The following is a 144,179-nucleotide window of genomic DNA, read 5'->3' as shown; positions in this document are numbered from 1 at the left end:
GCCCTTTATGCTATTACTAGTCCAGGCTATATTAGGGTAATTAAAATCTCCCATTATAACTACTATGTTTTTAGACCTCTCTATAATTTTCTTGCAAATTTGTTCCTCTATATTTTTCTGACTAGTTGGTACCTCTAGACCCAGTGTAATGATACCACTTAACTCTAACCAAATAGATTCTGTCCGGCATTGTAATGTTTTTAATCAATAGCCCTGCCCTCCTTCCCCTATTCTTCCTGAACCCCCAATGTTTAAATGCTGCTCCTGGTCTTTTTGAAACCAAGCCTCCATTATTGCCACAGCAGCATCTTCACGTGTGGGTACCTGTGCCTGAAGCGCACCAACCATTTTTTTAACCACCTTCCATGCACACTAAACCCAATTTAGACCTTATTGTATTCTCCCTGACATATAGGGCTTGGTTCTCCGCCCCACCACATTTCAGGTTCACCACACGGTGGGATTCTCCGTTACGCCAGCCAGTCAGTGGGGTTTCCCCATTGTGGGGCAGCCCCACGCTGTCAGGAAACCCCCAGGCTGCTGGCAAAACGGAGCATCCCGCCGATGGAGAATCCAACCCATAGTGTATGTGTGAGATATTGATGCAAAGTATACTCGCGTACCAAGGAACTCTGCAGAAAGCCACAGGCAAGTCACCATGACTTTTTTTTTTTGTACCATCCCCAGAAAGACAAGGTTGGAAGTCCCTACGGTCTATCTTTACATGACCTGTTTCTGTGCTGTGAATCGATATGCTTCCTGGTGCACCTGGACCTTGGAAATATGCCAATGAAAACAAAGTTTAGTTCGTTGGAAGATTGCGGATCCTGTGATTAGTACTGAGCTAGGCATTGAATGTTTTTTTTAAACCTACCCTCAGACTTGTGCTCTCACTCCGTAGGCCTGAAACCGTGCTGCCCACAGCAGACCGAGTCATTCTCCCTGCGTTGAAGCAGACAGTGGGGAATCGAGCCACAGAGCGACAAAGGCGATTGCAAGCTGTGCAGAAGAACCGCTATCGGAAGGTTCTGCTGTAGTGCACTCACAGAAGCTCTATGGTCACTAGATTTATATCTGCACTTAATAATCTGAAGCACATGCACTCTGTGGACTTTGCCGTGAATGGACTGACTGTGCATTTGTTTGACAGGGGAACCTGCTTTACTATGCATTAAAATATTCCTTAAACTATTCCTACATCCTATCTTCTACATAAATATCTATGGGCGAGGGGGACTGGTGATATGCAGCCTCATGTAAGCAGGTACAAGGTTCTAGCAGCCATTGAGGAGCCCTGGAGGTCTGGCCTATCTGGCAGCTTGGCCTGTGGGAACAAATGCTAGCCAGGCCCTGATCATGATTCCACGGAAACTAGCCTGGATAGAGCTGGGCACTTGGAACTTAGCCGCAGGTTTCAGAGGGACAGCTGTGAGATTATCCAATACTCCAGTAGTGGTCTGCAGTCATTCTGGATTACATGCTGCTCAAAACCAGGTTCCCTTTTAAAGGGAAGAACATCTTTTCGTCATTACTCCCATTCTGAAAGTTTGCTCTATTCCTGAAGGTGGCTGACTACCACTCTGAGCAATTGATGCTTCAGCTGCAGTAAGAGGCTGAGGTTCGCAGACTCTCCTGGAATTGGTGTGCAGGAAATAGTTCCACATTCAGGTCAGTGGGTGATTACAGGTGCAAATTTCCCCATTAAGCAATAGATGATTACAAAAATACATCCCCCATTCTGTCAATGGGTGACTTTGGAGACATGGCTGCAAGATGGTAGAGAATGGCATCTACATATACCAGGTGATAATGATGTACAGGGACACTGGGGAACCTGGCAGAGTAATTGTAGCCATAATGATTATTAATTAAATCTGTTCAGATAGAGGGTATATAAGAGGTCAATAGTGACCTCCCGTACCAGCCTCCGTGAACAGGTGCCGGAATGTGGTGACTAGGGGCTTTTCACAGTAACTTCATTTGAAGCCTACTTGTGACAATAAGCGATTTTCATTTCAAGACTTTATTATAATTGAGAAATAGAAATGGAGTAAAACTGCAGTGCAGCTGTGAAGTGGTAGATTGTATAAATGCAGGGGTTAGACAAGCCTGTAGTAATGGGAGGGAAGTTTTAATGGGCGATTTAAACTTTGGGATAAGCAGACTTGCGCATCACAAAGTTAGTGAATTCCTAGTATGTCCATGAACTAACCAGAAGTAAGGCATGGCACCCAGATTAACGACGTGAACAGTGGCTAAGATTCTTGCTTTATGTAAGACTGGCTTCAATGGAATGAGACAGAAACAATCCACAGAAAACTGGGCAAATCCATTCATGGGTAAAATAATAGATCAGTGGGTAATATTCCAAAAATAATTTATGGTGATACAGAACCAGTTTGTTCCCTCAAGGGGAGCAACATAACTAAAATAAAATGCCATGGGCGATTAAAAAGGATAAAGACAACATAAAACTAAAAGAAAAAACAATTCAGAAGAGCAAAAAAGCAGAGATTCCAGTAATTGGGAAAGATACAAATACGGGCAACAAAAAGGGAATTTGAAAAGAAACGCAGCAAATATCAAAATAATACATAAATACTTTGTTCGGAAGCAATGTGGGGCCATTAAATACTTGGATATTGTCAAGTGAAAATTAGGAAATGGTGGACATGCTAAATATTTACTCTGCATCAGTATTTATGATTGTGAATCAGGTCAACGTGTCAGACATCCTAAATAACAGCAGTGAAGAAAATAATGGCACTAAAGAGTGACATAACTTCAGCAACGGATGGTATTCGTTCAAAGGTATTAAACAAAAGAGGTGAGATCTTTGGAGATGCCCCAACAATCTATAAGTCCTCACACATAGGAACTTGGCTTTAGACTGCATATATTACTCTGCTGTTTTAAAAAAGGTTGGGGGGGGACTAGAGAATTATAGACTGATTAGCATAATACCATCAGGAAATTGCTGATCACAGAATGGTTACAGCACAGGAGGAAGCTGTTCAGCCGGGCACGTCTGTGCTGTCTCTGACCGAGCAGTTCACTTAAGTGCTGTTCCCCCTGCCTTCTCCCCATAGCCCGACACCACCACCTTTCCCAGATAATTCAATTCCATCTTGAATGCCTCGATTGAAGTTGCCCCCAACATACAGTCAGGTACTGTATTCTCTATCCTAATCACTTGAACTGCGAGAGAGATTTTCCTCCTGTCACCATTGCTTCTTTTGCCAATTACCGTAAAATGTGTGTCCTCTCCTTCTCAATCCTTCCACCAGGTAACAGTTAGTCCCTATTTACTCTGTCCAGACCCCTCATGATTTTGACCACTAAGGGATTCTCTACCCTCCCAGCCACATGTTTCTTGGTGGTGGGAGACAGCGCACTGTTCGCTAGTGGCAGGATTCTCTTCCCGCTGCTGACAATAGGATTTCCCATTGAAGCCACCCCTTGCTTTCTTCGGTTGTGGCAAGGCGTAAACAACATAACGGCCGACAAAGCGAAGCCGAGTAGTATCTCCAGCAGCAGCGCACCCCTCCCTGATGAACTCCTTGCATTTTATGCTCGGTTCGAGCAGGAAACCAACAAACCGCTGTCAAGTGCCCCAGCAGCCTCAGACACACCCATGTCCACCGTCACAGCCTCCAAAGTCAAATCGGCCTGCTAAACGTGAACCCGCGGAAAGCGACAGGTCCTGACGGGGTCCCTAGTCGTGCACTCAGATCCTGCACGGACCAGCTGGCAGATGTGTTTGCGGACATCTTCAACCTCTCCCTACCCCATTCTGAGATCCCCACCTGCTTCAAAAAGACTACCATCATACCGGTGGCAAAGAAGAACCAGGCAGTGTGCCTCAACGACTACTGTCCGGTGGCCTTGTCATCGATCGCAATGAAATGCTTCGAGATGTTGGTCTTGAGGCACATCAACTCCATACTCCCAGAATGTCTAAATCCACAACTGGTCCACAGCAGACTCCATCTCCCTGGCCCTACACTCATCCCAGAGCACCTCGACAACAAGGATTCCTACATCTGACACCTATTCATCGACTACAGCTCCGCCTTCAACATCATAATCCCAGGCAAGCTCATATCAAAGCTCCAAAACCTAGGACTAGGTTCCTCACTCTGCAACTGGATCCTCGACTTTCTAACCCATAGACCACACTCAGTAAGGATAAACAACAACACCTCCTCCATGATAGTCCTCAATACCGGGGCCCCGCAAGGCTGCATACTTAGCCCGCTACTATACTCCCTATACACACACGACTATGCGGCAATATTTGGCTCTAACTCCATCTACAGGTTTGCTGATGACACGACATAGTGGGTTGGATCTCAAACAATGATGAGTCAGAATACAGGAGGGAGATAGAGAACCTAGTGGAGTGGTGTAACAACAACAATCTCAAGGACTTCCGGTGGCGGCCATGGAGGAGTAGGTCGCACATTTGATAGCTCCCGCCTGGACCTTTTTCCCCGTTTTTTGGGGGGATTTTATGGGATAGATCAGTGAAGAGTGAGACAGGAAGGAGAAATCTCCCTCCGGTGCATGAAGAATTGGACCAGAAGTTGCCGTGTGAGACGACAAAGTCCTATAAGGCAGACGCAAGCAGAGCTGGTAACACGGGACAGCATAGCGGAGAGCAAGGGCAGCGGGGAGACGGCACAGTGGTCGACAGAGGAACTGGTGAAGTTTTTCGAGGATTGCTTCGCCAAGCTGAAGGAGGACACGCTGGACCCGATTAAGGCTTCGATTGATCAAGTGGTTCAGAATCAGGAAATCCACGGGAGAGCGATCCAGGAGGTAGAACAAAAGTTGTCCGAGCACGAGGAGTATATAACCGTGCTGGAAAGCAAGGTGGGGATGATGAACGACCGCCAGAAAAGAATGCAGGAGAAGCTGGAGAATAGGTCCAGGAGGCAGAATCCCAGAATTGTTGGCCTCCCTGAAGGCAGTGAGGGATCAGATGCGAGGGTCTATGTGACAGACATGTTGGAGAAGTTGATGGGGGCTGGGGCGTTCCCTCAGCTCCTGGAATTGGACAGAGCGCAAAGAGCCCTCGCGAGGAAGCCCAGAGCAAACGAGCCGCCGAGGGCCATGGTGGTATGTTTTCACCGTTTCATGGACAAGGAACACGTTTTGCGGTGGCCCAAGAAAGAACGGAGCAGCAAGTGGGAGAACTGTGAGTTGCGCTCCTATCAGGACCTGGGAGCAGATTTGGCCAAGAGGCGAGCTGGGTTCAACCGGGGAAAAACGATCCTCTTTAAGAAGGGGGTGAAGTTCGGGGTGCTGTACCCAGCCCGCCTGTGGGTCACACATGAGGAACGGGATTTCTACTTTGAAATGCCAGACGAAGTATGGACCTTTATTAAAGAAATGAAGCTGGAGGCGAATTAAAAGACACTTGAGCCTTGGAGAAGTACTGTGGCGGTGATTTGTGGTGCTGGATTGTATAAATTTAAGTAACTCTATGAAATAATGGGCTGTGTGCATGGTTAAAGGTTGCTCTGTCTTGCAGGGACCTTGTTAGAAAGGGGGGGGGGGTGGGCTTTGAATACGGTTCTGCTTTTTGAGCGACTATGTTTCTAAAGTGACTGTTTCTTCACTTTTTTCTGTTGTTTGTTTACTGGGGAATGTGATGCTTTTAAAATGTTTGTTCGTGTAGGGGGGGGGGGAAAGAGAGAGGAGAGTACAATAGGGAGACAGACTGCTTGGTGCCGGGGCGGGAGCTATCGTGTCAGCATGGGTCAGCTGACTCTCGGAAGCGCAGTGGGGGGTGAGCAGGTGTTAAGCTAGAGCTTGACTTGGGGGATTGAGTTTCTAATGTTGTTGCTAGGGGGTGAAGGGAGAGGGGTGAGCTGCTTTGCTGACAGGGGAGGAACTGTTACTAGGGAACAAATGTGAGGTCGGGAACGGCGACAGCCCGAGTGGGGACTCGAGGAAGCGGAGGGCACAAGCTCGAGGTTGGCCAAAAAAGGGTGATGGTTAGTCGGTGGGGGGAGGGCGGTTTGGGAGCCCCCCATCCAGGCTGATCACATGGAACGTGAGAGGACTGAATGGGCCAGTCAAGAGGGTTCGCGTGTTCGTGCATTTGAGGGAACTGAAGGTGGACTTGGCAATGTTACAAGAGACACGCCTAAAGGTTACAGACCAGACGAGATTGAGGAAGGGGTGGGTTCGCCAAGTGTTCCACTCAGGACTGGGCTCAAAGACCAGGGGGGTAGCGATCTTGATCAGCAAACGAACGGCATTCGAGTCAGGGAGAATCGTGTCAGACAAGTGGGCTGGTGAGTGGTACTTGTGAACATATATGCTCCGAATTGGGACAACGTGGAATTTATGAGGTGGGTGTTAGGTAAGAGTCACATAACCTGATCATGGGAGGGGACTTCAACACAGCCACTGATCCGGAATTGGACCGGTCAAAATCCAGGACAGGTAGGAGGCCGGCTGCGGCAAAGGAATTGAAGGATTTTATGCAACAGATGGGGGGAGTAGACCCATGGAGGTTTGCACAGCCGAGGACGAAGGAATTTTCCTTTTTTTCACAAGTCCACAAGGTATACTCTCGCATCGACTTTTTTGTTCTGAGCAGGGCGCTAATACCGAAGGTGGTGGATACGGAGTACGCGGCAATTGCAGTGTCGGATCATGCCCCGCACTGGGTGGATCTACGGGTTAGTGTGAAGAGAGGGCAACGCCTGCTGTGGAGACTGGATGCGGGGCTGCTAGCGGACAAAGCGTTCTGTGGGCGGGTTAATAAGTCCATCCAGAACTACCTGGAAACAAATGATACGGGGGAGGTCTCTGCAGTGACGGTTTGGGAAGCTTTGAAGGCAGTAGTCAGAGGGGAATTAATCTCGATACGGGTCCACAGAGAAAAGGTGGAACGGGCTGAGAGGGATGGATTAGTGGAGGAGATACTCAAGGTGGACAGGAAATACTTGGAGGCCCCGGACGTGGGGCTACTGAGGGAGCGGCGGAGGTTACAGGTGGAGTTTGGGCCGTTGACCACAGGGAAAGCAGTGGAACAGTGGAGTAAGGCAAGGGGGGCGATCTATGAGCACGGGAAAAAGGCAAGCAGAATGTTGGCGCACCAGCTCAGGAAAAGAGAGGCGGCCAGGGAGATAGGTAAAGTAAAGAGTAGAGACGGGAATACTGTCCTGGACCCAGCGGGGGTGAACGAGGTGTTAAAGGACTTTTATAGTAAATTGTATGAGTCGGAACCCCCGGCTGGGGTGGAGGGGATGAGGCAATTTCTGGATCAGTTGAGGTTCCCGAGGGTGGAGGAAGAGCTGGGAGCCCCAATTGAGATTGAGGAAATAATCAAGGGGCTGGAGGGCATGCAGTCGGGCAAGGTCCCGGGGCCTAACGGCTACCCGGTGGAATTCTATAAGAAATTTTCAGAGATATTGAGCCCACTGCTGCTGAAGACATTTAGCGAAGCAAGAGAGAAGGGAGTCCTCTCCCCAACAATGTCGCAGGCCTCGATTTCATTGATCCTGAAACGGGAGAAGGATCCGGAGCAATGCGGATCATACAGGCCGATTTCTCGACTGAATGTGGATGCCAAACTGCTGGCTAAGATACTGGCCACAAGGATAGAGGACTGTGCCCCGGGGGTGATAGAGGAAGACCAGATGTGATTTGTTAAGGGAAGGCAACACAAGGCCAATGTTTGAAGGCTTCTAAATGTTATGATGCCCTCAGAAGGAGAGGAGGCCGGGTTGGTGGTAGCGATGGATGCGGAGAAGGCTTTTGATCGGGTGGAGTGGAATTACCTGTGTGAGGCACTGGGAAGGTTTGGGTTTGGTGAGGGCTTTATTGACTGGGTGCGGTTGCTCTATCAGGCACCAGTAACGAGTGTGTGTACGAACCGGCTGAGGTCGGGGTATTTTAAACTACACAGAGGGACGAGGCAAGGGTGCCCCCTCTCCCCGTTACTGTTTGCTCTGGCCGTAGAGCCATTGGCCATGGCGTTAACAGCCTCTAGGAACTGGAAAGGGCTGGTTCAGGGGGAGGGGGGGGGGGGGGGAGGGGGGGGGGGGGTGGAGCACCAGGTCTCGCTCTATGCAGATGACCTGCTCTTGTACATTTCAGACCCGTTGAAGGGGATGGGGGAATTTGGCAATTTTCCAGGGTATAAATTGAACATGGGGAAATGCGAGATGTTTGCAATCCAGGCAAGAGGGCAGGAAAAGAGGCGGAGAGAGCTGCCACTTAGAATGATAGGGAAGAGCTTTCGATATCTGGGAATCCAGGTGGCCCGGAAATGGGAGGTACTACACAAGGTACTATCCTGGTTGGTAGAAGAAATGGAAGGGGACTTTAAGAGATGGGACATGCTCCCGCTATCACTGGCGGGGAGGGTACAGACCGTGAAAATGACGGTCCTCACCAGATTTCTGTTTGCTTTTCAGTGTCTCCCCATCTTCATCCCTAAAGCCTTTTTCAAGCGGGTGAATAAGATTATTTTGGGCTTTGTGTGGGCGAGTAAAACCCCACGAGTGAAGAAAATGTTGCTGGAGCGCAGTGGGGGTTGGCACTGCTGAACCTCTGCAATTACTACTGGGCGGCTAATATAGCCATAATTAGGACGTGGGGGAGGGGTCAGCATGGGAGCGGATGGAGGTGGCGTTATGTAACAACACCAGTTTGGGAGCATTGGTAACGGCACCTCTGCCGTTCTCGCCGGCCCGATACTCCATACGTACGGTGGTAGTGGCGGCTCTAAAGATCTGGGGGCAATGGAGGAGATATAAAGAGAGTGGAGGAAGCATTGATTTGGACCCCGATTTATAATAACCACAGGTTTTTACCGGGTAGGCTAGATGGCAGGTTCCGGAATTGGCAGAGGGCAGGAATTGGAAGGATGGGGGATATATTTATAGACGGGAGCTTTCCCAGCTCGAAAGCTTTGGAGGATAAATTTAAATTGCCAGCAGGGAATGGTTTTAGGTATTTACAGGTGCAAGACGTCCTGAGAAAACAGGTACCGGCCTTTCCGCTGCTGCCGCCACGGGGGATACAGGATAGAGTAGTCTCCAGTACCTGGGTGGGAGAGGGGAAGGTATCGGATATTTACCGGGAGCTTTCGGAGGCGGAGGAAACTCCGGTGGAGGAGCTTAAGGGCAAGTGGGAGGACGAGCTAGGAGGAGAGATAGAGGCGGGGCTATGGGCGGATGCCCTAAGCAGGGCTAATACCTCCTCATCATGTGCCAGGCTTAGCCTGATACAATTTAAGGTAGTCCACCGGGCACATGTAACAGCGGCTAGGATGAGTAAGTTCTTTGGGGTTGGGGATAGGTGTGCGAGGAGCCCAGCAAATCATGTCCACATGTTTTGGGCATGCCCGAATCTTAGAGGGTTATGGCAGGATTTTGCTACGGCAATGTCCACGGTACTAAAAACACAGGTGGTGCCGAGTCGGGAGGTAGCGATCTTTGGAATGTTGGAAGATTCGGGAGTTCAGGGGGCGAAAGAGGCCGACGTCTTGGTCTTGGCCTTTGCCTCCCTGGTAGCCCGGAGACGGATCTTATTAATGTGGAGGGACTCGAAGCCCCCGAGTGTAGAGACCTGGGTTAGTGACATTGCTGGGTTTCTCAGTCTCGAGGAAATAAAGTTCGCCTTAAGAGGGTCATTGTTAGGGTTCTCCCGGAGGTGGCAGCCGTTCGTCGACTTTCTCGGGAAAAATTAAAATGTCAGCAGATGCAGTATTCAAAAGGGAGATTGTTGTACGGTTGAGGTGCGTGAAAATTGGGCTGGGGGAAATGTTTATTTTACCATGTTGATGTCATTGTTTATGCTACTGTTCTAAAAATTTTCAAATACCTTAATAAAATATTATTAAAATAAAATAAAATAAAAATTAAACCAGCAATCTCTCCCTCAACGCCAGCAAAACTAAAGGGCTGGTCATTCATTGACTTTAGGAAGCAAAATATCGTACACACCCATGTCTGCATCAATGGAGCCGAGGTGGAGATGGTTGACAGCTTCAAATTCCTAGGTGTACACATCACCAACAAATCCTGGTCCACCCACGTCGATGCTACAACCAAAAAAGCACAACAGCACCTATACTTTCTCAAGAAACTAAGGAAATTTGGCATGTCCACATTGACTCTTACCAACTTTTACTGTGCACCATAGAAAGCATCCTATCTGGCTGCATCACAGCCTGGTATGGCAACTGCTCGGCCCAAGATCGTAAAAAACTAGAGAGTCGTGAACATCGCCCAGTCCATCACGCAAACCCGCCTCCCATCCATTGACTATCTACACCTCCCGCTGCCTTGGGAAAGTGGACAGCATAATCAAAGACCCCTCCCACCCGGCTTACTCACTCTTCCAACTTCTTCCATCGGGCAGGAGATACAAAAACAGCTTCTTCCCCACGGTTACCAGACTCCTAAACGACCCTCTTATGGACTGATCTGATCTCTTCACACATCTTCTCTACTGAGTAGTACTACACTACTGTATGCTTCACCCGATGCCTGTGTATTTACATTGTGTATTTATGTTTGCCCTCTGTATTTTTCTCATGTATGGGATGATGTCTGAACTGTACGCAGAACAATACTTTTCACTGTACCTCGGTACACGTGACAATAAAGAAATCCAATCCAACGCTGCCAGGAAATCAGTGGGCAGGGGTGAACTGCTGGTGGGATCAGAGAAAACCGCCACCAGCGAACGGCTGCAGAATTCCAGCCGACATCTGTAAAATCTCCTCTCAACCTTCTCTTCTCCATAGAAAACAGCCCCAACTTCTCCAATCCATCTGTACAATTGAAATTTCTCATCCTTGGAATCATTCTTTTGAATCTTTCCTGAACTCTCTCCATTTATTTTCTGCAGTCCAGAACTAGACACAATACTCCAGCTAAGACAGTGTTTTATGCAATTTAACATAACTTCTTTGTTTCTGTACTCTATACGCTATTAATAAAACCTAGGATGCTATATGCATTATTGACGTTCTTTCAGCATGTCCTGCCACCTTTATTGATTTATGCACATTCTATACCCAGGACCACCTGCACCCTCTTTACAATTCTACCCTTTATTTTACATTATCTCTGCGTTCTTGGACACACATCTCCATCAAGGACGGTCACCTCAGCACTTCGCTTTACCGCAAGCCTACGGATAACCTCACAATGCTCAACTTCTCCAGCTTCCACCTTAAACAACCATGATTAGGCCACATCTGGAGTACGATGAGCATTTGTGGGCAGTAGATCGTACAAACATTAGACTTGGAAGGAGTGCCATGTAGATTTACCAGAATATGGGTACTTCAATGGTTATATTACAAGGAAAGATTACACAAACTAGGGTTATAATGCTTGGAATTTGGAAAGTTAAAGGGTAATTTGATTGAAGCTCAAGATATTTAAGGGAGCTGATGGGGAGAAACGATTTCCACTGGTTGATGGGTCGAGGCATTTAGTCTAAAAATGAGAATGAATGATGAGTGAAATTAGGAAACACTTCTGCACAAATGGTATAGTTTCAGAATTCTTCTGCAAGTGACAATTGATGTTCAATCAATTGCTAATTTAAAATCTGAGACTGATAAGATTTTTGTTAATCGAATGGATTATGGGACAAAGAATTGCATTATTGTTCCGCTGTGCTCAGATTGAATGGCAGAACAGGCCATTTTCACTGGCCTGGTTTACTGCTGTTCCTGCAAGATGTAACCCATTGAATCAAAGTGCAGGGATTGCAGATACATGCCCTCCCATTTAATTGGGAGTGGGTCATGGGTGCCCCCCACGTTATGTTGGGGTGATTTTAGGGGTCATTCACAGGACACTGGAATATAAGAATTTCAGAAAGGGGGGCAAGGCTTTGCTCCCTTCAAACCTGCTCCATTCATATCATGGATAATCATCTCCCCAATTCCACCTTCTTGCTCAATCCTCATCCGGTTTGCCCTGGTATCCAAAACCTATTGGATTGGATTTATTGTCATGTGTACTGAATATAGAATATAGAACATAGTGCAGAAGGAGGCCATTCGGCCCATCGAGTCTGCACCGACCCACTTTAAGCCCTCACTTCCACCCTATCCCCATAACCCCTCCGAAGTATAGTGAAAAGTATTGTTCTGTGTAACAGTCCAGACAGATCATTCCATACATGAAAAATATAGGACATACACATAAATACAAATACATAGTCACATGCATTGTATTAAGCATATGGAGTGCAGTACTACTGAGTAGAGAAGGGTGTGTGAAGAGATCAGTTTGGTCCATAAGAGGGTCACTCAGGAGTTTGGTTACAGAAGCTGTTTTTGAACCGGTTAGTGCGTGTTCTCAGGCTTTTGTATCTCCTGCCCAATGGAAGACGTTAGAAGAGAGAATAACCCGGGTGGAGGGGTCTTTGATTATGCTGCCCCCTTTCCCAAGGCAGTGGGAGGAGTAGACAGAGTCACTGGATGGGAGACGGTTTCACCTGATGGACTAGGCTGTATTCACAACTCTTTGTAGTTTCTAATTGTCTTTGGCTGAGCAGTTGCCATACCAGGCTGTGATGCAACCAGATAGGATGCTTTCTATGGTGCATCTGTAAAAGTTGGTAAGAGTCAATGCAGGCATGCCGAATTTCCCTAATTTCCAGAGGAAGTATAGGTGCTGTTGTGCTTTCTTGGTCGTACCGTCGACGTGGGTGGACCAGGACAGATTGCTGATGTGCACACCTAGGATTTTGAAGCTGTCAACCATCTCTAACTTGGCACCATTGATGCAGACAGGGGTGTGTACGATACTTTGCTTCCTGAAGTCAATGACCAGGTCTTTAGTTTTGCTGACGTTGAGGGAGAGATTGTAGCCATTGCACCACGCCACTAGGTTCTCTATCTTCTTCCTGTACTCTGACTCATCATTTTACGAGATCCGACCCACTAGTCGTGTCATCAGCAAACTTTAATGGACTTGGAGTCAAATTTTGCCACACAGTTGTGTGGGTATAGTGAGTATAGTAGGGGGCTACGTACGCCGCCTTCCAAAGCCCCGGTATTGAGGACTAGCGTGGAGGAGTTGTTGTTGTTTATGCTAGAGAAGTGCTAGAGAAACTAAGAGGTCTAAAAATTGATAAATCTCCAGGCCCAGATGGGCTACATCCTAGAGTTCTAAAGGAGATAGCTGAAGAAATAGTGGAGGCGTTAGTTATGATCTTTCAAAAGTCACTGGAGTCAGGGAAAGTCCCAGAGGATTGGAAAATCGCTGTTGTAACCCCCCCTGTTCAAGAAGGGAACAAGGAAAAAGATGGAAAATTATAGGCCAATTAGCCTAACCTCGGTTGTTGGCAAGATTCTAGAATCCATTGTTAAGGATGAGATTTCTAAATTCTTGGAAGTGCAGGATCGGATTAGGACAAGTCAGCATGGATTTAGTAAGGGGAGGTCGTGCCTGACAAACCTGTTAGAGTTCTTTGAAGAGATAACAAATAGGTTAGACCAAGGAGAGCCAATGGATGTTATCTATCTTGACTTCCAAAAGGCCTTTGATAAGGTGCCTCACGGGAGACTGCTGAGTAAAATAAGGGCCCATGGTATTCGAGGCAAGGTACTAACATGGATTGACGATTGGCTGTCAGGCAGAAGGCAGAGAGTTGGGATAAAAGGTTCTTTTTCGGAATGGCAACCGGTGACGAGTGGTGTCCCGCAGGGTTCAGTGTTGGGGCCACAGCTGTTCTCTTTATATATTAACAATCTAGATGATGGGACTGGGGGCATTCTGGCTAAGTTTGCCGATGATACAAAGATAGGTGGAGGGGCAGGTAGTATGGAGGACGTGGGGAGGCTGCAGAAAGATTTAGACAGTTTAGGAGAGTGGTCCAAGAAATGGCTGATGAAATTCAACGTGGGCAAGTGCGAGGTCGTGCACTTTGGAAAAAAGAATAGAGGCATGGACTATTTTCTAAACGGTGACAAAATTCATAATGCTGAAGTGCAAAGGGATTTGGGAGTCCTAGTCAAGGATTCTCTAAAGGTAAACTTGCAGGTCGAGTCCGTAATTAAGAAAGCAAATGCAATGCTGTCATTTATCTCAAGAGGCTTGGAATCTAAAAGCAGGGATGTACTTCTGAAGCTTTATAAAGCATTAGTTAGGCCCCATTTAGAATACTGTGAGCAATTTTGGGCCCCACACCTCAGGAAGGACATACTGGCACTGGAGCGGGTCCAGCAGAGATTCACACGGATGATCCCAGGAATGGTAGGCCTAACATATGATGAACGTCTGAGGATCCTGGGATTATATTCATTGGAGTTTAGGAGGTTGAGGGGAGATCTAATAGAAACTTACAAGATAATGAATGGCTTAGATAGGGTAGACGTAGGGAAGTAATTTCCATTAGCAGGGGAGACTAGGACCTGGGGGCACAGCCTTAGAATAAAAGGGAGTCACCACAGAGATGAGGAGAAATTTCTTCAGCCAGAGAGTGGTGGGTCTGTGGAATTCATTGCCACAGAGGGCAGTGGAGGCCGGGACGTTGCGTGTCTTTAAGACAGAAGTTGATAAATTCTTGATTTCTCGAGGAATTAAGGGCTATGGAGAGAGAGCGGGTAAATGGAGTTGAAATCAGCCATGATTGAATGGTGGAGTGGACTCGATGGGCCGAATGACCTTACTTCCGCTCCTATGTCTTATGGTCTTACTGATTGTGGTTATGGGTCAGAAAGTAGAGGATCCAGTTGCAAAGGGAGGAGCCAAGTCCTAGGTTTTTGAGGTTTGATATGAGCTTGGCTGGGATTATGGTGTTGAAGGCTGAGCTGTACTCAATGAATTGGTGTCTGACATAGGAGTCCTTGTTGTCGAGCTGCTCCAGGGATGGGTGTAGGGCCAGGGAGATGGCGTCCACTGTGGACCAGTTGTGGTGGTATGTGAATTGCAGTGGATAAGGCATTCTGGGAGTATGGAGTTGATGTGTTTCATGACCAAGCTCTCAAAGCACTTCGTAATGATAGATGTCAAGGCCACTAGACGGAGTCATTGAGGCACGTTGCCTGGTTCTTCTTTGGTACTGGTATGATGGTGTTCTTCTTGAAGCAGGTGGGAACCTCAGAATGGAGTAGGGAGAGGTTGAAGATGTCCGCGAACACACGCGGCAGTTGGTCCACGCAGATCTGAGTGTATGACCAGGGACCTCATAAGGACCCGTCGCTTTCCGAGGGTTCAATTTCAAAAGGCCGATCTGACTTCGGAAGCTATGACGGTAGGTGTGGGTTGTCTGGAGCTGTACGGCAGTTGACAATGTTTTGGTTTTGAGCTCAAAACGAATGCACGGAGTTCATCGGGGAGGGGTGCGCTGCTGCTGGACATTCTACTCAGCTTTGCTTTGTAGTTAGTTGTTGTTTAATCCTTGCTACAACGACGAGAGCCCCTGTCGTTAGTCTGTGACTCTAGCTTAGTCTGGTATTATCACTTGGCATCCTTGATAGCTTCGCGCGAGTCGTACCTGGATTTCTTCTATAGGTCAGGGTCGCCTGTCTTGAACGCCTCAGACCTGGACTTCAGTAGGGAGTGATTTCTATGTTTTCCGGTTGGGGAATGTACATACCTTCTTTGGCACGTAATCCTCAACATACTTGCTGATGAAGTCTGTGACGGTGGTGGCATACTCGTTTAGACTGGCTGCTGATTGTTACCTTGAATGCACTCAATGACATGTAGCTGCAGCTCTCTGTTCCAAAGACTCTCAACCCTTTAAAGTGAGGAAATGTCTCCTGAATGGCTGACCCCTTATTCTGACACTGTGACTGAAAACTAAAATGTTTTCTCAGCATTTACTCCCATCAAGTTCCTTGAGAATTTTACTTGCTACAATAATAAGACCACCTCTCACTCTTTTAATTCCAATTCCAAAAAATAGAGGTCTCGTCTACACCATTCTCTTATACCAGCAACCAGACTCATGATCTGCATAATAGCCTTCATTATATTAGATCAAAACTTTACATTGTACTCCAGGTGTTGCCTCACTGAGGCAATGTCAAATTGCAGTAAAAGGTAATCACAACTACAAAGGTATTGATTAGAGCAGTGCTTCCCAAAGGATTTCCCACAGTGACTCCACTTTAATGCAAACCCAGAATAAAAGCTGGAGTGAGGAAGGGGTGGGTGGGGGTTGAGAAAGTTTTTGATGCGTCCAGAATGTGGACATTTCGGCCCAATTGCTGAGATTTACGAAAACAGTTTGACATAAGACAGAAAAGGCCACACACACACAAACACACATCAGCTTCACCTGGGTGATATCAGAACTTCCTGCCCCAAGGAAAGCTCAGATGAAAAGTCTATGCAACGAGTGCTAGCGTTCAGGATTTCCTCAGAGTTCGCTGATGGGGGACCAACGGTCTCCCCAAAAAATATCAAGGATAATTCTGACCATTTGTGCCGAGTTTGTGTTGATTGCCCAATGATACAGCAGGAAATTCGAATTGTCCACAATTCCCCCAGTGTCCAAGATCATTTTAGATGAGACAAGAGTAACGGAGGAAATTGCGAAAGATAGAAAGCACTCTGGCCCATAAATTTAGTGGTGTCTTCCAGATCTCTCAGTAACATGAGGGATTGCTGCAAATCCCCACAAGTCACCTGCAGCACAATAGTACTTCCATTTATGCTGTTTCTCAGAGTCAATTTCAAATGATATAATTGGTGAAAAAACAGGTAGGTGATGAATAATTATCCATCGATGGTCTGTGATTCTATCATCAAAATATCAGCAATGCCAATATTTCCCATGTTTAGTCTGTATTGTGAAGTGGCTGTTTTTCAGCGATCAAAGTTAATAGCAGTTTAAGAGAAGCGCAAGTTGGCAGAGGTTAATGACTATAAATTTTTCAAACAGCTGGGGTACCAGTACACAAATCACAATTTATGATATTCAAAAGAGCAATATTTGTAGAAAAAAATCTCAGACACCTACCATTTTCAGATTCTGTTGGGGGCAGTGCCGAACCTTGGACTGTCCCATCCAAGTCTGCTCCACAATTGCTATTGTTGCCTCATGAGCTAAATTTCTGGTCCCATAATGCCACAGGGGGTCACACTCATAGAAAGGTTATGGTGCAGAAAGAGACCATTAAACCCATCATGTCTGTGTCGGCCATAAAAGAGGAAAGAAGAAACTAGCCACTCATTTTAGTTTCATTTTCCAGCAACTAGTCCATTGCCTGGCAGGTTACAGCACTTTCTTTTTTTACATAAATGTTTTTATTAAAGCTTTTTCCAACCAATGTTTTTACACAACAAAAATAAACGAGAATTTTTGAACAAAACAAGGTGGATGCTGTCTTTATACAACACACAATTCACATATCCACAATTCCCCCCCACCTGAGCCCACCCTCCCTCGGGATGTTGCTGCTGCTGACACTTACTGCTCCCCTAGAAAGTCAAGGAAAGGTTGCCACTGCTGGGAGAACCCCATCAAGGACCCTCTCAAGGCAAACTTTATTCGCTCCAGTCCGAGGAACCCCGCCATATCGCTAACCCAGGTCTCCACACTCGGGGGTTTCGAGTCCCTCCACATTAACAAGATCCGTCTCTGGGCTACCAGGGAGGCAAAGGCCAGTACCTCGGCCTCTTTCGCTTCCTGCACTCCCGGATCCTCCGCCACCCCAAATATCGCTACCGCTGGGCTGGCCTTCACCAGAGCGTCCAAAACCCTAGACATTGCCCTCGCAAAGCCCTGCCAGAATTCTTTAAGCACGGGGCATGCCCAAAACATATGGGCATGGTTCGCCGGACTCCCTGCACATCTCGCGCACCTGTCCTCCACCCCAAAGAACTTACTCATTCTCGCCGTCGTCATGTGAGCCCGATGCAGCACCTTAAACTGGATTAAGCTGAGCCTGGCCCATGAGGAGGAATTTACTCTGCCCAGGGCATCAGCCCACAGGCCCTCATCCAGCTCCTCGCCCAGCTCCTCCTCCCACTTGCCCTTCAACTCCTCCACTGAGGCTTCCTCCGCCTCCTGAAGCTCCTGATATATGTCCGACACCTTCCCCTCCCCTACCCAGATGCCAGACACCACCCTGTCCTGGATCCTATGCGGGGGCAGCAGCGGAAATGTCCCCACCTGCTTTTTAAGAAAGTCCCAAACCTGGAGGTACCTGAACGCATTCCCCAGGGGCAGGCCAAACTTCTCCTCCAGCGCCTGCATGCTGGGGAAAGTCCCGTCTATAAACCGGTCCCCCATTCTCCCGAAAGGGGCTGGTTTAGCACACTGGGCTAAATCGCTGGCTTTGAAAGCAGGCCAAGGCAGGCCAGCAGCACGGTTCAATTTCCGTACCAGCCTCCCCGAACAGGCGCCGGAATGTGGCAACTAGGGGCTTTTCACAGTAACTTCATTGAAGCCTACTTGTGACAATAAGCGATTTTCATTTCATTTAATTCATAATGCCTGCCCTATACCAGCCTTGGAACACCCATCTATCCTACCCGGAGCAAATCTGTGGTTATTCCGTATGGGGGTTCACACGGAGGCCCCCTCCTCCTGCCTATGGCTCCTCCATTGCCCCCAAATCCTCAGTGCCGCCATTACCACCGGACTTGTGGTGTATCGCCCCGGCGAGAATGGCAGCGGCGCCGTGACTAGTGCCCTTAGGCTGGTGCCTCTGCATGACGCCGCCTCCAGCCGCCCCCTCCTCCATCATCCACTTCCTAATCATGGCCACATTGGCCGCCCAGTAATAGCTGCAAAAGTTCGGCAGAGCCAGTCCTCCCTCTCCCCGACTACGCTCCAAGAATGCCCTTTTAACTCGTGGGGTTTTATTCGCCCACACAAATCCCGTAACAATCCTATTCACCTGCTTAAAAAAGGACTTGGGATGAAAATGGGGAGGCACTGAAAGACGAAGAGGAACCTGGGGAGAACCGACATCTTCACAGTCTGCACCCGTCCCGCCAGGGAAAGCGGGAGCATGTCCCACCTTTTAAAATCTCCCTCCATCTGCTCCACAAGCCGGGTTAAGTTGAGCCTGTGCAGGGCATCCCAGTTCCTGGCCACTTGTATCCCCAAGTACCGAAAGCTCCTCTCTACTATCCTCAGCGAGAGCTCCCCCAGTCTCTACTCCTGGCCCCTAGCGTGGACCACGAACAGCTCACTCTTCCCCACGTTCAACTTGTACCCCGAAAAGCTCCCAAAGTCCCTTAGGATCCGCATGACCTCCCCCATCCCCTCTAGCGAGTCCGAAATATACAACAGCAGGTCACCCGCGTAGAGGGAGATCCGGTGTTCCTCCCCCCCGGACCAGCCCCCTCCAGTCCCTTGAAGTCCTCAGCGCTATGGCCAACGGTTCAATTGCCAGGGCAAATAGTAACGCGGAGAGGGGGCACCCCTGCCTCGTCTCTCGGTGCAGCCTGAAATACTCCGACCTCAGCCGGTTCGTGGACACACTCGCTACAGGGGCCTGATACAGTAGCTTGAACCACCCTATGAATCCCTCACCAAACCCAAACCTGCTTAACGCTTCCCACAGGTACTCCCACTCCACCCTGTCAAAGGCCTTCGCATCCATTGCAGCCACTACTCCTTTGCCTCATTAAAGGTTCTTAGCAGGAGTGGGCTCAGCAACTCCGAGAACTTCTTATAACATTTTCTGCCCACTCAACTCCATCATTCTGGAGTCAACAGCTATTCTCTTCACTATCAACTACACGGACAAGTTTTGTGTCTTCTGCAAATTTCCCAATCATGCCCCCCACAAATCTAAATCATTAATATACACAACAAACTGCAAGGGCCTCAACACTGAGCCCTTGTGGAAATCCACCGGAGGCCGCTTTCCAGTCGCAAAAATGTCCATCTACCATTATCCTTTGTTTCCTGTCACTGAGCCATCCCATGAAACCTCACATTTCTGACCAGTCTGCCATGTGGGATCTTGTCAAATGGTTTTCTAAAATCAGTGTAGACAAACATCCATTGCACTACCTCGCCAATCCTCCTTGTTACTTCCTCAAAAAATTCTATCATGTTAGTAAGACACAATCTTCCCTGAACAAAACTATGCTATTCACTGAACAATCCATGCCTTTCTAAGTGACAGTTTATTCTTTCTCTCAGAATTGTTTTTTTTTTTAAAAATAAACATTTTATTGAGGTATTTTTGCTACAGTAACAACAACCAAATAAACAATATACATGAAACCATAAACCTAATGCAAAACCATTTACCTCTCTGTGGTAGTATGCATTAGGGGTCATGTGGGACTGTGAAGCAGTGATGTCATTGGCTGACAGATCCCGGGTCCTGGTTGGCTGTTGATCCCTAGCTCCGCCCTGAAGGCGGAGTATAAGAACCAGGAGTTCTCCCCCGCAGGCCAGTCTGTTGCTGAACTGCGGGGAACAAGTCACGCTTAATAAAGCCTCATCGACTTCATCCCTATTCGTCTCTCGTGAGTCTTTGTGCGCTACAATTTATTAAGCGTGCTTAAAGGACTATGGAGCTCAGGATCATCCTGCCTGAGGATCAGCCCCCACGCAGTGAACTCAGCAGCAGTTTTTAAACACTGGCAGACTTGTTTTGAAGGCTACCTCCGAACGGCCCCCGGCCGGATCACAGAAGACCAGAAACTACAGGCCCTGCACTCGAGGGTAAGCCCGGAAATTTTCCCTCTCATAGAAGACGCAGAGGATTTCCAGACGGCGTTTGCAGCACTAAAGAGCGTCTATGTTCGCCCAGTGAACCAGATCTACGCCCGCTACCAACTCGCAACGAGACGGCAAAGTCCCGGAGAATCGCTAGACAAATTCTACGCCGCGCTGCTAACTTTGGGACGGGCCTGCAGCTGCCCGCCGGTAAACGCGATTGAACACACGGACATGTTAATTCGCGATGCGTTCGTGGCTGGTATGAACTCTCCCCAAATCCGCCATGGACTTTTAGAAAAAGAGTCGCTAGGACTCAGAGGCACGGGCCCTTGCAGCCTCACTAGATGTGGCCGCGCGAAACGCCCGCGCGTACGGCCCCGACCGCGCGGCAGCCCCTTGGGCTCCGTGGACCCCCGTCGCGACAAACCCCCCCCCCACCCCACAGGCTTGCGCGGTTCAGACGCCAAGTCGTCCCGGGGGAGCCCGCTGCTATTTCTGCGGCCAGGCGAAACACCCCCGGCAGCGCTGCCCGGCCCGCGCAGCGATTTGCAAGAGCTGCGGGAAAAAGGGCCATTTCGCGGCTGTGTGCCGGTCCCGGGAGGTCGCCGCTGTCCCCGGAGAAGAAGGAGTCCTGCGCGTTTCAAACGCTCCCCAACCCCCCCAGCGCCCCATGTGCGACCCGCAGGCGCAGCCCTTTTGGGTCCCGGCCACCGCTGTCCCCGGAGAAGGAGTCCTGCACGTTTCAAACGCTCCCCAACCCCCCCAGCGCCCCATGTGCGACCCGCAGGCGCCGCCATTTTGGGTCCTGGCCACCACGGGGGGAGGAGGGGCGCCGCCATATTTGGACCCCCCAGCCCTGTGCGACGCATGGGGGTGGCCATTTTGTCCACCCCCGCCGCCATCTTGTGACCCCCCAGCCATGTGCGATGCATGGGGGTGGCCATTTTGTTCACCCCCGCCGCCATCTTGGACGGCAACAATGGACCCCAGCATCGACGGCTCCACGGGGTTCGAGGAAGACGCTGAAGCACTACGACCACGTCTGGCCTCAATGACGCTGGACCAAGCACGGCCCCGGACGCGCCAGACGACGACAACAACGGTGCTGATCAACGGGCACGAGACACCATGCCTGGTCGACTCCGGGAGCACAGAAAGCTTCATCCACCCCGACACGGTAAGACGCTGTTTTTTGACCATCCGTCCCAGTGCGCAAAAGATTTCCCTAGCTGCAGGATCCCACTCCGTACAGATCAAAGGCTTCTGCATAGTGACCCTAACGGTGCAAGGGAGGGAGTTTAAAAACTACAGGCTCTACGTCCTTCCCCAACTCTGCGCGCCCACATTACTGGGATTAGACTTCCAGTGCAATCTGCAGAGCCTAACTTTCCAATTCGGCGGCCCAATACCCCCACTCACTATCTGCGGCCTCGCAACCCTCAAGGTTGAGCCCCCATCCTTGTTTGCAAACCTCACCCCGGATTGCAAACCCGTCGCCACTAGGAGCAGACGGTACAGCGCCCAGGACCGGACATTCATTCGGTCCGAAGTCCAGCGGCTACTGAAGGAAGGCATAATCCAGGCCATAAATAGTCCCTGGAGAGCACAGGTGGTAGTAGTAAAGACAGGGGAGAAGCAAAGGATGGTCATAGACTATAGCCAGACCATCAACAGGTACACACAGCTAGATGCGTACCCTCTCCCCCGCATATCCAACATGGTCAATCGGATTGCCCAATTTAAGGTCTTCTCCACCGTGGACCTCAAGTCCGCCTACCATCAGCTCCCCATCCGCCCAAGTGACCGCAAGTACACAGCCTTCGAGGCAGACAGGCGATTATGCCACTTCCTAAGGGTCCCATTTGGCGTCACAAACGGGGTCTCGGTCTTCCAACGAGAGATGGACCGAATGGTTGATCAACACGGGTTGCAGGCCACGTTCCCGTATCTCGACAACGTAACCATCTGCGGCCACGATCAGCAGGACCACGGCGCCAACCTCCAAAAATTCCTCCAGACCGCTAAAGCCTTGAACCTCACATACAACGAGGACAAGTGCGTTTTTAGCACAAACCGGCTAGCCATCTTGGGATATGTAGTGCGCAATGGGATAATAGGCCCCGACCCCGAACGTATGCACCCCCTCATGGAATTTCCCCTCCCTCACTGCTCAAAAGCCCTAAAACGCTGCCTGGGGTTCTTTTCATATTACGCCCAGTGGGTCCCCCAGTACGCAGACAAGGCCCGCCCCCTAATACAGACCACGACCTTCCCTCTGTCGACAGAGGCTTGCCAGGCCTTCAGCCGCATCAAAGCGGATATCGCAAAGGCCACGATGCGCGCCATCGACGAGTCCCTCCCCTTCCAGGTCGAGAGTGACGCCTCCGATGTAGCTCTAGCGGCCACCCTTAACCAAGCGGGCAGACCCGTGGCCTTTTTCTCCCGAACCCTCCACGCCTCAGAAATCCGCCACTCCTCAGTGGAAAAGGAAGCCCAAGCCATAGTGGAAGCTGTGCGACATTGGAGGCATTACCTGGCCGGCAGGAGATTCACTCTCCTCACTGACCAACGGTCAGTAGCTTTCATGTTCGATAATGCACAGCGGGGCAAAATTAAAAATGACAAGATCTTAAGGTGGAGGATCGAGCTCTCCACCTTCAACTATGAGATCTTGTACCGTCCCGGAAAGCTGAACGAGCCGTCCGATGCCCTATCCCGCAGCACGTGCCAACGCACAAATTAACCGTCTCCAAACCCTCCACGAGGACCTCTGCCACCCGGGGGTCACTCGGTTCTACCATTTTATAAAGTCCCGCAACCTCCCCTACTCCGTGGAGGAGGTCCGTACAGTCACAAGGAACTGCCACATCTGCGCAGAGTGCAAACCGCATTTTTTCAGGCCGGATGGTGCGCACCTGATCAAGGCCTCCCGTCCCTTTGAACGCCTCAGTCTGGATTTCAAAGGGCCCCTCCCCTCCACCGACCGCAACACATACTTCCTGAACGTGGTGGACGAGTACTCCCGTTTCCCCTTCGCCATCCCCTGCCCTGACATGACAGCGGCCACAGTCATTAAAGCCCTTAACACCATATTCACACTGTTCGGTTGCCCCGCATACGTCCATAGCGACAGGGGGTCCTCCTTCATGAGTGACGAGCTGCGCCAGTTCCTGCTCAGCAAGGGTATAGCCTCAAGCAGGACGACCAGCTACAACCCCCGGGGGAACGGGCAAGTAGAGAGGGAGAACGGCACGGTCTGGAAGACCGTCCTACTGGCCCTACGGTCCAGGGATCTCCCAGTTTCACGGTGGCAGGAGGTCCTCCCGGACGCCCTCCACTCCATCCGGTCGCTACTGTGTACCACCACTAACCAAACGCCTCATGAGCGCCTCCTTGTCTTCCCCAGGAAGTCCTCCTCTGGAACGTCGCTGCCAACCTGGCTGGCGGCCCCAGGACCCATCTTGCTCCGGAAACATGTGCGGGCGCACAAGTCGGACCCGTTGGTCGAGAGGGTTCACCTCCACGCGAACGCCTACGTGGAGTACCCCGACGGCCGACAGGACACGGTCTCCCTGCGAGATCTGGCGCCCGCCGGCAACACGCACACCCCCTCGACACCAATCACCCCCTCCCTGCCACCGGCGCACCCCGCGACAGCCCCCTTCCCGGGAGGATCGGTCCTCCTCCCAGGTCCGACCAGAAGTGAAGCTGAAGCAGAAACCGTAAAGCTCCCGGAGACGACAACACTGGAACAAGCACCACCACCACCGGGGCTGAGGCGATCGACAAGGACGACCAGACCGCCCGACCGACTCGTGGCATCGGTGTAACACTAGAATGTTGTGGACTTTCACGAGAATTTTTTTTTCCTTTTTTTTCCCCTCTTACGAATACTGTAGATAGATCAAAACGAAAAAAAAAACCCTGTACAGAGCCCAGTGTAGGGCACTGTGATGACATGCAAAAGTTTTTTTTCCTCCCAGGACCAGCCTTGTAAACCCCTACCACCATGCGAAGCACCACCCCGCCGGGTTAATTTTTAACAAGGGGTGAATGTGGTCGTATGCATGAGGGGTCATGTGGGACTGTGAAGCCGTGATGTCATTGGCTGACATATCCCGGGTCCTGGTTGGCTGTTGATCCCTAGCTCCCCCCTGAAGGCGGAGTATAAGAACCAGGAGTTCTCCCCCGCAGGCCAGTCTGTTGCTGAACTGCGGGGAACAAGTCACGCTTAATAAAGCCTCATCGACTTCATCTCTATTCGTCTCTCGTGAGTCTTTGTGCGCTACACTCTCGTACAGGTCCCCCCCTTATTGACCCCCTACTCTAATCTAAACTACGTTTCCCCCCCCCGCCCCCCCGTCTGCTGACGATTAATTTCCCGCAAAGAAGTCGACGAACGGCTGCCACCTCCGGGCGAACCCGAAAATTGACCCTCTCAAGGCAAACTTGATTTTCTCCAAACAGAGAAAGCTAGCCATGTCCAATAGCCAGATATCCGACTTCGGGGGCTTTGAGTCCCTCCAAGCCAATAGTATCCGTCTCGGGGCTATCAGGAAAGCAAAGGCCAGAATGTCTGCCTCTTTCTCCTCCTGGATTCCCAGGTCTTCTGACACCCCGAAAATCGCCACCTCTGGACCCAGCGCCACCCTTGTTTTTAACACCGTGGACATGACATCCGCAAACCCCTGCCAGAATCCCCTAAGCTTTGGATATGTCCAGAACATGTGTACATGGTTCGCTGGTCCTCCCGCACACCTTGCGCACCTGTCCTCCACCCCAAAGAATCTGCTCATCCGGGCCGCTGTCATGTCAGCCCCGTGCACAACCTTAAATTGTATCAGGCTGAGCCTGGCACATGTTGCGGACGTGTTGACTCTACTCAACGCGTCTGCCCGTAGACTATCCTCTATCCCACCTCCCAGCTCCTTCTCCCACTTGCGCTTCAGCTCCTCGGTCTGCAACTCCTCCGACCCCATAAGCTCCTTATAAATGTCCGAGACACTCCCTTCTCCTACCCACCCTCTGGAAACTACCCTGTCCTGAATCCCCCTTAGTGGTACGAGCGGGAAGGTTGACACCTGTTTACGAAGGAAGTCCCGCACCTGCAGATACCTGAAACCGTTTCCCCTCGCCAACCCAAACTTTTCCTCCAAAGCCCTCATACTCGGAACTCTCCCCTCTATGAACATATCCTCCATCCTCTTAATCCCCGCTCTCCGCCGTAACCGGAACCCCCCGTCCATACTCCTTAGGACAAACCGGTGATTATCACAGATTGGGGCCCAGACCGATGCTTCCACAGCTCCCACATGCCACCTCCACTGGCCCCAAACTCTCAGGGCCGCCACCACCACTGGACTGGTGGAGTACCGTGCCGGTGGGAACGGCAGAGGCGCAGTTACCAACACCCCCAGACTGGTGTCCTTACATGAATCCGCCTCCATACACACGCATGCCGACCCCTCCCCCACCACCCACTTCCTGATCATGGCTATATTAGCCGCCCAGTAATAGTTGCTAAAATTTGGCAGCGCCAGCCCGCCCTCTCCCCGACTCCGCTCAAGCATTACCTTCCTTACTCGCTGGGTCTTGCCCGCCCAGACGAAGCCCATGATCACTCTGTTGACCCGCTTAAAAAAGGACCGCGGAATAAAGATGGGGAGACACTGAAATACAAATAGGAATCTCAGGGGACCGTCATCTTCACCGTTTGCACCCTCCCAGCTAGAGACAACGGAAGCGCGTCCCATCTCCGAAGATCGTCCTTCATTTGGTCCACCAGCCGGGCCAGTTTCAATTAATGCAGCCGGTCCCATTCCCGCGCCACTTGGATGCCTAGGTACCTAAAGCTTCCCTCTACTAACCTAAACGGCAGCTCTCCCAGTCGCCTCTCCTGTCCCTTCGCCTGGACCACAAACATCTCACTCTTTCCCATATTAAGCTTCTACCCCGAAAACCGGCCAAATTCCCCATGAGTCCTCATGATTTCTTCCATCCCCTCTATTGGGTCCGAAACATACAGAAGCAGGTCATCCGTATAGAGCGAATCCCTGTGCTCCCCACTCCCGCCCCCCCCCCCCCCCCCCCGCCCGCCCGGACCAGTCCTTTCCAGCCCCTCGAGACACTCAGAGCAATTGCCAACAGCTCTATAGCCAGCACAAACAACAGTGGGGAGAAGGAGCATCCCTGTCTCGTCCCCAGGTGCAGTCTAAAATAGTCCGATGTTGTCCTATTCGTCCGTACACTTGCTACAGGAGCCTGATACAGTAACCTGACCCTGTCAATAAAGCCCCGCCCGAATCTAAACCGTCCCAGTATCTCCCACAGATAATCCCATTCTACCCGATCAAAAGCCTTTTCTGCATCCATTGCGATCACTACCTCCACCTCCCTACTTTCCGGGGCATCATGATCACATTTAACATGCCTTCTTACATTGGCCACCAACTGCCTGCCCTTAACAAACCCCGTCTGGTCCTCCCCAATAACATCCGGAACACAATACTCAATCCTGGATCACAAGATTTTGGCCAGCAAATTGGCATCTACGTTCAACAGTAAGACCCACACAGCTCCGGGTTCTTGTCCCGCTTAAGAATCAGCAAAATTGTTGCCTGTGACATCGTCGGGGGCAGCACCTCTCTTTCCCTTGCCTCATTGAACATCCTCATCAACACCGGCCCCAATATCCCCGAGAACATTTTATAAAACTCCACTGGGTACCTGTCCGGACCTGGGGCCTTACCCGCCTGCATGGCCTTCAAGCCCTCCACTATCTCTTTCAGCCCGATTGGGGCCCCCAGCCCTTCTACCCGCTCCCCGTCCACCTTTGGGAAATTCAGCCCCTCCAAGAAGTGCCTAATTTCCTCCAGCCCCGTAGGGGGTTCCGACTTGTACAGCCTGCTGTAGAAGTCCCTAAAGGCCTTCTTCACCCCTACAGAATCACCAACCAGATTCCCGTCTCCGTCCTGTACTTTCCCTATCTCCCTAGCTGCCTCCCTCTTCCTAAGCTGCTGTGCAAGCATTCTGCTGGCCTTCTCTCCATATTCATAGATCACCCCCCTCGCCTTTCTCAGCTGCTCCACCGCCCTCCCTGTGGTCAGCAAGCTAAACTCCACCTGTAACCTCCGCCGTTCCCTTAAAAGCCCTGCCTCTGGGGTCTCCGCATGCCTCCTATCAATCTGTTGTATCTCCTTTACCAGTCGGTCCATCTCTGCCCTGTTCACCTTCTCCCTATGGGCCCGCATCGAGATCAGCTCCCCCCTGACCACCGCCTCCAGTGCTTCCCACACCAGCTCTGCTGAAATTTCCCCCGTGTCATTGACCCGCAGGTAGCTCTGAATACATTTCCTCAGCCGCTCACACACCCCTTCGTCAGCCAAAAGTCCCACATCCAACCTACAGTGCGGGCGCTGGTTACTGTCTTTACTAACCTGCAGGTCAACCCAGTGCGGAGCATGGTCTGAGATTGTAATCGCCGAATACCGCGTGTCCAGCACCCCAGCCAGTAAGGCCCTGCTCAAAATAAAGAAATCAATCCAGGAATACACTTTATGCAAATATGAGTAGGAGAACTCCTTCACCCTCGGCTGCCCAAATCTCCATGGATCCACCCCCCCCCCCCCAATCAGCTCCATGAACCCTCTTAGTTCCTTTGCCATTGCTGGCACCCTGCCCGTTCTCAAGCTTGACCGGTCTAAGCCAGGGTCCATAACTATGTTGAAGTCACCTCCCATGACCAACCTGTGCGAGTCCAGGTCCAGTATCTTCCCCAGCATCCTCTTTATAAACTCCATATCATTCCAATTTGGCGCATACACATTTACTAATACCACCTGCACCCCCTCTAGCTTCCCACTGACCATAATGTACCGACCTCCCACGTCCGAGACTATTCTACCCGCCTCAAACACCACCCGCTTATTGATCAGGATCGCGACCCCTCTAGTCTTTGAATCTAGTCCCGAGTGAAAGACCTGACTGACCCAGCCTTTCCTTAGTCTAACCTGGTCCGTTACTCCTCTCAAGAATTGTTTACAATAATTTGCCCACTATTGAAGTCAGACTGACTAGTCAATAGTTCTCTGGCCAAACCATCGCACCCTTAAAATTTTTTTAAAGAATACCCAGTTAAGGGGCAATTTAGCGTGGCCAATCCATCTAGTCTGCACATCTTTGGGTTGTGGGGGCGAAACCCACGCAAACACGGGGAGAATGTGCAAACTCCATACGGACAGTGACCCAGAGCCGGGATCAAACCTGGGACCTCTGCGCCGTGAGGCAGCAGTGCGCCACACTTTTTAAATAATGATACAACATTCACAACCTCCAATCTTCTGGGACCTCGTTTGTATCTAGTGCGGATTGGAAAACGATCCTCAGGGCATCCGCTATTTCCTCCAGGGCATCCTTCAACAGTCTGGGATACAATCCATCTGGCCCTGGTGGTTTATACACTTTCAATGATGCCTGTCCTTCTTTTCAGATCCCTCTTTAATTAGAATGTCTGCATCATCTCACTCCTTAGTGAAGACAGAGACTAAGTACTCATTCAGAGTGCCTACATCCTCCAAATCAACCCACAAGTTACCGTGTACATTTCTGATCGGCCCTACCTTTTCCATAGTTATTCTCTTGCTCTTCATGTATTGGTAAAACATATTAGGATTTTCTTTGATTTTACCGGTCAATATATTTTTCTATCCTGTTTGATTTCCTAATTACCTTTTTACTTCGCCCCTATAGATTCTATACTCTAGATTTTCTACAGTATTGAATCTTTAGTAACTGCTTTATCTTGACCTGTATGCATTTGGATAACGAGGGGCCTCTAGATTTGGCAGTACCGTCCATTTTCATTGGGGGTACATGTCTACACTATGCCTACAGAATCTCATCTTTGAATGCCTCCCACTAATTTGATCAAATAGCTGTAATCCAGTCCACTCCTGCCAGCACAGGTTTGTAAAATTTGTCCCCCTCCTCCCCAAATGTAGAACTTTTACTCCTGTTTCTTGTGTCCTTTTCCATAATGATGCGAAACAGAACTATATTATATGGTCACCATCTCTAAAAAGGTCCCCCATTGCTACTGCATCCACTTGTCCAGCTCCCTTTCCCAAGACTAAATCTAGAATTGTGCCCCCTCTCATTGGGCTTGTTACATGCTGGCTAAAACAGTTCTCTGGAATGCAATTCAGTAATTTCTGTTCGTATCATAATTGACATTAGGGTAGTTGAAGTCCCCAACGATTACTGCTCTAGCGATTTTTTCCTCAGGAAATCGGTCTACAATTTGTTTTTCTCTCTTCCACTATTTGGGGGTCTATAGTAGTCCTAGAATCATAGAATTTACAGTGCAGAAGGAGGCCATTCGGCCCATCGAGTCTGCACCGGCTCTTGGAAAGAGCACCCTACCCAAGGTCAACACCTCCACCCTATCCCCATAACCCAGTAACCCTACCCAACACTAAGGGCAATTTTAGACACGAAGGGCAATTTATCATGGCCAATCCACCTAACCTGCACATCTTTGGACTGTGGGAGGAAACCGGAGCACCCGGAGGAAACCCATGCACACACAGGGAGGATGTGCAGACTCTGCACAGACAGTGACCCAAGCCGGAATCGAACCTGGAACCCTGGAGCTGTGAAGCAATTGTGCTATCCACAATGCTACCGTGCTGCCCACACAATGCTACCGTGCTGCCCACTAGAAGTGTTCTGTCTACCTGTGCCCTCAGCTCATCAGCTTTATTTACTAGGCATCTTGCATTTACATATATACCTTTTAACACTGACAAATTCCTTAGCTGTACAGTTTAACCTGTGTTGCTGTCATCTTTGCACCAATTCTCCATCTGCTCCCGTAACAGCCTCCCCGAACAGGCGCCGGAATGTGGCGACTAGGGGCTTTTCACAGTAACTTCATTTGAAGCCTACTTGTGACGATAAGCGATTTTCATTTCATTCATGCTCTGAATTTGCCCCGAGGTCCCCAACCTCCTGTGTAACCCACCAACACTAGCATATCTCAAAGGATATTCATCCCAGTCCTGTTCAGGTGTAGACTGTCCGGTTTATAAAGGCGCCACCTTTCCCAGAACAGGTCCCAATGCTGACCTGTTCTGAATGCTGAAACCTGATGCCGTCCCTCCTAAACCCACTTTCCAGCCACGTGTTTAATCGCCTGTTTCTATACTCACTTGGACCTGGCATTGGAGCAACCTTGAGATTACTACTTTAGAGGCCCTGTTTTTCAATCTAAATCCCAGCCCTCTATAGTTTGCTTTCAGGATATCATTCACTTTCCTATCTCGCCTATTGGTAATGAGGTGGATCATGACCTCTGACTGATCACCTTCCCCCAGAAGTATGTCCTGCAGCAGTTCCATGACATCCTTGATGATAGCACCTGGGCAGCAACATACTATTTCTGGTGTCACTATCATGGCCACAGAAACGCCCGTCTGTTTCCCCTCCTGTGCAGCAGTTAATTCTGCTGCCACAAACCTGTCTTGGACTGCACCACTGTTATCCAAAGCAAATCCGATTGGTGAGGGACAGCACAGTGGTTAGCACTGCTGCCTCACAGCACCGAGGACCCGGGTTTGATCCCAGCCCCGGGTCACTGTCTGTGTGGAGTTTGCATATTTTCCCAGTGTCTGCATGGGCCTCATCCCCACAACCCAAAGATGTGCAGGGTAGGTGGATTGGCCACGCTAAATTGCCACATAATTGGAATTTAAAAATTGGGCACTTCAGAAATCCGATTGGTGAGCAGGACCCCAGAGGAGCACTACACTCCCTGCCTAGTTCTCATGTACTGCCTGATGGTCACCTTTCTGTCTCCAGACTCCTGAACTGCAGTGTGACCAACTCTCTGAACATGCTATCCATGCAGCCCTGGGCCTCGCGGATGCGCCACAGTGACTCCAGCCACTGTTCGAGCTCCGAAATTCAAGGTTCTGCAGCTGGTGACACTTTGTGCATCTCGGACACCAAGAGCACCCACGACATCCCACATTTTACAAGACGTGCATTCCACACGACTGAGCTGTCCTGCCATGGCTTCAACTTACTTCCCTTACATTAACTTTATTTTACTTCTGTCCCAGGGTTCTCCTCTAGGTGCTGCTGACTGCTTGGCATGGTGTCCTCTTGCACTCCTCCAAAGTCACCCAAGAGTCTGGGAATCCTTTATTGTTTTACTTGTTCGCTATACCAACATTACCCAGTCTACCATAAAAAAGAAAATTCTGCTTTTCTATTATTCTGAATTGGATAACTTCACACTATTATCCATCTGCCATGTTCTTTTTTAAAAAAAATAAACATTTTATTGAGTTATTTATGGTTTTATATAAGTCACAGAAGAAACAATGTACATACAATCATAAACGTAGTGCAAAAGCCGTCTTTCCTCTCTCACAGATTCCACCTTTTCGAGCCTCCTACTCTACACTAAACTACACCCCCCCCCTTCCTGCTGACGGTTAATATTCCCTAAAGAAGTCGACGAACGGCTGCCACCTCCGGACGAACCAACAGTGACCCTCTCAGGGCGAACTTGATTTTCTCCAGACAGAGAAAGCTAGCCATGTCAGTGATCCAGGTCTCCGACTTTGGGGGCTTTGAGTCCATGCAAGCTAATAGTATCCATCTCCGGGCTACCAGAGAGGCAAGGGCCAGAACATCTGCCTCGTTGTCCTCCTGGATTCCCGGATCTTCCGACACCCCGAAAATTGCCACCTCTGGACTCAGCGCCACCCTTTTCTTCAATACTTTGGACATGACATCCGCATATCCCTGCCAGAATCCCCTCAGCTTTGGGCATGTCCAGAACATATAGACATGGTTCGCTGGCCCACCGCACACCCCAAAGATCCTGCTCATCCGGGCTGCTGTCATGTGAGCCCGGTGAACGACCTTCAACTGTATCAGGCTGAGCCTGGCACATGTTGTGGACGCGTTGACCCTACTCAACGCATCCGCCCAGAGACCATCCTCTAACTCTCCACCTAACTCCTCTTCCCATTTGTGTTTCAGCTCCTCGGTCTGTGTTTCCTCTGACCCCATAAGCTCCTTATAAATGTCCGAAACCCTCCCTTCTCCCACCCACACTCTGGAAACTACCCTATCCTGTATCCCCCTTGGTGGTTAGGAGTGGGAAGGTTGAGACCTGCCTGCGTAGGAAGTCTTGCGCCTGCAGGTACCCAAATTCATTCCCTCCCGTCAATTCAAATTTCACCTCCAGTTCCCTCAAGCTGGGAAAGCTCCCTTCTATAAACACATCGCCCATCCTTTTGATCCCTGCTCTCTGCCACCTCCGGAACCCTCCATCTAACCTTCCCGGGGCAAACCGGTGATTACTACAAATTGGGGACCAGACCGACGCTCCCTCTGCTCCAACATTTCCCCCAGACTTTCAGGGCTGCGACCACCATGGGGCTGGTGGAATAGTGTGATGGTGGGAACGGCAGAGGCGCCGTTACCAACGTCCCCAAACTAGTGCCCTTACAAGATTACGCCTCTACTCGCTCCCACACCGACCCCCCCCACCTCCATCCATTTCCTAAACATGGCTATATTCACCGTCCAATAATAATTACTAAATTTCAGGAGTGCCAGCCCGCCCTCCCCCCGGCTGTGCACCAACATCCCCTTTTTTACTCGCGGGGTCTTACCCGCCCATACAAAGCCCAAGATCACCTTGTTGACCCGTTTAAAAAAGGACCGAGGAATAAAGATGGGGAGACACTGAAACACAAACAGGAATCTCGGGAGGACCGTCATTTTCACTGTCTGCACCCTCCCAGCTAGTGACAGCGGGTGCACGTCCCACCTTTGGTAATCCTCCTTCATTTGGTCTACTAGTCGGGCCAGATTAAGCTTGTGCAGCAGTTCCCATTCCCGCGCCACCTGGATGCCTAGGTAACAAAAGCTTCCCCCTACCACTCTAAACGGCAGCTCCCCCAATCGCCTCTCCTGCCCCCTTGCCTGGATCACGAACATCTCGCTTTTCCCCACGTTCAATTTGTAGCCTGAAAACCGGCCAAAATCCCCTAGAATCCCCATAATTTCTTCCATCCCTTCCAATGGGTCTGACACATATAAGAGCAGATCGTCTGCATATAGCAAGACTCTGTGTTCCACCCCCCCCCCCCCCCCGGACCAGACCCTTCCAGCCCTTTGAGGCTCTCAACGCAATTGCCAGCGGTTATATGGCCAGTGCGAACAACAGCGGGGAGAGGGGCATCCCTGCCTCGTCCCCCGTTGTAGCCTAAAATCGCCCAATGTCAGCCTGTTTGTCTGAACACTTGCCACAGATGCCTGATACAGCAGCCTGACCCAGTCAATGAAGCCCCGCCCAAATCCAGACCGCCTCGATACCTCCCACAGATAATCCCATTCCAACCAGTCAAATGCCTTCTCTAAGTCCCTACCCTCTGGGGCATCATGATAACATTCAACAGCCTTCTTACATTGGCCGCCAACTGCCTCCCCTTAACAAATCCAGTCTGGTCCTCCTCAATCACTTCTGGGACGCAGTCCTCAATCCTTGAGGACAAGATCTTAGCCAACAATTTGGCATCTACGTTGAGTAGGGAGATTGGTCTGTAGGACCTGCATACCTCCGGTTCCTTGTTCCGCTTCAAGTTCAATGAAATAGTGGCCTGTGACATCGTTGGGGGAAGCCCCCCTCTCTCCCTTGCCTCATTAAATGTCCTCATCAGCAGTGGCCCCAGCATCCCAGAGAACATTTTGTAAAACACCTTGGGGTACCCATCCGGTCCCAGGGCTTTACCTGACTGCATGGCCTTCAGCCCATCTACTATCTCTTCCAACCAGATCAGGGCCCCCAGCCCTTCTACCAAGTCTTCATCAACCTTCGGAAACTTCAGCCTCCCTAAGAATTGCCTCATCCCCTCCGACCCAGCTGGGGGTTCCGACTCATACAGCCTGATGTAGAATTCCTCAAACGTTTTATTGACCCCAGCTGAATCTCCGACCAGGTTCCCATCTCTGTCCCTTACTTTCCCAATCACCCTGGCCACCTCCCACATTCTAAGCTGCTATGCAAGCATTCTACTGGCCCCCTCCCCATTTTCATAGATCACCTCCCTCAGCTGCTCTACCGCCTTCCCTGTAGTTAACAAGCCAAACTCCATCTGTAGCCTCCGTGTTCCCTTATAAACCCTGCCTCTGGGGTCTCCGCATACCTCCTGTCAACCTGTAGTATTTCCTTTATCAGTCGGTCCGTCTCTGCTCTGTCTACTGTCTCCCTGTGGGCCCGTAACGATATCAGCTCCCCTCTAACCACCGCCTTCAGCGCCTCCCAGACCACCGCAGCTGATACTTTCCCCGTGTTGTTGACTTCCAGATAGTTCTGGATACATTTAGTCAGCCGCCCACACCTCATCTGCTAAAAGTCCCACGTCCAGCCTCCGGTGCGGGCGGTGGCTACTCTCCTTGCTCACCTGTAGGTCAACCCAGTGCGGGGCATGATCAGAGATCGTAATCGCTGAGTACTCAGTGTCCACTACCCCTGTCAGTAAAGCCCTGTTCAGGATTAAAAAGTCAATCGCATGTGCGAGTCGAAGGGAAGCTCCTTCACTCTCGGCCTCCTAAATCTCCATGGGTCCACCCCCCCCCCCCCCAGCTGCTCCATAAACCCCTTTAGCTCCTTTGCCATTGCCGGCACCCTGCCGGTCCTTGAGCTCAACCGGTCTAGCCCTGGGTTAACGACTGGGTTGAAGTCCCCCCCCCCCCCCCCCAATAACCATCTTGTGCGAATCCAGGTCCGGGATTTTCACCAATACCCTCCTTATGAACTCCACATCATCCCAATTCAGCGCGTACACATTCACGAGTACCACCGGCAGCCCTTCCAGCTTTCCACTGACCATAATGTACTGACCCCCCACGTCCGCAACTATTCTTCCCGCTTCGACTGACACTCGCTTATTAATCAGGATCACGACCCCTCTAGTCTTAAGAGTCCAGCCCAGAGTGGAAAACCTGTCCGACCCATCCCTTCCTTAGTCTGACCTAGTCAGTTACTCCAAGGTGCGTCTCCTGCAGCATTCCCACATCTGGCTTCCAATGCGTGAACACGCGTGCCCTCTTAACCGGCCCATTTAGCCCTCTTACATTCCATGTAATCAGCCTTGTTGGGGGGCCTCTCGCCTTGCCCCTCCCCCCCTCCCGCTGATCAGCAATCACCTTTCTTGGACCAGTCGCGCCCCACACATCCGCAGGCCCCCAACAGCCTCCATCCCCGACCTCCCTATTGGCCCACAGCAAAAGTCCCTCCCGTCAGCAGAACATTTCCCCCCTCCCCCCCCCCCCCCAGTAACAGCACTATAAAACAGTCCCCTTCAACAAGCATAACATCTGCTCACTCCTCCACTGCGCTTCCGTGAGCTAGCCCGCCCAGCTAGCTAGGTGGCCCCCGCCCATGGCGCCAGGCATTTTCCCACCTGTTGTTTCCTCCCCCCCCCGCCCCCGCCCCCGGACACACATATGCAAACGTAAACAAGCCCAACCCAATTGCCCAAAAGAAACACACAAAGAAAATCAAAAAGATCAAACATCTAACATTCACACCTCCATCCCCCATCAGTGCAAATGCAAATTTTAACTCAAGCATTTTGTTCGCAGACCCCAACTCAATACAAAAGGCATTGCAAGTAACATTGCAAACACAAAAACCTTTCTTGAAAAAAAAAAAAATTACTGAAAAAGAGAAAAAAGAAACACATGAGCATTGCAGCAAAGTTCAGTCCAACACCTCAGTCCGCTACCAGCCCTTTCCTTCTCACCAAGTCCATCGCTTCCTCGGGCGACTCGAAGTAGAAATGTTGCTCTTTGTGCGTAACCCAAAGACGGGCCGGGCACAGTAGTCCAAACTTTACCTTCTTCTTAAAAAGGGTAGATTTTATCTGGTTGAACCCTGCTTTTCTCCTGGCCACGTCCGTGCTCAGATCCTGATATATATGCAGGACACTGTTCTCCCATTTGCAGCTTGGCGTCTGCCTGGCCCACCGTAGAATGCACTCCTTGTCCAGGTACCTGTGGAATCTCACCACCATTGCTCTCGGGGAGTCGCCTACACGTGCCTTGCGTCCTGTCCACCTCCAAGGGTCGGGTGAACGTCCCCTCCCCCAGTAGCTTCTCAAACATAGCCACTATGTATGCCCCTGTGTCCGTTCCTTCGGATCCCCCCGGGAGACACACAATTCTCAGGATCCTCCACCTTCTCCTGGAGCCTTTTCCGTTGGCCTCTCAACATTCCCACCACCAACTCCACTGCAGCTTGGTGCTCCTCCTGCTCAGTAAGTGCCTTCTCCACTTTCTGGATCGCCCGATCTTGAGCATCCAGTCTGAGTTCCAGTCGCGCAATCGACTCCTTAATGGGGTCCAAGCAGTCCTGTTTCTGCTTGGCGAAGCCCTCCTGTATAAATTGCATCAACTGCCGGGTCGCCAAGCCAGAACTCCAGTCCTCCGCCATGCTTTCTCCCATTGCAGCCTCAGCCCAAGCCTTCGCCGTTCGTCTATTTCTTGCTTTACGAGCACTCCTGATCCGCTTTTCCATGCACTGATGAAGTATTCCTCGTCACAGTTGTATCCAACATCAATTTCCCACTTCAGATCCAACAAAAAATCGGGCAAAAAGGTCCAAAGATCCGACCCGAGCGGGAGCCACCAAATGTGCAATCTACTCCTTCATAGCCGCCACCGGAAGTCCACCTGCCATGTTCTTGCCCACTCACTTAACCTGGCAGCTTTCTTTCCCACCAAACGTATCCAGTGACCTAATTTATGCTGTTAATATAAATTGTAAATAACGGAGTCCTAACATGATCCTTATTCCATTAGTCACAGCTTGCCAAAGTGAAAATGACCCAGCTTTCCCATTTCCTGTCTGTTAACCAATCTTCAATCGATGCTATTAGCCCCAACCCCAAATTGTGTGTGGAAACCTCGTGTGGCATCTTTTTCAAAAGTTAAATACACGTCATCCATTCGAGAATTTGCCCTTTATCTGGTTGCAATCTCAACAAAGCGCAACAGATTTGTTCCACGTGATTTTCTTTTCATTGATGTGTGTCAACTGAGCCCAGCATGATTTTCAAGGGGTCATGTTCCCACATCCCTACAGTAATCGATTCCAACATTTTACTTGCCACTGAGCTCAGGCTAACTAGCCCAAGTTCCTGATTTTCTTTTGCCCTCCTTCCTCGAGTAGCAGAGTTACATTTTCCATCTTCTAATCCACCAGGACCATTCTGGAATATAGAGAATTCTGGGAGACCAAAACCATCACCTCTTCTAAAACCATCACCTCACTTTAAGGTTTAGGCCATCAGGTCCAGATAGACTGATAGGGGTGTCCAGGTTCAATTAGTCCTGCCTTTTGTGGACAGGACATACCTGGGCAATTTATCACATTTCCTGGTACGTGCCATTGTTGTAGCTGTACCAGAACAGCTCGGTTAGGGGCGTGGCAGGTTCTGGAGCACAAGTTTCAGTGCTATTGCCCGAATATTGTCAGGGCCCATAACTTTTGCAGTATCCAGTGCCTTCAGTTGTTTCTCGAGATCATGTGGAGTGAGTTTAATTGACTGAAGACTGGCATCTGTGAGCTGGGGATTTCCAGAGGAGACCGAGATGGATCATCCACTCTGCACTTCTGGCTGAAGATTGTTGTGAATGCTTCAGCCTCATCTTTTGCACAGATGTGTTGGGTTCCCCCATCATTGAGGACAGGAATATTTGGAGAGCCCCTTCCTCCAGTGACAGTGTTACAGATTGTGATAGAGTACAATTCAGCTGCTGCTGATGGAGCACAGCGCGTCATGGATGCCCAGTTTTGAGTTGCTAGATCTGTTCGAAATCTATCCAATTTAGTAGTGGCACATAACACATGCAGTGTGTCCTCAACATGAAGATAGGACTTTGTCACAAGGACGGTGTGGTGGTCACTCCCATCAATACAGCCGTGGACAAATTTATCTGCAATAGGTTGACTGCTGAGGACACAAGGTCAAATAGGTTTTTCTCTTGTTATTTCCCTCATCACTGCCATAAACCCAGTCTAGCAGCTATGTCCTTTAGGACTTGGCCAGTAGTGGTGCTGCTCTCGGTGATGGATATTGAAGTCTAGAGGATTCAATACATTCAATTCTATGCCCTTGCCACCTTCAGGGAACAGTAGTTAGCACTGCTGTCTCACAGCACCAGGCAACTGGGTTTGATTCCGGCCTTGGGTGACTGTGGAGTTCACATGTTCTCTCCAGTTTCCTATCCCAATCCAAAGATGTGGTTAGGCGCATTGGCCATGATCGGTGTGCAGGGGAAGTGGGCTTAGGTAGGTTGCTCTTTCAGAGGGTCGGTGCAGATTTGATGGGCCGAATGGCCTTCTTCGGCACTGGCGGGATTCCAACGCTTCTTCCCTTTTTCTTTATTATTTCATGGGATGTTGGCATCATTGGCAAGGCCAGAATTTGCTGTCGATTGCTAACTGCCCTTGAACTGAATGGCTGCTTGGCAATATCACTGGGCAGCTAATAGTCAACCACATTTTTGTGGCTCTGGAGTCACATGTAAGCCAGACCAGGTAAGGTTAATGAACCAGATGGAGTTTTACAACAATTGATGACAGTTTCACAGTTACCGTTATTGAGACTTATTCCAGATTTATGGTGGGATTTGAAGCCTCCAGAGCATGAGCTTGGTCTCTGGATTATTAGTCCAGCAACATTACCACTATGCCGTCTCTGTGTTCACATGAAGAAGTACAGTTTCATCAGAGGGCAGTAGGTGGTAATCAGCAGGTTTGATCAATGCCAAATTTTTTGCCCACTCACTTAACCTATCCATATGCCTTTGGAGTCTCTTTGTATCCTCCCCACAACTTGTTTTCATATCAGTTTATCCAAGTTATTAACATTGATCATAAATAGTTGAGACCCTATTCTCTTCATCAATTTCTTGGTCATCCTTTTGATTTCTAAAACACAATCAGTCCTCAAGTTTACTACATAAAATGATCACTCTCTTAAAGTCCTGTCTATTTGCCAAGACATGGTGTCCAGTCTGAATGAAGCACAGCCTGTCCTGACACTGGGTGTCAGTCCCCGACAAATCAAAGCTCCCGTCTCCCACACCACCCCCTTAAATACATTTAGCTTTCTAATTTCACCAATTTGCACATGGTTCAGTTAACAATCTTTACCACCTCTGCATTTTGCATTTCAACCAAGCACCTCAAACTCATCCAGTAGAACCTCATTCCTAGGTCTATTTGTGATTTTGATTCTTCTGCAGAATATGAACACATCAAATTAAACAGTAAATTAAAGATTTATCAAATTCATTAAAAAATACATTTTACGTTTTCCATTAATATGGCTGACACCATTTTAAACAAGACATTTCCTTTTACACAGGAAATTAACAATAGTCACCTCCGAATTAACTTTGCTGAATTTCAACAATTGCCATGTTAAAGATACAGAAAGGGGCAAGGGCAGAGAGGACATGAGCGATCTGAGGCAGCTATGTCAATCAGTACATCCTTCTTTCATGGCAGAGAGTTTTTAAACTGACATTTTAGGAAAGTGAATCATTTCAAATCTCTGAAATTAGCATTAAACTTGAAACATCCCATGAGATGTCACTAGTGTTTCGGATTAATTAGAGCACTTAGGATTAATAATGTGTCTCAAGTTCATAAAGTATAGAACACTTGGATTGACTTCCACAGACACTGCAGTCCTCATTTGGAGATTTTGCTTCCTTTCATCTCCATCCTACCTCCCCCCTCCCAATCTTTTAGTCCAGACACGGTCCATCAACTCAAGGAAAAAACACAAATGCTGGAAACACCAGGTCTGACATCTGTGGAAAGAGAAAGAGTTAACGTTTCAGGTCGATGATATTTCATTTAAGCTCAGGTCATTGGCTTGAAATTTTTAACTGTTTTTCTCTACCCAGGAGCTGCCTGGTCTGTTGAGTATTTCAGGCATTTTCTGCTTTTGTCTTTGATTTTCAGCATCTGCAGTGTTTTGCATTTCAGTTTACCAACTGTAATTCTCAAAGCACAGCAAAATTCAAATGGAGGATGAGGTTACATAACTGCGACCTTTGCAATACCAATGTTCCCTTAGTTTGAAGAGATCAGCATCATCTGGATTGGAGCTTGATGCACATAGTTAGGTGGATGGTCCCTCATCAGGCTGTGCTCTTCAACTTGGCTCCAATGCGGATTGATGTCAGTGGGTACAAGACAATCCGGTTTTTAGAGAATAGTCGCAGCCAGCTACAGTGCGGAGCTGGGAAGTGAACTAGACCCGTGAACGGAAGCACACTCCTGGAGCTGTGAATAAAATCCATGTGCAGGCCATGTTGTCAATCGCTGTTTCTGCTGACAAATCTTCACCGCGGTCACATCACACTGAATACTAAAATTAGGATGATGGAACACTTAGCCACAAACAAAAAGGAACACTGCCATCTGTAAAAAATAAATCCTCTCGTCAGCGCTGACAGTAATATTAAATAGCTGCAATTATTTTAAAAAAACTTAAGATATTGATATCTGATCCAGGATTAACCTCCGTTTTTACAATTTTAAAAAAAATTCTGAGGAAAGTAGAAAAATAGAAGAACTGAATTATTTTCAAGCTTGGTGAGGTTTAGTTTGATCTGTATAGAGAGCCCATACGATCCCGTAGAGAAACCAGAAGATGAGGATCAACAGAAAAGAAGCCAAGGGGTGCAGACTGAGCGTGGCACCGATAACCATACAGACGAAGAAGGAGAAGAGCGTGCGGTAACTGGCCAGGAAGCGGAGGCTGAGCCGGGGCTGGTGTTGCTGGAAGCTGCGGCACATCACAGGACCCGACTTTATCCTCCGGCTCAACTCTGGGTAGGTCAGGTAATAGCGAGCCAATTTCCCCATTATACCATTCCGCTGACACAGGGCGCCCATTTCTCCAGCAAACTGCAAGACACACACACAAAAAAAAGTGTTAAGAACATGAGGAACTGAAGCAGGTTTTGAACATGTGGCCCTTCAAACCTGTTCAGTCATTCAATCAGGTGATGGCTGATCAGATTATGTCCTTAATTCCACTTTGTCACCTGCTCCTCAGAACCCTCAGCCCCTTTGTAAATCAAAAATCTGTCCAAGCCAGCCTTGAATATAATAACTGACCCAGGTTCGACTGCTCTCTGGGGAAGAGAATTCTAATGACTCAGAAAAAAATTCCTCTACATCACTATCTTAACTGGGCAATCCCTTACTTTGAAACAGTGCCTCCTGAGTTCCGGATTCCCCTACGAGGAAACATCTGCTCAACATCTCCCTGTCAAACCCCCTCAGAACACTGTTTCAGTAAGATTTCATAGAATTTACAATGCAGGAGGAGGCCATTCGGCCCATCGAGTCTGCATCAGCTCTTGGAAAGAGCACCCTACCCAAGGTCAACACCTCCACCCTATCCCCATAACCCAGTAACCCCACCCAACACTAAGGGCAATTTTGGACACTAAGGGCAATTTATCATGGCCAATCCACCTAACCTGCACATCTTTGGAGTGTGGGAGGAAACCGGAGCACCCGGAGGAAACCCACGCACACACGGGGAGGATGTGCAGACTCCGCACAGATAGTGACCCAAGCCGGAATCGAACCTGGAACCCTGGAGCTGTGAAGCAATTGTGCTACCCATTATGCTACCGTGCTGTCCTGATGATAAGATCACCATTCTCTCTTCCAAACTCCACTGAATACAGGCCCAATTTGCTCAACCATCCTTATCCCGGGAATTAGCCAAACACATTTATTTAGCACCTTTCATGGTTTCAGGATGCTTCAAAGTGCTTCACAGCCAATGAAGTATTTCTGAAGCGTAGTCCCTGTTGTAATGTAGGAAAACTCAGCAACCAATTTAAACGCAGCAACTAATTTACACACAGCAAACTCCTACAAACAGCAATGTGACAATGACCCGATGATGCTGATCTGGGGGTAAATATTTGCCAGATCACCAGGGAGAAGTCTCTAACTCTTCAAAGTAAAATCTCTTTTTTATAAATTTAGAGTACCCAATTGATTTATTTTCCCAATTAAGGGGCAATTTAGCGCGGCCAATTCACCTACTCTGCACATCTTTGGGTTGTGGGGGTGAGACCCACGCAGACATGGGGAGAATGTGCAAACTCCACACAGGCAGTGACCCGGGGCCAGAATCGAACCGGGGTCCTTGGATCCGTGAGGCAGCAGTGCTAACCACTGCACCACCATGCCTCTCCTCAAAGTATAATCATTTATGGCATCATTTATATCCACTCGAGGGAAGAGACCGGGCCTCTGTTTCCCTCACCTAAAAGCTAGCACTGTGACAATTCAGCATTCCCACAGTATTGCTTTGGGGCGTCAGCCTAGATTTAGTACTCTGGAATGGACTTTGAACACAGAATCTTCCGACTCAGAGGTACAAAGAAAGGAACAGAAATCAAAGTGAGATAGGAGACAGACCGCTAAAGAATTAAAGAATTAAACAAACGTCCATCTAAAGGGAGAAAAATATTGTTTTAACATTTCAAACTGGTGAATACCTGTTCAATCGCTGTTTAAGGTGAACCCACTGTGCATCTTTAACACTTTCTATTCAGTTTCTGTCAGAACATACATGATCGACTGGATCATAGAATGACAAAGGACAGGAGGCGGCCATTCAGTCCATTATCTTGCGCGAGGAACTTAGCTGGTTCCATTCCCCTGCCCTTTCTCATCAAGTCTGCAAATCAGGTGCTTATGCAACGCTCATTTGAAAGCCCTGATCGAATCTGCCTCCAAGATAGCGTATCCCCGATCCTAACCACTCACCGCTTGGAAAGATTTTCATGACGCCTTTGGTTCTTCTGGAAATCACCTTAAATCTACCTCCTTTGGTTCATATTGCTCTGCCACCAGGAACACTTTCACCCTTTCTACTCTAACCAGACTTTTCATGATTTTGAACATCTCTATTAAATCCCCTCTCAACCTACTCTCTCTCCAAGGGGAACAGCCCCAGCTTCTCTAATCCCTCCAGGTAACTTAAGTTCCTAATCTCTGGAACCATTCTCGTGAATCTTTCCTGCACTCTCTCTAATGTCTTCACATCTTTCCTAAAGCGTGGCACCCAGAATTGGATGCAATGCTCTAGTTGAGGCCAAACTAGTGTTTTAGAAAGGTTCATTATAATTATCTTTCTCTTATGCTCTCAGCCTCTGTAAAGCCCAAGAGCCCATATTCCTGATTAACCACTTCCTCAATTTGTCCTGCCAATAATTCAGGCACATACCTCTGTCCTGCACCTCCTTTAGAATTGCACACATTATTTTATATTGCCTCGCCATGTTATTCCTGCCAAAATACATCACTTCATATTTTCCTGCATTGAATTCCTTCAGCCCTGTGGCCTGTCTGAGTCCTTTTGAAATTTTCAATATCCATCTCAGTTCACATTATGTCCAAACTTTGTCATCTGCAAATTTTGAAATGGTCCCCTGTACACGAAAGTCTAGGTCATTAACATATAACAAGAAAAGCAATGGTCCTAGTGCTGACTCCTGGGTAGCATCATTGTCCACCCCCTCAGTCTGGAAAAAAAACATTTACCACCACTGTTTTTGGTCACTGAGCCAACTTTCCATCCATTCTGCCACCATCCCCTTTGCTCCACGGGCTTCAACTTTGCTGACAATCCTGTTGTGTGGCCTTTTGTCACTACATTCAGCGTATCAACACTCTCTGTTAACTCATCAAAAAACTCAATCCAGTTAGCTAAAAACGATTGCCCATTAACAATGCATGTTGACTTTCCTTAGTTAATCCACAATTGTCCAAGTGATTGTTAAGTTTGATCCATTATTATTTAGGAAAGCTTTCCCACTAGCCAGGTTAAACTGGTCTGTAGTTTATCCTTTTATCTCCTTTTGAGCGAGGATGTAACATTTGCATTCTCCAGTCCTCTAGCACCACTCCTGAGACGAAGGAAAACTGGAAGATTATGGCCAGCTCCCCTGCAATTCCCACCCTCATTTTCCTCAAACGAACCCGATGTAATCAGAGTGACTTATTAACTTTAAGGTACAGTCTTTTTATTAATAATAAAAATTATAGCAAAGCCAAGGCCCAAGAGAAAGGGGGAAACATTGTTCACATGTGCGGTCAACTTTGGATAGAAGTGAAAGGATTAGTGCTAACTAAGAGTGATTACAATTACCAACTTACCCGCAGATTGATATAAGACGATAATTGGAAGAGGAGACGCACCAACAGACCACTCTCATAGCTGCGAATTGGCTGCAGCTCAGGGTCTCCCCGATATTCTACCTCAAACCTTCGGAGCCCATTTATAATCTGCAAATAAACACAAGTACATTCACATACAATGGTGCACATGACAGACTATCCCAATACATCCGCAAAGGTACACGCGACCGACTATTCCAGTACATCCAGACCATGGTACACGTGACAGACTATCCAGTACATCCACAGACAATGATACACGTGGCAGACTATCCCAGTACATCCACAGACAATGGTACACGTGGCAGACTTTCCCAGTACATCCACAGACAATGGTACACGTGGCAGACTATCCCAGTACATCCACAGACAATGGTACACGTGGCAGACTTTCCCAGTACATCCACAGACAATGGTACACGTGGCAGACTTTCCCAGTAGACAATGGTACACATGGCAGACTTTCCCAGTACATCCAGACAATGGTATGTATGGCACTCTATCCCAGTACACCCACAGACAGTGGTACACATGGCACTCTATCGCAGTTCACCCACAGCCAGTGGTACACATGACACTCCATCCTAGGACACCCACAGACAATGGTACACATGGCAGACTATCCCAGTACATCCACAGACAATGGTACACGTGGCAGACTATCCCAGTTCACCCACAGCCAGTGGTACACATGGCAGACTATCCCAGTACATCCAGACCATGGTACACATGGCAGACTATCCCAGTACATCCAGACCATGGTACACATGGCAGACTATCCCAGTACATCCAGACCATGGTACACATGGCAGACTATCCCAGTACATCCAGACCATGGTACACATGGCAGACTATCCCAGTACATCCAGACCATGGTACACATGGCAGACTATCCCAGTACATCCAGACCATGGTACACATGGCAGACTATCCCTGTACAACCACAGACAATGGTACACGTGACAGACTATCCCAGTACATCCACAGACAATGATACACGTGGCAGACTATCCCAGTACATCCACAGACAGTGGTACACAAGGCTATCTATACAGCTCCCCAGTCCTCTGCCTCCAGTTGGGGCTTGGAGAGCACCCAGCACACTGAAATTATAGCCCAGTGAGAGTGAGCATCATCTGAGGCTGCACCTCGATGACTTGTCAATGATTCGATTCCATCTGCTCCCCCAGTGTTCTCAATTCTAATCAAGCAGGATTTCTTGCTGTTTTCAATCCTCAGTTTGCAATGCTGTTTCACACGTGCTGGTCACCATGATGAGTTTTACCCTCCCCAGCCTTGACTTCAAGTGTCACTCCCTCCATACTGCTCTGGTCCAAGTTCAGAGTTTAAAACAAGCCATGGACTTTCCTGGGTAAAGCATTGCAATTACTCATTGAACAAATGAAGAGTATTGGGGAAGTTCCACTTTGTTACATCTTAAGTCAATTTCTAAGAGGAGAGATTAAGTTTATAATCACTCTCTAACCTCCTTCGACTTCCTGTACAACTCACCCTGGAGTTAGGTATTGGGCATTCGGAAAATATAGGAAACTGGAATTCACCCAAAGACAAGATGGAAATCAGAAAGATGGGAGTAACAGACACAACCCGGTGAAACCCTGCACTGGCTCAGTACTCAGAAACCACTTCAGTTGCCTGCTCCACGCTGAATAAGAATGAAGAACAACTACTGACGTACCTGCTCTCGACTGACTGCACCTAGACATGGAAACCCACAAACGTAAAGCCCCAATTCCAACCAGACCGTCACTCACTGCAACATACCAGAGACACTCCGAGCGAGTACGCACGTACCTGATACCTGCCCAGTTGGGTCAGGGTCAGCCCATTCTCTCCCGGAATACAGTCAGGCATTTGGTGCTTTCCATTTTCGTCGCTGGCTGCGCCCACATTTGTTGCCAGGGATGGCAGATTTGGCGTGCTGAGCTGTGGAGGGTCCATATCAGTTTCATCACCTTGAGGTTTTACTAAATCACTCAGTTATTGAGTTCAGCGCGGAGGATTATCCGATTTCTTAAATATATATTGGGATTTTGAAGATTACAGACATTATACCACGTTAGAAGGGCTTTCTGTGGCTGCTTTTGGGAGGGTGTGTATTTGTGCGTCACGGTAGCACTGTTGCTTCACAGCGTCAGGGTCCCAGGTTCAATTCCCGGCTTGGGTCACTGTCTGTGTGGAGTCTGCACGTTCTCCGTGTGTCAGCGTAGGTTTCCTCCGGATTTCTGGTTTCCTCCCACAAGTCCCGAAAGACGTGCTGTTAGGTGAATTGGACATTCTGAATTCTCAGTGTATCCGAACAGGCGCCGGAATGTGGCAACTAGGGGCTTTTCACAGTAACTTCATTGCAGTGTTAATGCAAGCCGACTTGTGACAATAAAGATTATTATTATTGTGTGCACCGGGGAAGGGAACTGGAGTGAATCAGCTTCCTTGGTCTGTAACTATTCAACATTAATATCTTAGGGATTCTGGTCTGCCAACTAATTCAATATGAAGGGATCAATATGGCTGTAGGTACGGATGTGAAATAGGAAATCGGCAACCCTCAAATAAAAGTGGGCAGCATCTGTGGAGAGGGGAACGGTTCAAGTCTTTTTATCATTGAGCTCTGGAGAACAGTTATATTGAACTCAAAACGTTAACTGTTTCCTCTCTCCACAGATGTTGTCAGAACTGCTGAGTTTTTCCAGCATTTTGTTTTTATTTTTCATTAATTGCCTTTTTGTTTACATGGTGAAGGCAGAGACTGATTAGCTAACTAATCATTTATGGGAGAGAACATAGCCAGGGAATTACTCAGAATCAAACAGTACAGAATCCGTTCGGCCCATCAAGCCCGCACCGACAAAAAAAGACCCTACTCTAATCTACACTTACCCCACTTCCCAGCACTTGTCCAGTCTTGAATATTATGTATGACATTTCAAGTGCTCATCCAAGTATTTAAAAAAAAATTGGATTGGATTGGTTTATTGTCACATGTACCGAAGTACAGTGAAAAGTATTTTTCTGCGAGCAATGCAAACAGATCATTTAGTACATGAAAAGAAAAGAAAATACTTAATAGGGCAATACAAGATATACAATGTAAATATCAAGACACCGGCATCGGATGAAGCATACAGAGAGTATTAATTAGATCAGTCCATAAGAGGGTCGTTTAGAAGTCTGGGAAGAAGCTGTTTTTGAATCTGTTCGTGCATGTTCTCAGACTTCTGTATCTCCTGCCTGATGGAAGAAGTTGGAAGAGTGAGTAAGCCGGGTGGGAGGGGTCTTTGATTATGCTGCCCACTGTCCCCAGGCAGCGGGAGGTGTAGATGGAGTAAATGGATGGGAGGCGGGTTTGTGTGATGGACTGGGCTGTGTTCGCGACTCTGAGGTTTCTTGCAGTCTTAGGCCGAGCAGTTGTCATACCAGGCAGTGATGCAGCCAGATAGGATGCTTTCTATGGTGCACCTGTAAAGGTTTTGCAAGAGTCAGTGTGGACATGCCGAATTTCCTTAGTTTCCTGAGGAAGTATAGGGGCCATTGTGCTTTCTTGGCGGTCGTGTCGACGTGGGTGGACCAGGACAGATTTTTGGTGATGTGCACACCTAGGAATTTGAAGCCGACAACCATCTCCACTTATTCCTACCTCAACCCCCTTCCCAGGCACTGCATTCCTGTTCTGTCCAGGCAGTGTTATGGTTTAAAAGCTTCATTATTAGCCAGCAATAGATTATTTCAGGACTCTTAGGGCAGCACGGTAGCATTGTGGATAGTACAATTGCTTCACAGCTCCAGGGTCCCAGGTTCAATTCCGGCTTGGGTCACTGTCTGTGCGGAGTCTGCATATCCTCCCTGTGTGCGTGGGTTTCCTCCGGGTGCTCCGGTTACCTCCCACAGTCCAAAGATGTGCAGGTTAGGTGGATTGGCCATGATAAATTGCCCTTCGTGTCCAAAATTGCCGTTAGTGTTGGGTGGGGTTACTGGGTTATGGGGATAGGGTGGAGGTGTGGACCTTGGATAGGGTGCTCTTTCCAAGAGCCGGTGCAGACATGATGGGCCGAATGGCCTCCTTCTGCACTGTAAATTCTATGAAATCTATTCTATGAAATCTTGATCCTGCTTCGGGGAGGGAGGCAGTGAACATCAAGATGATGAGGTCTCTCAGGTGGAGGTAGAAAAAGAGAGGATTGGAGAATGGAGAAGTGGTGAAAGCTAGAATTTGCTGTGATCCAGGAGCAGCAAACACATGGTGAGACACAGCAGAACCCAGAAAGGAACAGTCAGTAACAGTGAGTGAAACACCTGAACCCTATCATTACCTTCTGGTGCCAGATGGTATAGGGTAAAATTTCAAAGTTTGCAGATGATACAAAACTTGGAAGTATTGCAAACTGTGAAGAGGACAATGTAGAACTTCAAAGGAACAAAGACAAGTTGGTGGAGTGGGCAGATAGGTGGCAGATTAAGTTCAATGAGAAGTATGAGGTGATGCACCTTGCTAGGAAGAACATGGAGGAACAAGATAAAATAAGGGGTAAAATTAAAGAGATGCAGAAACAGAGGGACCTGGTTGTGTAAGCGCTTAGACCATTGAAGGTAGCAGGAGAGGTGGAGAGAGCAGTTAATAAAGCAAATAGTATTCTGGGCTTTATTAACAGGGGCAGAATACAAGAACAAGGAGGTTATGCTGAACGTGTACATGACACTAGTTAGTCCTCAGCTGGAATATTGTGCACAGTTCTGGGCACCACACTCTAGGAAGGATGTGAACACATCGGAGAGAGTGAAGAAAAAGTTTACAGGAATGGTTCCAGGGATGAGAAACTTCAGTTATGAGGATAGATTGGAGAGGTTGGGACTGTTCTACTTGGGGACAAGAAGGCTAAGAGGAGATTTGATAGAGATGTTGAAAATCATGAGGGGGGCTGGACAGAGTTGATAGCGAGAAACTGTTCCCACTTGCAAAAGGATCAAGAAAGAGAGGCACAGATTTAAAGTGATTTGCAAAAGAAGCAAAGATGATGTGAGAAAAACCTTTCACACAGTGAGTATGGCCTGGAAGTGTGGTGGAGGCAGATTCAATCGAGGCGTTAAAGAGGACATTCGAAGGGTGGTACAGTGGCGCAATAGCCTCACATCGCCGAGGACCTGGGGTCGACCCCGGCCCCGGGTCACTGTCTGTGTGGAGTTTGCACATTCTACCCATGCCTACATGAGTCTCACCCCCGCAACCCAAAGATGTGCAGAGTAGGTGAATTGGCCACGCTAAATTGCCCCTTAATTGGATAAAAAATTGGGCACTTTAAATTTATTTAAAAATCCAGGAGAACATTTGATGATTATTTGAATAGAAACGATGGGCAGAGGAATGCCCGTTTTGAGAGCTGGTGCAGACACAATGGGCCGAATGGCCTCTCTCTGCTATGTAACAATTCTGCGATTCTGTGAAGACTATTTCCACTGGCAGGTGAATGAGGATCAGGGGGATGGAAATGCAGGATTGGAGAACCACACACCCTGATATTGTATTGCAGACTCCAATAAGATGGGCAAGATGCTGGAGGGCTCAAAGTAATGAGATATAAAAAACTTTCCCAACCATTTCTTGAGAAATGTCAGAATATAGTTTCGGCCACGAAAAAGTTGGAAAAAGAACTAAGATGGCACGGTGGTGCAGTGGTTGGCACTGCTGCCTCGTGGCACCGAGGCCCCAGGTTCGATCCAGGCCTTGGGTCACTGCCAGTGTGGAGTTTGCACATTCTACTATGTCTGCGCGAGTGTCACGCCCGCAACCCAAAGATGTGCAGGGTAGGTGAATTGGCTCCATCAAATTGCTACTTAATTGAAAAGAAAAGAATTGGGTACTCTAAATTTATTTTAAAAAAAGGAAAAAAGAACTAGCATGCCGATATTCTTTATCTAGAATTTCAGGCATTTTACAGCAGGCCTCTGAAGCAGTAGTACCAAGAGTTTTTACATATTTACATCAATCTAATATTAACAGTTAGCACCAACACAATGAGTACAAATTAAGTGCAGGACCTTGCACCCAGAGACTGGCTTAGATTGTGTGCATTTATGCATCCAAAGAACATGCAAAATGCAGACCAAAATCTTTCTCATGTCTGTCACTGTAATATGAGGTAGGACTGACCTCTTTCGACATCAGACAGGCTTTACAGAATATGGCATCAAGGAGCATTGAGTCAATGGGCAACAGAGAGAGCTCTCCACTGGTTGGAGTCCTGTCTCGCACAGAAGACGACAGTTGTGGTGGTTGGAGGTGAAGCATCTCAGTTCCAGGATATCACTGCAGGTGTTTCTCAGGGTAGCGTCCTCGGCACAACCATCTTCCACTGCTTCAATGATCTTACCTCCTACAGATGGCTAGAAGTGGGATGTTCACTGATGATTTCAGAGTGTTCAATGCCATTCATGACTCCCAAGACACTGAAGCAGTCCAAGACAGCATGCAGCAACATCTGGGCAATATTCAGGCCTTGTCAAGGAGCAAGTAACATTCGCGCCTCAAGTGCCAGACAATGACCATGTCCAACAAGTGAGAGTCTAACCATCGCCTGATATTCAATGGCATTACCATCGCTGAATCTCCCACAATCAACTGGGAGTTACCAGTGACCAGAAACTGAACTGGACTAGCCATATAAATACTATGGTTACAAGAGCAGATTAGAGGTTGGGAATTCTGTAGTGCGTAACTCACCTCCTGAAGCCCCGTAAAGCCTGCCCACCACCTATAAGGAGCATGGCGGAATACTCTCCACTTGCCTTGATGAGTGCAGCTCCAACAATGCTCATGAACCTCAACACCATCCAGGCGAAAGCAGCTTGATTGGCATCTCTTCTCTTCTACTATCTTAAACAGTCAATACATCCACAACAGCGCCTACACTTCCTTAGGAAACTAAGGAAATTCGGCATGCCCACACTGACTCTTACCAGTCTTTACAGATGCACCATAGAAAGCATCCTAATGGGCTGCATCACAGCCTGGTATGGCAACTGCTCAGTCCAAGACCTCAAGAAACTTCAGAGAGTCGTGAACACAGCCCAGTCCATCACACAAACCTGCCTCCCATCCATTGACTCTATCTACACCTCCCGCTGCCTGGGGAAAGCGGGCAGCATAATCAAAGACCCCTCCCACCCAACTTACTCACTCTTCCAACTTCTTCCATCGGGCAGAAGATAAAAGAGTCTGAGAACACGTCCGAACAGATTCAAAAACAGCTTCTTCCCCGCTGTTACCAGACTCCTAAACAACCCCCTTAATGACTGACCTGATTAACACTACACCCCTGTACGCTTCACCCGATGCCGGTGTCTATGTATTTATACTGTGTACCTTGTGTTGCCCTATTATGTATTTTCTTTTTATTTCCTTTTTTCATGAACTAAATGATCTGTTTGAGTTGCTCGCAGGAAAATACTTTTCACTGTACCTCGGAACACGTGACAATAAACAAATCCAATCCAATTGGTGTTACATGGTAGCAGCAGTGTGTACCATCTACAAGATGCACTGCAGCAATTCACCAAGGTCTGTTAGGCAACCTCCACCACCTAGAAGGGCAAGGGCAGCAGATATATGGGAACACCACTACCTGCAAGTTCTCCACTATCCTGACTTGGAAATATCGCTGTTCCTTCACAGTCACCGGGTCAAAATCCTGGTACTCCCTCCCAAACAGCACAGTGGGTGTACCAACACCACATGGACTGCAGCGGTTCAAAAAGGCGACTCATAAGGAGCAATTAGAGATGGGCAATAAATGCTGGTCTAGCCAGTGACACCCATATTGCAAGAATGAATAAAAAAAACCTTTGAATAGGCCAACACCAAGTGCCAGGATGTTGGACCAGGTCCACCACGTAAGTGGAGTTAGACACCGTGAAATGGTTCAAGAAGGTAGCTCACCACCACCTCGTGATGGGCAATAAATTCTGGCCTCACCTGTGACGCCCACATCCTGTAAATTAATTAAATGAAATAGGCTTTCTACGGGGTTTGGAGGCTTTGAACTACATTGGTGAACATTTTTGATCAATTTTCAAATTTATCTTTTGTATCAGCCCAACTTCAAAAGACAGAAGGGGAATTGGGCTGGTGGCTAGCTCCTCGATTCCACGATATGTTTTTAGAGCTGGGAGGTCCATCCGCAAGATCAAACTCACAAAACCTTTTCATCACCTGTCGATGGTCCAAACTTACTGAAGCAAATGCTGAATAAGAGTTTTTCTTGATTTTGGAGATCATTGCAATCTTAGTCAGATTCTTTACAATATAATATAATACAATGAAAAGTGACAGCTGATTTATGTGGTTTATTAGCAGCGTTGAGACAGAGATTTGGAAGGTGGATCAAGATACATTTCCAGTATCTAAACAGTGAAAACAAATCACGGCTCATCTCTGGTTCACTACCCAGAATCTTAAGTAATAGTTTATAGGGCAAAGGGGGCTTTTCTGGTGAATTGTGTTGAACCATCATGTATGGGGAAGGAGCATGAATCAGAAAGGTCACCCAGATGAGTGTATGTGTGTGTTGCATAATGCAACAGAATTATCCTTTAAAGTCTGCAAACACCAAGGACCCCACCCCTCCCCTCTAACAGTGGTACAGGCTTGGAGCTTAAAAAAAAGACCCGAGATGTTAAAACATTAGTCCAAATCCCCGTACTTCCTTCAAAGACTGATAGCCATGTTACGGAGTTAGAATAACCCAGCAAGAATTCTTTCGACCTAGGGAACATAAACATTCAGTTGTCCCTGAGCAATGCAAGGATATGAACAGAGGAACCAGACTGAGCAACACCAGAGGACTCCACTATGTCCTGAGCAGGGCCCAGCTTGAATCAAACACTGAGAATGTCAATCTTACCTTGAACACCTGACACAAGTACTCCAGTGATCTTTCCAAATACTCATCCGTTTTTCGTATCTCATCAGGTCCCAGGTCATCCAGGTCGTTGCCTCCGTAAGCAGAGGTGTTGAAATCATAGGTAGTCAGGCCCAATAAGGACATGAGCGAGTGGCCTGTGGACTGTTCAGCTGTGTGATCGGAGATGGATTTGGCAGTCTGCTTGGCCTGTGCTATTAGCTGTGCCAGTTTCAGTACCTGCAGGAGGAGCCAATGCTTAGACATCACTTTTCCACTCACTTACCTGCCATTTAACTTGGCCTTGCACATCAGCTCAACTCAAACTTCGCTTCCTGTGGCCCGACTCGCACCAGGTCCCTTTCACCCATCCACCATCCTTGGCCACTGGCTCCCAGGCCGATTAATAGCTTCATTGTAAAATTCCCATCCTGGTTTTTAAACCCCTACGCAGCCTTGCCCCCCCACCCCCCCTGTAATCTCCATCACAATTGCCTGTGCCTTCAGCTACCTGGGCTTGAGCTTTGGAATTCCCCCTCGAAACCGCTCAGTCTTGCACTGCTCCAAGACACTCCTCAAAACCTCCGACTTTAACCAACGTTTGGTCAGCTGGACGAATACCTCGTGGTTCAGTGTCACATTTTGTTCGCTACCCTCGTTTTAAAAAATAAATTTAGAGTACCCAATTCATTTTTTCCAATTAAGGGGCAATTTAGCGTGACCAATCCACCTACCCTGCACATCTTTGGGTTGTGGGGGCGAAACCCACGCAGACACGGGTAGAATGGGCAAACTCCACACGGACAGTGACCCAGCGCTGGGATCGAACCTGGGACCTCAGCACCGTGAGGCAGCAGGGCTAACCCACTGCGCCACCGTGCTGCCCTTGTTCGATACCCTCTTATGAAACACAAGTAAATAGAGGTTATTGAGCAAAACCAAACAATTAGTTATAAAAGAACATTCAAGCCCAATACGGCAGTCTGCCACTGCACTAACGTGCTGGGCCAAAAATTGCAGGAACTCAGCTCCTCATTTACCATTAGCTAGGCAGAAAGACACAATCTGGCAAAAAGACAGTCCCTCAAAAAGAGCTTGGATATCAGGGAGTTACAGTGGGATTCATTCTCTATCTGCGCCACCAAACACGCAGCTCGTGGGAGTCCACATCACTCCCCCCAAAACAGGAATCAACGCCACCGGGCATGCCCCCCGCCCCCCCCGGACCCACCCAAGTGGGACCCCCCCCCCCCCCAACCACCCAAGTGGGACCCCCCCCACCCACCCATGTGGGACCCCACCCGCCCACCCACCCAAGTGGGACCCCTCCCCCTCCACCCACCCAAGTGGGACCCCTCCCCCCATCACCCACCCAAGTGGGACCCCTCCCCCCATCACCCACCCAAGTGGGACCCCTCCCCCCCCACCCACCCAAGTGGGAATCCCACCACCGGAACACAGACCCCTCCCCATACAAGTGAGAATCCATGCCACACCACCCCCACCCCTGTCCAAGCGAGAATACGCGTTCCCCCCCCGCCCTGTAAGGGAGAATCTGTATCATGGCACCCCCCTCAGCAGGAATCCCCACCTCCAGGGCACGCCCCATAGCAGGAATCAGCACCTCCAGGGCATGCCCCCTAGTGGGAATCAGCGCCACCAGGGCACACCCCCCGCAGTGGAAATCAGTGCCATTGGGGCATGTACCTGTGAGAATTAGTGCAGGTGGGATCCGTTCCTGTGGGATCCATTCGCAAGTGACAGTCAGTACCTGCGGGGCCTGTATCTCTGTTTTCAGGGAGTTTGGAGGCAGAAAATGCCATTGCTCTTCTCATCTTTCCCATAACCCCCAGCTGTATTCCACACACAGAATCTTTGCTCAAGCTGTACTGTGTTACATTTTACTCCGTACACAAGTGCACACTAAGGAAGGAAGTCTCAGCACCTTGTACTTACCAAGTTCCTGACGTCGACCCCAAACATTTGCTTGTACACACAATCCTGTCCCTCCAGATTGTAGACGTGACTTTTCACCCTGAAGGATGAATCTGTCATTGGGGAATGCCACGATGACATGAAGCTGCCGCTGAAGCCTGGGGTTGTGTACACACGATGCTGCCTCGGATGGTTCATGGGGTCAGGCTCCAGGAACAAGCGTTCAGCTATTGTAAAAGAAGACACAATTGAGAGCTTACACAGATAGAGAAACTAAAACTGTTAGCTGGAAATGCCTGGGGGTAATTAGTTATAGTTGTGGTTCACCAGCAGCAATCCCACCAAATTCAGAGTCTTGAACGCAATTCAGACGGACACTCTGGAGCAGTAATGCGATGGGTGTTGGTGGCGGGGAAATGGGTGATGCTCGTCACCGAGGGACTGCTGCACAGCCGGCGGGGCAGCGCTGTGTGGTCACCAGGCGGCTGGCAGGGCAGCGCCGAGGAATCACCAGGCGGCTGGAAGGGCAGTGCTGTGCGATCACCAGGAGGCTGCCAGGGCAGCGCCGAGGAATCATCAGGCGTCCGGCAGGCCAGCGGCGAAGGATCACCAGGCGGCAGGCAGGGTAGCGCCGAGGAATCATCAGGTGGCTGGCAGGGCAGCGCTGAGGAAGCACCAGGCGTCAGGCAGGCCAGCGGCGAAGGATCACCAGGCGTCCGGCAGGCCAGCGGCGAGGGATCACCAGGTGGCAGGCAGGGCAGCGGCGAGGAATCATCAGGTGGCTGGCAGGGCAGCAGCGAGGAAGCAACAGGCGTCCGGCAGGCCAGCGGCGAGGGATCACCAGGCAGCTGGCAGGGGGCAGGGCAGCGCCGCGCTGTCAGCGGGGCCATTTTTCCCAATCAGACGCCACACCTAGGCTCCTATCTGCTCTTCTAGGTGATCAGCAGGGGCATTGCCCCTTGACTCCTGCTCAATATTTACCCAATCAATCAACATCATTGAAAACGGATCAGATAATAATGATGTTTACTATTGTCACAAGTCGGCTTACATTAACACTGCAATGAAGTTACTGTGAAAATCCCCCAGTTGCCACACTCCGGCACCTGTTCGGGTACAGAGGGAGAACTCAGAATGCCCAATTCACCTAACAAGTACGTCTTTTGGGACTTGTGGGAGGAAACCCACGCAGACACGGGGAGAACGTGCAGACTACGCACAGACAGTGACCCAAGCCGGGAATTGAACCCGGGTATCTGGCGTTGTGAAGCAACAGTGCTAACCACTGTGCTACATAATTGCTTCCGGCACTTTGTTGTACAAGTTGCTTGCTGCATTTCCAACTTTGCACGACTTCAAAACCACTTCATGTCAGTAAAGCATTGGGGGGATACAGAGGTTGTGGAAGGTTCTTTATAAATGTAAATACTTTGGGTCTTTTCCTTTGTCTGGATGGGGTTCAGCATCATAATGCCACGAATGGATGGAGCTGCAATGCCTCTCGAGGGGTGCATTTCCCCACGTGGCAGGCCTTTCAAAACATAATTGACAATTAACTTGTTTCTAACATTTCCTCTTCTCTTGAAGCCACTGGTCAGTCCTTGGGTACAGATTCCACAAGCACTGGTTACTCCGGAAGCATGTCCTTCACATGAAAGTTCAGAGTTTGCAGGTGGGATATTTGGTATTTGGGTTGGTATGGGATCCGGGAGAAGCAATCAGAGCAAGGATTTATTGTACCTCACTGGATGACTGTACACAATGCCCAGAACATGTCAGTGATCAGAAGCCCAGCTAACTCTCAACATTAAGATTATATCATCAAGGTGGCACGGTGGCTCAGTGATTAGCATTGCTGCCTCACAATGCTGAGGACCCGGGTTTGATCCCGATCCCGGGTCACTGTCCGTAAGGAGTTTGCACGTTCTATCCCCGTGTTGGCGTGGGTCTCACCCCCACAAACCAAAAGATTTGCAGGGTAGGCAAATTGGCCACACTAAATTGCCCCTTCATTTGGAAAAAAAGAAGAGATCATATCATCGACTTTTCTGCTCAGTTACCACATTGGGCCTGGCTTTTACATCCACTGAATCTCGAGTCTTACCCGAGGCCACGAGTTATTACATTGGATTACATAGGACACATGCCACAGAAACAGGTCATTTGACCAAACCATGCTCCACTTGACCCTCATCCCATCTTTTCTCATCTAAACACGTCATTGTGACCCTCTCTTCCCTTCACTCTCATACACTTGTCCAATTTTCCCTTCAATACTTCAACTATTCCCTGTGGTAGCAGTTCCACATTCTTACCACTCAACTAGATAAAGTACGAAGTCTTACAACACCAGGTTAAAGTCCAACAGGTTTGTTTCGATGTCACTAGCTTTCGGAGCGCTGCTCCTTCCTCAGGTGAATGAAGAGGTCTGTTCCAGAAACACATATAGACAAATTCAAAGATGCCAAACAATGCTAGGAATGCGACCATTAGCAGGTGATTAAATCCTTACAGATCCAGAGATGGGGTCTCCACATCACAACTAGATAAAGTAATGTCTTCCGAATTCCCTATTGGATTTCTGGGTGACTACCTTATATTGACGGCCATGTGATCTTCTCCTCCCCACAGAAGGAAAAATTCCCTCTGTATCCACCCCATCAAAATCTTCCATGGTTTTAAAGGTTTCTATTTGGTCTCCCTCAGCCTTTTAATCCCTCCTAAAAGAAAAGAGACTTAGCTTGTTTAATCTATGTACAGGCAGAATCCAGAACTGACCAACCCTCCCTCTTGGAAAGCAAAGGTAGAACCGACCAACTCTATCTATAGAGAGATAGAGGCCTGCATGTGAACCTTGAGCTGAAGGCCCAGTTTTATTAGAAGTAAGGTGCCTCTCCAGAAAGCCTGCTGTCTGTGAGTACTGCATTTTCTAAACTACAGGAACCCTGAATGAATGACTCTACAAAAAAAAACATTACCAGCCGTAAACCAAAGACTCTAGTCAACCAGTTTGTGGTGGAGAAAGTGTGTCAAAGAAACACCATCGAAGAAAAGACTCTTATCTTTTGACTTTCACCCTTAATATTTTTCACCTCCACCCCTCCCCATCTGTGTTTGTCTGTCTTATGTATGTGGGTAGAGGGTGGATAGTAGGTATTAGCTTGTTGTTATCCAGTTGTATTTACTGCATATTTCATGATAGGTCTTGGTATAAATAAACAGTAGCTGTATTTCAACTTACAAACCTGGTGACTGTAATTATTGGGCCAAAGACTTTGGGTATTTTTATAAGATTTGTTGGTTAATTCACTTGCGTTGTGACCCCAGGGCACCTGGGGCTGAGGTTGACCATGCACTTGCCCAGGGTGCCGGAACACCCGTTACATACATCCATGCATTTCTGGTATCTTCCTTGTAAATCTTCTCTGCGGAGCCTCTATATCCACTTCTCAGGTCTGTGACTCTGAATAATTATACTTTAATCCCACTCTCCACTTTGTCTCAAAGCCAGCGAACAATCCATTCTGCAACGCTCGACTCCACACTTTCTAACCTTATTAATTAACCTATTTTGGCACACCATGTTGAAGGCCTTTTGAAATCCGGATAAATTACATTTGTCGCATTTGCAGTCCATTATCTCTTCAGAAATCAATTACGAATTTACTACAACAGATTTACCCACATGGAGGAGTAGGGATTTGGATGACTGGAAGGAGTGTCAGGGCGGGAAATGAATTGGAAACAGCAAGGACTTCATGATGTTCTAGCACGACCATCACCCTTACCTTCATTGATCATTTCACCGAGGTTAGGCTGACTGTATACCTTGGCCACTCGGTACACCATCAGTGCATTCTTGGGGCTGACGAGGTCGGTGCGCAAAGCTCGATTCAGAAAGCTTTGGAAGAGCTTTGTGAACATCAGCAGGTTTTCCTGCACAAATGGTGCCCTGTGACACAAAAGAATGGTTAGGAGTAGGATATAATGGAATAACCCCAATGGTTTCAGTTTGTGACTTTTGAAAAACAGAGATACCCTCCAAACTCAATGTTTCCACAAAGATAGCTGTCAAACTCAACAAATTGCACAGTACTCCATGACCACTTTGGTCATTGTACCCATTAGCTCTTCAATTGAAGAATTGACTTTAATCCCATTTCCAAATATCCTTTGTCAATACATATCCAATTTCTTTTTAAAATAATATTCCAATCTCTTCCTCAATGCTCCCACATTCTAATAAGGAATTTGTTCTAATGTCCACATTTGCCCTTGCACTCATAATTCGCCGCCTGTGTCCCTTTCTTCATGACTCACCATCTATCGGGAACATCTTTTCACCTCTCAAAAATCTGACTAATTTTGAACACCTCTATTAGATCCCACCACTTTAATTGTATTTGGCAGGAGAGGGGAAAGCACAGAGAAAATAGTGAGTCTGAGGAATTACCAAGGCTAACAATGGCACAGGAAATTAAAATGAGATCTTGGCAGTTTGAGAGTAAAGCGTAATAATCTCAGTCAGTATCGAACAGTGAAACGAGTGCTCGTTCAATAACATTGAAAATACAAAATAAGTTTGATGTAGAAACGCCCTCCATATAAAACACAACATCTAAGATCCAAATCCCTTTCCATGACTCCCATTAAAGATAGTTCTAACTTTTTAATCTCATTCCATTTCTAGAATTCAACCAGATCAAGTCTTCCATTCACTGTCTTAAAATACATAAAGTTGCATCAGGAAAACAGAACATTCAACCTAACTCGTCCATATAAGCATTTACCATCCTGGTACGCAAACAGCTTCATTTATATTAACCTACAGTTCCCACATCTCTTGGCAAAAACCTGGTTCACCAAATCACTTCACTTCCACTGTCCAGAACTCAAAATATATCTTTCTCCTCACTCCTGATAGGTCAAAGGCTAATTGGCAAGGACAAATTTGGTATACTCAGTGCAATGCAGGGTACAATACCTAAGAAAATTAGAGTTTATTGTTCTCAGCAAGACTAATGGACGAGAATTGCTTCTATTGGAAAAAGGAGCGATGGGGAACACCGTCCAGATCTCTCAAATGGTAAACATGGATAATATAAATATAAAAGCTGTTTTACATGGTTGTGAGCACAATAGTGGACAATACAGATTGAAGTGACAATGACTCGAAGTTGGAAGGCTATTTTCATTTACATTTTAACTGTAATCTCACTCTGCTATATCTAGGGCTTTCATGTGATTTACCATTTGTCTGGCACACTGCGGTCCACAGATTCAATCAAGTTGGGTAGTTTCTCTGCTGCATATCTCCATGGCTGCAGATAGCTGAGCCACGTTTCTAAAACCTGCACAGAAAAAATTGAAATAACATGGAAGCAGGTTAAAATCAGAACCTCCTGTCCAAGTGGCCATTTGTGATGAAAAAAATACCTGACAGCACAATTAGAAATTTTGTTCCTTCAGCTGAGTTATGTCCGAAGATTTCAGTCACACAAAAGATCAATCAGAATGATACTATAACTACATGGCAACACACTGGCAAAATAGTAAGAAAGGATCAGCATTGCTCCCGATTGCATATGGGGAACAGATGAGGGGCCTGCTATTAACAATCTATATTTGACAAAGTATCAAAGTTTGCTGATGCGACTAAACTAGGTGGAAAGATAAAACTGTGGGAAGGACAGACACTTCAAGAGATATAGACAGGTTAGGTGAATGGGCAACAAAATGGCAGATGGCGTATAATGTAAGGAAGTGGAATTATTCAATTTGGTTAGAAGAATAAAAATAGTAGAATTTTTAAAAAGGTACGAGACTACCAAGTATTGATAGTCAAAGAGACTTGTGTGCTTGTACAAGCCGCACATGCATTTCCGGCAAGCAATCAAGGCTAATTGCATTTATTGCAAGGGGATTGGAGGATAAAAATAACAAAGTTTTGCTACAATTGTACATGGGTTTGGTGAAGCCACATCTGGAATATTGTGCGCAGTTTAGGTCAGCACATTCACGAAAGGACACACTTACATTGATTCCCTAGGTTGGTCCCTGGGATGAGGGACTGTCCCATGTTGAGAGGCTGAGTAAATTGGGTTTATATTCTCTGGAATTTAGAAATAGGAGGTGATCTCATTGTAACATGCAAAATTTTGAAAAGATATATATAGGGTAGACACAGAGATTTTTTCCGCTGGTTGGGGAATCTAAAACCCAGTCTCTGGACAAAGGTTTGATCAGTTAGGTTGAGATGAGGAGAAATGTCTTCACTCAAAGGGGTTTGAGTCCTTGGAATTCTCGACCCCAGAGGGTTTTGGAAGCTCCATTGTTGAATATATTTAAGGCTGGGATAGACAGATGTTTGGTCTCTCAGGGAATTAAGAATATGTGGAGTGGGTGGGAAAATGGAGTTGAAACCCAAGATTAGCCAGGATCGTATTGAATGGCGGAGTAGCTCAACGGGCCAAGTGGTGTACTCCTGCTCCTCGTTCTTAAATTGATAGCAGTACACTAAACACACAAGGATTACATTGTGGTCTGTTAGAAAAGTAAAAGTCCACAAATGTTTTAATGATGTTCTGATACATCCAAATTCCAGACACTGGGATACATTTCAGATTTGATCAAGGCTACCACTTGTTTTACAATATTTCACAAAGCATTGGGGTTTGAGGAGGGTCTTTGAGATGGAGAGGAAGGGGGCCAGAGGCAATACAGGTTCATGGAGTTTAAGCAGTTGAAGGCATGACCACCAATGGTGGTGACAGGTGGGGAGGAGAGGGTGAAGAGCCCAGAGGAGTTAAGGGTTCACAAAAAGTTGTAAGGCTGGAGGAAACTTCAGAAATAAGAAGAGATTTAAAGACGAGGATGAGAATTTTAAATTTGACCTTGTTTAAGCATATTGTAAGATTCTGTCAGTCAATCTCTCGCCTTTCAATAATCTCACTAAATGCCTGTAAATGCCGACCAGTGTGAAATTCAATTCCCAGCATCAGAACATGGCAAAGTGGCAAACATCTATGAAATCTGATGCTAGTTACTGTGATTTTAGAAGGAGAACATAGTTCCTTTGTACAAATGCTATTCTATGCGGTACACAGTAAAAAAAAGTGCTAGATTGTAACATACAGCTCGAAAGGAGGCATCCAGGGGCCAGTGATTGAAACATTGCTGCAGGAATACATAAAGCTTCTGCTGAAAAAAGCACGAGATCACCGCCCTGCAAGAAAATCAGAACAAATTACTTGCTTTTTATTAATAAAACGGTCGCAGTTTTTTGTTTTACAAGTTCGGGGGGGTTTTATTCATTGTATTCATTTATTTTATTCATTTTATTTTTATTTTTTTTACAAGTTCGGGGGGCGGGGGGTTTTATTTGATAAAATTTTACAGGAAAAAAAAATCAGAACTTTGGACAGATGGAGACGCATACTTTCCGACACCGGAAGACTTCACCTTCATCCAACAGGTTCCATTGGAGGAGCATGTGCGAGGGCCAAAGGGACCCAAAACCATTTCCTCCATTTTTGTCAGCAGCAAACACGAGAAAATGGTAGGTCGCGCAGGTCGGCCGGTGTGTGTCGCGAAGGTTGGCTGGTTGGTACAAATGGATGCCCGGAAAAAAAAGTTTGAGGAACACTGCTTTACATCATCGCCTGCAAACCTGTGATGTTGCAATGCAACCTCCTGCATTGAGGGCGAAAGGCTACCCACATCACATTGAACCCAAACACTAAAACATTTCCTCCTATAAATGTATTATCATTATTGATAACAGACACACTCACTTCAGAGGTTCACAAAGCCACTTCTCAGGGCAACAAGGAATGAACAAGGGTCAGCCTGGTCACCCACATCCTGACAATGAATAAAAATGATCAAAGCCAAACATGGGGAAGCCATTTGCTTGATGACTCTCATCCTTTCAAGAAACCCATCCACCATCCTTCGAATATTCTAATTTACCTAGCAAAGCTCATCCATCCAGTCTCCCAACTCTCCCATTAAAACCCATCCTTCTGGTCCTCTCATATCACAGCCAAGCTCACTTCAGCACGAGATATTTCCCCATCACCCAGCCTGGCTCCAAATGTTTGTCCCTTTGAGGAAAGTCACCCTTCCGACTATCAATTTAACATTTAATTTTCAAGGAGTTAAATTTAAATATCCTGGTTTATGTTCCTGATGAATTTCAAGGAATATTCTGGATGTACTGTCCAAAATATTTATCATTCACCCCTCAATGTGAGATCACTACTCTTGCGGCCTTTGAGCTTCCCCAGATACAAATCTCAATATTCAGACAGCATGTGTTCTGAAATGAGACTTGCATATCATTCTGAACATTAGAACTGGGAGCAGGATTAGGCAATTCAGCCCCTCGAGCCTGCCCTGCCACTTAATACAATCATGGCTGATCTCATATCCGCCTCATTTCCACTTTCCTGTCCATTCTCCATAACCCTTCAACTGAAATTTACTCTAGGTCCGGCATCCACCCCACTCTGGGGTAGTGAATTCCACAGATTCAAGACCCTTTGAGAGAAGTAATTTCTCCTAATCTCGGTTTTAAATCTGCTACCCCTTATCCGAAAACTATGACCCCTCGTTCTAAATTGCCCCACAAGAAAAAACATCTGCTCTACATCTACTTTGTTAATATCATCTTATATATCTCAATTAGGTCTCTCTCATTCTTCTAAACTCAAGAGAGTACAGGCCTCAACTGAGTGATCTTTATATAACTGATCGCTCTTCATATAACAAACCTCCTAATGTCTGCAATCAATCGAGTGACCCTCCTCTGAACCACCTCTAATGCAACCTCAAATAAGGGGACCAAAACTGTACATAGTACTCCAGGTGCGGTCTCACCAATGCAGAAACAGTTCCCTACTTTTATACTCTGTTCCTTTAGCTATAAAGGCCAAAATTCCATTTGCTCCAATTATAAGCTCAATACAGCTTTTCTTTGCTCCCTTGTTGTTGACTCTTCTTCAATATCTTCAACCAATGTCTTACTTCAACATTCTGACCCTGCTTATTATCACTACTGTAACCCAGTTCTGTTCCCTCCCTGTATTATTTTTCTAATCTATTTCTATACTCCTCCAATTCATTTAAGGTTGGGTGGTAAGTTGCCATCATGTCTTTAGCACTTTTGAGAAAGAGGACTGGTAGGAAATTGACTCAATTTACGACCAGTTGAGCGGAGGAGGAATCCTTCTCAGGTTCTTTTGACAGATGGAGCAAGGTACTTGCGGTATTACTGCAACATCAGCAGGAGGAATGACAGCACTGGTTAGGCAGACCCCTCAATGTGGCCATAATGAGGCCATAGCGTGGATAAAGGATTGGTTGACCAACAGGAAGCAGAGAGTAGGGATAAATGGATCCGTTTTAGATTGGCAAGCTGTATCAATGACTTGGATGAAGGGACCAAATGTATGGTAGCTAAATTTGCTGATGACACAAGATAGGTAGAAGAATAAGTTGTCAAGAGGAGATAGAGTCTGCAAAGGGACATCAGCAGGTTAAGTGAGCAGCCAAAAATTTTGCAGAGTATAATGTGAGTCAATGTAAACTTGTTCACTTTGGTAAGAATAGAAAAGCAGTATACTGTTTAAATGGAGAAAGACTGCAGAACTGTGTCCTGGTATATGAATTACAAAGTTAGCATGCAGGTGTTACAAGTGACTAGGAAGGTAAATAGAATACTGGTGTTTATTACAAGAGGAATGGAATATAGAAGTAGGGAAGTTTTACAGCTGCTTTACAGGGCCTTGATGAGACCACATCAAGAATACTGTGTGCAGTTTTGGTCTCTATTTAAGATAATTGTTTAACACGCAGTGTAGAGGAGATTCACTTATTCCAGGGATGAAGGGCTTACCCTTTGAAGAAAGGTTGAAGAGATACCGGACAAGAAACTTGAGGGGACTTGACAGATTGGGTGCTGAGAGGATGTTTCTTCTTGTGGGAGAGACAGAAACTAGCAAAATAAGAGACCTCCCTTTTAAGACAGATGAGGAGAAGTTCTTTCTCCCAAAGGGTCACTGGTGTGTGGAATGCTCTTCCCTGGAAAGTGGTGGAGGCTAGGTTTTTAATTTATTCAAGGCAGAGTTAGACAGAGTTTTGTACAGCAAGGGAGTCAAGGAGCAGACAGGAGATTGGACTTGAGACCACAACCAGATCAGGCATGATCTTATTGAATGTTGGAGTAGGCTCAAAGGGCCAAATTGCCCACTCCTGCTCCTATGTTCCTAGCCATAGAAAGCAACAAAGTGAAGGCCAATTCTCCCCAGTGCATGCCATTTATACAGCATCGTCAGAGCATCCAAAAACACTTTACAATGCAAAGGAACACAGCAGCCAAGGTCCTTCAGGTAGCGAGATAAATGACCAGGTAACTGATTTGTGGGTGACATTAAGTGAGGTCGTTATGTTAGTCCACAACTCGGAGAACTCCCTGCTTTTCTACCAGGAAACCTAATGTCCACTCGAATTGGGCCTTGGTGTAATGACATTGCAGCACTCTCTCAGCATAGCATTGATCAGCTGAAGTCCTGGAATCAGGCTTGATTTGGGACTAAGAGTGCTACCATCTGCAGACTCTGCCATAGGTTTGGCAGGCTGTGCTTGATGAAGTGGGTCAGTAGGATGCTCTGGATTCAACACTCTTTCCGCTGCTTACACTTGCCTCCACGTGCTCCACCCCTTCGATGCCCGGGGAGATTGGTGCCTTTGCAGATGCTTTTTCCCCAGTTGGTGCATTGTAAGACAAGCAATTCCCACGTGCTGATGGGGATGTTGCATTTATTTAGGGAGGTTTTCAGAGTTTACTTATAGTATTTCCCCTGCCCTCCTAGTCATCGCTTGCTATTGCTGAGCTCAGAATAGAGCATTTGTGAGAATCTAGTGTTGGGCATGCAGGCAATGCGACCCACCCATGAGCACGACCAGTGCCTCAATACTGGGCATATTTACCTGGGAGAGGATGCTCAGGTTGGTAGCCTATCGTGCCAGAGGAGTTGAAGGATTTTGCGGAAGCAACATTGGTGATATCTCTCCAGGGATGAGGTGTCTGGTGTACATTGTCCATGTTTCTGATGCATGGTGGCAGGAGCAGGATATTTAGTCTGACACCCATTTTCTCATATGCCTCGGTGAATGTGTTGACCATGGTTTGTAGCTCAGCCTCTGAACGTGCGAACACACAGGCGTAATCTGCGTATTGCAGCTCGTGACAGAGGTTGGGGTCGTCTTGCTTCTGGCCTGGGAGCGTCGGAGGTAATAATAATAATAATCGCTTATTGTCACAAGTAGGCTTCAATGAAGTTACTGTGAAAAGCCACTGGTCGCCACATTCCGGCGCCTGTTCGGGGAGGCCAGTACGGGAATTGAACCCACGCTGCTGCCTTGTTCTGCATTACAAGCCAGTAGTTCAGCCCACTGTGCTAAACTAGCTCCCACAGGTTGAACAGTTTCTAGCTTGTAAAATCCATCTTGTTTACTCATGTCCTTTGGAGAAGGAAATCTGTTGTCCTTACCTGGTCTGGCCTACATGTGACTCCAGACCCACAGAAATGTGGTTGACTCTTAACTGCCCTCTGAAAGGCTGGGGAAACCACTCAGTTCAAGGGGAAATAGGAATGGGCAACAAATGCTCACATCCCATGAACAAATAACAAAAACAGGTTCCACAGGAACAGAAGGTCATTTAGCCCCTTGATCATATTCCTCCATTCAATGAGATCACAGAATAATGTAGCACAGAAGAGGCCCTTCGGCCCATCGGGTCTGCACCAACGCATGAAAAACACATGACCTGTCTGCCTAATCCCATTTGCCAGCACTTGGCCCATAGCCTTGAATATTAAGACGTGCCAAGTGCTCATCCAGGTACTTTTTAAAGGATGTGAGGCAACCCGCATCTACCACCCTCCCAGGCAGTGCATTCCAGACCGTCACCCCCCTCTGGGTTTTTCCTCAAATCCCCCAGAAACCTCTTGCCCCTTACCTTGAACTGTTTCCCCTCGTAACTGACCCTTCAACTAAGGGCAACAGCTGCTACCTATCCACGCCCCAGCAGATCATGGCTGTTGTGTCACCAAATTCCATACACCTGACTTTGCCCCACATCTATTAATTCCCAAAAATCTAAATCTCAGAAATCATGTCCAATAAAGCCATGTCATTTTCATAAATTTTAAAATAGGAACTTTATTCAGTGTTTTGGAACGGACTTTTCTTTTAAAATAGACAATGTGTGCTGTAAAAGCTGGCCATCGAAGATCATCTGACCTGATCCGCGAATTCAAAAACTGCCATCCTGTCTCGCAAGGACAAAAGATGTATGGCATACCAAGAGGTGCCAACTACCCATTGTCCTGGGACCATCCAAAAGGCAGTCCTGATTTGAATGGGTCTTTCTGACGCTAAAGGTGGTGATTGTCTGAATACCTCCCTCCAGATGAATGTCTTCAAACAATAAACGAGGTTGTTGTTAATCAGCGTCAGACCAACACCATATTCGGAAAAGTGAACTGAGAGAAGCCACATGGTAGGGGCAGCCACGTTGGTCACCCTTTTTAATCTTTAAGCCTTGTCAGCAGAGTCATACAGCAGCAGCAGAAAGACAGTAACATCTATGCCTTAAGAACTGGAGACTAACATGGTAAAGGTCTCCAAGTCTGTTCCTTTTCAGGTCCACCAATACTGCAAACTCCTGGCACAGAGACAACAGCAACCAGCTTTGTGACCTTCAGAAAGACCATCTCTTCAAGAGTATCCTGAAAACCACCTTGGCACGTGACTGGCTATTGAATTTACTTAAACTGCACTCAAGAGATAATGATGTCCTTTCCATCAGGCCTGTGAAGTATGTTTTGCGAAACAGGATAATCATGGGAATTATGAATTATTACTTTTGGTTATAACTTTTACAAGTGCACGAACTGCAAATCTATCGTGTGAATTCTATCAAGCACTAGAATTCAGCTTGAGCGTGTGAATATGTATTTCAACCCCTGGGACACTAGCTGTTGGTTATTCAAATTGCCCACACACGTTTAAAAATATTCACATTTCTTCTCAAAGCTTACTTATTACAGACAGTAGGGGAAGAGAATAAAGATTCTAGTACTGCCTCACCCTGTTTGTAACACAGATTTAAAATTTACAATTGATCTAGCATCAATTGCTGTTTACAGAAGAGTTCCAAACTTCTGCCACCTTTTCCTATTTCTACTCCTGATATATTGGGCTCTAATATGTGGACTATGCCCTCAGTTCGAGACTCACCAAACAGCTAAAATAGTTCCTATCCATCTACCCCATCTGTTCCCCCTATTATCCTGGTTGGCACTTCTGCTTCACAACACCAGGGATCTGGGTTCAATTCTGGCTTTGGGTGGCTATCTGTGGAGTTTGCACAGTCCAAAGATGTGTAGGTTAGGGTGGACTGGCCTTGGTAAATTACCCCTTTGTGTCCTGGGGTGTACAGATTAGGTTACGGGGATAGGGCAGGGAGTAGGCCGAGTTAGGGTGCTCTTTCGGAGATACAGTGCAGGCTTGACAGGCCAACTTGTCTCCTCCTGCACCGTAGGGATTCTAATGATTTAATTCGATGGAAACTTTGATCAAATCACCCCATGATCGTCTAATATCCAGGTAGTGAAATCCCAGTTTGTTTAACCCTTCTTTATAATTTAATACTTGGGAATCCAGGTATCATTGTGGTAAATCTGTGCGCCACTTCCTAGCTTAAAGATGTAGTGCCCAGGATTTCTCACAGTACTCGAGATATGGTTTAATCAGGGCTTTGTACAGCTGAAGCATGACTTCAACGCCCTTGTACTTTATTCCTCTAGATATAAAGGCCAGCATTCCTATAGTCTTCTTGATTATTTTCTGAACTGGTTTATAGCCTCTGTCCATGTACCCATCTCACTGGACCTCCACAGTGTGTAGCTTTTCACCATTTAGAAAGTACCTTTTCAGTTCCTAAGCAGATGACGTCAATCCATTTGCCACAGTTTGGTCCATTCACTTAGTTTATTAATATTTCTTTGTAATTTTGTGCTTCCATCTGCACTGCTCTCAAGTTAATCTACCATTATGTTATTTGAAAACGTGGAAAGGTGACTTTCTATTCCACTTTCTCAGTTGATAATGAATGCAGCAACTATTTGGCCCTCAACACAGATCTTGCAGGATGCAACTGGTAACATGCTGCCATTTAGAGTACCTGCCCATTACACTACCCTCTGTCTCCACTTTTGCCCATCAGAAATGTCAACAAACACAAAACTCAGAAAAGTAGGTGGCTTACCGCTTGAATTCCTCCAGTGGACTCCCAGTGTGAGAATGAGTTGATGGCGAGGGTAAGGCTTGCTCCTGCTTTGTGCTGCTGGAGAAACAGTGAAGGTGCTTGACCAGCAGCCTCACCATTAGTACATGCTCCTCTGTTGGAGTGAAGGGTTCCTATCAAATGTAGAACAGATGTTAGAAAATGCAAAGCACACAGGGGCAGAATTCAATGTTAAAACATTGTGCAGAGGTCCATTTAACTCGAGTGAACCGGCTGCACATGACAATCGCTGGCTGATCTCACATCTACTCTGGGTAGAGTTAACAGAATTAAACTAAAATGAAATAGCATAGTTTATACACACTTTAGTCCACGCAACAAGTACATTTCCAGGGCCACGGACTTTCCTCTCTCCTAGTCACTTTTCAGTAGCTTGACTTGCTGATCTGGGGAATTAGTCAAAACCTGGGTCCCATCCGTCCATAGCATCATCTGTTCAAGCACCACCCCACCCAAACAAATTCTATGGATCTTGTCTAAAATAATGCACGGATCCCAAATGTGATAATGATGCCTGTGGAGGGGCGCGAGGTCGAGGTAGTGGTGGCCATGGATGCAGAGAAGGCCTTTGATCGGGTGGAGTGGAGGTACCTGTGGGATGTCCTGGGAAGGTTTGGGTTCAGACAGGGATTCGTAGATTGGGTCCGGTTGCTTTATCAGGTACCCGTGGCGAATGCAAGGACCAACCGGGTCCGGTCAGAATATTCTAGCCTGTGCAGGGCGACAAGGCACGAGTGCCCATTCTCCCCACTACTGTTTGGCCTGGCCATAGAGCCTCTGGCAATGGCGCTGAAGGCATCGAACAATTGGCGGGGGATAGGGAGGGGCTGGCAAGGGACTGGGATCAGCTCCATAAACTAAATTCGGGCAGGGTGATTGAGCAAATGAAAGGGGATTTCCGTAGGTGGGACGCGCTCCCGTTGTCATTGGCGGGGAGGGTAGACTGTGAAAATGACAGTCCTCCCGGAGATTGCCGTTTGTGTTTCAGTGTCTGCCAATCTTTATCCCCAAGGCATTTTTTTGGAAAATGAACGCGGCAACCTAGGGTTTTAGTTGGGCTGGGAAAGTCCCGAGGGTGAAGGTGGTCATTCTTGAGCGGGGAGGGAGGCTTGGCCCTTCCGAACTTTATTAATTACCAGTGGGCGGCTATTATTTCCATGGTTAGGAAGTAGGTAGTGGGGGAAGGGTCGGTGTGGGAGCGGGTAGAGGTGGTACCTTGTAAGGGCACGAGTCTGGAGGCTCTGTTAACGGCACCTCTGCCGTTCTCGCCGGCTCGGTACTCCACAAGCCCAGTAGTACTGGCAGCCCTGAGCGTGTGGGGGCAAAAGAGGCAGCAGATGAGACTGGAGTTGGTGTGGTCACTGATCTGTGATAACCACCGGGGGGGGGGGCTGGATGGGGGCTTTCGGAGGTGGCAGCGGGCAGGGATTGAGAGATTTGGGGACCTTTTCATTGAGGAGGGTTTCCCGAGCCTGGAGGAGTTAGGAGGAGGAGTTTGAGTTGCCGAGTGGGAACGGATTCCGGTACCTGCAGGTATGAGACTTTGTCCGGAGGCAGGTTCCAAGTTTCCCTCCCCTCCCTCTAAGGGGACTACGGGATAAGGTGATGTCAAAAACAGGGATTAGGGAGGTGAGGGTCTCGGAAACATATAAGGAATTGATGGAGTGGAAGGGGTCCCAATCGGGGAGGTGAAGAGGAAGTGGGAAGACGAGTTGGGGGGGGGGGATTGGAAGTTGGGCTATGGGAGAAGGCCCTGAAGAGAGTCAATGCATCCTCGTTGTGTGCCAGGCTCAGCCTGATCCAGCTCTAAGTGGTCCACAGGCTCATATGACTGTGGCCCGGATGAGTAGTTTTTTTGAGGAGGTGGAGGACAGGTGTGGGCGGTGTGGGGGAAGTCCTGCAAACCATGTACATATGTCTTGGGCATGTCCGAAGCTGAGGGGATTCTGGCAGGGAATTTCAGATGTCATGTCAGAGGTCCTGGAAGGGAGGGTGACACCGAGCCCAGAGATGGCAATATTTGGAGTGTCGGAAGATCCGGGAGCCCAGGGGGAGAGAGAGGCCGACGTTTTGGCCTTGGCCTCCCTGGTGGCCCGGAGACAGATTTTGCTGGGATGGAGGGACTCGAAGCCTCCAAAGTCGGGGGTGTGGGTCACTGACAGGGCAGGGTTTCTCAGGCTGGAGAAGATCAAGTTCGCCTTAAGAGGTTCAATACAGGAGTTCGCTTGGAGGTGGCAGCCGTTCATCGACTTCTTTAAGGAAAACTGACCGTCAGCAGAAGGTGGGAGGAGGGGGGTGGGCATGAAAGTGGAGAATAAGGGCAGGAAATCTAATATATGGGTAGCTAGGAGTTAGAGCGGGGGAAGTTGGGCATGGTACTGTGATTTTTTTGCGACCGTTCTGTTACTTAGAATGTTAATATGTTAAACTTATAAATGCCTCAATAAAATGTTTCCTAAAAAAAAAAAAGAATGCATCAACTGGGTCATCCGGTCCAGGAGATCCTAGATTCCCCTCCTGCCTCTGTAGACTTGATGGATTTTGACCAAGGTGACGGTCAGGGCACGTGGATTGGAGGTAAAAACCCCAGGTAAGCCTAGATTTCTGTTCTTAGTTGCGATGTTGTGGCTTGTGCTTGGATAGTGGGAACATCTAGTGAGGACAAGGCTGCGATTTCATCTACCCTCCCCCCGAGAATCATTGCTTTCAGGGAAAGAGGACTATAAAGATAAGGAAATCCAACTGAAGTCAAAAATGGTAAAACATATCAGAAAAGGGATTAAGCCCAAGTGAGTTACAACCTTCAGGGGGTCTGGGTGGGAAGGTTAGTGCAATTCTTAACTGCAAAGCATTCAGTAGCAGAGCGTGTCACACTGCTGACTGAGAAAGGGAATATATCTGGCAAAACATAAGCAGCCTAGATGGCGGTGAAGACAGGCAGCAATAATAACGATACCAGAGACAACACTGAATCGAATACCAAAGTGACTTGGGATCACATCATGTCTCACATGTCCGACTCGAATGTCAGGACAACTGCCTTCCCTCCCCTCCATGATGTGTCGGCTTCCATGCTGCACCTTCACAGCATTTTCTAGTCGAGCACAGAGGGATATGGCTAGAATTTGCTGCGCTCGGTTGCTCTGCTCAAGAATTACAATCAGGACCAACATGAATGTGGAGCTCATCCCCCGACACACCACTTTGACCCAGCATTTTGGCAGATTTCTCTATTACCAGGCCCACTCCAGCAGCCAAGTCTCAAAGCTCAGGTTATGGCCTCAGAAATAAAAAATACTAACAATCCCATTAACCAGGTTATCTGGTAAGCCCCATATAAGATTACCCTCCATGCCGACTGCTGTTCTTAGTGTTACCTGGGACATGGCCAACCCTTTTCTGTAGGAGTTGGGTCACCGTTTCAATTGTACAAGCAGGAAATCCTCGTGTGAAATCATAACAAATATTCCCGCACGATACAAACCATCCACCCGAAAAATAAAGTCACAAAGAGGCACTGAACTGATGCGAAAGCATGCAGGCCCCAGGATTTGTCTTGGATGAACAAAGGGAAAAGGTCAGATCTGCAACAGATTGCTCCAATTCACTGAACGCTGTTCTTGATAATCAGAACTCATGATCTTTCATGTACAAAAATGACAATAAGTTTAGAGCTTCCTCCTTATAAAACTTACTACTGGCACTAACAACTCACTGCCTATAGAAGCCAGCCTTTGGCACCCTTCCCATCTCGAGCACCGGAACATGCATCATGCAGGCATGTATGATGCAGGGTGTACACTGGCATCTCCAAACAGGAGCATGGGGAGAACAGACAGGAACAGCCAAATTAGAAACACAAGATTTCGCCCATCTACCCTTTTCTTATCAACAGCCTTCCAACGCCATCCAAGAAAAATGCCTGGTTGAAGCATCTACAACAGAAGAGCACCATCACACCACAAAGAAAGCCACATGGTAAATGGGAAATTAAACCAAGGCAACGTACAAATCAAATCATGCCATGCAAATAGTGCATCACAGTCCTGGTTAAATAAAAATCATTAATCTCAAAAATATTATTGTCAAAGTTCTTTCCATTGAATAAAAAATCTCAGCTTGATGGGATTGACGTTTCTCGCTGCATTTGATAAGTTTCTCTTCCAGATATTTGTCCTAGTTTGTCTTGCCCAAGTTACAATCCCTGATATAGCCCCATCTGCATAGCTCTTTGAAGGTAGCAGCATGTATTGAGAGTGGCTAGTAAAGCAAGCGTTATCTTGGGCTTCATCATGAGGTAGAATCCAAAAGCAGGGAAATTATGCTGAACCTTCATAAAGCTCTGGTTAGGTCCCAGCTGGAATGTGTTCAGTTCTGGTGACCACACTTTAGGAAGGATGGGAGGGTCCTTGTGAGGATACAGAGGATATTTACCAGAATAGTTCCAGGGATTTTTTTTTTTGGGGGGGGGGGGGGGGGGATTTCATTACAAGGTTAGGTTGAAGAAGCTGAGGTTGCCCAGAGATACAAAGGGGTGAGGGGAAGTTTTTCAAATACAAACAACGAATGATAATTGACCTGGAGCTCGCTGCCCAAGAACCTGGGTGAAAGTGAAGACGACCAACGATTTCAAAAGGAAATTTGATGGGCACTCGAGGGAAATGGGACTGACTGGATTGCTCTAGAGAGCCTATGGGCCGAATAGATTCTTCCTGCGTGTGTTGACTGTGACTTCCTCTGTCAACTATTCAAAACCAACCACACTCTAATGTTTCTTGATTGTAGCGGGCATCTATTTGTCCACGGGACACTGGCATCATTGGCTCGGTCAGCATTTGTTGCCCATCCCGAATTGCCCTCGCGAAGACGGTGAGAGCTGCCTTCTTGAACTGCTGCAGCTCACCATTGCCTGCAATGTTACATTGTTAGCGATGGAGTTCCAAAATTTTAATCCAGCAATGGTGAACGAATGATGACAAAGTTCCAAGTCAGGGTGGTGTGTGGTTTGGAGGAGAATTGGCAGGTGATGGCCTTTCAATGCAACAGCTGCCCGTGACCTTCTAGGTGAAAGAGTTTGAAAGGTGCTGTCGAACAAACGTCGTCTTAAAGTCCCTGCTCTTCAGAATACTGCCATGGGAACTTTTACATCCCCTTGGTTGAGATTACCATGATCCCAAGTCTCCGGTGTTGCTCTGCTCCTCAACATTGCAATCTGCACTATATACCTGTACTTCTGAAGAGGTTAGACCATTTGGCCTCACACCTAAAGATGAGCTCAGGATCACCTCTCATGACCAACTGTGCCCCCTTTCTCTTTCCAATTACTCAGGAATTTCACCCAGTTGACTACTGCTCTTTCTTCATAACATCCTTAGTTGCCAAATGCAACTTTCCTTCAGGATTCACTCCCATCTGCTTCGTTGCTTCCCACATACGTGCAACAGCTGAATCATTGCACCTCCTGCTCCGACAACAAAAATTCATTCCAATTCTTCATTGAGCACTATCCAATTCCCCTCTCAAATAAAATCAGCAGTTTACACCCCCAACTCCTCGCAACACGACCGTCAACACTTCACCAATTGAGTTTGAGACTGGAGAGTTCTTGTTCCCTTTGCCTGAGTCCAACTAGAGAGAGCAACGTGAGGAAAGCTAGAGTTTTGGACTGAGTCAACCAAAGCAGAGGGGAAAAGCGTTGGACACCAAGGAAGAAACCAAGCCTCTTGGAAGCAACATCAATGGGGGAGATTGAGTCCTGAAGAGACAGTAAGACCAAGAAATAGGATTATTGAATAGCGTGTTACTTGGCAGGTACTTTTCCAACAATTTTTCTTGCACTAGTCTTCAATCTCCAGTTCTGCAGTGACCAAATTTTTGTATTGCACACTATGACACAAATTGAACCAAAACAATAGCCTGGTCAACTGTTCTCATTTCCTGGTGTCCAAGCAACCCCCCCCCCCCCCCCACACACACAGTCAACCGCCTGGATTTCATACACAGTATCTGCTTCATCAGTGTATGCATATCTTCAGTTAAGAGTCCCAACTCAGGACAACTAATTTTCCTAAATAAAGCAGAAAATTTAAATCACTGGCCCTAGAACAATCACTGACTGACACTATCCAGTTACCACACTTTATGGATTTTACCATGTGGCTGACAAGATTAAACAGAGACACCAAAAATGAAAATAAAAAGGTACTTGGTACGTGTGGAAGGTGCCATGACCAGGCAGTGGCGATGCAGTGCTGTACTGAGTACTGCAGATACCCAGGCGGTACTGTAGCACCTCCAACTGAGAGTTAGCATCCGAGAACAAGACAACACATAGGGAAAGCATTCATCCAGAGAGAAAGAGAGAAAAAAAATTATAAACACAGCAAATCGACTTTTAAACATTCATCACTAACCACATTCAATATACACAAATGCACATATTTAACCCTTTTACTGCCAAACGCCAGTTTACAAAAATAATTTTTGTTAAGGCATGTTACAAAAGTACTATTAAAAGAGATCGCCAGATTGAACATACTTTTAAAAACTTTACTGCCTTTGAATTGGAATGGAATTGGAGAAATCCATCATTGCAGCAGGAACCAGATGACTGACCAGAAGGCCATAGTTGGCAGGTTGGAATGATGTCCGATTACCAGACAACACTACTGTAAATCCCTAACGATATGGGCCTAAAAGTGAGTGAATTCATTGTGACTCAAAATGGAAGCTTTGTAAGACTAATTATTACTGCTCTGAGACAGTAACTGCATCTTCTACATGAACTGGAATCAGAGCAAACTCTGTGCAACATCCAGTTCAGCCAAAGTTCCTCTACGTATCAAACATTTTCAGGGCGGGGACAGCATGGATTAGATACAGAGTGACATTACTCTGGAGTGGTGCAGGATTACACTTTAAAATTCATCACTGAAAGATATTCCTTGCCAAAAATCGAAGTTGTCTTTGTTCAGAGTGTTTCATGAACAGTCTTACAGCCATACCCACGCCCTGTGGTTAATTTGCAAATGCCTTGCTGCGCACGGAGATCTCGGTACTGGTTATGGGGCATTCTGTAGGTCTCACTGACAAGCCTCAGGTCAAACTGAAACCGCAAAGTGCCTTTGTGAATAGCATGACTCTAATGACTTGTTGGACAATAGAGAGGGAGCTTTCCTCTATCTAACCAGTGCTGTACCTGCCCTTGGACCGTTTGTTACGGACAAAGATGCCTCAAATTCAAAAGTTCCATTCCCTAGCGTGAACACCTTGAGGAGTCTGAAGAGAAACGTTTTAAAGAGTTACCTCACAGTCTTGAGCTTTCCATTTACAGACGGTGAGAATTATTGATCAGTGCTGGATAAGTATTGGATGGCAGTAAAGGGGATAAACCATTTCGGACTACAAATATCAAACACAACGAGATAGTACACTACACAAACATGGTCAACTTACTACCAATTCTTAAACATACATGTTTAGTCAACGTACCATTACCAAAGTCAGAGACTGCCCAGGTGTAAAAAAAAAAGCAAGCAGTAAGTAGTGTTGTCACTGGGTTTTCAGTGCAGTATCGCATTGGGTTTGTGAAATTTTCAGGTACATGTTTTCAGTTCAACTGGGCACATTAAATAAACCTAGTCACAACACTGCAATAGGTTATATTGTGTCAACCCTTTTGGAGTCCTGAAAGGTGCTCAGTTTCCAAAGTGCAAGCTTCATTTTTGCCCCACGCGTGAAAAACTAAACATTCAACCATTTTAGTGCCCAGTAATTAGTGCACTCGTGTGCTCGATGGTGGGTCAGCTGCATACTGTTTAATGCAGGCCTGCCAAGCTGTCACCTCAACCCATCAGACAGGTGAGGCTGCTGACAATTTGCAATCGCTTTTTGAAATGCTCAATTTGAAAGAGAGGTAGAGAACAACCATCACCATCATCTTAAACAATAGCGGACTTCAGTTTGGCACCGAGGGAAACCTTCTTCCTCAAAAGGGTTAACACTGGTTAATTGGTCTAGTAAAGTGAATAATTGGTCTAGTAAAGTGAATACCTGCGGCCCTGGCTTGTAATGCCATGAATGCACAAGACAGTCAGAATCAGAGCGGAGACCATGAAGATGATGAGGAGGGAATAAAAATAGAAAATAATGTAGAGACATAATGCACATGCACCCAAAGCATCAACATGAACTGCAAAGCTGAAGCAGAGCTCTAAAGTGTGGCCAAATGACCTGGTCACCTCAGATTCAAAACCTCCACCCACTACAACAGCTACACTAGGAAGCGGTACCACAGTGGTCATGTCACCAATGCTCTGGGGACAAGTTAGAATCCCACCACGGCAGTTGATGGAACCGAAATGTAGTTAACAAATAAAAAGCTAGTTTGGTAATAGTGACCATAAAACCTTTGCCAACTGCCGCAAAAAAACATTTTGTTCAACAATGTCCTGTAGGGAAGGACATCTGCTGTCCTTACCTGGTCTGGCCTACCAGTGACTCCAGGCCCACAGTAATGTGGTTAACTCTTAAATACCAGACAGACGGGGGAGGGAGGGAGGGAGGCGAGAAGACAGACGGGGGGAGGGGGGAGGAGAGAAGACAGACCGGGGGGGGAGGGGAGAGGAGGAGAGAAGACAGGGGGGGGGGGGGGGGGGGGGGGGAGAGAAGACGGGGGGGGTGAGGAGAGAAGACGGGGGGGGGGGGGGGGGAGGAGAGAAGACGGGGGGGGGGGAGGAGAGAAGACGGGGTGGGGGGGAGGAGAGAAGACAGGGGGGAGGGAGGAGAGAAGACAGGGGGGAGGGAGGAGAGAAGACAGGGGGGAGGGAGGAGAGAAGACAGGGGGGAGGGAGGAGAGAAGACAGGGGGGAGGGAGGAGAGAAGACAGGGGGGAGGGAGGAGAGAAGACAGGGGGGAGGGAGGAGAGAAGACAGAGGGGAGGGAGGAGAGAAGACAGGGGGGAGGGAGGAGAGAAGACAGGGGGGAGGGAGGAGAGAAGACAGGGGGAGGGAGGAGAGAAGACAGGGGGGAGGGAGGAGAGAAGACAGGGGGGAGGGAGGAGAGAAGACAGGGGGGAGGGAGGAGAGAAGACAGGGGGGAGGGAGGAGAGAAGACAGGGGGGAGGGAGGAGAGAAGACAGGGGGGAGGGAGGAGAGAAGACAGGGGGGAGGGAGGAGAGAAGACAGGGGGGAAGGAGAGAAGAAGACAGGGGGGGAGGAGAGAAGACAGGGGGGGAGGAGAGAAGACAGGGGGGGAGGAGAGAAGACAGGGGGGGGGAGGAGAGAAGACAGGGGGGAAGGAGAGAAGACAGGGGGGGGAGGAGAGAAGACAGGGGGGGAGGAGAGAAGACGGGGGGGGGGGAGGAGAGAAGACGGGGGGGGGGGGAGGAGAGAAGACGGGGGGGGGGGAGGAGAGAAGACGGGGGGGGGGGAGGAGAGGAGAGAAGACTGGGGGGGGGGAGGAGAGAAGACGGGGGGGGGGAGGAGAGAAGACGGGGGGGAGGGGAGGAGAGAAGACGGGGGGGGGGGAGGAGAGAAGACGGGGGGGAGGAGAGAAGACGGGGGGGGAGGAGAGAAGACGGGGGGGGGGGGAGAGAAGACGGGGGGGGGAGGAGAGAAGACGGGGCGGGTGGGGAGGAGAGAAGACGGGGGGGGGGGGAGGAGAGAAGACGGGGGGGGGGAGGAGAGAAGACAGGGGGGGAGGGGGAGGAGAGAAGACGGGGGGGGAGGGGGAGGAGAGAAGACGGGGAGGAGGAGAGAAGACGGGGGGGGGGGGGAGAGGAGAGAAGACAGGGGGGGGAGGAGAGAAGACGGGGGGGGGGGGAAGAGAAGACGGGGGGGGAGGGGGAGGAGAGAAGACGGGGAGGAGGAGAGAGGACGGGGGGGAGGAGAGAAGACGGGGGGGGGGGGGGAGAGGAGAGAAGACGGGGGGGGGGGGGGGAGAGAAGACGGGGGGGGGGGAGAGAAGACGGGGGGGGGGGAGGAGAGAAGACGGGGGGGGGGGAGGAGAGAAGACGGGGGGGGGGGAGGAGAGAAGACGGGGGGGGGGAGGAGAGAAGACGGGGGGGGAGAGGAGAGAAGACGGGGGGGAGGGAGGAGAGAAAACGGGGGGGGGGGGGGGAAGGAGAGAAAACGGGAGGGGGGGGGGGGGGGGGAAAGGAGAGAAAACCGGGGGGGGGGGGGGGGGGGAGAGAGAAAAACACAAAAAAACTCTTAAATACCCTCTGAAATGGCCGAACGAACCACTCAGATGCATCAACTGCTGCAAGTCTACCAAAAGGAATAAACCCGGACTGACCACTCAGCATCAACGTAGGGACCGGAAGTGACAACGGCAAATCCAGCCCTGGCAACACTATAAAATCCTCCTTACTAATATCTGGGGACTTGTCCCAAAATTAGGAGAGCTGTTTCGTAGACCAGTGAAGCAGCAGCCTGACATTGTCTGCAAAATATTATTCCGGGAGTATGAATATGGGAAACACCACCATCACCATCCCTGGACATGTCCTGTCCCAGGAGAGGTGGCAGTGCAAGTGGTATCCAGTCAGGTAGTATCCAGTCAAGCACGAGTTGCCCTGAGAGTCTTCAACACAGAAACTTGAAACACAAGTTTCATGGCATCAGGTCAAACATGGGCAAGGAAACTGCCTGCTGATTGCTGCCTACCCATCTACTGCCCTGCCCCTCCTTCACTCTACCATTACCAAACTGGGGATCAACCTGGTTCAATGAAGAGTGCAGGAGGGCATGCCAGGTGCAGCACCAGGCATATCTATAAATGAGGTGCCAATTTGATAAAGCTACAAAATAGGACTACTTGCATGTCAAACAATGTAAGAAGAAAGTGATACAATGAGCTAAGTGATCCCATCACCAATGGATCGGTTCCAAGCTCTACAGTCCTGCCACATCAAGTCAGGAGTTGTGGTGGACAATTAAATAACCGAGGAGACTCCACAAATATCCCCATCCTCAATTATGGGGAAGCCCAGAACAGCAGTGCAAAAGACAAGACTGAAGCATTTGCAACAATTTTCAGCCCAAGTGCCGAGTGGATGGTCCATCTCGGTCTTCTCCCAAGCATCACAGATGTCAGTCTTCAGCCAATTTAAACACTCCAGCATTTTCTTGATATCATGTGAAGGCACTGGATACTGCAAAGGCTATGAGCCGTGATAATATTCCGGCAATAGTACGGAAGGCTTGTACTCCAGAACTTGCCGCACCCAAGCTGCTCCAGTACAGCGACAACACTGGCATCTACCCGGCAAAGTGAAAAAATTGCCCAGTTATGCCCTGCACACCAAAACGCAGGACAAATCTAATCCAGCCAATTACCGTCCCATCAGTCTACTCTTGGATCATCCGCAAATGATGGGTCATTGTCAGTACTACCAAATGGCGGTACTCAGCAATAACCTGCTGATACGCAGTTTGGGCTCCGCCAGGGCCACTCAGCTCCTGACCTCATTACAGCATTAGTCCAAACATGGACAAAAGAGCTGAATGCCAGAGGTGAGGGGAGTGACTGCTCTTGACATCAAGGCAGCATTTGACCGAGTTTAGTTGTCGGAGGTCAATCATCTCTGTCCCAGGACCGCACGCACGCGCGCACACGCACACACGCACACTGTGAGCATTGCTGGTTAGGTCAACATTTATTGCCCATCCCTTACAGTACTGTAAAAGGTGGTGGTGAGCCGACTTCCTGATCTGTTGCAGTCCATGTGTTGTAGGTACACCCAAAGTGCTGTTAGGGAGGGTGTTCCAGGAGTTTGACCCAGCAACAGTGAAGGAACAGAGATGTGTATTTCCAAGTCAGGATTGAGTGTAGCCTGGAGGGGAACTTGCAGGTGGTGGTGTTCCCATGTATTTGCTGCCCATGTGCTTCCAGATATCATAGAGATTGCAGGTTTGTACAGTGTTGAAGGAACCACAGCAAACTGTAGATGGCACACACGGTTGCCACTGCACGGTGGTGGAGGGAGTGAATGTTTCAGGTGGTGGCAAATGGGGTGATGGTGAAGTGAGCTACTTTGTGCAGGATGGTGTGGAGCTTGAGTGTTGTTAGAGCAGCACTCATCCAGGCAAGTGGATAGTATTCTCTCACACGCTTGACTTGTGCCTGGTAGATGATGGACAGGCTTTGGGGAGTCAGGTGGTGGGTTACTCACTGCAGAATTCCCAGTCTTTGACTTGTTCGGGTAGCCATAGTATTTACATGGCTAATCCGTTTAACAGTTGAAGAAGAATTGTGATCCTGAAGTGAAAAGTGTCCTGCGGCTCAATTTAAAAAAGAGAGAAACATGGTTTTGGGGGGGGGGGGTTAAACTAATGCAGCTGGGGCATGGGAACCTGGATTGTAGTTTTAGGGTACGGGAGAATGAGAGTATAGAGGTCAGGAGCACAGATTTGACGTCGCAGGAGGGGGCCAGTGTTCAGGTAGGTGGTTTGAAGTGTGTCTACTTCAATGCCAGGAGTATACGAAATAAGGTAGGGGAACTGGCAGCATGGGTTGGTACCTGGGACTTCGATGTTGTGGCCATTTCGAAGACATGGATAGAGCAGGGACAGGAATGGATGTTGCAGGTTCCGGGGTTTAGGTGTTTTAGTAAGCTCAGAGAAGGAGGCAAAAGAGGGGGAGGTGTGGCACTGCTAGTCAAGAGCAGTATTACGGTGGCGGAGAGGATGCTAGATGGGGACTCATCTTCCGAGGTAGTATGGGCTGAGGTTAGAAACAGGAAAGGAGAGGTCACCCTGTTGGGAGTTTTCTATAGGCCTCCAAATAGTTCTAGGGATGTAGAAGAAAGGATGGCGAGGGTGATCCTGGATAAGAGCGAAAGTAACAGGGTAGTTATTATGGGAGACTTTAACTTTCCAAATATTGACTGGAAAAGATATAGTTCAAGTACATTAGACGGGTCGTTTTTTGTACAGTGTGTGCAGGAGGGTTTCCTGACACAATATGTTGACAGGCCAACAAGAGGCGAGGCCACGTTGGATTTGGTTTTGGGTAATGAACCAGGCCAGGTGTTGGATTTGGAGGTAGGAGAGCACTTTGGGGACAGTGACCACAATTCGGTGACGTTTACGTTAATGATGGAAAGGGATAAGTATACACCGCAGGGCAAGAGTTATAGCTGGGGGAAGGGCAATTATGATGCCATTAGACGTGACTTGGGGGGGATAGGTTGGAGAAGTAGGCTGCAAGTGTTGGGCACACTGGATAAATGGAGCTTGTTCAAGGATCAGCTACTGCGTGTTCTTGATAAGTATGTACCGGTCAGGCAGGGAGGAAGGCGTAGAGCGAGGGAACTGTGGTTTACCAAAGAAGTAGAATCTCTTGTTAAGAGGAAGAAGGAGGCCTATGTGAAGATGAGGTGTGAAGTTTCAGTTGGGGCGATGGATAGTTACAAGGTAGCGAGGAAGGATCTAAAGAGAGAGCTAAGACGAGCAAGGAGGGGACATGAGAAGTATTTGGCAGGTAGGATCAAGGAAAACCCAAAAGCTTTCTATAGGTATGTCAGGAATAAGCGAATGACTAGGGTAAGAGTAGGACCAGTCAAGGACAGGGCTGGGAAGTTGTGTGTGGAGACTGAAGAGATAGGCGAGATACTAAATGAATATTTTTCATCAGTATTCACTCAGGAAAAAGATAATGTTGTGGAGGAGAATGCTGAGACCCAGGCTATTAGAATAGATGGCATTGAGGTACGTAGGGAAGAGGTGTTGGCAATTCTGGACAGGCTGAAAATAGATAAATCCCCGGGGCCTGATGGGATTTATCCTAGGATTCTCTGGGAGGCCAGGGAAGAGATTGCTGGACCTTTGGCTTTGATTTTTATGTCATCATTGGCTACAGGGATAGTGCCAGAGGACTGGAGGATAGCAAATGTGGTCCCTTTGTTCAAAAAGGGGAGTAGAGACAACCCCAGCAACTATAGACCGGTGAGCCTCACGTCTGTTGTGGGTAAAGTCTTGGAGGGGATTATAAGAGACAAGATTTATAATCATCTAGATAGGAATAATATGATCAGGGATAGTCAGCATGGCTTTGTGAAGGGTAGGTCATGCCTCACAAACCTTATCGAGTTCTTTGAGAAGGTGACTGAACAGGTAGACGAGGGTAGAGCAGTTGATGTGGTGTATATGGATTTCAGTAAAGCGTTTGATAAGGTTCCCCACGGTAGGCTATTGCAGAAAATACGGAGGCTGGGGATTGAGGGTGATTTAGAGATGTGGATCAGAAATTGGCTAGCTGAAAGAAGACAGAGGGTGGTGGTTGATGAGAAATGTTCAGAATGGAGTTCAGTTACAAGTGGCGTACCACAAGGATCTGTTCTGGGGCCGTTGCTGTTTGTCATTTTTATCAATGACCTAGAGGAAGGCGCAGAAGGGTGGGTGAGTAAATTTGCAGACGACACTAAAGTCGGTGGTGTTGTCGACAGTGTGGAAGGACGTAGCAGGTTACAGAGGGACATAGATAAGCTGCAGAGCTGGGCTGAGAGGTGGCAAATGGAGTTTAATGTAGAGAAGTGTGAGGTGATTCACTTTGGAAGGAATAACAGGAATGCGGAATATTTGGCTAATGGTAAAGTTCTTGGAAGTGTGGATGAGCAGAGGGATCTAGGCGTCCATGTACATAGATCCCTGAAAGTTGCCACCCAGGTTGATAGGGTTGTGAAGAAGGCCTATGGAGTGTTGGCCTTTATTGGTAGAGGGATTGAGTTCCGGAGTCAGGAGGTCATGTTGCAGCTGTACAAAACTCTGGTATGGCCGCATTTGGAGTATTGCGTACAGTTCTGGTCACCGCATTATAGGAAGGACGTGGGGGCTTTGGAGCGGGTGCAGAGGAGATTTACCAGGATGTTGCCTGGTATGGAGGGAAAATCTTATGAGGAAAGGCTGATGGACTGGAGGTTGTTTTCGTTGGAGAGAAGAAGGTTAAGAGGAGACTTAATAGAGGCATACAAAATGATCAGGGGGGTTAGATAGGGTGGACAGTGAGAGCCTTCTCCCGCGGATGGAAATGGCTGGCACGAGGGAACATAGCTTTAAACTGAGGGGTAATAGATATAGGACAGAGGTCAGAGGTAGGTTCTTTACGCAAAGAGTGGTGAGGCCGTGGAATGCCCTACCTGCAACAGTAGTGAACTCGCCAACATTGAGGGCATTAAAAAGTTTATTGGATAAGCATATGGATGATAATGGCATAGTGTCGGTTAGATGGCTTTTGTTTCGGTGCAACATCGTGGGCCGAAGGGCCTGTACTGCGCTGTATCGTTCTATATGTTCTACGGTGAGACACATCCTGGAACAGGATTCGGTTAATGTGGATCTACTATCAGCTAGAAGTTGCTCAGCAGACAAATTTAGCTCCTGTTTTCTCCCCGATCTCTGTAAAGTCAATCAACTATTATTTTGGGTGGAGTGGAATCCCCATTTTGAATATTCAATATTAGCATTAAACACTGTCGGTAAGCTTTAACAAAGTTGGATGTTTGAAGTATTTACTATATTGTCCCAATTTCAGAACATTCCATTCCGCTTTCAGTGACCTTTCCCCCTTCAGCCATACCAAGGTCTCCATTGACATTGCCAACATCGTTAGGTGGATATGGGTATCCTGGTACATTAATCAGTAGTATGCAGTTCAATGTGTGATTAGGAAAGTTGGCATTTATTGCAAGGGGAATGGAATATAAAAATACCTGCCAGATGTGAACCTGCAGAAGGAGGCGAGCGACCCAACAAGGTCTATAAACTTACTTGATCTCACCCTCACAACTCTACCTGGCGCAAATGCATCGGGACATGACAGTATTGTTAGGATGACCACTTTTGAAGATTAAGTCCTTTTGAAGATTAAGTCCCATCTTCACACAAAGGATACTGTTTACACGCTGAGAGAGAATACCACCATGATAAATGGGATGGATTTCAATTACATTTAGCAACGCAAAACTGGGCATTCATGAGCAGAATTGTATTCAACTGCAATTTGGAACCTCATGGCCTGGTCCCGTACTGTACAATTACCATCAAGTCAGGGATCAACCCTGGTTAAATGAAGAGTGTAGGCCGGCATTCCAGGAGCAGCACTGGGTATACGTAAAAATGAGGTGAAGCTATAACACAGGAGTACTTACTTGTCAAATAGCATTAAAGGCATGCAATGGACAGAGCCAAGTGATTGCAGCAGCAATGGATCATCTAAGCTCTGCAGTCTTGCCACATCCAGTTGTGAATGGTGGACAATTAAACAACTTGCTGGAGGAGGCTCCACAAATATTCCCATTCTCAATGATGGAGGAGCCCAGCATATTACTGCAAAAGATAAGGTTGAAGCATTTGCAACAATCTTCAGTCAGAAATGCCTCCTCCAGAGGTCCCCAGGATCACAGATGTCAGTCTTCAGCAATTCAATTCACTCCACATATCAAGAAACAGCTGAAGGCACTGGATACTGCAAAGGCTATGAGCCCTAACAATATTCCCACAACAGTGCTGAAGGCTTGTGCTCCAGCACTTGCGGAGCCCCTAGCTAAGCTGTTCCAGTACAGCTACAACAGTGGCATCTACCCGGCAATGTGGAAAATTGCCCAGGTATGTCCTGTACACAAAATACAGGACAAATTCAACCCGGGCAACTACTTCCCCAGTCTACTCTCAATCATCAGCAAAAGCAAACAGAAGGTGTCGCTGACAACACTATCAAGTGGCACTTACTCAGCAATAACCTGCTAGTCAGTGCACACTTTATCCTACCACAGCCACTCTGTTCCAGGTCTCATTACAGCTTTGATCCAAAGACAGACAGAAGAGTTGAATGCCAGAGGTGAGGCAAGAGAGACTGCCCTGGACACCAAGGCAGCATTTGACTAGGTTTGGCATCAAGGAACCAGAGCAAAATTGAACTCAATGGGAATTAGAGGGAAAACTTTCCTGGTTAGAGTTATCTCTAACAATTAAGATGTGGCTGTGGTTTCTGGAGGCCAACCCTCTCACCCCCAGGGCATCGTTGCAGGAGTTCCTCGGGGGTAGTGACCTATCTCCAGCAACGTCAATGACCTTTCCTCTATCATTAATTAGAAGTGGGGGTGGCACAGCATTCAGTACCATTTGCAATTCCTCCGATCATGAAACAGTGTGAGTGAAACCGAGACAATGTTCAGGCTTGGGACAGTAAGTGGCAAATAGCATTTGCCAGAACCTGAAATGGACCAGCTATATACTGCAGCTGAAAAGAGTCAGAAACTGGGAATTCTGCAGCAAGTAACTCACTGCCCAATGTGCACAAGGCACAAAGCAGGTGTGTGATGGAACATCCATAACCTGCCTGGATGAGTGAAACTCCCAATATTCCAAAGGCTTGATATTACCCAGGTCAAAGCTGCTTGCTTGATTGACAAATTCCCTCCACCCACAAACATTCACTCCCTCCAGCACTGATGCACACTGCCAGCAGTGTTCTCCATCTACAAGATGCATTGCAACAAACAGCACCTTCGAAACCTGTAACCTCTACCACCTAGAAGGTACCTACAAGTTTCCATCCAGGCCACACACCATCCTATGCTCTTAGTTATACCGCTGTTCCTTCATCGAGCTGCATCAAAATCTTTGAACACCCTCCTAACAACACTGTCAGATGGACCTACACAACATGAACTACCATGGTTCAAGGTGGTAGCTCACCATCTTCGCAGGGGTGATAAGGGATGGGTAATAAATGCTTGCCTTGTCCGCGATGCCCATATTGCATGAATACATTTAAAAAATAATAATTTTATAGTAAACAAAAATGAATCTTTGCCTATTCCCACAGTGGTCAGTAATCAGAAATGGAGCACCTCTTTAGAGCCCGAAACACAAGTCTGTTTCAATAGAGCAGCAGAGAAGCAGATTAAAAATCAGTGTGCGCAGGTTAAATCCAGATTAGTAAACTGGTTTTAACTTTACAACCGAAGCCCATTGGAGCCTGCAGACAGCACCAGAGACGAGTGACAAAGCAGTTAGCCCAGTTCAATATCCAACAAAATACAGAGAGAAATAAGTGAACGCACATACCTTGACATGAGGAGACTGCATCTTCTGATACAACTCCAGTGAATAATGGTGAAGCCACATTTCAACAAAGATCTGTGAATAAATAATAAGGTGTCAATGGCAAAAAAGACAACTTAGGCCATCCCTCACCAGTGCTTACTTCCAAACTCATGCCTCCTCTACTTCAACTCTCCCATCCAAGTGCATTTTAGAAAACCCATGCTTTTGCCATGATAAATCCACCAGGCAGGTTATTCTAAACAATTTCCACTTGCTAATGCTAGTTTTTTATAAAATACATTAAATTTTCAATTTTCTACAATTAATGCAACAAAGGAGGGAAAAAAGGTAATCATCGTGCAGTACAGAATAAGAATTATTGCAAACATAGGAACAGACAATACAGGAAAAATTTATAACAATATTCTAAACGAACCAGCGCCTCCAGTTTTAATACCGGATCAATCCAATAACAAGATTGTGGGTGGAAAAGGGGAATAAAGCCATGCAAGTACAAAAGGATACTAGCTCAGATCACACACCCTCGGGTATTGAGAGATTAAGACTAACAAAATGGAATGGTTCATGGAAAGCCCAAAAGGAGCAAGTCAGACAGGGTGGAGCCTACACATTTGAGATAGGGGTTCCACACTTAACGGAACCTGTGCCAGTTTTGAACTGAAGGATATTTGTCACTAAGCCAGGAGCATGGAATGTTCTTAACAGTTGCAAAAGTCAGAATATTGTAGTCTTTTTTCATCAGTATCAGTGATTCGCCCATCTGGAAGCTAATTTTAGTTTTAAATGGGTTTTCAACAGTTTAAATGAAACTGCCTCTGTTCCCATTTCCTCAGCATATTTGAGAATATTTTGTGCAATAAGGCTCTGGGGCATGGGCAGCTCCATTGTCAAATTCCAGTTCACCCATATGACCAATCATTTCTGCCTCATTCCTCTCTTCATTCTCATTAAGTTCGAGTACTTGGCTTATTATGATTGGGTTCACACATGCCTTCCCTAGAGTTGTGGGATAAGGACAGAATTCTTGCTGTTCTTTGTAGCTCAACATTACACTATCCATTTACCCACAAGCATCAAGGAGGCCCAAGCGGTTAGTAATTCTAACTACCCACTTTCAGATTGTTGAAATTCATCGCAGTACACAGTAAAAAATACTAGGGTAAGGAACTACTCCATGCAGTATCATGACTACAATTTCACTGGTCTTGGTTGTGGAGGAAATCTAAACAATTGGATAAAGGGATCGAGACAGGGTGGATTGAACTCAAAGATTGGCTGGTCAATACACAAAATGAGCAATGGGAGACCTTCAAAGGTGAGGCGAGTTGGGTCAGGACGAGAGATGCTACCATGAGCTAGAAAGAAATGGTATCTCCAAAGCTCGAGTTCCTTGAATGACTAAAGGTAGGGATTAAAATGAAACAGTTAAAGGGTGTTTATAATAAATGTTCGATTCATAATTGAACAGAAAACCAACCTAAATATGGAAAATATTGAGATGAACTGAGTAAGGGAATAGGAGGGGCAAGAGAGTGAATGAGAATAGATTAGTGGGCAATATAAAGGATCGCTAAAGTTTTAAAAAAGAATGGGAGAACCATCTTGAACATCATGAGAGAGATGCCTTGAAACAGAAACCGCATCTCAACAGGGAGACCCGAAGAAAGGTTTCAAGCAACAGCTATTGGACTGCTGTAAGAGATCAGGTTACCAAGAGCAGTATCGAAAAGTGAAAACAGGAACCTTCATTCACTCCAAAGAACTGCTTTGCTTGTTGAGTCCACGTTTAAAGGCAAACTTCAACTCTACAGAAACCATCTCAGCTGCTCAACCAAGTTCCAACCCCTTCACTTCAGAAAGAAGGAATGCAAGCAACAGAACCACAACCACATCTCACAGAGATGATATTTCAAAGTAGTTGCTAAGATTTTATCTCTATTCGCTTCTAATCTTTGTATCTATAACTTTAGTTAATAATCAATTTTTACTGAAGTAACTTTCAGCAGTATTTTGTGTAATAAATTAACCTTCATCTTGTTTCAAAATAAAACCTGTATGTTTTTAAAAAAAATATATTTAGAGTACCCAATAATTTTTTTCCAATTTTGGGGCAATTTAGCATGGCCAAACCACCTAATCTAAACATCTTTGGGTTGTGGGGGTGATACCCACACAGACACGGGGATAATGTGCAAACTCCACACGGACAGTGACCGGGGGCCGGAATGGAACCGGGGGCCGGAATGGAACCGGGGGCCGGAATGGAACCGGGGGCCGGAATGGAACCGGGGGCCGGAATGGAACCGGGGGCCGGAATGGAACCGGGGGCCGGAATGGAACCGGGGGCCAGAATGGAACCGGGGGCCAGAATGGAACCGGGGGCCAGAATGGAACCGGGGGCCAGAATGGAACCGGGGGCCAGAATGGAACCGGGGGCCAGAATGGAACCGGGGGCCAGAATGGAACCGGGGGCCAGAATGGAACCGGGGGCCAGAATGGAACCGGGGGCCAGAATGGAACCGGGGGCCAGAATGGAACCGGGGGCCAGAATGGAACCGGGGGCCAGAATGGAACCGGGGGCCAGAATGGAACCGGGGGCCAGAATGGAACCGGGGGCCAGAATGGAACCGGGGGCCAGAATGGAACCGGGGGCCAGAATGGAACCGGGGGCCAGAATGGAACCGGGGGCCAGAATGGAACCGGGGGCCAGAATGGAACCGGGGGCCAGAATGGAACCGGGGGCCAGAATGGAACCGGGGGCCAGAATGGAACCGGGGGCCAGAATGGAACCGGGGGCCAGAATGGAACCGGGGGCCAGAATGGAACCGGGGGCCAGAATGGAACCGGGGTCCTCAGCGCCATGAGGCAGCAGTGCTAACCACTGCGCCACTGTGCCGCACCCAGGCGAGTTATTCTTAAATTGAACCATTCATACATTAAAATGGGGCGATATTCACACATACAAATTCTTAGCTTATGGACCACTTTAAGGAAATGCTGTTTACATGGTCGCGGCAGTGGTTACTAAGACAAAGCAGATCAAAAACTTGGCCAAAGAGAAGGATTATACAAGAGGAGAGCGAGCAGACGCAGCTGAGGGAGGGAGTTTCAGTACGGTGCCTATTCACCTGATGGCACATGTACCAACGGTGAAGGGGAAGATGTTGCACAAATAATCAGGATAGAGGACTGCAAAGTTGGGATAAGGAGATGTGATGGGAAGAGGTCACAGAGATTAAAATGTGAAGATTATGTAGGTCAGTGAGCATAGATAGATGGGTGAATGGGACTTGGTGCAAATTAGCATTCAGGTAGTTTTGGGGAATGAAGTCTACGGAGAATGGCAGGCTGATCAGGGGAATATTGGAATAGTCAAGCAACAAAGTGATTAAGATGTGTTTGGATAAGAGATGCAGGGTCAAAGAAAGGTGTTGTAGTGGTGAGGACTTGATCAGGAGTTCAGCTTTGAATCCAATAATATCAAACCCTATAGCCTGATTTCTGAAGACTGATACAGCTCTATTTGTAAATAAAATGCAAACTGTTACCTGCCTCCGAAGTGATATCCATTACTCTGACCAGGGCAAAAGCACAAAAAACAGCAAGAGTGATTGATAGAGAACTCCGCATTCACTTTTACCTGAAGCAATGTTTCCGATCTCCAAATTTCCTGTGCAGCTGGGTCTGTATTCACCGAGGGCTGATGGGATATATGGCGTTTCAACAGGCTGGTGTGCGGCCCACCATAGGAGGTGAATGGCACACTCTGAGTTCTGTCAGGAACCAAAGTGCAAATTGAATTGGAGTTATACATAATTAATTTCTGTATGAAGGGAATAAAAATTAATATTCAAGGAGTACACCGCATATGTAAAATAAGCATTCAAAAATATCCTCCTCCACTATTACCCCCTCTGATAATCTAACTCACCAACTTTCCCTTCGTGTTAATTACTACGTTTATAAATGCTAATCATCATTGACCAGGACACGGGAAACAACAAGAGAACACCCTTCCCTGTAGAGCCTGCAAAGTGTTCCTTACTAACCTCTGGGGGCTTGTGCCATAACTGGGAAAGTGGACTTCCGGTTGCAGTTATGCAGAGCTAAGACGCACGTTCGGCAGCTCCCACTTGGAACAGACTTTTGGGCTCTTTTCAATGCCCCGAACGGCATTTTTTCGCCATTTCCCGGTGTGGGAAGAAGACTGCAACATTCCCCCGACAGTGTATGGCTTGGACCAGGAGCGGGGCGACTAGAAAAAATTGGTGGTGAACCCAAAGAAAGTGCGAGGAAAGAAGTGCAAGATGGCGGCGGGCGGGGACCAGGCAGCGTGGATGCAGTGGGTGCAGGAGCAGCAGGAGGTTATGCAGCGCTGCTTCAGGGAGCTCAAAGCGGACCTGCTGGAGCCGATGAAGGCTTCTATTGACAAGCTGCTGGAGACCCAGACGGCCCAGGGGGTGGCGATCCGCGAGGTCCGACAAAAGGTCTCCGACAACGAGGACGAGATCTTAGGCCTTGCGGTAAAGGTGGAGGCGCACGAGGCGCTCCACAAGAAATGGCAGGGACGGTTTGAGGAGATGGAGAATCGGTCGAGGCGGAAGAATCTGCAGATCCTGGGCCTCCCGGAGGGGCTGGAGGGGCCGGACGTGGGGGCCTATGTGGTCACCATGTTAAACTCGCTGATGGGAGCGGGGTCCTTCCAGGGGCACCTGGAGCTGGAAGGGGCCCATAGAGTGCTGGCGAGGAGGCCCAAGGCTAACGTGCCGCCGCGGGTGGTGCTGGTGCGGTTTCATCGGTTTGCTGATCGGGAGTGCGTACTCAGGTGGGCTAAGAAAGAGAGGAGCAGCAGGTGGGAGAATGCGGGAGGGTTTAAACTAGTATGGCAGGGGGGTGGGTACGGGAGCAATAGGTCAGAAGGTGAGAGCATTGAGGGAGAACTAGGGAATAGGGACAGTGTGGCTCTGAGGCAGAGCAGACGGGGAAAAGTTGCTGAACACAGCGGGTCTGGTGGCCTGAAGTGCATATGTTTTAATGCAAGGAGCATTACGGGTAAGGCAGATGAACTTAGAGCTTGGATTAGTACTTGGAACTATGATGTTGTTGCCATTACAGAGACCTGGTTGAGGGAAGGGCAGGATTGGCAGCTAAACGTTCCAGGATTTAGATGTTTCAGGCGGGATAGAGGGGGATGTAAAAGGGGAGGCGGAGTTGCGCTACTTGTTCGGGAGAATATCACAGCTATACTGCGAGAGGACACCTCAGAGGGCAGTGAGGCTATATGGGTAGAGATCAGGAATAAGAAGGGTGCAGTCACAATGTTGGGGGTATACTACAGGCCTCCCAACAGCCAGCGGGAGATAGAGGAGCAGATAGGTAGACAGATTTTGGAAAAGAGTAAAAACAACAGGGTTGTGGTGATGGGAGACTTCAACTTCCCCAATATTGACTGGGACTCACTTAGTGCCAGGGGCTTAGACGGGGCGGAGTTTGTAAGGAGCATCCAGGAGGGCTTCTTAAAACAATATGTAAACAGTCCAACTAGGGAAGGGGCAGTACTGGACCTGGTATTGGGGAATGAGCCCGGCCAGGTGGTAGATGTTTCAGTAGGGGAGCATTTCGGTAACAGTGACCACAATTCAGTAAGTTTTAAAGTACTGGTGGACAAGGATAAGAGTGGTCCGAGGATGAATGTGCTAAATTGGGGGAAGGCTAATTATGACAATATTAGGCGGGAACTGAAGAACATAGATTGGGGGCGGATGTTTGAGGGCAAATCAACATCTGACATGTGGGAGGCTTTCAAGTGTCAGTTGAAAGGAATACAGGACAGGCATGTTCCTGTGAGGAAGAAAGATAAATACGGCAATTTTCGGGAACCTTGGATGACGAGTGATATTGTAGGCCTCGTCAAAAAGAAAAAGGAGGCATTTGTCAGGGCTAAAAGGCTGGGAACAGACGAAGCCTGTGTGGCATATAAGGAAAGTAGGAAGGAACTTAAGCAAGGAGTCAGGAGGGCTAGAAGGGGTCATGAAAAGTCATTGGCAAATAGGGTTAAGGAAAATCCCAAGGCTTTTTACACGTACATAAAAAGCAAGAGGGTAGCCAGGGAAAGGGTTGGCCCACTGAAGGATAGGCAAGGGAATCTATGTGTGGAGCCAGAGGAAATGGGCGAGGTACTAAATGAATACTTTGCATCAGTATTCACCAAAGAGAAGGAATTGGTAGATGTTGAGTCTGGAGAAGGGGGTGTAGATAGCCTGGGTCACATTGTGATCCAAAAAGACGAGGTGTTGGGTGTCTTAAAAAATATTAAGGTAGATAAGTCCCCAGGGCCTGATGGGATCTACCCCAGAATACTGAAGGAGGCTGGAGAGGAAATTGCTGAGGCCTTGACAGAAATCTTTGGATCCTCGCTGTCTTCAGGGGATGTCCCGGAGGACTGGAGAATAGCCAATGTTGTTCCTCTGTTTAAGAAGGGTAGCAAGGATAATCCCGGGAACTACAGGCCGGTGAGCCTTACTTCAGTGGTAGGGAAATTACTGGAGAGAATTCTTCGAGACAGGATCTACTCCCATTTGGAAGCAAATGGACTTATTAGTGAGAGGCAGCACGGTTTTGTGAAGGGGAGGTCGTGTCTCACTAACTTGATAGAGTTTTTCGAGGAGGTCACTAAGATGATTGATGCAGGTAGGGCAGTAGATGTTGTCTATATGGACTTCAGTAAGGCCTTTGACAAGGTCCCTCATGGTAGACTAGTACAAAAGGTGAAGTCACACGGGATCAGGGGTGAACTGGCAAGGTGGATACAGAACTGGCTAGGCCATAGAAGGCAGAGGGTAGCAATGGAGGGATGCTTTTCTAATTGGAGGGCTGTGACCAGTGGTGTTCCACAGGGATCAGTGCTGGGACCTTTGCTCTTTGTAGTATATATAAATGATTTGGAGGAAAATGTAACTGGTCTGATTAGTAAGTTTGCAGACGACACAAAGGTTGGTGGAATTGCGGATAGCGATGAGGACTGTCTGAGGATACAGCAGGATTTAGATTGTCTGGAGACTTGGGCGGAGAGATGGCAGATGGAGTTTAATCCGGACAAATGTGAGGTAATGCATTTTGGAAGGGCTAATGCAGGTAGGGAATATACAGTGAATGGTAGAACCCTCAAGAGTATTGAAAGTCAAAGAGATCTAGGAGTACAGGTCCACAGGTCATTGAAAGGGGCAACACAGGTGGAGAAGGTAGTCAAGAAGGCATACGGCATGCTTGCCTTCATTGGCCGGGGCATTGAGTATAAGAATTGGCAAGTCATGTTGCAGCTGTATAGAACCTTAGTTAGGCCACACTTGGAGTCTAGTGTTCAATTCTGGTCGCCACACTACCAGAAGGATGTGGAGGCTTTAGAGAGGGCGCAGAAGAGATTTACCAGAATGTTGCCTGGTATGGAGGGCATAAGCTATGAGGAGCGATTGAATAAACTCGGTTTGTTCTCTCTGGAACGAAGGAGGTTGAGGGGCGACCTGATAGAGGTATACAAAATTATGAGGGGCATAGACAGAGTGGATAGTCAGAGGCTTTTCCCCAGGGTAGAGGGGTCAATTACTAGGGGGCATAGGTTTAAGGTGAGAGGGGCAAGGTTTAGAGTAGATGTACGAGGCAAGTTTTTTACGCAGAGGGTAGTGGGTGCCTGGAACTCACTACCGGAGGAGGTAGTGGAAGCAGGGACGATAGGGACATTTAAGGGGCATCTTGACAAATATATGAATAGGATGGGAATAGAAGGATACGGACCCAGGAAGTGTAGAAGATTGTAGTTTAGTCGGGCAGTATGGTCGGCACGGGCTTGGAGGGCCGAAGGGCCTGTTCCTGTGCTGTACATTTCTTTGTTCTTTGTTCTTTGAATATATCAGGACTGGAGCGCGGAGGTGGCGAAGAAGAGGGTCAGGTACAACCGGGCGAAGACGGTGCTGCACAAGAAGGGGGTGAAGTTTGGCATGCTGCAGCCGGTGCGACTGTGGGTCACCGACAAGGACCGGCACCATTATTTTGAGTCCCCGGAGGAGGCGTGGGCCTTTGTTCAGGCCGAGAAGCTGGACACAAACTGAGGGTCAGGATGGGGGGTCGGGCGTGGGGATGGTCGGGGATTGTTCTTGTTGTGTTACATTTTGAGTGGGGGGTTCTTTGTTCTTGTTTCTTTTTGATTTGGTGTGGGTGGTTAGGGTGGGTTGGGCACTGATTTGGTTGGGTCTGTCGGGTGGGCTCTTGGAGGGGGGCAAGTAAACCGAGTAGGGGGTGGATGGCCGGTAAGGGGGGGGGGGGGGGGATGGGGCCCCGTGGGGGAGGGTGAGGCCCGAGTCAGGGGTGAGTGGACTGGGCCTGTAAAAGGGGCTGCGCCAGAGGAGGCGGGGCTGGACAGGTGGAAAGCACGGGCTTTTTCCCGCGCTGAAGGCTGGAGGGGGCGGGGCCGGGGCGGTGAAACGCGGGTTTTTTCCCGCGCTTGGGATGGAAGGGGAGGCGGAGAGCCTGCTGGTGGGTAATGGAGGGGGAGGGGAAGTCCCACAATGGGAGGAGTCGAAGGAGAGGCGGAAGTGGCCAGGGTCAGCAGGAGTCAGCTGACTTGCGGGAGCGCAATGGGGGGAGCAAAACAGCTAGGACGGGTCCTAGCTTTGGGGGGGGGGGGGGGGGGGGGGGGGGGCGGGGGGGAGAGAACCGGGTTGCTGCTGGTATGGTCAAGTGGGAGCTGGAGTGGGTAGAGGGGGTTGGGACGGAGGTCTGCCGCCGTGGGGAACGGGCCGGGTGTGGGGTGCGGGCGAGTGGCTGGCCGAGGAGGGGTTATGGCTAGTCGGCGGGGGAGGGGGGCAGGTAGCCCCCTGATCCGGCTGATAACCGGGGACGTAAGGGGACTGAACGGGCCGGTTAAGCGGGCCCCGGTGTTCGTGCACCTGAAGGGGCTGAAGGCGGATGTGGTCATGCTCCAGGAGACACACCTGAAGGTGGCAGACCAGGTAAGACTGAGGAAAGGGTGGGTAGGCCAGGTGTTTCATTCGGGGCTGGATGCCAAATATCGGGGGGTGGCGATCTTGGTGGGAAAGAGGGTGTCGTTTGAGGCGTCGAGCATTGTGACAGACAATGACGGCAGGTACGTAATGGTAAGTGGTAAGCTGCAAGGGGAGAGGGTGGTGCTGGTCAACGTGTACTCCCCAAACTGGGACGATGCGGGTTTTATGCGGCGCATGCTGGGTCGGATCCCGGACTTTGAAATGTAGGCCTGATAATTGGGGGGGTTTTGTTATGAGCAGGGCGCTGATAGCGAGAGTAGAGGATACCGAGTACTCGGCGATAGCCATTTCGGATCACGCCCTGCAATGGGTAGACATAGAGCTGGGGGAGGAGAGGAACCAGCGCCCGTTGTGGCGCTTTTGGCGGACGAGGTGGTGAGCGAGCGGGTCCGAGGAAGCATAGAGAGATACCTGGAGGCCAACGATAATGGGGAGGTCCGAGTGGGGATGGTCTGGGAAGCGCTGAAGGTGGTGGTTAGGGTAGAGCTGATCTCCATTAGGGCCCACAAGGAGAGGAGAGAGCAGAGGGAGAGGCTGGTGGGGGAGATGGTGAGGGTAGGCAGGAGGTACGCAGAGGTGCCGGAGGAGGGACTGTTGAGGGAGAGGCGTAGCCTCCAGGCCGAATTCGACCTGGTGACCACCAGGAAGGCGGAGGCCCAGTGGAGGAAGGCCCAGGGGGCGGTTTATGAATATGGGGAAAAAGTAAGCCGGATGCTGGGCATCAGCTTCGGAAGCGGGACGCAGCTAGGGAGATCGGGGGAGTTAAGGGTAGGGGAGGGAGTGTGGTGTGGAGTGGGGTTGGCATCAATGGGGTCTTCAGGGACTTTTATGAGGAACTGTATCGGTCCGAGCCCCCACTGGAGGAGGGAGGGATGGGCTGCTTTCTGGACCAATTGAGGTTCCCGAAGGTGGAGGAGGGACTGGTGGCAGGATTAGGGGTCCCGATTGGGCTGGAGGAGCTGGCCAAAGGGATAGGGAGCATGCAGGCGGGGAAGGCACCGGGGTCGGACGGTTTCACGGTCAAGTTCTACAAAAAATATGTGGACCTGTTGGGCCCATTGATGGTTAGGACCTTCAATGAGGCAAGGGAGGGGGCGGCTTTGCCCCCGACGATGTCCCGGGCACTGATCTCCTTAATCCTGAAGCGGGACAAGGATCCTCTGCAGTGTGGGTCTTATAGGCCGATTTCGTTGTTAAATGTAGATGCCAAGGTGCTGGCGAAGGTCTTAGCCATGAGAATTGAGGATTGGCCGCAGGTTATCCACGAAGACCAGACGGGGTTCGTGAAGGGGGGGCAGTTGAACGCGAATGTGCAGAGGCTCCTGAACGTTATTATGATGCCAGCGAGCGAGGGGGAGGCGGAGATAGTGGTGGCGATGGACGCTGAGTAGGCCTTCGATAGGGTAGAGTGGGGGTACTTGTGTGAGGTGCTGAAGAGGTTCGGGTTTGGGGAGGGGTTCGTCAGGTGGGTTAGGCTGTTGTATGAGGTCCCGATGGCGAGTGTGGTCACGAACAAGAGGAGGTCTGAGTACTTTTGGTTGCATCGCGGGACGAGGCAGGGGTCCCCTGTCCCCCCTGCTCTTCGCACTGGCAGTTGAACCCCTGGCTATGGCACTGAGGGAGTCGAGGAACTGGAAGGGGTTGGTGCGGGTTGGGGAGGAGCATAAGGTGTCGCTCTATGCGGACGACTTGCTACTATGTGTGGCGGACCCGGTGGGGGGAATGCCGGAGGTAATGAGGATCCTCAGGGAGTTCGGGGATTTCTCAGGGTACAAGCTCAACATGGGGAAGAGAGAGTTGTTCGTGGTTCACCCAGGGGACCAGGAGAGGGGGATTGGTGAGCTCCCACTAAAAAGGGCGGAGAGGAGCTTCAGGTATTTGGGGGTCCAGGTGGCCAGGAGCTGGGGGGCCCTGCACAGACTTAATTTCACGAGGCTGGTGGAGCAAATGGAGGAGGAGTTTAAGAGGTGGGACGCGTTGCCGCTGTCCCTGGCGGGTAGGGTGCAGTCAGTCAAGATGACGGTGCTCCCAAGGTTTTTGTTCCTGTTCCAGTGCCTCCCCATTCCTGTCCCGAAGGCCTTCTTTAGGAGCATAACGGGGTTTGTGTGGCCGTGAGGGACTCCGAGGGTGAGAAGGATGTTCCTGGAGCGGAGTAAGGATGGAGGGGGGGGGCTGGCGCTGCCCAACCTCTGTGGGTACTACTGGGCCGCCAATGCGGTGATGGTGCGCAAGTGGGTGATGGAGGGGGAGGGGGCTGCATGGAAGAGGCTGAAGACGGCGTCCTGTGTGGGTACGAGTCTGGAGGCGCAGGCAGCAGCGCCGCTGCCGCTCCCTCCAATGAGGTATACCACGTGCCCGGTGGTGGCGGCTACCCTCAAAATCTGGGGGCAGTGGAGGCGGCACATGGGGGAAGTGGGGGCCTTGGTGTGGACCCCGATACGGGGGAACCACCGGTTTGTCCCAGGGAGAATAGATGGAGGGTTTTCGGGGTGGCACAGGGCAGGGATAAGAAGGTTGGGGGACCTGTTGGTGGATGGGAAGTTCGCGAGCCTGGGTGAGCTGGAGAAGTACGGGCTCCCCCCCGGGGAATACCTTCAGGTATCTACAGGTAAGGGCGTTTGCCAGGCAGCAAGTGGTAGAATTCCCGCTGCTGCTGCCACGCACGGTACAGGACAGGGTGCTCTCGGGGGTGTGGGTTGGAGAGGGGACGATCTCGGCAACATACCAGGTGATGCAGGAGGAGGAGGCCTCGGTGGAGGAGCTGAAAGGTAAGTAGGAGGAGGAGCTGGGGGAGGAGATCGAGGAGGTGATGTGGGCAGATGCCCTTGGGAGGGTGTACTCTTCCTCTTCGTGCGCGAGGCTCAGCCTCATACAGTTTAAGGTGCTGCACAGGGCACCCATGACCGGGACAAGGATGAGCCGGTTTTTTGGGGGTGAGGACAGGTGTGTTAGGTGCTCAGGGAGCCCAGCAAACCACACCCATATGTTCTGGGCATGCCCAGCGCTGGAGGAATTTTGGAAGGGCGTAGCAAGGACGGTGTCGAGGGTGGTAGGTTCCAGGGTCAAACTGGGCTGGGGGCTCGCAATATTTGGGGTTGCAGAGGAGCCGGGAGTGCAGGAGGCGAAAGAGGCCGGTATTCTGACATTTGCGTCCCTGGTAGCCCGGCGAAGGATTCTTCTTCAGTGGAAGGATGCGAGGCCCCCAAGCGTGGAATCCTGGATCAACGGTATGGCGGAGTTTATTAAATTGGAGGGGGTGAAATTTGCCTTAAGGGGATTGGTGCAAGGGGTTTTCAGGCGATGGCAACCGTTCTTGGACTTCCTGGCAGAACGGTAGACAATGGTCAGCAGCAGCAGCAACCCGGGGGGGGGGTTCTATTTTACTTTTGTTTGTCTATACTGGGGATCTGAGGGGGTGTATATATTTGCTATGTGTTAATTCGGGGTGTTAATTTATTATTTATGTATAGGGGGGAGGGGGGCACGGGGTTGTTTTGTTTTGTATTTAATTCTATTGGATTCCTTTTACATTTTGTTGTTGATATTTTGTGAAAACTTTAATAAAAATTATTTTTTAAAAAAATAACTGGGAAAGTGATCCCACAGATTACTCAAACAGCCTGACAGATATACTCACCGAATATTACCTTACAATGTGGAGCATGAATTAAGTGATCCCACAACAAACAAATCAGATTTAAGCTCGGAATGCTGGAGAATTAAAGTAACAGAAAGAGCAGGCTCCACAAACAACCACACCTTTAATGATGGAGAAGCCCAACATAGTGCAAAATATAAGGCTGAAGTATTTGCAACAATCTTCAGCCGTAAGTGCCAAGTGGATGATCCATCTCAATCTCCAGTATTCAACCAATTCAATTCACTCCTTGTGATTATAAAAAATGGCTGAAGGCACTGCAAATGCTCAGGGGGTCCTGACAACATTCCAGAAGTAATACTGAAGACTGTGATCCACCCCTAGCCAAACTGTTCCTGTACAGCTACAACACTGGCATCTACCCGGCAATGTGTGAAATTGCCCAGGTATGCCCCGGACCCAAAATCTAGGACATTTCCAACCCAACCAATTATCACCCCATCAGTCTACTCTTGTTCATCAGCTAAGAGATAGAAGGTGTCTTCAACAGTACTACCAAGGCAGCATGTACACAGTACATACTGTTCACTGAGCTGCTTCTCAGCTATTCATCTCATTACAGCCTTTGTCCAAACATGCATGGAAGAACTGAACTCAGAGTTGAGCTAAGAGTGACTGCCCTCGACGGCAAGGCAGCTTCTGACTGAAAGTGGCATCAAGGAACAAAACTGGAGTCAAAGGGAATCAGGGTGAAGACTCCTGGTTGGAGTCATACCTGGCACAAAGGAAGATGGTTGCAATTGTTGCAGTCAATTATCTCAGTCCCAGAACACCACTGCAGAGATGTTCACGTCGCGTTCTCGGCGCTACCATCTTCCCTTGCTTCATCAATAATTTTCTGTCCACAAGGATGTTCGCTGATGATTGCACAATGCTCAGTTACATTCAGGATTCCTCAAAATACTGATGCTGCAGTGTCTGGACACAGTCAAACCTGGGCTGATAAGTGCCCTGGGCAGAAGATGTGCATTCCTTTTTACTGCTCATGGTCAATATGTTTGTATATAAGGACTGTGATTTTTTTTTTTTACCCAGTGGTTGTTCCAATTCAATAAATTCTAGCAGCATCATTTTGAACGTTTAAAACCAAAGAGGTTATTTATTATTACAATTACCCCAGAGGTTAAAACACATTTCACTCAGTGATTTGACACAGAAAAATATATAATTACAATGCATGTATTTCCCAGTCGCTTTCATGGCAGACCTGTAGGCTGAGTTGATGCTTTAATTGAGGTGAAGGTTTTGTAAAACAGAGCATTCTCACTGAGCTGCAAAGCCTCTTGACGTCAGATTTCCAGGTTAGTGATTCTCAGGTGAGCCCGAAGTTGGAACAGATTGGGGAGTGTCCTCCCACTTCGAAGGTGTTTGCTGTTTACCACCTTGTCTGCTTGGATGACTTGCAACTGGTTCAATTGCTTTCTGATGGAACTCTGTCTCTGTGACACTGCTTCTTGCTGTTATTTAAAAAACAGGGAAAATGGTGTTTTTTTCTCGATGTGACTTATATAAGTCCATTTCCCAAAACGCGGTGGTAGGTTAATTACCCATCCTGCGGTGTCATTTGACAACATAAAATTCATATTTGTCGAAAACATACTGAGTTTCAGTGTTTTTGTGTATGGTGAATAGAAAGTCGAGTCAGGTAGATGATATGGTTCTTTTCCTGATGGTTCATCCTTAAATGGACATGCAAATTCCCCGGATGGCAGTGAATGTCCATATTTAATTAGATATTTGCTGGAGACTCAAGGGCTGTCTGGAGCTCAAACTGCCAATGGTCACAAGGTTTACTGAGGTCATTTTAATGTGTCTTCATTGGAGTTCACATATTGACTGACAGCTCATTATACCGGTTATACCAAATAACATTCATGACACAAAGGTATTAGGCAATGACCATATCCAACCATTTCCCCATGACATCCAGGACATAGCAGCATGCTTGATTGCACCACAATCACCTCTTTAAACATTCACTTCCTCCACCACCAAACTCAGTGTCCCATCCACAAGATGCACTACAACAACTAAGGCTCCTTCGACAACAACAAAAATCTGTCCTGGTCCACCCACGTCGACGCTACCACCAAGAAAGCACAACAGCGCTTATACTTCCTCAGGAAACTAAGGAAATTCGGCATGTCCACATTAACCCTTACCAACTTTTACAGATGCACCATAGAAAGCATCCTATCTGGTTGCATCACAGCCTGGTATGGCAACAGCTAGGCCCAGGACCGCAAGAAATTTCAGAGAGTCGTGAACACAGCCCAGTCCATCACACAAACCTGCCTCCAATCCATTGACTCCATCTACACCTCCCGCTGCCTGGGGAAGGCGGGCAGCATAATCAAAGATCCCTCCCACCCGGCTTACTCACTCTTCCAACTTCTTCCATCGGGCAGGAGATACAAGTCTGAAAACACTCACGAAGAGACTCAAAAACAGCTTCTTCCCCGCTGTTACCAGACTCCTAAACGACCCTCTTATGGACTGATCTGATAAATACTACACCCTGTATGCTTCATCCGATGCCGGTGCTTATGTAGTTACATTGTATATCTTGTGCTGCCCTATTATGTATTTTCTTTTATTCCCTTTTCTTCCCATGTACTTAATGATCTTTTGAGCTGCTCGCAGAAAAATACTTTTCACTGTATCTCGGTACACATGACAATAAACAAATCCAATCCAATTAAGGGAAATTGGGGATGGGCAACAAATGCTGGCCTAGCCAGTGAAGCTCCCACCCTGTGAAAATATACATATTTAAAAAATGATCCCCCTCACACTGTCACTCAGTGAACCTGCTCAATCACTGCAACAATTACATGTTAATCCACCTCCCACCCCTCCCCTCACTATATCATTGACCATCTCTTCAATTGTCAATCTAGATCCCTTAGTCTGCAATCACTGAATACCCTGTATGATCTGTTATCTTCACTGATGCTCATTTAACCATCCCAACCAAGACCTTCTCAACAACATCAGCACTCAGCAGTTATATAAAACTATCACCTCCCCAACTTACCAAAGGGAACCTACACACTTAGTGACAAGCAGACACCGAGAAAAAAAAAAAAGTGGTTAGCATTATCCTGGTCCCAGAAACACCCAATGCATAAGACCATAAGACATAGAAGCAGAATTAGGAATTAGGCCACTCGGCCCATCAAGTCTGCTCCACCATTCAATCACGGCTGATATTTTTCTCATCCCCATTCTCCTGTCTTCTCCCCATAACCCCTGATCCCCTTATTAATCAAGAACCTATCCACCTCTGTCTTAAAGATGCAATTACAGGTCAGAAAAATAAGCAGACATACCTTGGTGTTGGAGGCGAGACAGTGCCACAGGCATTCAAGAACGGTGATGGTGGCACGTTCCCCTCTATTGGAAGGAAGTATTTCAGGAACCTGTCCACGATGACAAAATAGGCACTGTCTGAGGTGCTAAAGAGCTGTCCAGGTGAGCAATTCTGTAACAAGAGTTGAGAGCACAATGAAGAGCACAAGGAATATAGACCCTTGCAGATGGTGTGGAGTATCCTAACACAGGCACTACCTAGTAATCTCCCAAACCCGTCTGCAAAACACTGTTCCTCATTGCTCCCAAATGGTTAAAGGGAACAAAACCAAATATCAGCATTCTTGTGGCCCACATTTGCATTAGCAACTTCACTTTCAAACATCCATTACTGTCATTTAAATCTGCGCAACTAAGGAGAAACACTTAACAACAAATAGTATTTAGATAGCATCTTTAACATGGTAAACATCCCAAAGTGTTTCACAGGAGTGAATATCAACCAAAGCTGGACACCGAGCTACATTAGGAGATATTAGGACAGACGATCAAAAGCTTGGGTGGAGATATGTTTTAAGGATTGCCTTAATGTAGGAAAGAATAGAGATCAGAGGTTTAAGGATGCAATTCCACATCTTTCAGCGCTGGCAGCTGAAGGTGTGGCCACAAATGGTGGGGGCAAAGTATACTGGGGTTATGCAAGAACTCAGAATTGCAGGAGTGCAGAGAACCGGAGGCTTGTAGGGCATGGAGAAGCTTTGGAGATGGGGAGGAACAAAATCATACAGGGATCTGAAAAAAAGTATGAGAATTTGAAAACGCAAGCCATGTTGGATCGGAGGCCAATGTAGATCAATGAGCACAGTGGTGATGGGTGAAAGAGACTGCATGGGGCAGCATGGTGGGGCAGTGGGTTAATCCTGCTGCCTCATGGCGCCGAGGTCCCAGGTTCAATCCCGGCTCTGGGTCACTGTCCGTGTGGAGTTTGCACATTCTCCCCGTGTTTGCGTGGGTTTCACCCCCCACAACCCAAAAATGTGCAGGCTAGGTGGATTGGTCATCCTGGCCACTGAATTGGAAAAAATGAATTGGGTACTCTAAATTTTTTTTAAAAAGAGACTGCATACAAATTGAGCAGTAATTTTGGATAATCTCGAGTTTACAGAAGGAGCAGGTGGGTGGGAGACTGGCCTGGACAGCATTGGAAAGCCGTATATGGCAGCATCAAGGTATGAATAATAGTTTCAGCATCAGATAGGCGAAAGCAGGAGGCCGAGACGGCCAATTTTTGAAGTAGAAGCCATTCATCTTGGTGATGGGAAGATCAATGGTAGGAATTTCAGCTCAATGTCAAACAGTGTTCTTCAGGTGCTTCAGCCTCAGTGGCCAGCAAGAGAGAGAGATGGCATCAGTCTTCCAGCTGATTTACACAGGAAAGCTGGAGTGGGGAAGGGAAAATAGTACTCTGACACTATACAGCAACGAAGAGGGGTTGAACATTTTTCAGAGGGGTGAAGGAAAGTTTGAATCCAAGCAAAAATAATGCTTTGTAGATATTTGACACAAGGAGATTCCTCAGCTGCTTTCAAGTCTATTAAAAACGTTCAGCTTAGTGAATTAGCAAAACGGAGAGGGAAGAACAAACGGTACATTACTGGCACCAAATCATTGCGGAAAATAGCTCAGGAGTATTTATCCTTTGTGTAACAGGAAGCTTTGAAAGGAGGCTGGGGCTGTAGGGAAACAAAGTTTGGGTGTTCCCAGCAATTTGCACACATCTCAAAGCTAACAGACACCAATAGGATTTAGGATTTAACACTAATGAGGGAACAGCATGAGTGAGGTTTTATACAGCAGAAACATTTCTTTCTAAGCTCCATGCCAGACAGCCTTGGCAAGCAGGGCAGCAGAATTCCAACTCCTGAACATTTAATTGACATCTATCAGTACTTCCAGTTCTCCACATCACGAGTAGAGTCGGGTTTCAAATTTGCTCACGTAAAACGAATCTTCGTTACAGAACCAACCCAAGGTATGATTTTTAAGTTCAGTTGTGGAAGAAATATGCTCAAACATTACAGACATAACACACTGAACTTCGACTCCTGATTTAGCATGTACTCAGATTAGAGAATTGGAAAGTGGTGTTTCACAGGGATTGGTAATGAGACAATTATTGCTCACGATTGACATGAATGATTTAAACTTGGGAAACTGAAGCTCAGCTTCAGCTTGGAAGGTGACACCAAATTGTTTGGAGTACTTTGTACGAACGAAGATGGCAAAATACAAGAATCTAATAAACTCACAGAATGGGCATATCAATGGCAAATTTATTTATTTAAAAAAAAACATTTTATTGGAGGCATTTTCAAATACACACAGAACAAAGAAGAAAAAAACCAGAAAAACCAACCAAGGCAACAGCAATCAAAACACCCTTACACACCCCTCAACCACCCCCCCGCCCCCCCCCCCCCCCCCCCCCCCCCCGCCCACTGTCACCCTGGCGCCAGACCCCTTTTTTAACTTTAACCCAACCAGAACTGAAAAAACAAATGCTCCCCTGCCCCCCCACCACTGACTACTCAATACTCCTTAAGGAGTCATTGAACAGCTGCCACCTTGAGGTGAACACCTCCTCTGCCCCCCTCATGGCGAACTTGGTTTTCTCCAAGTGCAGGAACTCTGCCAAATCACTCACCCACACCCCTATGCTCAGCGGCTCAGAGTCCCAAAAGCCCCCCAAAATTAGACTCCGCGGGTTATCAGGGGGGCAAAGGCCAATACATCGGCCTCTCTCCCCACCTGCACTCCTGGACCCTCCAAATATTGCCACCTCCAGATTCAGAGCCCCAAGAATATTTGACATTATATCTGCAAATCCTGTCCAAAACCCCCTCAACCTTGGACATGTCCAAAACATATGAACATGGTTCGCCTGCCTCCCCACACCTATCCTCCACTTCTGGAAAGAACAGACTCAGCCTGTCACTATCATGTCGGTCCTGTGTACCACCTTCAGTCTCAGGACGCATTAACCTCACTCCTCTTCTTCCCCCACCCCCCCCACAAAGTCTCACTCTATACTGCAACCCCCAGCGACGCCCCCCCCTCCCATTTACGCCCAACCTCCTCTATTAGGTCTGTCTGTCTCTCTCTCTCTATTTCTCCATCTGATACCACCCCTGAAACCTGTGCATCTAACCCCGCCAGAGCAAACCTAGGATTGTCGCAGATCGGTGCCCACAAGGACATGTCTTCCATTCTAAAATGCTGAGGACATTGTTTCCACACCCTCACCGGTGAGAACGGAAGGGGCGTCAGCAATAATGCCCTAAAGCTGGTCCTATTACACGAGGCCGCCTCCATCCACCCCACACCGACTGCTCCTCGACCCCACATTTCTAACCATTGCAATGTTTGCTGTCCATTAATAGTTTTGCACGGCCTCACCCACCCACACAAATCTCAAAATCATCCCATTAACCTTCCTCAAAAAAACACTTGGGCACAAAGATCGGGAGGTTTGGAAACACAAACCACAACTTTGGCAACAGTCACCGTTACTGTCTGGACCTGACCAGCCAACGACAATGGCAGCACATCCTACCTCTTAAAAGTCTGCTTTCATTCCCTCCACCAACTGCACCAAATTCAACTTATGCAGCTGAGGCCAACACCACAACCCTTGTATCTCAAGATAACGAAAACTCGCCCCTACCAACCAAAGCGGTAGCCCCCCAGCCCCCCCAAACTCCTCTCCTGTCCCCAGGCATTAATTGGGAATATAAAATTTTTCCCCATGCTGATGGATCCAAAATATACAGTAAATCATCCGTGTACCCCCCCCCCCCCCCCCCCCCCCGGCGAGACCGAGCGGCATTGTCAAGGACTTAATCGCCAAGGTAAAGGGCAGCAGAGAGGGCGGACACCGCTGCCTCATCCCCCGATGCAACACAATCCCGTTCGTCTGAACACGTGCTTAGGCGCCTCATACACCCATCAGCTCCATGTTCACCGTCCTACATTGACCCCGGGTCACGTAAACACCTTGATTTTAATTTTCAAATCTTTTCATGCCCTCACTCCTCCATATCTCTGTACCCTCCTCCAGCGTCACCACTCTCAATTGCGCTGCTCATCTAATTCTGATCTTTTGAGCATTCCAATTTCAATTGCTTCACCACTGGTTGTCATGCTCTCAATTGGCTCAGCCAATTTCCCCCCTAAACCTCTTGTCACTTTGGTCAAAGAGGTCAATTTTAAGGAGTGTGTCTTAACTAAGCGAGGTAGAGGCAGAGAGGTTTAGGGAGGTCGAAGACGGCACAGTGGTTAGCACTACTGCCTCACAACATCAGAGACCTGGCTTCAATTTCAGCCGTGGGTGACTGTCTGCGGGGGCTTGCATTTTCTCCCCGTTTTTGCATGGGTTTCCTCCGGGTGCGCCAGTTTCCACCCACAGTCCAAAGAGTCGGTTCAGACATGGTGGTCCGAATGGCCTCCTTCTACACTGTAGGAATTCTATGATTCAGGATCCATGCAGCTGAAGGCACAGCAACTATGAATGATTTCAAAGGGAAATTAGATTGCTCTGCAGACTGCCACCATGGACACAAGGCTGGGTGGCATACCTTGGTGCTGTAATGACTGATTGTATAGAACCTTGATTGGATCAAACTTGTGGAGTACATTTTACAGTTGTGATCTCCATATTATAAAAAAAAGGAGCGTCTTTGGAGAAGGTAAAAGAAATTTATGGGGAAGGTATGACAACTGAGAGGTCACCCAAATGTTGGAGTGTTAAAAATCAGGGCTGCTCAAGGAGGTCAGAATTAGAGGAGCACAGATATTGCAGAAGGCTGCAGAGCTGGAACAGTGAGGCCATAGTGGGATTTGAAAACAAGGTTGAGAATTTTTAAATCAAGGTGCAGCCAGTGAGGGCGGCAGAGTTAGTCAGCACCGGGGGAATGGATGATCGGGACTTGGTGCTAGTGAGGAGAAGCAAAGCAGAGCTTTGGACGAGCACAGGTTTATGTAATGTGGGAAATATTTGAAATTGTCAATTCTAGAGAGTTAATGAAAGCATTTTTGGGTTGCAGCAAGTGACAAACTGAGGTAGGGGTGAAATTGTGTGATGTTATGGAGGGGGACGTAGGGTGGGAAGAAGCTCATGGTGCACATTAACACCAACACGGACCTGATGTTAGATCTGTTTGCGGTATTAATATTGATACTACAATTAGAATGGATCTGCCTGGTCTTCATGGGATGGATTATTGGTCACATGGGGCCAATGTTTTATAGCTGAGGAGCCCCCCCCTCCACAACCACAAAGAACATGTCAAACCGGTTGGTGGCAAAAGACCATGGCAACAGGATTATGTGTGTCTTTCAACATCCTCACATGCAGCAGTAACAACTTACCCGTGGTGTGGTGAGGTGCATAGCTAAATTGAAGAGATAGTATTCAAAGGGATCTAGTTATGCAGGTTAAGGATTTCAAACAAGTCTACTTAAAAAAAGAAGCAACTCTGGTTTATACTATGAACGTTGAAGAGCAAAACCCATCACTCAAACATGTTTCACACAATGAAGAGCACGGCCTGCACATCACTGCCATGTTTAATTTAATAATCGACTCCTAGTTCTCAAGAAGCAGAGATTGTCTTTTAAAGAAACATTATTCTTTTTACTAAGAACATATTATTCACCATTAAACCAAAATGCTTCAATTGCCTTGAGGGGACAGGTCAGGTTAGGTGTATTTACACTCAAATGTGAAAACAATAAAGCAGATCTGCCAAACAGAGATGAAGAATCAAAATCATCTTCAACAGCCTATTTTTAACCTTCTTACGCCTTCCACCAGGGGCCCTGACATCCTCACTGGAATTTGGCTCCAGTGGGCACCAGCCACACTCCAGGTGACCACTTCCCATTTACAAACCTGAGACTGCAGTGTTTCTGGAAACCCGAGGGCCTGCTTCCACAAATCAAAGGCAAGGAACAAGTTGATAAAGCTGCTAAAGCATAAAAGATACTTGGCTTTACGAAAGAGGTATTGAGTATAAATGCAAGCAGCTTATGCTGAACCGTTGTAATACCATCAGACAAAGACAACATAGTTTTGTGAAAGGAAAATTATGTTTGACAAATTAGAGTTCTTGGAGGATGTAACAAGCAGAGTAGATAAAGGGGAACCAGTAGATGTATTTGGTTTTCCAAAGGGCATTCTATATGGTGCCAAATAAAAGATTACGACACAAGACAAGAGCTCATGGTGTTGGGGCCGATATATTAGTATGGATAGAGGATTGGTCAACTAACAGGCAAGAGTCATTTTCAGGTTGGCAAACTGTAACAAGTGGAGAGTCACAGAACAGTGCTGGGGCCTCAACTATTTATGATCTATAACTTGGATGAAGGGCACATTTCAGACTATTGATACCAATTAGCACCCAGTTCAAATTATTGCACTCAGCATACATCAGGGATCAAAGCTAGGGTTTTCAGGTCTGTGTAGCTCATCAATACACGGCCGTAAAACACTGTCACTATCTAAACAGCCATTCTGGAATCTGAAACAACTCTCCTTTTGGCAGCTCAGGATGGGTGCATTGGTGCCCAAGAGCTGGGACATAAGGCAGTGGGTCATCAGCAAAAGCTCAGAGCTGCAGGTACATTTTCAAACATTCTGACTAGGATTCAAATAATTATTTCTGAAAGCATAGGACGGTGTGAAAATGTCCTTATTAAACCAGCGTAAATACCACTAATAAAGTGCGCTGAAGCCAGCTATTCACACGATCCCAAAGTATAAATATCCTGCAACACAAACCGTCAGAAGGGAAGTAACTGGTATCAGTGCAATACTGTTAAAGCAGAGGCTTCAGCTCCACACACAATCCAGTGAAAGGATACTGAGCGAGAGACTGAGATTGGCCAGGCCTGAGGGAGGAAACTGCAGCTTGTTATGATAAAGTGGAAAATCGGGTAGGATGCCTTCTTGGATTGAAGCCTTCACAGGGCCCTGAATTATAAAAATACAAACAAGACTAATTAGTAAACATGGAGCGTCTCAGGGCAGTGCTAAACTCTAAATAGTTTACATGTTTATTCTTTACACAAACAAGCTTCTGCAACAGGAACCTTGACTTCACAGAAATTAGATACACAAAAATGTCGATCAGATTAGAGATATCTCTGCAAGCGAAGATGAAGTCACTAGGGTAGTGATGAGGGAGTTCGAGTCGATCTTGTCTATTAAAGGTTTTCTGAGTTCAGATAAGTTAACCTGTACTCAGTTGCTTCACAAAGTAGAATAGTGTGGTGTCAGTAAAGATTTGAAATGCTGGATTTGGAATTTGCTCCAATACCACATCTAAAAAAACTTGTATTGTATTAACAGACAAAGGTTTATTTTGAATTCTGTCAGAAGATCATCAAGGACAGAACAGGGCGACTAACGGACACTGCAGTGCAGATTCATACTGATTCTCAGGTTATGCCAAAGCTCCGAATTAATATTTTGCTTCACTGTATATTCCCATTGATGATATTTATGTTCCAGGTGAGAGGTGCTCAGTGCTGAACAGTAGGAATAAATGGGACGTTGAGCAATTGTTCTCTTCACAGAGTCTTTGGAGCAAAATGCCAGCTGATGCCGACTGTCTACCTTTGAGAGGGAGCAGGATTGGTTCGCGACAAGGACAGAGATAGAACATAGAACATACAGTGCAGAAGGAGACCATTCGGCCTATCGAGTCTACACCGACCCACTTAAGCCCTCACTTCCACCCTATCCCCGTAACCCAATAACCCCTCCTAAACCTTTTGAACACAAAGGGCAATTTAGCCCCCATCATATAGATCACATCATATAGAAGGTCAGTGTCTTTATCGAGAACAACCTGCCCATGTGATCCCATGGACTGGTTTCAATTGGCTCAGCAGGAAGAAGATTTCCCCAGAATGACTTTTCCCTTGCGCTCTGGTTTTTGTTGCCTCTCTGTGCAGATTACACAGCTGTGAAGGTGGATGGTGGGTGAGTGGTTGGGGTGTGGACCAGCCCAGCCGGTCTTTTCCCGCCCATTAATTTCCCCTGGTGCCTGCCCTCATCATTCAAAGTCTGGACTGCAGTTGTTATAGGCTGTTCAAATGTGGGCACGGTATAAATGGGGCAAGATTGTCCAGCCCAATCCCGTCTTAAAAATTAATTTTTAGAATATGCTGCCATCACAGACCTAGGTGCTTTAAAGTGGCGGTGGTGATTGAACTTTCTTCTTGTGCTGCTGCACTCAGCGAACCATAGAATTGCTGCAATGTAGAAGGAAGCCATTCAGACCATCATCTTTGCACCAATCCTCTGAAAGAGCTCACTATCTATGCCCACTTCCCTGCCATATCCCCATAACCCCACCTAACCTGCACATCTTTGGACACTAAGGGGCAATTTAGTATGGCCAATCCACCTAATCCGCACATCTTTGGACTGTGGGAGGAAGCTGGAGTACCCGGAGGACACCCATGCAGACCTGGGGAGAAAGTGCAGACTCTAATGCCAAAATTAATCCAAGACCCTGGCGCTGTGAGGCAGCACTGCTAACCACTGTGCCACTCCTCATGATGATGGTGCTCCCATTGATGGCATTAAGTAAAGCGTTCCCAGATTTTGACCTGATAGCGATGATGGATAACTTCATGTTGTGTCCATACAAGCACACTTCCCAAAGGAATAGCCGGTCAGGAGCAGAGCTGCTCTTCCTCAGCCCAGATTTACTGCTTGGCACAAAGTTCAGTTGATCGTTTGGTAGAACCTGGAACCTCTTGGTCTTCAGAGCTCACCTAAACTACACATTCTTATTCTGTAATGTGCATCATTCTGCCTGACATGGTAACTATATAATCATTTAAAATGTCATAATGCGTTTAAAATGTTAACAATCTGCATCTCAACACAATACGAGTCAGCACAAGTATTCACTGTAGTTCTGCATACTTACAGGAAGATAGGAGATTGGGAATTCATATTTATAATCTTCAGCCTGCAGTTTATAAACTAGCTTCATCATCGAGCCACTGCTAAATACAAGAAAAAAAAAAGGAATTTTCATTCATGTCAAAAAGGCAATGAGGTGATGGAGAGTTAAAATAAATAACTTGCACGAATGGAGCCGGGAGCTTGCTGTGCGCCATTAGCTGCTGTGCTTCCTACACGACGGCGTGAACACACTTCATAGGCTAGAAAACACGTCAAGCTGTCCAGTGGTGGGAAAAAGCACTCTACAAATGCACATCTTTCTCTTTTCTCCAGTGCCCATCACATCCATTGGAAATCTGAAATGTTTCACAGTTAAATATCATGAAGTGGCATTACTGCTGCATTGTAGGGGAGCAGCAGTCAGTTTGTGCAGAACAAACTCCACAAACAGCAATGAGATAAATAACCAGTAAAATATTTGAATGACATTGCTAAACTGCAAACACTGCCCAAAAGAGACAGTTGTACATCAGCAGCCAAATATTTAAATAGGGCTCAGATCACAGTATCAACAAATTCATATCCAGAACAGGGGGCCCTGTCAAAGACCCAGGACAGGGGGCCCTGTCAAAGACCCAGGGCAGGGGGTTCTGTCAAAGACCCAGGGCAGGGGGCACTGTCAAAGACCCAGGGCAGGGGACCCTGTCAAAGACCCAGGACAGGGGGTTCTGTCAAAGACCCAGGGCAGGGGACCCTGTCAAAGACCCAGGGCAGGGGACCCTGTCAAAGACCCAGGGCAGGGGACCCTGTCAAAGACCCAGGGCAGGGGACCCTGTCAAAGACCCAGGGCAGGGGACCCTGTCAAAGACCCAGGGCAGGGGACCCTGTCAAAGACCCAGGGCAGGGGACCCTGTCAAAGACCCAGGGCAGGGGACCCTGTCAAAGACCCAGGGCAGGGGACCCTGTCAAAGACCCAGGGCAGGGGGTTCTGTCAAAGACCCAGGGCAGGGGGTTCTGTCAAAGACCCAGGGCAGGGGGTTCTGTCAAAGACCCAGGGCAGGGGGCACTGTCAAAGACCCAGGGCAGGGGGCCCTGTCAAAGACCCAGGGCAGGGGGTTCTTTCAAAGACCCAGGGCAGGGGGCGCTGTCAAAGACCCAGGGCAGGGGACCCTGTCAAAGACCCAGGACAGGGGACCCTGTCAAAGACCCAGGGCAGGGGACCCTGTCAAAGACCCAGGGCAGGGGACCCTGTCAAAGACCCAGGGCAGGGGACCCTGTCAAAGACCCAGGACAGGGGGCCCTGTCAAAGACCCAGGACAGGGGGCCCTGTCAAAGACCCAGGACAGGGGGCCCTGTCAAAGACCCAGGACAGGGGGGCCTGTCAAAGACGCAGGACAGGGGGGCCTGTCAAAGACGCAGGACAGGGGGGCCTGTCAAAGACCCAGGACATGGGGTTCTGTCAAAGGCCCAGGACAGGGAGCCCGGTCAAAGACCCAGGACAGGGGGTTCTGTCAAAGACCCAGGACAGGGGGTTCTGTCAAAGACCCAGGACAGGGGGTTCTGTCAAAGACCCAGGACAGGGGGGCCTGTCAAAGACGCAGGACAGGGGGGCCTGTCAAAGACCCAGGACATGGGGTTCTGTCAAAGGCCCAGGACAGGGAGCCCGGTCAAAGACCCAGGACAGGAGGTTCTGTCAAAGACCCAGGACAGGGGGTTCTGTCAAAGACCCAGGACAGGGGGTTCTGTCAAAGACCCAGGACAGGGGGTTCTGTCAAAGACCCAGGACAGGGGGCCCTGTCAAAGACCCAGGACAGGGGGCCCTGTCAAAGACCCAGGACTGGGGGTCCTGTCAAAGACCCAGGACTGGGGGCCCTGTCAAAGACCCAGGACAGGGGACCCTGTCAAAGACCCAGGACAGGGGACCCTGTCAAAGACCCAGGACAGGGGGCACTGTCAAAGACCGAGGACAGGGGGCCCTGTCAAAGACCCAGGACTGGGGGCACTGTCAAAGACCCAATGCAGGGGCCCTGTCAAAGACCCAGGACTGGGGTCCCTGTCAAAGACCCAGGACAGGGGACCCTGTCAAAGACCCTGGACTGGGGGCCCTGTCAAAGACCCAGGACTGGGGGCACTGTCAAAGACCCAGGACAGGGGGCCCTGTCAAAGACCGAGGACAGGGGGCACTGTCAAAGACCCAGGGCAGGGGGTTCTGTCAAAGACCCAGGGCAGGGGGCCCTGTCAAAGACCCAGGGCAGGGGGTTCTGTCAAAGACCCAGGACACGGGGTTCTGTCAAAGACCGAGGACAGGGGGCCCTGTCAAAGACCCAGGGCAGGGGGTTCTGTCAAAGACCCAGGACAGGGGGCACTGTCAAAGACCCAGGGCAGGGGGCACTGTCAAAGACCCAGGGCAGGGGGTTCTGTCAAAGGCCCAGGACAGGGGGCCCTGTCAAAGACCCAGGACAGGGGGTTCTGTCAAAGACCCAGGACAGGGGGTTCTGTCAAAGACCCAGGACAGGGGGTTCTGTCAAAGACCCAGGACAGGGGGTTCTGTCAAAGACCCAGGACAGGGGGTTCTGTCAAAGACCCAGGACAGGGGGCCCTGCCAAAGACCCAGGACAGGGGGCCCTGTCAAAGACCCAGGACAGGGAATTCTCCCAAAGATGCGCAAGGTTCAGTTTTTGTTCTTCAGCAAATGCCAATATTTTGAGGGCAGAATGGATTGGAATAAAACTAATTTTATACCAATGTGTCAGAAGCTACCCAAGTGAATATCCCTGACAGACAAATGTGCTTGAAAATTCTGTCTCATAGGGGTACATGTTTGAGATGCATAAAGTTATGAGGGGCATAGATAGAGTGGACAGGAAGAAGCCGTTCCCCTTGGTGAAAGGATCAATGAACAGAGGACATAGATTTAAGGTAACGGGCAGGTTTCGAGGGGATGTGAGGAAAACCTTTTCACCCAGAGGGTGGTGGGAGTTTGAAATTTGCTGCCTTGAAATGGTGGTGGAGGCAGAAATCCTCACATTTAGAGAGTATTTAGATGTGCATTTGTGATGCCAAGGCTGACAAGGCTATGGGCCAAGTGCTGGGAGATGGGATTAAAATAGTTTAGTAGTTGTTTTTGACTGGCACAGATGTGATGGGCCAAATGGCCTTTTCTGTGCTATAGACCTCTATGACTCCAAGGTTGCAGGTACAGCATGAGAAGCTTATATACAGTTTGTCTTATAAAGGGGAATGTATAACACAAATAAGGTTGGTGTGACTTTAAAATGGGGCCTGAGTTACAGATACACCCTGGCCCCCACACACACGACGGGAGAAATATTCTGCACCTGACTGGATGGAGGGGTGAATGATTCATAACCATCACCAGGTTCCCATCATACTAACACACTGTGAATGCAAGGGAGGTTAATAAGGTCTATGATTAATTGTTTCCGTACTCCAGGGGCAACGGGCAGGATGGTAGCATAGTGGTTAGCATAGTTGCTTCACAGCTCCAGGGTCCCAAGTTCGATTCCCGGCTTGGGTCACTGTCTGTGCGGAGTCTGCACGTCCTCCTCGTCTCTGCATGGGTTTCCTCCGGGTGCTCCGGTTTCCTCCCACAGACCAAAGATATGCAGGTTAGGTGGATTGGCCAGGATAAATTGCCCTTAGTGTCCAAAAAAGGTCAGGTGGGGTTATGGGGATAGGGTGGAGGTGTGGGGATAGGGTGGCGGTGTGGGGTTAGGGTGGCGGTGTGGGGTTAGGGTGGAGGTGTGGGGATAGGGTGGAGGTGTGGGGATAGGGTGGAGGTGTGGGGATAGGGTGGAGGTGTGGGGATAGGGTGGAGGTGTGGGGATAGGGTGGAGGTGTGGGGATAGGGTGGAGGTGTGGGGATAGGGTGGAGGTGTGGGGATAGGGTGGAGGTGTGGGGATAGGGTGGAGGTGTGGGGATAGGGTGGAGGTGTGGGGATAGGGTGGAGGTGTGGGGATAGGGTGGAGGTGTGGGGATAGGGTGGAGGTGTGGGGTTAGGGTGGAGGTGTGGGGTTAGGGTGGAGGTGTGGGGTTAGGGTGGAGGTGTGGGGATAGGGTGGAGGTGTGGGGATAGGGTGGAGGTGTGGGGATAGGGTGGAGGTGTGGGGATAGGGTGGAGGTGTGGGGATAGGGTGGAGGTGTGGGGATAGGGTGGAGGTGTGGGGGTGGAGGTGAGGGGATAGGGTGGAGGTGTGGGGATAGGGTGGAGGTGTGGGGATAGGGTGGAGGTGTGGGGATAGGGTGGAGGTGTGGGGATAGGGTGGAGGTGTGGGGATAGGGTGGGTGCTCTTTCCAAGGGCCGGTGCAGACTCGATGGGTCGAATGGCCTCCTTCAGCACTGTAAATTCAATGAAATTGTCTATGAAATGAAATTAACACAATGTATTTGAAAGCTGGGCTTGTCTCAATGATCAAATTATTGGGAACAAACTACTCAGTAACTTACTGTGACTGAGAAAGCCAATCAGATTAGTCTGATGAGCGTCTCCTGCTCCTCAGATGCCGAATGACCTGCTGTGGGTTCCCCTGTGATTGTGTGTGTTTAATGTGGAGTCTGCACGGGTTTTCTCCGGGTGCTCCGGTTTCCTCCCACAGTCCAAAGATGTGCAGGTTAGGTGAATTGTTAAATTGCCCCTTAAGTGTCCAAAAAGATTAGGTTGTGTTACTGGATTACGGGGTTAGGGTGGAGGCGTGGGCTTAAGTAGGGCGCTTTTTCCAAGGGCCGGTGCAGACTCGATTGGCCGAATTGTCTCCTTCTACATTGTAAATGATATGCTTCTATAACTGACAGAAAGCAGAGGGTCGGGATAAATGGGTCCTTCTCTGGTTGGCGAACTGTAACTAGTGGGGTGCCGCAGGGGTCAGTCCTCGGTCCTCAACTGTTCACAATCTATATAATTGCAAGCAGGGACAGGGTGTAACATAGCAACATTTACAGATGATACTAAAATAGGTGGTAGAGCAGGCAGTGAAGAGGAAATAAAAGATTTTATAGCTAGATAGAGATAGGCTAGGAGAATGGGCCAACATTTGGCAGATGCATTTAATGTAGTTAAGTGTGAGGTTATCCATTTTGGGCGAAAATATAGAAAGGCAAATTATTATCTAAATGGAAGGCAGATTCAAAATGCATCTGGGCAGAGGATCTGGGTGTCTTTGTTCATGAATCACGGAAAGTCGGTATGCAGATACAGCATGTAATTAAAAAGGCAAATAGAGTATTAGCGTTTATTGCAAAAGGACTGGAGTATAAAAGTAGAGACGGGTTGTTGTAATTGTATACAGTGTTGGTGAGACCACATCTGGAGTAGTGTGACAAGTTTTAGTCTCCTTACTTGAGGAAGGATGTGGTGGCATGGGGAGGAAGGGCGGAACTGGCCTGGGGCAAGGACACTGCATCCCTCCCCCATACTGCCCCACCCCCTCCCCAGTCTTTCATACCTGCCACACTATGGGGTGTGGGCCCTGGGTGTTACTAACAGCGGGTATGGTCCATGGGATGGAGGATGATGACAACCTGCTCTGTTCCGCATCATATGCTACTGCCCAACTCCTGGGCACTCTCCATTGTTCACCTGGGTGAACCCTGCATGCGAGCTGGCCATTCCATCACATGGTCCCATCGGTTATCAGGGGTGACGATGGTGGGGACGGTTGGGGGAGGGGTGCGGGGAGCCTGGGCTACCCACAACGTTCTCCCCCTCCCCCCACTGGCCAGCCCATCCCTCATACCCATCTGACAGAGCACCAAGACGGTTGTACAGTGGTAACAGGTGTACAAATATTTACAGATACGTGCCCTAGCCCCTATACCTAAACTGAACCTGCACCCGTGTCAACTTAACTGGTGTCTAACTTTCTGGCCTTCCTGGCCCGAACGCTATGTCTAGGTGGATCCCCAGACAGTACTGCAGAGTGGAGGCGGCCTATGATTCCCACCCTGTCCCTGTTGGCGGGCGTCTTATGGGGCGACCGGGCCTGGATGGGCCCGGCTGCTGCTCGGGTGTCCCAGGTGGCATGGTGCCGCCCTGTTCCTCCCACCTGGGAGTCCGAGGTGCTGCGGTGTTCCGGCACCTCCCCAGCAGGAGTCACCGGCACGGGCCCCATCACCTCCTCCAAGGGACGGAGGTGCAATTGGAGCCATCTCCTGAAGCTCCCCTGCCACCTGGCCCTGCCAGTCCTGGAGGCCCGCTCTGGTCTCCCGCTGCCATGAGCACAAGGAGTGGACCATATCCCCCTGACACTGCGCCACATCACCCACTGGCTGTGCCACCACCCTCTGGGCCTGGGTCACCTCCATCTGCGCCTGTGCCACATCAGCCAGCGCCTGGGCCATGCCACCAATGTTCTCAACTCTAGAGACACCGCTGCAATGTCCAGGTGGCTGTAGCACATGGTTGCCTGAGAGACGGTAACCTTGCCAAGGGCCTCGGTCAGTGCCTGAACAGAGTGCCCCAAGCCTGGGGCACTCTGATCCATAGCCAAAACTCTCGCCCCCAATAATGCCTCCATCGCGGATGCCACCCGTGCAGTGTTGGCCTGGGTGGCACGCATTGTCGGCACCCCCTCCTGCTGCACACGGTTGGACTCCTCCACCTGTGCCTGCAGGTGCTGGATGCTCGGCAACAACTCCTCATATAGTCCCTGGCTCTGCGACTGCATCTCCATGGTCGATGGGACTATCCGTTCCAGAAGCCCAAAACCAGCCTGGACGGCAGCTGGTTCCTGTGGTCTGCCTGCCCTTTTGACTGTCCACACTTCGGGTGTTCCTACCTCCACCTGTTGTATTGGATCACTGTGTGGTGCGCACCAGAGAGTGTCCCAGGAGCCTCTTCACTAAAGTGCCCAACCGAGGTGAGTGCCTCTGGGGTGGCGGAGGGTGTTGGAGACAGCTGTGATGGAAAGTCAGTGACATACTCTGACTCATGCTCCGTAGTCTCCTGAGTTGCGGGCAGAGTGGTGCCATCCGAACTGCTCAGCTCACTGGGGGTCTCTGGTTGTGGCACTGGCTGGGGGCGGGAGTGCCTACGCACCCTGGCCGCCCTGAGGTCGTGCACTTTTTTGCGGCACTGCTGCCCGGTCTGGACAATGTTGCCCATGGTGCTGGCCGCCTCTGCCAACTGCGCCCAGGCAAAGCGAACAGCAGCGCTGGCAGTCTCCTTCTCGGGCAGAGGTACAGGGTCATCCTCTCCTCCTCCACTGTGTTTAGGAGGGTCTCCAACTCGGCGTCCGTGAACCTTGCGGCTGCTCTCCTCGCTGCCATCTTGTTGGCTGGTATGGTGTGGGGGGAATGAAGTGTGTATATGTGGCTGTAGCTTGATAACCTTAAGTGTCAATCACGAAACCGGCACCATTTCTTATGAAAATCGATTGTGTTCCGTGTGGCGCTGGTGCTAGCCCCTTAACGGTAGCGGAATCGGAATCAGGTGTGGCGCCAGTTTTGCTGTTGAGAACGTCCATGAATTCTGCGTCGGCGTCAGCACTTAGCCTCAGAAACGGAGAATACAGCCCCCTGGCTTTGAGAAAGTCACTGCAGATGTGAGAGCTTTTCTTTATTCGTGGCTTTGGTCTGCGTGTTGTCTTCAGAAATAAAAGTTAACACAGCATTATATCAAAGACTCTGTCCACCTTGCTTCACCATCAGACACTCCCAGGTCAGGCAGAGCCATGTTAAATAGTGCGAAGGTTCGCCTTTAGAAAACAAGCCATTCTGTGGTGCTTCTGAGCAAGAACGACAGTGTAGGTACTTCAGTGCTGTAGTTCAGTTGGCTGGACAGCTGGTTTGTGATGCAGAGCGAGGCCAACAGCGCAGGTTCAATTCCCATACCAGCTGAGAGCATACGTTAAGGCCCCGCCTTCTGAACCTTGCCCTTGTCTGAAGTGTGATGATCATCAGGTTAACTCACCACCTGTCAGCTCTCCCCCCCCAGAAGGGGAAAGCAGCCTATGGTCACCTGTGACCATGGCGACTTTACTTGCAGCCCCAAGGAGTGGAGGCCAGCCGCAGTTTTTATTACATAGCATTCTTACAGACATTAAATGGAGAAGACATTCACTTAATCTGTGTGGGGCTGAAAGGACATTGGTGAAGGAGGGATGATTTGGCAAGTCAGAGGCAAGAGTTGCGCTCAAACCGCACAGAGATCACAAGCCGAGAGCGCTGCTGCTTTAACATCCTTTAAAAAAAAATTAGAATGCCCAATTATTTATTTTCCAATTAAGGGGCAATTTAGCCTGGTCAATCCAACCTGCACATCTTTGGGTTGTGGGGGTGAAACACACACAGACACAGGGAGAATGTGCAAACTCCACATGGACAGTGACCCGGGGCCAGTATCAAACCTAGGACCTCGGCGCCTTGAGGTACTAACCACTGAGCCACCGTGCCGACCCTGCTTTAACCTCCTGATGGAGTCAGGCATCACTAACCAAGCAGCTAGAGAAATAGACAGTATGCAACAAGGTTAACTACTTTAATTCCGGCTCCTGGGATTTAAAACCCAGCTCTATCCTTTCCCGTCCAGAAGAAATCGAGATGCCTACCTGGGATCCAAGAAATCAACCACTGCAGTGTATTCGGTTGGACTTGTGCGAGCCTGCAAATACCGCATGTTCCAACCAGGAACACTGCCATCCTGGTTACCAAACACACTCTCCATCAGCCAAGGGAAAATCAAATGGAGCTCCTGGAAACAAATATAATAATAATCACCTTTACTAGTGTCACAAGTTGGCTTACATTAACACTGCAATGAAGTTACTGTGAAAGTCCCCTAGTCACCACATTTCGGATCCTGTTCCGAGTACACAGAGGGAGAATTCAGAATGTCCAACTCACCTAACAAGCACGTCTTTTGGGACTTGTGGGAGGAAGCCGGAGCACCCGGAGGAAACCCACGCAGACACGGGGAAAACGTGCAGACTCCGCACAGACAGTGACCCGAGCTGGGAATTGAACCTGGGTCCCTTGTACTATGGAGGAATAGTGCTAACCACTGTGCTACCGTGCCACCCATATAAAGCAGGTTCACAAAGCAGCTCAATAGCTAAATGTTGTTAAAGAGGCTAAAAGCATACTGTAAAATAAAAGGGTTTCCCTGAAATGCACAAGAACATTACAGATGGGAGCAGGAGGCGGCCATTTGGCCTGTCGGACCTACACCACCATTCAGCAGTATCATGGCTAATCTTCGACATCAACTCCTCAGCACCATCCTCACATTGTTAATGCCCAAAAATCTTCTTAATAATAATAACCATTTGTTGTCACAAGTATGAAGCCCCGAGTCACCACATTCCAGCGCCTGTTCGGGTAAGCTGGCACGGGAATTGAACCCACGCTGCTGGCCTTGATCTACATCACAAACCAGCAGTCTAGCCCACTGAGCTAAACCAGCTCAGTTATCGTTAATGGCCAAAAATCTGTCAAGTCTCTGTTTTGAATATGCTCAGAAGCTCAGCATCCAAAGCTCTTGGAGTTAGCGAATTTCAAGGATTCACAACACATTTGGGCGAAGAGATTTCTCATCTGCCTTAAAATAGTTAACCCCTCATTCCGAGACCATTCCTCCAGTGTTGGGGGCTCAGGTTATCCACTTTCTTTCCCATTGGTTCTCAGCAAGGGCAGCAAAGAGGGTACTACATAGAAACAAGAAGCAGAAGTAGGCAATTCAGCTCCTCGGGCCTACTCCGCCATTCAATCAGATCATGGGTGATTGCTTCCTGGTTTCATGTCCACCTCCCTGCCTGTTCCCCATATCCCTTTAACCCGTTTTAAAATCAGAAATATATCTATCTCCTTCTTGAAACAATTAATGATTCAGATTCCACCGCACTATGGGGCAGTGAGTTCCATAAATTCACCACCCTCTGCGAGTAGTTCCTCCTCATCTCAAGTTCTAAATCTATCACCTCTCAACCGATTTCTGTGACCTGTCATTCTAGATTGCCCCAAAAGGGGGAACATTTGGTGTACGTTTACTTCATCAATACATTTTAGTATTTTATATACCTCCATCGGTTTCCCCTCATCCTGCTAAACTCCAGCAAATAGAAGCCTAAACTGTTGAATCTCTTCTCATACTTCAATCCTTTCAACATCAGAATCAATCTGGCGAATCTCCTCTGAACTGCCTCCAATGCCACCACATCCTTATCCAAACATGGGAGACCAAATCTGGACACAATACTGCAGGTGTGGTCTCACCAACATCCTATACAATTGCAACACTTCTCTACAACTGACTGCGCATTCCAGGAAGTGCGCTTATGACCTGTGAGGGAAGAGGAAGCATGGATCAGGTCCAGCTATTTCCCCATGGTGGACATTATAAACAAAAGTACTGTAAAACTCATGTTAGTCATTGCAAGTTGGCATTAAAACAAAACAAGGTAAACACAGTGGCTTCATACCTTGGGAGAATAATCGTCTACCACTTTGGACAATTCGTAACATCTCTGAAACAGAGGCTTGTTCGCACCATCTGCTTTAAGAAGAGCCTGTAAAAAGAAAACATTTGATTTCTTTACTTGCTGAAAAAGATGAGTCATGAATATCACCAGAAACTGGAGGGTTAAAAAGCCCAGTGAGTGAGAAATTCAGTTTGTAAGATGTTTCAAAAGGACCAAAGAGCAGAAAAGAAATTAATTCCAGGAAGTTACAACACAACGAAGCAAAGAGCTTTGGGTACGAGTAAAGCCAAATTAGATGTCATGGACTAGAATTGCAGAACGCACACAACGGAAGGCCATTCAGCCCACAAAGTCTGTGCTGGCTCTCTGCAGGAGCAACACAGCTTTCTCTGGGCCCAGTTTTATTTTTCTGGAATGGAAACAGAAAGTGCTGTAAAAGCACAGGGGCCTGGCAGCATCTGTGGAGAGAGAAACAGAGTTGATGCGCTGAGTCGTAGCGCACTCATTATGACCAGCCTGGCATCACCATCGCTCTGATCCTGGAGATCACATCTGGCCCTCCCTCAGAATTTCCCCACTACCCTCCCAGCTACTTCACACAAGCGCATTTCCAACATAGAATTTCTGCAGTGCTGGCCATTCAGTCCATCAAGTCTGTACCGATCCTCTGAAAGAGCACCCTATCCCCGTGACACCATTACGCCTTCTATCCTGCACATCTTTGAACAACAAGCAGCAATTTAACATGGCCAATCCACCTAACCGGGGTATCTTTGGACTGTGGGAGGAAAGCCATATAGACACGAGTAGAATGTGCAAATTGTTGCCCAAGGCTGGAATCGGACCCGGGTCCCTGAAGCCCTCCTTCCCATCCTGGTCACTGCCCTGCCTGTTAACTCACTCTCTCTGCACACAGATGTTGCCATGCCTGTTGGTTGTTGCTCTATTGGATTTCAGATTTCCAGCACTCCCAGTGTTTTGATATTTAAAGTCTTACAACACCAGGTTAAAGTCCAAAAGGTTCGTTTCGAATCACTAGCTTTCAGAGCGCAGCTCCTTCCTCAGGTGATTCACCTGTTGGACTTTAACCTGGTGTTGTAAGACCTCTTACTGTGCTCACCCCAGTCCAACGCCGGCATCTCCACATCATTGATAGTGAAAGCCAGTTGACAATGGGGACGAATGGTTTAAAGTGGGGGTGAGGAAGGAGGGTTTAAGTAAGGTGAGCAGGCTCACCAACAGGTAGCTGGGCTGCTGCATGGGCAAGGCCGCCATGTTTTCCCCACAGGGCTTGGCCCGTAAGCGGCCGCACAACTTCCCCAGCGGCGCCTGCCAGAACCAAGAGCCGCTCGCCAGCTTCAATCCGCCGCGCCGCGCCGCGCCGCCACCCGTCATCAAACTGCGACGCCAACAACGTCAGGTGCCACAGGCTAGGGAGGGCCCGGATTGGAGGAGAGGGAGAATGACGCTGCGCTGCTGGTTGGAGGAGAGGCGATCTGAGAGCGAGGTTGTGATTGGGGAAGAGGGAGTGGGTGTGATTGGAGTTTCTGATTGGAGAAGAGGGAAAGAGAGCCCGAACGAGCCGACCGGTGATTGGCTCGCGCTGGGAGGGAGCCGGCTGCTGATTGGGTCGCGCTGGGACGGAGCCGCCGATTGGACCGCGCTGGGAGGGAGCCGGCCGATGATTGGACGGCGCTGGGATGAAGCCGCTGATTGGACCGCGATGGGAGGAGGCCGCCGATTGGACCCCACTGGGAGATAGCCGGCCGTTGATTGGTCCGAGCTGGGAGGGAGCCGCTGATTGGATTGATCTTGTTTACGGGGTGCTACTGATTGGCTGAAGCTGGGTTGAGGCGAGTCGAGCCTCTGATTGGGTGGGTAAAGCGCGGGCTCGGGGAGAGTGGGAGTGAGGTGATGGCATTGAGTCTGCCTAAGGCCGCCTGGCAGCGCGGTAACTACAGACTGGAGCAGAGTGCGGGGAGGCCAGTGTTGAGTCTGCCTCAGGCTACCTGGCAGCGCGGTAACTACAGACTGGAGCAGAGTGCGGGGAGGCCAGTGTAGTCGAGCTGAGGTAGAGAGTGTTGATCGGAGTGTCTCGAGGTGACCTGCGGTAATGAGTATAGGCAATGGGTGCTGGACTGTGTTTCCTGGCAGCGTAGAGTCTCCCAAAGAGCTGACAACTCAGAAAGCACCATGGACACGGAGCAGGTAGAAACACCGTATACACCACACATACAGCAAAGTCAGCAGGGGGAATGCCCATCTTTGGACAAAAAACATTGATGGTGGCTCAAAAGAAAATGTAATTTAAAAAAATGTTGTTAATAGGCATGTTAGACTTTACAAGTAATTGATTTTGCATTTAATTTGAAGAAGTAAAATACAAGTCTTAGTCATAGAGTTTTATAGCACATTGTGTCTGTGCTGCCATCAAGTACCTATACTCTAATCTCATTTTTCAGCACTTGGTCCGTAGTCTTGTGTGCTGTGGTGTTTCAAGTGCTCATCTAAATGCTTCTTAAATGTTGTGAGGGTTCCCACCTCCACCACCCTTATGGCAATGAGTTCTGAATCTCCTGCCAATTGCTTTAAATCTATGCCCCCCTGGTTATTGACCCCTCCATGAAGGGGCAAAGTTACTTCCTATTTAACCTATCTATGTCCCTCATAATTTTACACACCTCAATTGGGTCCCTCAGCCCTCTGCTCAAAGAAAACCAACCTCTGCCTAACCAGCCTCATTGTAGCTGAAATACTCCAGGCCATGCAACGTCCTGGTGAATCTTCGCTGCGCCCTCGCTAATGCAATCACATCCTTCCTATAGTGTGACGACCAGAATTACACACTTACTCTAGGTGTGGCCTAATGAGTCTTTTTTTACAGCTCTATCATAACCTCCCTGCTCTTATATTCTGTGTTTAGCCGCCTTATTTACCTGTCCTGCTGCCTTACGGGGTCTATAGGCATGCACATCAAGGTTCCTCTGTACTCCATAGTGCCCTACTGTTCATTGTGTATTCCCATGCCTTGTTGGTGCCCTCAAAATTTATCATCTCACTTTTCAGGGTTAAATTCCATTTGCCACTGTTCTGTCCACCTAACTATGTCGTCCTGTAATCTAAGGCATTTCTCCTCGCTATTTGCCACGCCACCAGTTTCTGTGTCATCTGCAAACCTACTGATAATACCCTGCACATTCACGTCTAGATCGTTAATGTACACTACAAACAGCAAGAGACCCAGCACCGATCCCTGCGGTACACCACTGGACACAGGTTTCAAGTCACAAAAATGACCATCATCCATCACTCCTGCCACAAAGCCAACTTTTGATCTAATTTGTGAAATGGGCTGTTACGTTCTTGATCAGTCTCCCATGTGTGACCTTGTCAAAAGCCTTACTGAAGTCCATGTTGACTACATCAATTTCACTACTCGCACCCACACACCCAGTCATCTCATTGAAAAATTAAATCAAATTTACTGGACACAATCTCCCGACTGCTTGATTAATCCTTGCCTCTCCAAGTGGAGATTAATTTTGTGCCTCCGAAGTTTTTCCAATAATTTCCTGACCACTGGTGTTAGATTCACTGGCCTGTAATTATCTGGTTTATCCCTACTTCCCTTCTTGAATAATGGTACCACATTACCTGTCCTCTGGCACCTCTCCTGTGTCCAGGAGAGGATTGGAAAATTAACGTCCGAGGCCCTGCAATCTCCTCTCCTCACACAGCAGCCTGGGATATATCTCGTCTGGGCTTTATTTCAATATTTAACTGGCCAACCACATTATCATCTGAGTTTGTCAATAGTTAGCCACATCTAAGGCTGACTTCAGCACTTCAATTCACAAGCACAGTCCACTGTCTTTAGACCCAGTTTATGAACATTGCAATGCAATCGATCCTGTCATAGGGACACTTCTCCACCCCTCCTGGTTCAAGCTGACAATTATCTCCTTATTCTCACCCCCCTTCTCCTTTAAACCTGTCACTCTTCACCCGCCTCCACCCCATCCAAACCGGAATTTATCTTCCTCCAGCCAAATGGCAGTTTTATTCACCCCAACTTTCACAATGCAGAGCCACCCAATAATATCTAAAATGCTTCATTCTCCACTACCCTCATAACCTTCCTTTTCCCTTCCTACTCCCATCCTGGCATTGATTTCTTCTCCATTTGAACTCAGCAGTTTTCTCAGTCCCTGCCTTCAGTTTTGCTCATTCATTCACTGATGGCTTTGTTCAGCTGGGGTGGAAGTGGCGATTCTATCCAGAACAGGTGATCCTGGCAATGTCTGTGTGAGGGTAAGTTCCAATAGAATGGTGTTGGAGCAGCTGGTGATATTTGACTCATGCATTGGTGTTCTGTAATACATTGTTGACAATGTATTTAATCAGTTTTAAAAAAAACCCACTTATCTCAGGGACTCAATGGTCCGAGAGCAAGAATTTGTCTCATCAGTATTTTGTGCGCAATGGGAACTTTTAGCCCTGTTACTACACTGAGGATCAACCAATCAATGGCTGAACAGGATTTGGATTTATTTCATGAATCAAGATCTCAGAAACAACAGCACCATGATCCCATGGACAGCAGGAGGATAGGGTCCTATGTTGGATTTAGTTGATGGTTAGCATACCAGTAGAATTTCCATCTATACTATAACCTTTTGCTTTGGAAGATTGAAAAACGTTTTGAACTGTCTGAAAGGATGACTGTCGTGCCTCGGTGAAGAACGTGTAATATATGATATGAGTCGATCTGTCAGGGAAGTCTTTATTAGTTTTTCTGAGGTGTCTTGCAGGAACTCTCTAAGTTCATGATGGACTCGCAAAGATACCATAGAATCCGTGAGGATGCTCCAGCTGACTCAACAAGCGGGCAGATCAAATGCAACACCCAGTTACACGACCATATAACCTCTGTGCTCTTTTCATTCAGGTGCACTAGCAAGTGAACATGGCTCAAATGGTTCTTTTGGCCAAAGTTAGATTTAGAACTTGACTACAGTCCAAACACTAGAAATGTTGCACCTTGTATTCTCACGAAGGTTTTGATCAAGTGTTTGTTGAAATTTACTTCCATCTGATTTAAGTGTTTATAAAGCCACAACAGCACCTTGAACATTAATAGCTCACGGCACTTCCTTCATGGCAATCATTGCACATTCATTCTCGCATTTTTCAGGTCCCCGACTGTCTGAACTGGAGAATCAACTTTGACGAAAGCGGAGGACCAGCATGGTTGTAGGTGTGAGGTGACTGAAGATTTTAGCAGGTCTCCAATAAAGGGAGTGACTTTTTAAATCCCTTAAAGTTCAACTTGCAAAATGCAAGTTGCTGTACAATACCATTATGATGGGCCAGCATATCTAACTTGTTACCATTTCTTGTCTGACTCAGGGCGGTTATTCACTTCTCCATTAGTAAGCGTTTTCATCTCTGCTTTCAAATGTCGTGAAACGTGACTTAGTCGGAATTAGCAACAGAATTCTTGGGGAGGCGGATGTTGATGGAGGAATTGAGGTGAATAAACAGGGTTTTGAATAACGGTGGATGCAGTGTGTTTGCACCCTTGGACTACAGAGCACCCACACTTATTGATTTGAATGTCGTATCGCTTGTCGTGTTCTCCCATCAGCTTCTGAAATAGTAACTATTCTCAGCTATGGACTTCGGAGGCTCTTGTCTGGACAGAGAAATGCCATCGATCTTCCTCGAAGATTTCAATACGCGCTCTATGCTTTCCTGAAGGCCCAACAGTAATATACACCAAGTGATTTAAACAAACATCCACTTGTGTGGTTATTCAAATTGTAGATTTTTTTTTTGCTTATTTCATCACTGAACTGAAACATTCCTTCTCATTCTTACTTGTCTGCTGTGTTTGTTTGTTATTTACAGCACAGAAGGAGGCCATTTGGCCCATCGTGTCTTCAGTGGCTCCCAAAAGAGCAACAGTTAGACCCATTGCCCAGCCCTATCTCCGTAGCCCTCTAAATTCATCACTTTCAAATATATATCCAGCTCTCTTTTGAAACCTATGGAATGTGCCTCCACCACTCTCTCAGGCAGTGCATTCCAAACTCCCAACAACTCAGTAAAGAGGTTTATCCTCATCTCACTCCTAGCTCTTTTGCTGACCATCTTGAAATTATAACCGCCCAGCCACAACCATACCAACTAGTGGAATTTTAAAAATGTATTTATTAAATTACCCAATTCATTTTTTTTTCTAATTAAGGGCAATTTAACATGGCCAATCCACCTACCCTGCACATCTTTGGGTTGTGGGAGTGAAACCCACACAAACATGGGGAAACTGTGCAAACTCCACACGGACAGTGACCCAGAGCCGGGATCGAATCTTGGACCTCGGCGCCGTGAGGCAACAGCACTAACCCCTGCGCCACCGTGCTGCCCAAAACAAAATATCCTTTACCCTGTCAAAATTGTTGATAGTTTTGAACACCTCAATAAAGTCGCCTCTTAATCTTCTCTGCCCAATTTCTCCAATCTTTCCTTGTATCTAAAATTCCCCATTCCTGGTATCATTCTAGTAAATCTCTGCACTCTCTCCAGAGCTTTAACATTAAAGTGCCCAGAATGACTTGTAGAGGTGTAGCATCACTTCCTTGCTTTTATACTCTGTACCTCTATTTATAAACTCAAGGATGCTGTAAGCCTTCTTAACTGTTTCAACTTGCCTGGCCACCTTCAGAGAATTATGCACTTGAACCTCGAGGTCCCTCTGCTCCTTTACTCCCCTCAAACTTGTATCATTGAGTCTGTATTGTCTCCCCATGTTTCTTCTACCAAAATGCATTACCTCCCATTTCGCTGCATTGAAGTTCATCTGCCAGATGTCTGCCCAGTTGGCCAAGTTGTCAATGTCCCTCTGAAGTAGCTCAGCCTCACCCTCACTATTCCCAAGCTCAGTTTCTGCGAATTGAGATTTTGCCCTCAACGCCCACTTCTAAATCATTTATATAAATCAGAAGAAGAAAGGGTCCCAAAACTGGGCACTGGGGAACACCACTTTCTTTGTTTTAAATGTTCTTAACTGAGGTTTTTGTATACAAAACAAATATAGATATGAACAAACAATAGGAGTTAAACAGGAAAATATATAAGAAGTAAAATTAGAACTATTTACACTAAGATTTTGACATTACATAAATACATCACTCACAGTTTCCCCTTTTCTTTTATTCCTTTGCAGTGTTTGCCGTGGTAATTGTAGTCTCCTGCGTTATGCTCCTCACCGGCTTTCCCTTTGCTTCTCTTCCCTTTGGTTCAGGTTGTTGTAACCCCTGCCCCCCCCTCCCCCTGTACCTCCTGATTCCTTTGTTGGGCTTGGCTGAGTTCTTTTTTCCCCCACACCCCTTACCGTGTTGTGACAATCCCCTCCTGATCTTTGGCTTCCTCGTTGGCTACAAACAGGTCTTGGAACACCTGAGTGAATGGCTCCCGCATTTTGTGGAAGCCTTTTTCCGACCCTCGGATGGCGAATTTGATTTTCTCCATTTGGAGAAATTCCGACGGGTCGGACAGGCAGTCTACAGCTTTGGGTGGTGCTGCTGACCGCCAGGATTCTCCAGCAGGTGATTAGGGAGGCAAAGGCAAGGGCGTCGGCCCTCCTCCCATGAAGAGATCTGGCTGTTCTGACGCCCCGAAGACTGTCACTCTCGGGTATGGCTCCACCCTCATCCCCACCACTTTAGACGTTGCCTCAAAGAAGGCTGTCCAGTGCCCAGCAAGTCTGGGGCAAGACCAGAACATGTGGGGGTGGTTGGCCGGACCTCCTTGGCACTGTTCGTATCTGTCCACCACCGCCGGGAAGAACTTGCTCATTTGGGTTCTGGTTAAGTGGACTCTGTGTACCACTTTTAGCTGCATTAGGCTTAGCCTTGCGTATGTGGAGGTGGAGTTGACCCTGTGCAGTGCTTCGCTCCAGAGTCCCCAGCCTATTTCAAACCCTCGGTCTTCCTCCCACTTTTCCCTTGTCTCATCCATTTGGGTGTTGGCCCCCCTTAGCAATCGTCCGTACATGTCACCACAGTTCTCTTTTCCCAAGATGTCCGCGTTCAGCAGGTCCTCTATAACAATGATTGGCGTGGGGTATGTCCTTGTTTCTCTTAATAGGAAGTTTTTAATTGTAGGTACCTAAGTTCGTTTCCCCCTGTCAGCTGGAATCTTTCTGTCAGCTCTTCGAGCGGTGTATAAGTCCGTAACTGTCAGCGACTCCACCCAGTCCTGACTCCACCTTTTGAAGGAGAGGTCCATGGTCTCCGGTGTGAATCTGTGGTTATTGCAGATGGGGGCTTTATCGGACATCTCGGACAGCCCGAAATGCTGTCACACTTAGTTCCGCGACTGGAATGTTGCTTGTTGAATATGTTTTTTAACATTTTTATTAAGGCATTTATAATGTTTCTCTTTTTAGCCTTAGTTTTATTACCTCTGATTATGTCACCTTTGCTCATGAGTCGCCAGGTATCTTTCTGATACCGCCACGTGGTTCAAGCTCGAGTTATGATTAATAAGTCAGCACACCACTTAGTAAGATTGAAATCAACGGTCATTTATTATATACAACAAGTAATGCTTACACAATAATCCTACTATCTATATAGAAACCTACCACTACTGGCCAATACTTAACTTTAGGAAGGGCCCACCAGGTCAGGGAAACAAATGGCTTATCGAATCGGATCTGGCCCGCGGGATTCAAAAAGGCTGATACAGGTCAATGGCTAGGAGTCTTTATCGGGTAGCGATCGCTGGAGTCAAACTTACAGTTTCTGGTTGATGTTCTTGCGAAGGTCTCGAGCAAGAGAAGAAGGGAGAGAGCGCGATCTGAACTTGGCCCCTCACTTTATAGGGTCCTGGGGCTTCCTGCCTCTCGGGGCGGCCCTTGACCCTGAGTCCCAAGTGATTGGACTTGTTCCCAATCACTGGGTTCGATTATATCCAATAACGGGGCGATTCCTCGATCGGGGGGTGGTCGTTCACCTGTCTTTGTTTCGGCCACTGCAGGCGCCGACAGGTCTGGCCCAGCATTCAATTGCTAATTTGTTGCAATTGTTCCCGGGGATAGCCGATTAAACTGCAGATGACTGGGTTGATGTGCTGCTAATGGTCTTGAGTGTCGATCTGGGCCGACTTCCCCAGAGCCGAATACTCTATTCTGTCTGCAGCTGTCCGTTTGTGTCCTGTTCGCTGCTTTTCCCATCAGCCTTTTCGGTTAGCCATTTTAAATCGGGTTTTGGCCAAATTAATAGGGAATCAGCCATTTTAGGTGGCTGCAGTCCCTCCTTGTGATCCTAACGCGAAGCGTGAAGGATCACATAAAATTTGTCCTTTCCGTTCCCTGACCGGGGGGTGGGGGGGGGGGCACACACACCTCCTACATGGCCACTACTCTGACTCTAGCTATGCACAAAAATTTACCTAAACAATTCTTGAGGGCGCTATGTCAAGCCGGGGCATGTATCTAAAAAAATAAAAACTTGGAACCTCTCATTTTAACTAAAACACTCATCAAGCATTGCACAATCCTAATTTTCTAAACATACAACAACAATCAAAATATTCCATATATTCTTTCCTGGCTTGGCAGTCAAGCTCAGGATCATACATTTCTTTTTATTGACAGGAAAAACGCAAGTGCATGTTTTATTATTCTGGTTTCATAGGTCGCGGGGGTCTGGGGTCTGGTCATAGCCGAATATAGGGGATCGGATCCGATATACCGGGGTTCGAGCACGGTACGCTCTCCTTTTCCACTTGCGGAGGCGCATGGTCTGTACTGCACAGCAGAGTATGGCCAATGCTAACAGTGCTTCAATAACGTACGACAGGGAGTACCAAGTTATGAACTTGGCACACCAGGATAATGCAGCGTGGCTGGTGACTGGGCCCTCGGTACTGCGGGGCAGTGAAACATTAACGGCAGGGAGGTTTGGAGTAATGGGGTCCGCGTTCCCACGCAACCAAATGTCCAAAAAGATGTTGAGCACGATGAAAGAAGTCCTCATGGTTGTCCTCTTTCTTTTCTTTCTCTGTGTTCTCTGTTTTTCTCCGGTCCTGGAGCTTCTTGAGTTCTGTAAAACAAGCATAGTATCTGTAACGACCTTGGTTTAACATTCGGTGTGTTAGTGTGTCTGTCCTTCTTGGGGCCAATTAAACCCTTATAATAGGTCACTATATGTGACTTCTCCCCCATTTTTTTTTTGTCAAAACAAATGTTAGGACACGGCACACTTCCCAATGGTGGACCAGTGCTAAGTTTTTTTATCCAAATGTTCTAGGATGTAAATAGCATTTGGCGGCAACCCAAAGGTTGCCTAAATAAATAAACCTGTTTTTGAAAGGAAAAGGTCTAATGAGGGGCGTATGGGCCGCGACGGGTAAGATTTGGATGGAGTCCCCGGGTAGGACGGCTACCAATATCGTATGTCCCCTACCTGAGCGTTTTTGACCAGCGGGAGGGTCCCCAGGCAGGGCGGGTCTCACGTCGTTTCTCCACTGCCTGATCAACTGACAAGAACGGGCAAAAATGTAGTCATCGTGGTGGGGTTGCTTTTCTGATTCTCCCGTCAAATCAGAAGAGCAGCTACGATCGGGCGTCTGATACCCAAACAAGTATCAGCTGAAAAGCTAGTTCCTCTGAACAAGCGTCTGGTCTTGGTGGGTCTCTGAGGCAAGTCCTCAGAGGTTTCGGCAGAATGGGCGTGTGAGAAAATTTCTCCTGTTGGACGAACAACATTAAACAAACATACAAACAACGGAAAACATCCTGCAGGTTCCATCAGGAAGGACAACAGTTTTCACCAAGTGTCTCCTTTAAATCATCATGTGGACACCTCAGTTCTCTGTTGCGAACAGGGTCGCTGGTCAGGTCTAAACCCAACGAGTACTCTGTCCCTTTCATGGGGCGTCCGGTCATGAGGGCGTGTGGGGTGTAACCTGTGGAGGTGGAAATAGTGTTACGTAAAAACATCAGCGCAAAGGGGAGGACCGAATCCCAAGTGGTGTTATTCTGCTGGACCATTTTCCGAAGGATGGTTTTTAGGGTCCGATTCATGCGCTCCACTATACCACTCGACTGAGGGTGGTACGCAATGTGAAATTTTTGGGTTATGCCAAATATCGTGAGGACGTTCTGCATGACCCGTCCCGTAAAGTGAGAACCTTGGTCCGATTCAATACTGCGGGGGAGTCCCCATCTTGTAAAAATGTGGTGGGTTAGGATTTTGGCTGTGGTTTTCGCGGTGTTGGTGCGGGCGGGAAATGCTTCCACCCACTTTGTAAAAGTGTCTATGACCACCAGAACATATTTATAGCCATTCCTGCAAGGGGGCAATGGACCTATAAAATCGATCTGGAGGTTAGTCCATGGGCTGTTAACGGGTCGGGTGTGGCTGAGATGTGCCTTTTTGGCATATCTATCGGGGTTGTTCTGAGCACAGATGAGGCAATTCTCAATGTAATGGGATACATCCTCTTTGAGATTAGGCCACCAACAAAGCTGTTTGAGGTGGGTTGCAGTGGGTTCGATTCCCTGGTGTCCATGACCATCATGGAATAAACAGAACATTTGATTCCTAACCTGCTCAGGAACTACATAAAGGGTGTCCTTTAGCACCACACCATCATGTGTGGTTATTGTATTTCTGTACCTCTCGTATGAGGCTCGAAACCTCCCTTTCACGATTTCAGTGAGAGCGCTATCCTGCTTCTGGGCCTCTACTAGATCTTCGATCCTAGTCTGCGCGGCCTGAACTGCACTCACTGGCGCACTCACTGGCGCACTCACTGGGGCTCTCTCGGGGGGCTTGCAAAAATACCCAAGCCTGGATCCTGCCTTAGCCAGTGCGTCGGCTTTTACATTTCCAGGGGGGGAGGAACGATGGTGGCTGCGGACTTTTATAATACCAAAAGTCCTGTTCTTGGCTTTTTTCAGAATATGGCGGAGTAATGGGGCTTAGGGGAGGGGTTTCCCATCCGCGGATACAAATCCTCTCGTTTCCCAGAGGGGCAGAAATTCAGTGAGGCTGTTGCACACGTATAGACTGTCTGAATATATGTCTGCTGGGCTGGGGAAGGAATCTGGGTGTTCTACAATGTAAGCGATGGCCGCAAGCTCTGCTGCCTGCGCGCCTAAGTGTCCGGGTAATTTTAATGCGATTTCCTCGAGGGCGCGCCACTGCGCGTCCTCCACATAAATCCCACAACCTGTTATGCGTTGCCCATCCAGGATTGTGGAAGATCCATCCACATAAATCCTAATGGGGTCACACGTGTCCGGGTGAGGGGTGTCCTGAGATGGAGTGGCTAGTTTTCTGGGGGGTGTTTTAGCTATAAAGGGGCCTGTATTATGGTGGGGCGAGATGATTTCACACTCATGGGGGTTCCGGGGTACTGTAGATTGTCCGCTAAGTATGTGTGAGTCTTTGTCTGTTTTACTGTGATGTCCCGTCCTTGTAAGAGAAGGGTCCACCTAGCAGCGCGGATTTGGCTGACGGTATCGTCTTTAAGTCGTCCGTCTAGTAAAAGTTGGGTGGGGGTGTGCTCGGTCAAAATAGTGATGGGGTTCAGTCCGGTAATGTATGAGAAGTACTGGACTGCCCAGAAAACTGCGAGCAGGTGCCTCTCACAGGCTGAGAATCCCTGCTCCACAGCATCTAAAATCCGGGAGGCATAAGCCACGGGTCTTAGCTGGTCGTGCCGTTCCTGCAGGAGTACGGCTGAAAGGGTGCGGTCTGTGGTCGCTACCTCTATGGCGTAAGGGGAAAGCGGGTCGGGAACTTGCAGTGCGGGGTCGGCTATGAGCGCCTGTTTTAATGATTCCACAGCATCCGTATGCTGCGGAAGCCATTCCCAGGGGGTTCCTTTCTTTAGGAGATCTGAGAGGGGCGCTGCCTTGCTGGCGAAACCGTCATGTGGTTTTGGCAGTAGCCAACCAGTCCTAAAAACGACCGGAGGGCTGAAACGTGTTGGGGAAGGGGCAATTTAGCGATCGAGTCAATTCTTTTGTGCTCGATCTCGCGTTTGCTGTGTGTGATAATTGTACCCAAATATACCACTTTTTCTTCCAATATCTGGGCCTTTTTGGGGTTGACTTTACAGCCAATGGAATGTAGTAATTCCAGGAGTTCGGACAGAAGCTCAATGTGCTCTTCCTTCGTGTCTGTCTGCAGTAGTAGATCGTCTACGTACTGTACCAGGCATTCGGGGCGAGAAAATTTCGCTAGTCCATTTGCCAGCTGTCGGTGGAAAATGGAGGGGGAGTTGTGGAATGTTGTGGCAGGCATGTCCACGTGTACTGCTGCGCTTTGAAAGTGAAGGCAAATTTATACTGGCACGCCTTTGCCAATGGAATGGACCAGAACCCATTACTGACGTCCAAAACCGTGAAATATCGGGCAAGGTGTCCCTGTTTGAGCATGGTCTTGGGACTTGTTGCAACGGTGGGGGCTGCTGCGGGGGTGACTTTATTGAGTTCCCGATAATCGATGGTCAAACGCCATGATCCGTCGGGTTTCCTTACTGGCCAAATCGGGGCATTATTAGTTGAGGCTACCGATCTTAGGACGCCCTGCTCTAATAAGCTTTCTATGACCTTTAGGATTTCTCCCTCTGCTTCTCGGGGAAATCCGTACTGTTTTTGGGGTCTTGGGTCCGATCCTGTTATTTGTACGGAACCGGTCATCCGTCCACAGTTTGTGGGTTGCGAATGCTGCCCTGTTCTTTTGCAGGACTGCCCTAACCTGTCGGTCCGTGCTGAGTGTGGTGGGGTTGAACCAAAACTCGCCTACTGCGCTAATTTTGTTCATATAATCCCCTATATTGAGGGTTGTGGGGGCTCGAGCGGATTTCGCCATCTTCCAGACACACTGGTTGACTGGATCGAAAGAGAGGTGGTGAGAATTAATGAAGTCTATCCCCAAAATGTGCTCTGCTGTTGGGGGCAGGTCGACTAACACTACGGGGTGTTTTGTATTAATGGTTTCGATCTGGATGGGTACAGGGGTTGTGATATGTCCCTGTTGTGAGTGGCCTGTGAAGCCGCTGATGGTGATGGTGGCTGTGGTGGGCCACGTGTTCTTACCAAGGGTGGAGGAATTTAAGGTTGTGCGGGACCCTCCTGTGTCCCAGAGAAGCTCGATCGGCTGTCCCCTAACCTTTGCTGCGACTACGGGTCGTCCTGACCTATCCCAAAGGGTATCGCAGACCCAGCTGGGGGAGCCTGTACACCGTCAGTCCGTTCCGGTCAAGTCTGTCTGATCGGACTGGGCGCTAACGCTATGTATGGGCTCTGCCTTTTTCTTATTGAGAGTGCCTGTCTGTTGGGCTTTCTGTGGTTTTTTAGGGGCCTTGCATTCTTTGGCAAAATGTCCCAACTGTCCGCAATTGTAGCATTCTTGCGGTTTTGCTGGGGGGCTGCTCTTTCCCTCGTTTACCCAGGCGGGGTTGTGGAGAGTGGTTCTTACTGCCTGCACGTCTGCGGCGGCTTGGTTTTCCTCAGGGGTTCTAGCTGTGGGTTTACCGTGAGCCGCTTGTTCCCAAACACGGGACAATCTTTTGACCACCCACTTCTCATTATGAGCCTCCTCCGAAGGGTCATAATTACTACAGGCATTCTGTCCTGCTTCCGTGGCATGGGAGATAAGGGTGCGGGTCCATTTGGCCATATTGTCTGCGGACAAATGGGCACGGTCTACATTTCCGAAAACGGGTTCAAAGTGAATCCACAAGCGTCCTGCGAACGCTATGGGGTGTTCAGACTTTTTCTGTCTGCACTTATTTAGACCGTCTACGGGGTCACCCCGGTTGTACCCGATCGCATCCAGGATCGCGGTATGCATTTCTGCAAGGGTGCCTCCTCCTACATTCTGTGGGTCGGGCAACCGATGGGTCTAAGCTGAGGACCGTGAGCTTTACCTGCTCTTTCTCATCCAGGCCGTACATGGTCGCCTGGTGTTTGACGGTGGCAAAGAAATGGTGTGGGTCTGAAGCAGGAAGGAACGGTGCGATTTTAGCACACGCGTCCCGTAATTGGGTCACTGTGAGGGGGGTGGAATATAAGACTTCCGCCTCGTTTGCTGTGGCGGTGCGGTGGGTTGTTACAGGGTTCATGGGAGCCTGTATTCCCTGCTGTGTGGGGGGTGGGGGTGCTCTCCTCCTTTGGGTTTTCCCTGCGCACATGCTCCCTGAACATATCTCTGCGCTGTCTCTTGCAGTTCTTCCCAATCAGGGCCGTCTTCCTGGTCTAAACTTTCCCCAAAGGTGTCTTGGAATCCCTTTTGGACAGAAAGCATTGTTTGCAGGTCTGCAATTTGCTTTCGGCACTTTGCATGGTCTATGGTACTCTGCCTTTGTTCCGTGGTTGCAGCGTGGAGCGCTCTCAAGGCTGCCTTGAGATCACTACATTGCTTCTGTAGTGTCTCCTCCACCTGCTTCTCCGTCTCTTTCTTAACCAGGATGGCACGCTGCGTGTCCTGATAAGCCTTCTCATACTGGGATTGAAAACTGCTTAAATGCGCCAGACAAGACTGGTGACCCCGTTTGGCGTCAGCCACCCCTTCGTCCTTGGCTTCTAACTGCCTTTTCAATTCCAGGTTTTCCTTTTCCATCTCGCATACATCGATTTTACTCATACGATGTATGCCTTCTATTTCTTTTCGGAGCGTCCTGACGACCTCCTCTGTGCCTCGCAATTGTGCCATGCAGGACATGATTGCCATCGGCTTTCGCTAAGCTTTTCTTATGGATTTCACTTATGTTCTTCCACCAAGTATGCCCTATACTTCCGGGACCTGAGTCGTCATTATTACAGAAACCGCTCCACACGGACCATTCTTTGCCCTGGAGAAAGCTCCGAATTTCCACTTCCCAAATGGGACACTGTCCCACTCTACTGCTGCTGGTCGCTGCGACCGCAAATTCCTCGGGGTTCATGAGGCGTTGCATTGCCTGCATGGCCATCTCTCTTATCTGCTCATTACGTTCAAATTTGGAACAGGGGGCTAAGGTGGTGTCGTAGATGCGGGTACGGCTTGCGCTAATTTCCGAAAGTACAGACTTCCGACAGTTTTGACGCAACAAAATCTATCAGTTTTACCTTATAACCCTGTTAGTTACGCATGCATACACACACTTCCGAATTGTGAATTATTAACCAGAACCGCTTGAACACTTGTGGTTTTTTTTTTTGTTTCCGATTGGATGCTATTCAAATAGTTGGGGTTCTCCCGGAGTGATTTTCCACTTCTATGTCGGGTCCCACCAGAGTCGCCAATTATGTTGCTCTTTTTAGCCTTAGTTTTATTAGCTCTGATTATGTCACCTTTGCTCACGAGTCGCCAGGTATCTTTCTGATACCGCCACGTGGTTCAAGCTCGAGTTATGATTAATAAGTCAGCACACCACTTAGTAAGATTGAAATCAATGGTCATTTATTATCTACAACAAGTAATGCTTACACAATAACCCTACTATCTATATAGAAACCTACCACTACTGGCCAATACTTAACTTTAGGAAGGGCCCACCAGGTCAGGGAAACGAATGGCTTATCGAATCGGATCTGGCCCGCGGGATTCAAAAAGGCTGATACAGGTCAATGGCTAGGAGTCTTTATCGGGTAGCGATCGCTGGAGTCAAACTTACAGTTTCTGGTTGATGTTCTTGCGAAGGTCTCGAGCAAGAGAAGAAGGGAGAGAGCGCGATCTGAACTTGGCCCCTCACTTTATAGGGTCCCGGGGCTTCCTGCCTCTCGGGGCGGCCCTTGACCCTGAGTCCCAAGTGATTGGACTTGTTCCCAATCACTGGGTTCGATTATATCCAATAACGGGGCGATTCCTCGATCGGGGGGTGGTCGTTCACCTGTCTTTGTTTCGGTCACTGCAGGCGCCGACAGGTCTGGCCCGGCATTCAATTGCTAATTTGTTGCAATTGTTCCCGGGGATAGCCGATTAAACTGCAGATGTCTGGGTTGATGTGCTGCTAATGGTCTTGAGTATCGATCTGGGCCGACTTCCCCAGAGCCGAATACTCTATTCTGTCTGCAGCTGTCCGTTTGTGTCCTGTTGGCTGCTTTTCCCATCAGCCTTTTCGGTTAGCCATTTTAAATCGGGTTTTGGCCAAATTAATAGGGAATCAGCCATTTTAGATGGCTACAATAAATAAACATCAAATAAAACCACAACCAAGATAAAAAAGATAACAAACAGGAGAACGCAGCATAACTCCATAAATAGCCAACAATCGTGCCCCACTCTCTGTACCATACTCCCCACACCCTCTGCCTCCACTTTTTCTTGTTATCCCTAACCCCCCCCCCCCCCCCCTACCCCTGCTGAAGTTAATGAACGGCTTCCAACTCCGGGCGAACCCTTCCATCGACCCCCTTTAGAGGAATTTAATTTTCACCAGCCTAAGGAAATCCGCGAGGTCGCTCACCCATACCCCCAGTTTCGGAGGCTCCGAGTCCCTCCACCCCAACACGATCTGTCTCCGGGCTACCAGAAAGGCAAAGGCCAGAACATTGGCCTCTCTCACCCCCGGGACTTCCGACACTCCAAACACTGCCAATTCTGGACTCGGGGCCACCTTCACGCCAGCAAACTCCTGCCAAAATCCCTGCAGCTTCGGGCAGGCCCAGAACATGTGAACATGATTTCTCTCTCTACCGCCACCCCCCCCCCCCCCCTCCCCCCCCAACACACACACACACACACGGCACACTGCCCACACCTATCCTCCACCCCCCTCAAAGAACCTGCTCATTCTAGCCACCATCATACGCGCCCTATGGACTTAAATTGAATGCGACTCAACCTGGCGCACGTGGACGACCCATTCGCTGTCCTCAACTTCCTGCCATAACCCAGCCGCCAGCTCACCCCCCAGCTCTTGAAATGAAATGAAATTAAAATCGCTTATTGTCACAAGTAGACTTCAAATGAAGTTACTGTGAAAAGCCCCTAGTCGCTGAAATGTTGGGTACTCTGATACACAGACGAACCAACACGGTTGCGAATGGTACAACGCAGTTTTATTTCAATGAACTATTAACATATTAAACTCTGGTATTCAGCACATGGTGAATCTCTGAGTGGCTGGCAATGGGGTCTGTGCCCTGAGCCCTTTCCTGCTCGAGTGCCCAGGAAGTGTTGTGTTCCCTGCTTTGTACTGTGTATGCTCTTGTCCGTGATTGGCTGTCGTGTTTTGTGTGTTGATTGGTCCATTGATCTGCCCATCATTATGTGTGTATGTATGTGCTGTGATGTTCATCTGAATATCATGACACGGCCACATTCCGGCGCCTGTTCGGGAAGGCTGGTACGGGAATTGAACAGTGCTGCTGGCCTGCTTTAAAAGCCAGCTCTTTAGCCCTGTGCTAAACCAGCCCCAGCCTAAACCAGCCCCAGATAAACCAACCCAGCTCTTCCTCCTATCGGGGCACTCTACCAATCCATCAATTCCTTGTATCACTCTGTCACTGCCCACTCGAACCCCTGCTCTCGACAGCACCTTATCCTGCAACCTCGGGGGCGGCAGATCAGGAAAGGACCGCACCTGCTTTCTCACGTAGTTCCGCACCTGTAAGTATCCGCTGGGCAAGTTGTACTGCTCGACCAGGGCAAAAAGCAATGGGGAGAGTGGGGATCCCCGCTTCGTCCCCCTGTGCAACCTGAAGTACCCCAAACTCACCCGATTTGTTTTTACACTCGCCACTGGTGCCCGGTACAACAATCGAATTCAACCTACAAACTCCTGCCCTAACCCGAACCGCCCCGGTGCCACCCACAAATACTCCCACTCTACCCTCCCCCTCAGCTGGGAGTTCCGATTTATAAATCCTCCTATAGAACTCCTCAAACACCCAATTCACCCCTCCCGGATCCAATACCACTCCACCTTTGCCGTTCTTCACCCTGTCTCGCTTCCTCCTGCTTCCTGATTTGGTGGGTCAGCATCCTGTTAGCCTGCTCCTCGTACTCATACACTGGCCCTCCACAACTGCCCCACTGCCTTCCACGTGGACACCAATCCAAACCCCATCTGGAGCTCATGTCTCTCCTTCAATCGCACCTCTGGTGACTCCACCTACCTTCTGTCGACTCGCATAATCTCGTAAACCAATCTTGACATCTCTGCTCGCTCCCCCATCTCCCTGTGTGTCCGAATTGATATAACCCCCCCACCACTGCCTTGAGTGCCTTCCACAGCGTGGCGGCCGAGACCCCCTCTGTCGTTTAATTCCACGTCCCCCCTGATGGTGGCCCTCACCCGTTCACACACCACCTCCACTAGCAGTCCCACACCCAACCTCCACTGCGGGTGCTGAGGCTCACCCCGATCCACTCGCAAGTCTGCCTAATGCGGCGTGTGGTCCGCGACTACGATCGCCGAATATCCCGAGTCCACCACCTCCGCCAGCAACGACAACCCACCACAAAAAAAAAAATCGATCCACGAGTAGACATTGAAGTGGGTAATAACCTGTCCGCACCAAAGAGTTGAGTCAAGTCCATTTATTGGCAAAAGCCTTTGGGAGAAGAGCCGGCATTCCGCAGTGCTCGCAGTCACCGTCTCAATTTCACAGCGGCAGTAGACCTTTTTCACACGTTCCTCATTAGCTTGAAGGGGTTACATACATGACCAATTAGATCCCCCCTCGCAACAATTAGCTTCCAATCACATTCCTCGGAAAACATTTGATAACTGATGTCCACAACTCCTTGTTTTCAGTTACAAGAATAGCGGGTGTCTCAACAGTAAATGGTTAGTTTGTTGCACTTTTGTATCAGAACTTTGCAGAATCTTCCAATCACATTATTGCAAGCTGCACCAGATCTTTGCAGAATCCCAAATACATTATTGCAAGCATAATTAAAACAGAGAGACCCTTACCTCCATGTACAACCCTGAATTTTAACTTCTCCATGTACAATTTTTACCGTAACAACTGTGAGAAACACCGCTCACTTGATAATAATTTACACTTAGCCAAATTCTGAAGAAGTATTTTATTCAATCGATCTTGCAAGAACGGGTGCCGCCTGTCAACATTAGCAGACACACGGAATAAACACAGCATTATTTCTTATATACAATCTCTGACTAACACACCCCACCCTCTGCCTTGCTGGCAGTTTCCTTATCAGTTATTCCTTATTTGGACTTGTCATGTTCATTTTGGCTTCCGCCTTGCTTCGCCTAGCAGTGATTTCTGTGAGTTCCTGGTACATCCTTGAACCGTCAGCTAAAATGATTTAGAATGAGGCCCCCATCTCCACCTGCATCTTGTTATTGTAAGTTCTGTTCATCCCCGAAGGTCAGTCACGTACACAGTTACAAAAACTTTAGCACTGCAGCTTACACAAAACTCCACTTGACATCTTATTTCCCATCAAGCACTATTGTTGACATCTTATTTGTGAGCCAGAGTTATTCATGTGA

At 48.4% G+C, this 144,179-nt stretch overlaps 2 protein-coding genes and 1 long non-coding RNA gene across 14 annotated transcripts in view; 2 read left to right on the top strand and 1 right to left on the bottom strand.

The window, feature by feature from the left end:
- The window catches only part of ccdc74b (coiled-coil domain containing 74B), a 104,798-nt gene extending 103,607 nt beyond the window's left edge, over positions 1 to 1,191 (top strand). For all 5 annotated transcript variants that reach the window (XM_072499543.1, XM_072499516.1, XM_072499534.1 and 2 more), the window contains one exon: positions 902 to 1,191. In XM_072499543.1, the coding sequence (XP_072355644.1) occupies positions 902 to 1,037 (136 nt within the window). In that variant the 3' untranslated portion in view covers positions 1,038 to 1,191. The remainder of the gene's footprint in view (positions 1 to 901) is intronic.
- A 38,801-nt stretch (positions 1,192 to 39,992) lies between these two features.
- smpd4 (sphingomyelin phosphodiesterase 4) lies at positions 39,993 to 125,106 on the bottom strand. Of its 8 annotated transcripts, XM_072499493.1 has the most exons (21): positions 124,935 to 125,106; positions 123,699 to 123,785; positions 121,830 to 121,972; positions 113,286 to 113,364; positions 111,205 to 111,313; positions 109,708 to 109,760; positions 104,301 to 104,452; positions 91,892 to 92,024; positions 88,252 to 88,323; positions 78,233 to 78,244; positions 76,386 to 76,478; positions 70,142 to 70,293; positions 62,938 to 63,028; positions 61,054 to 61,154; positions 59,592 to 59,755; positions 55,825 to 56,030; positions 53,872 to 54,108; positions 46,772 to 46,903; positions 44,936 to 45,064; positions 41,492 to 41,653; positions 39,993 to 41,164 (listed from the first exon to the last, which is right to left on the bottom strand). In XM_072499493.1, exons 1-21 carry the CDS (start codon positions 125,091 to 125,093, stop codon positions 41,135 to 41,137), a joined length of 2,496 nt encoding a protein of 831 aa, XP_072355594.1. In that variant the 5' UTR covers positions 125,094 to 125,106; the 3' UTR covers positions 39,993 to 41,134. The 8 variants fall into 8 exon arrangements, with proteins under 8 accessions (XP_072355594.1, XP_072355527.1, XP_072355535.1 ...); XM_072499426.1 differs by having other exon boundaries at positions 39,993 to 41,653; XM_072499434.1 differs by having other exon boundaries at positions 39,993 to 41,653; positions 113,286 to 113,361.
- A 498-nt stretch (positions 125,107 to 125,604) lies between these two features.
- On the top strand, positions 125,605 to 129,258 carry LOC140429604 (uncharacterized). The gene is made up of 2 exons (XR_011949135.1): positions 125,605 to 125,906; positions 128,893 to 129,258. It is a non-coding gene; the product is annotated as an uncharacterized lncRNA (long non-coding RNA).
- Positions 129,259 to 144,179: the final 14,921 nt, after the last annotated feature.

This window comes from Scyliorhinus torazame, chromosome 1 (genome assembly GCF_047496885.1).
Source record: "Scyliorhinus torazame isolate Kashiwa2021f chromosome 1, sScyTor2.1, whole genome shotgun sequence".
Taxonomy (NCBI): domain Eukaryota; kingdom Metazoa; phylum Chordata; class Chondrichthyes; order Carcharhiniformes; family Scyliorhinidae; genus Scyliorhinus; species Scyliorhinus torazame.
This window is presented reverse-complemented; position numbering and strand designations above follow the sequence as displayed.

What these genes read in the sequence shown, in the direction of transcription:
- smpd4 (XM_072499426.1), bottom strand. Translation starts at nt 125,093, where the DNA reads ATGACGGGTGGCGGCGCGGCGCGGCGCGGCGGATTGAAGCTGGCGAGC. An exon ending in AGCAGCCCAGCTACCTGTTG is followed by an intron (nt 123,786 to 124,934) that starts GTGAGCCTGCTC and finishes TTCTTTTTACAG; the next exon opens with GCTCTTCTTAAAGCAGATGG. An exon ending in CCCAACTGGGCAGGTATCAG is followed by an intron (nt 45,065 to 46,771) that starts GTACGTGCGTAC and finishes GTTTATTTGCAG; the next exon opens with ATTATAAATGGGCTCCGAAG.